General features: G+C 49.0%; 2 protein-coding genes across 2 annotated transcripts; one reads left to right on the top strand and one right to left on the bottom strand.

Moving 5' to 3' along the window:
* The first annotated feature begins 11,619 nt into the window (after positions 1-11,619).
* IGFBP2 (insulin like growth factor binding protein 2) lies at positions 11,620-69,507 on the top strand. Its single transcript, XM_033065064.1, has 4 exons — positions 11,620-12,019; positions 64,167-64,390; positions 65,751-65,891; positions 67,618-69,507. Exons 1-4 carry the CDS (start codon positions 11,620-11,622, stop codon positions 67,783-67,785), a joined length of 933 nt encoding a protein of 310 aa, XP_032920955.1. The 3' UTR covers positions 67,786-69,507.
* Positions 69,508-75,791: 6,284 nt separating this feature from the next.
* On the bottom strand, positions 75,792-96,051 carry IGFBP5 (insulin like growth factor binding protein 5). Its single transcript, XM_033065416.2, has 4 exons — positions 94,730-96,051; positions 76,769-76,995; positions 76,487-76,606; positions 75,792-76,096 (listed from the first exon to the last, which is right to left on the bottom strand). Exons 1-4 carry the CDS (start codon positions 95,058-95,060, stop codon positions 75,965-75,967), a joined length of 810 nt encoding a protein of 269 aa, XP_032921307.1. The 5' UTR covers positions 95,061-96,051; the 3' UTR covers positions 75,792-75,964.
* Between the last annotated feature and the right edge of the window lie 25,845 nt (positions 96,052-121,896).

The following is a 121,896-nucleotide window of genomic DNA, read 5'->3' as shown; positions in this document are numbered from 1 at the left end:
TCCCAGTGTGAAGTACAGCTCTGTGAGTCTTCCTGGGCTCACACTCGGCTGTGGCAGCCACAAGCTCGCTGTGACATCCATGCTGCCAGTTCCAGAGTGGGTTTGAAAGCAGACACCCAAAGCTCTGAGCTGCTCATGTTCAAGGGGCCTGCCAAAGGACTCTGGGTGTCTTGGAGCAGTGTCTCTGATAACCCAGAGCATGTGAGCTTGGCTGCTGAGCTCCAGACCTTATGTGGGACACGTGTGAGCAATGTGGTTGGCAGAAGAGTCCCATTCTGGGGACAAGCTCAGGTAGAAGTCATGTCCCCTGTGATCCCATGAGTTAGGCACAGAACAGGACATGGGCTGCAGCAGTGATGGAACAGGTTTGTGTGCTCCAGCCATGGAGCTGCAGCCAAACTGCCTGGTCCCCAGCCAGAGCACTGCAGCACCCAGGCCCAGCTCCAGAGTAGCTGTCCTTGGGATCACACACACATGGCTTCCTCCGCCCCATCTGCTGGGCAGAGTGGAGGCCACTGCCATGCTGCCAGGTGCAGGGGGAGTCACGGAGCACAACCCCCCTGCCCCCAAGTCAGTCTAGACACAGGGAAGTCCAGCTGCTGCAAACACCCCATCCCATCAGCTTCCAGCCAGTGCTCTCCTGGCTGGCTCGGGTAATTTGGAAGGACTCCAGTGGAGGATTTGGCAGGCTGATCTCTCACAGTTCTTCCCAGTTCAGACCAATGTGGTGAACTGGTTTACCAAACACTTCAGACTGTTCATGTGCTTTTGCCCTTCTTTGAGTAATGACTGTGTTTATTGGCACAATGTCAACATTCATGAAGTGACACCCCTTGTCTTCATGTGAGAGGTTACTGTCATGCTGGAGTGGAAGCATCTACTGGCTTTTGTGGGAGAAAAGTGGGTATAGAGGGCAGTGTGGTGATTTTACAAGCAGCAGTGTTGAGTACAGGAAGCCACATGGTTGAGTCCCATCTCTGCCACACCAGAGTGGATTTTCCAGTGAATTTCCAGCAGTGGGGGCTCTTCAAGGAGTCCTAGAGAAAGACTCTACCTCCCTGGGAGGATGCAGGTAATATCTCAGTGGCATGTGGATCATTCTGAGCTTGCTATCAAACCTCTCCAGGTGCTTATCCCTGGCAATGATTTTTTTTATGTAAATGGTTTGTGTAGAGAGGCTGACATTTTCCCACAGACCATGACTTAAACCTTGTGGGAGCTCATGGGCAGGCTGCTGGTGGTGTGGGTATACAGGAATCCTGGCTGGCTTCCATGCAGCTACCTGCCCTGACCTGTACCATGAAATTAAGATATGCAAAACCTATTTCCTAGGAGATCTTTTGTGTTTATGCTCTGCTGGCCCACAAAAGCCATTGGGGTGAGGTTGTTTCTGTATTGGCTCAGTGTCTGATGGAGTTTGAAAGCTGGACATCTTTTTATAACACCAGCTGTGCCCCCATCTCCTCTCCATGGGGCAGGACACTCCTGCTTGGACAGAAGGGTGGCAGTATCCTCCTGACAACCTCTTGTAGGCATTTTGATACAGCACTATAAAGCAGTGGTAATGTCCTTCGGGGAGACAGATACACAAATCTTGAGAACCTGAGCTGGAAAAATCTTGTTTCATTGAGATATTGGGTAATTCAAAGAAACACAAGTGGCAAGAGTTATATCATTATATCATTCTGTGATGTTTCTTTTCTCTTTTTTATTATTATTATTATTTTTTTGTCTCGCCCTCCATCACTTTCTGTATTCATTGCAGTTTCTAGCTGTGTGTTCAGCTTTTTCCTGCCCACTCCCCTTGCACTCCCAGTGCATGCAGCCCTGCAGAAATGCAGCACTGGGCTGTGAAGAGCTGGCTCTACCCAGGAGCTCCTGGCATCCGGCAGAGGGCAAGCGAGCTAAGACAGCGATCCTGTCCCTGCCTCCCTGCATCCCCCCTGCAATGCTCACTGCTCTGGGAAGATCTTTTGGGATCGCTCTGGGCTCTCAGCAGACAAGATAACATTATCCAGCCTCTTTTTTCCCCTCTTCACCTGCCTGCATCTTTCCATTTCTCCTGGCCAGCAACACCGTATTTTATTTCTTTCTGCATTTGTGTCCTGATTGGTATTGGCATGATCTTCTATTCAAAACTTTTAGCTATGTTTCAGTCTGACTAGATACAGGAAGTATTTTTTAAATGTTTTTTTTGTTTCCTGTGTTTATTTCCTGCAGTTTCAGAAGACATCTTCCTCTTTTGGGGGTCCATTTTGGATCAGAGGCCCTGGGGTCTTGAAAGCTGATTCCCCAGAGAAGCTGTTGTTTCCCCAACCTGCAAGGAGCAGTTCTGTCCATCGTGTGCACAAACATTACTCAAACAGCTCCTGCTGCTCCTTTACAGCTCTAGTACATCCAGACATTCACGTTGTTACCTGTTACTGTTCCAGCTGGCAGCTTCACAGTCCCATGTGCTGCAGGACAGAATCTTTCTAATCAAGTCCCCTCCTTTCTGGGAATGAGCACTGTTTACCCTTACACCTGGCTGAGGATAAGATTTAAGATTTAATCAGCAAATTAAAAAATAAACAAAGCAAGTTTGAAGAGAAGCAGATATTCCTGTCCTTTATTTTGGGATGCTCTCTCTTTGTTCTCAGCACAAGTTAGTGTGTGTGCATCATCAAAGGGAATTAAAATGTGGTTCAACTCTCAAAAGACACTGCGGGAAACCAACACCAGTTGCTGTGCATTTTCTTCCTGTAAAAGGTCAGCACTGGGCTGTACTTGCTGGGAGAGTTAAAAATGCTGAAGGAAATCATATACTCATTTCTCTTTGAATGTTTGTAGTGCCCAGGCTCCTTGTTTTCTCAGGTTCTTCTGGAAAATCCCAGTAACGAAGGTAAATAGGCTTTACCCCAGCTCACAGCTGGGGTAAAAGAGGTAAAAGGGTGAGTAACTGATAAAAGAGTGAGCTCTGGTTTATTGCCTTAGACAAGGGTGTGTTTGCTCCTGACTGCTCCCTGTTCCTCCCTGCAGCCACACCAGCAGTGCCCACTGGGACACAGTGACAGGAGGATGCTGTAGAAGGATGGATCCAGCGTGGATCCAGAAAATGGATCAGGTTCTGGTTGGGTGCATATCCCAAAAGCCAAGATATTGCATGGGGTTTGGGGGGAGGTAGATTTGGGCCCTCCATTTTAGAGCTTGAGGGTGAGGGAGGAGAACCTGTGCTCGCAGAAAGCTCATTAGAAAACAGCTTTCTCTGGTGGGGTGGGTTTCATCTGGAATCTGTGAGAGACAATAAACAGGATGTACCACAATGACATTTTTATAGAGCTACTTTGCAGAATGGGGCTGTGCCTAAAATCCAAATTTAGTTTATTTGAGTGGGAGCGTCCTCAGCTTTAATGTCTGCTTGCTTTCAAAGCAACATGATAGAGCTTGGCTCATGCAGCTCTGGTGTCCGGGTGAACCCGTGATCTGGATCCCTCCTGCTACCTTCTTAAAACCCCCTGCCCTTCCATTGAACTATCCTGGTGCTCATGCATTGAGATTTTAGCTGTAATGATTTTCTGAAGGGTTAATTAGCAAGCTGTGCTCTGCAGCAGAGATGACTTCATTTTAAGGTTTAAGCATCTTTGTACATCAGGCCAGTAAAATATTCTTGGAAATAGACACAGAGCTATAAACCTAAAATCATGCTCTACTGCTGAGTGAGATACAAGAATCTTTAATAAAAGGGCTGGTTAATTACTAGCATGTGATGGCAAGTGATGAAGAGAGGCTGTGGGCTGTGTTTGTTCAACGTGGAGAAGAGAGGGCAGGAGCCAACTGCTGTATTTGACTCTCCAAAGGGAGGGTTCAGAGAGGATGGAGCAGGTCTCTTCCCAGAGAGGCACCACAGACAGACAAGAAACAACAGGGACAAGCTGCTGTGAGGGAAGTTCTGTCTCAATAAATGATTTCAGAGGGAGAGTGGTTTAGCCCAGAGTGGCTGTGGATCTCCACCCCTGAAGATACTCAAAACTGGATCAGAACAGATGCTGAGCAACCTTTTCCAGCTCTGAATGGGGACTCTAAGTCTCTAGCAGTACGCTCTGCTCTGCACAGCATCTGTTTGCTTTAGGTGGGGGATTCCTGGAGGTATTGGTTTGTGGGGTTACCAGGGAACCTTTTATTGGGATAGAAGGAATATACAGCCTTGGGCAGTGGTGGCCCAACCTTCTTACTTTAGTCGTGCCTTTTCTTTGGCAGGGTGTCCACGTCAGCAAGAAAGTGAAGAGTTTGCTAGCCCAGCTCCTCCTCTGTCACAGCAAGGGTCCAGAGAAGCAAGCCAGAAACCAGCAGTGATGCTTGGAGAGAGTGCTGCAGAAGGGGTCTCGCTTGTGGGCTGCATGTCAGTGCTTGTGTTCATAGGCTGTACATATAAACACAGAAGAAATGGAAAGACTCGCTGTTGCAGGAGTGTCTCAGGCTGCCTGGCTGTCTCAGCAGGGCTGCATCAGTGCAGGAGGGCTCACTGTGCTACCCTGGGATGAGATCATCCACATCATCCCCTCCCACACCTGTCCTGACAGGTAGTGTACTTTAAAGCATATGATTAAATACTGTGAGTTGGGGCCCCATGCCTTCCTGCTGGCCCCTGGACACCTTTATACAGGGGCTGTTCCTCAGTCTTGTTCCTATGCTGGTGCTGAAAGAGGGCAAGGGAAGAGTTGGTGCAGCCCCAAGGTCCCCTACAAGTGGTCTCTGCTACTGAGCAGGATCAAAGGTGGGATAGAGCTTGTCTAGGTGCTGGGGAGCTGTAGGATGAGGACTTGCAAGATGCACTGTCTACTCAGCTCTTGGCTCCATCTTCCTCTGCTTTGGCCACATATACAGAAATGAGTCAGACCAGGAGAGGTGCAGACCCAGAGCCAGGGAAACGGGACTGGAGCAATTCATGTTTAAGAAGTTGGTAGGGGGTTAAAGGCACTGCAGTCCTGTGTGCTCCCTAGTCCTGGAGCAGCTCCTGTTCTTCAATAGCCAGGGGACTTTCCGTGCTGGGTTTCCTTTGTGCTAGACATAAATGTCAGTGTACCTTCAAACACTTCTCTTGCCCTAGGAGAGCTCTGTGCTCTGAGTCAAGATCTGAATGGCCTGTCTTGCCCCAGCCAAAACACGACTGTTCCCTGTGTTTCTTCCAGTACTTGTTTTATTTGTCCCATGAGACGAATAAAGTTACTTCCCCGAGGAGGCTTTGACATAGGCAGCTAGAGACCAGCAGCTGGAGTCCTTTCTTAATATGTAGTCACACTACACTTTCCTTTCCTTCATCCTGTTCCATCCAAGCACTTTCTGTGGACTCATGTAAGCAATCCTTGCTCTCCCTGGGGCTGCAGCTCCTTTCCACTCCATTCCTGCATGCAATGTTGTTACTCAAAGCAGTATCCCAGCATGGTGCCTAGAAAAGAGCTGTTTTCTCTCCTGAGTAGGTTTTCCAAAGCTGTTATTACTTTTCCAACAGCAAATACAAAGCAAGTGGAAATGTTGGCTGATGCTGCTAACAAAATTCTTAAGCATCTATGTGTGCTTTGAAATGCTTTCATCCCGCTGCCCTGCTCAAGGGGTACCAGGCACCGAGGGAAGCCTGTCAATGCAAATGTCAAAACGATCTTTGGGATCTCTGTCAGGGGGATACTGCCCATTTGCTATTCCAGAGGCTAGGAGGCTGTCCCAGCCCTCTCCAAGAAGCTGGACCCTTTAGCATCTGGACACACTGAAACAAAGGGATTTTTAATCTAACTTTTATCTTGGGATCTACATCCCCAAGGAAAACAAGAATCATACTGGAATACTGGGTAGGTGTATGGATTGTGGTGGATCTTACACTCAGGCATGTGAGTTTTCAGGAACATTCCTACTACTGAAGGGAAATCATGGTTGAGTGGTCTGGAGAGGGAAGGTCTCTGAGGCCAAAAGAACAGGTCCTCAGGTAAGAAGCAAGGGCTGTTAGTCACCAAATTCCCCATTCCCTCTAAGTTACGGCTGGAATTTTGTGATGTCCGTAAAGCCACTCAGAATTTAGAATCTTTGTAAACAAGCCACCTTCTGCTGATATCCTGAGAACTGCCACTGGGAAACTGCAATAAAGAAGCTGTGTACAGAACCAGATCCTTTAGCCACCCAAGGCCTGCTTCAAACAGAGATTTTTTTAAAGTAGGAATATCTCTGCAAAGATGCACTGCTACCTTGGCTCTTCCTTCCCCTCCCTCAGCTACATCTCCTTGCCAGGTCCTCTTCCAAGAGCAATTAGCCCTGATACCTGCAGAAATCAAGGACATTCTCCACATAAATTTTCTCTGCTTTTGTCTTATCATCCCTATAAGCCAAGTCACTCTGCCTGATCTGCCTAGGTCAATACTGGACCTTTTTTCCTTACCTCTTGCTGGTCAGCTGCTTGGCTTCAAACTGTTTTAATCCTGCAACTAATGAAGGCATCTTTGGGGGAAGCTTAGGGATGAGTGAGGAGTGACTACTGTGGTGTCCACGTGCACAAGCCCCTGCTCTGCACGGCAACTGCAGACCAGACACATTTGTGCCACCCTGCCTCTCTCCCCTGCAGCCCTGCTGCACAGCAGAGGTGCCTGGGAGATGGGTGAGTACTGAGCACCTGGCCCCTTAGCATGAGAATCACTATTGCTTTATGCCTTCCAGCTAATGGGTGGTTTTAGCTCTGCTAATCTCTAATCAGTGCTGCAGAAACCTAAACAAACTAGCCTGGACCATTCCAAAGGATTCATAATTACTGGATCAGGCTCAAAGATAATGCATTTAGGACTGCTCTAAAAACATTTCAGATAGGGTGAATGTAAATAAAGTGGCCTATAATTGACCCTTCTGCTGACATCTGAACTCTGGCTGTGCTGATGCACCTGGGGAAAACAATATGAGATGGAGAGGGGTGCCTGGGGCATCTGGCAGGTCCAGACCTACCTCTGAGTGTGACCTGTGGAGCAGCAGAGCTAAGGGTGTGGATCAGAGCCACAGGAGCTTGTGGGGTACCTGAGCCCCTTGCACTGGAGCCAGCCAGGCTCCAGAGAACAAGCGCTGATGGGAGTGTGAAACGTGCTGATGAGTTTGGGGGGGGTGGAAGATGTGAAACCACAGGTGTAACTCTGGCAGTGCAGGTAAGGTATGCAGTGAGACATGAGGCTGGGAACTCATTTTGGGGCTATTTGCTTATTTCATCAAAGGCTTGCTATTTACAGTGTGATTGCCTTGGGGAGCAGCTGTGGGCAGGATGGAACAAGAGGGTCTTGCCAGTGCCTCCCTCCCCCCTGCAGGGCTCTGCTGAGCTCACTCCCACCACCCCAATTCAACGAGCAAAGCTGCTGAGCTGGGGTGGCTGAAGGCAGGTTAAGTTTCATGCATCAAGGCAACATGGGGCTGGAGCATTGGGCCCTACAGTCCTGGGGATGTGGAGGGAGGGACAGAGAGCCAGTTCCCTGGCTGGATCCAATAAACTGGATTGTAAGGTTTAGTGCTCCTTTTGAAGAAGAGTAAAGATCCCCCTGCAGGGGCAGAGCAGAGCTCCTTCTGCCCCTGCTACCGACTCTGGCCTTGGTCATGGGCCCCTGGCACCCCCGGGAAGGGATGGGGATGAAGGAGGGAAGACCCCTGGTCATCCCACTCTGATGTGCTCCACTGTGAGCCAGAGGCAGCCCCAACCTCCCACTACCTTCTACTCATGGCTGAACTTTGCTGAGCCTCCAGGGAGAAAGAATCTGACTGTCCTGTGTCCTTTGTCAAGGATGAATTAGGAAAAATAAGCTCACAGAAAATGGATCAATCCTCACAGCCTCCCCTTCGTCATCACCTGCCCCTCACCATGCCAGCTCTGGGACTCGGGAGACTTTCTCCAGCACCCACCATAAAGCACTTTGTGTCAGTCTACTGAAAAGGAGGACTTCAAAAATAATTAAAACACTGTTTTAATCTTCTTGACTTTTTTTTTCTTCCCCCCCTCCCCTGTGCCCCATTACCCATGAAGAAAAAACGAGGGAAAGAAAAAGGCAGAAGGGCACTTTGTTTTCTCCCCCCACACACTCGGAGCTGTAAAATACTTCTTAATCATTGAGAGCAAGAGGATCTCCGTGCTGGGCCTCCACTTTTTGTTTGTGAGTTTATTTTTCCTAATTCATCCTTGACAAAGGACAGAGCTATAAAAGAATCAACCAGCACGTCTGTGGGAAAAAACTGCCCTGAAAAGGGTCGGAGGAATACTGTAGCATTTCCAAACAATTCCAAGAGCTAAAGCCTGTGTGAGATGCAGCTTCAGCTATAACTTGCCTTTCTAGGAACAAACCTACATCTGTTTGGCAATGCCATATTTTGTAGGGTAAAATAAACCCTTGAGAACAAACAGGCCAGCTTATCCAGAGGGGTAAATGCTTGGGAACAGAGCTCACTTGTTAATCCTAAAACTGTCAGCAAAGACCCACTGGAGAAATTATAGCTGGCCACGGGCACTCAAGCTGTTTCCCTCTGCCTCCCCGCCTCCCCCCATCCCCACAACAGCTGTAAAATCTTCTTTATTGTTCTGCTGGAGTTGGAGAGCAGCACAGAGAGGTCTCCCAGCCCAGGGCTGCAGCAGCAGGGGCAGGGGGAACATCTGATCCATTGTATCTGCACCGGTGTTATTGCTTCAGTGGCAGACAAAGAAAACCACGGCGATAAAAGAAGGAGAACAGCCCGAGCACCTACTAAAGAGGCATATGAACAGGAAATCCTGGCTCGTTCCCACATCTGAGCTGCGTACGGTTTCTTTCCCTACAGGATCATTATGTTTAATGTCCTTCTGCAATTCAGGCAGCTGAGCCAGCGGAGCCCCTTCCCTCCCCCTCCTCTCTACCTTCCCTTCTCTCATCAGATTTCGAGCCCTCCCTGTGGAAAAATGATTTGTGCACAAGCAGCCTACACAACGGTGCTTAGAAGGAATTTGCCCCTGCCAGGAGTTATTAATGGCACCCCAGTAAATGCCCCCAGCAAAATGGGCCGCTGCAAGCATCAAGTGCGTGTTGAAAAATCGGGTTTAAATCGTCCCTTGGGCAATGACCTATTGGCCACCTAAAAAACGCAGGATTGGTTTGCTGTATAATTAAGTTCAGGCCATCTCTTGTGCTTACACATGCAGAAACCCAGATGTCAGCTTGGTGCGAGTCAAAGTTCTGGGCTCTTTTAAAGCACCAGAAGACAGACTGTGAGGGCATAACATTTGCCACTGGAAGAAAACCTACTTTGAATACTTGGAATATTTAACTGACTGCAACAGATAATTAGCCAAACCCTCTTACGCCTCCAAATATAGATTCATTAGTCATATGAAAATATCTCATTGGAACCAAATGTGAGTCATTAGTGAAGTCAACAGCAGATCATAAAAAAGGTACCGAGAGCCTCTTTCCCGCTATCCCTGAGAAGTTGTAAGTATGCAGGGAAAATAATTTGCTCCATTTTCTATTGAACATCTGCTGGGAAATCTGTTTAAAAGGGAGGCTTTTGAAGGGCTGCTGGTATGCAGGGCTGTGCATCCCATTTTCCCACTTCGAGATTTGTGGGAGTAACAATGGCAAATCCTGTGCTGGGCTTTTTTACTGCATTTCTTTTTCTTTTTGTCCTCTGGAAGAGACTCTCTCAAGTCTCCCAGGCTAAAATTTGGGTTCTGTAATATAAAGACATTTTGTAACATGAAGTAGAATAAAAATCTCTCCATTATTTGCTTGTGATTTTAGGGGAACATGTTTGTTAGCTTGGAATTTCAGAATCTTCTACACTCAGAGCAACGAGTGCTGCTGCCACAGGAACCCCAAAACCAACTGGATACTTTCCAAAGTGAAATGAGGCTGGTTAAAATCAGTGTCCAGCTTAAACAAGGTGCAAACAAGCAACAGTGTGTTTTAAAAATTAAAGCAAGTGAGTAGCTCCTCTATGGCAAGGTATCTGCAGCATGATGGGCAGATAAAGGGACGATGCTGATTAAACTGTAAACTTGTAAAACCTGAGTTATTGTTTGGGAAGACCCAAAGACTGGGATGGGACTGCATACCCAGTCCCAGGACGTATCACAGATTTCACAGAGCGTGCTGAACGCTGCAGTCCATCAACCAACCCTGCAGTCATCAATCTCACAAACAAACATGTTGTTGTATAACTCCAGAGCCGTGAGTAATCCTGTGCCAGAAGTTGTGTCGCGCGAGTTGTCAACAGCAGCATTCTGCATTTTTCTTAATTTGAAAAAACTAAAACTAGAACAACAAAAAATTACACCAGCAAATTTTAAATGCTCCAAAGCTGTCATTTTTCCCGTGGCTGAGGGAACTCAGGCTGCCTCAGTGTCTGACTTTAACCATACACCCCACAAAGTTATTAACTGAGTTTTCCAGCTTCATTAGTTCAGTTGCATTCCCTTAACTTGTTGTTACTATTTTTTATTACAGAAAAAAAAATCACCTCTTTGTAATACTTCTTGTAGTTAAAATCCTCTGTGTAACCTGTGGCAGTTGAGCGGCAGGAAAAGGAGTGTGACAGGGCTGGAAATCGGCATTTCATACCAGAACCCCAAAGTTCTGGGACGTCTGTGTCTGTGCCTCTGGTTGTACCCCACTTTTGGTCACCCTCATGACCAAAAGTGCCACAAGGGAGGTTCAGCTGGAGACAGCTTTGATAAGAGGGCAAACCACCCTGTGGGCAGCCAGGCTGGAGACATGGGGCATCCCTATGGGCATGGAGCCCTGGATCTCCAAGAGGTGTCATCCAGCTGCAGGGTACTGTTCTCATTGGAGGCATGGTGGCACCCAGGACCAACATCTGGTGAGCAACTGGGTGTTGGGACTGTCCCTGAGTCCAGGCATTGGCTCCATGCTCATGGTGGCACCTGGACTGAAATGCGGCTGCTTGTGCCACACTTGTGCTTGGCACTTTTGTGGCAGCGGGGTGAGAACCCAGCCCCAGCTCCCCTAGTTTGTGGGGGTGTGGAGATGACCCAGTTCCCCCCGTCCCAGCCCTGGCTGTTGCTTTGAGGCACGACCCAGCGCTCTGGTGGAGTGTGATCTCCATCCCTCCCTGTTCGAGGTGTCTCTGTGAGGAGGCTCTTGACTCCCTTCGTGTTGGGTTCCGCCGTACGCAGCGGGGCAGACCCCATCCCCATCCCCATCCCCTTGTCTCCCACTGCAGCAGGCTCTCGCCCCGTGCTGCTCACACTGCCCAGCTCCTCTTTGGGTCATCCCCACTCTCGGGAGCGGCTGGCCCCAGCCCACCGTGGCTCTGATCCCCGCTCCCCGCCGCAGGGACAGCCCCGACCCCCGCGGGGGAGCGGGGGCGGGCGCGGGGGCGGCTCTAGGACCCAGCGGCGGCGCGGCGCGCCCGGCCCCACTCAGCCCCGCTCAGCCCGACTCCGCGCCGAGCCGAGCCGTGCCGTGCTGTGCCTCGCCGTGCCGTGCTGTGCCTCGCCGTGCCGTGCCGTGCCCTGCCGTGCCGTGCCACGCCGCCTGGTTCCGCTCCTCTCCGCTGCTCTCCTCTGCTCTCCGCCCCGCGCCGCCCCGCCGGGGGGCCGAGCGGCGCGTCCACCTGCCGGCCCCGCGGCCCGTCAGTCCCGCCATGGCGCTCGGCGGGGTCGGGCGCGGCGCGGCGCGGGCCGCCTGGCCGCGGCTGCTGGTGGCGGCGGCGGCGGCGGCGCTGGCGCTGGCGGGGCCGGCGCTGCCCGAGGTGCTGTTCCGCTGCCCGCCCTGCACGGCGGAGCGCCTGGCCGCCTGCCCCCCGGCCGCCCGCCCGCCCTGCCCCGAGCTGGTGCGGGAGCCGGGCTGCGGCTGCTGCCCGGTGTGCGCCCGCCTGGAGGCCGAGGCGTGCGGTGTCTACACGCCGCGCTGCGCCGCCGGCTTGCGCTGCTACCCCGATCCCGGCGCCGAGCTGCCCCTGCAAGCGCTGGTGCAGGGACAGGGCACCTGCGCTCGCCGCCGCGACACGGCCGAGTACGGCGCCAGCGCCGAGCGCCCCGCAGGTGAGCAGCGCCCGGCCCCGGCCTCCGCGGGTCCGGCACGGCGAGCCGAGAGCCGCGCTCCGGGGACGGGGCACCGAGCGCTCCGAGCGGCGCGCTGGGGACCGGGCACTGCGCGCCGGGGAGCCGGGACTGGGCAGCGCCGGGCGGGCTGCGGGCCCTGGGGACAGAGCACCGGGCATCGCTCACCGGTACCGGCGCTGGGGACAGGTGGGCGCTGCACGCCCGAACGTGTGCCGGAGAGCCGGAACGGCCAGGGGACAAAGGAATCCTGAAGGGTGACCTCAGGGGGGTCCTGCCGGGGCAGAGCGACCCCGCGGGAGGGCAGAGCAGGGGGATCCCTGCGGGAGAGGAGCGGGACCAGGGAAGCACAAAGAGAGAAGGAATGAGAGGGGCGCTGGAGGGAGGACAAAGCATGAGCGCATCCCTGAGGTGGCAAAAATGGGATATTTGGGGGTGCAGTTACTTCAGGGTTTAGAGAGGTTTCTTTGGTATGGGACAGCAACGCCAGGGGTGGAATGTAACGGGGTGGGGGGAATGCAGGGACTGTTCCGGGGGCAGGCTGGAGGTTGGGGTTTTTCAGGGGAAAAATCCACCATGGGAACAGATAAGGGTGAACTTCGGGGAGATGCAGCTGAGGGGTGGGGAGAGTCCTTTGCGGAGCAGAAAGAAGCGACCGTTCGATTTGTGTTTGGTGGAAGAGTAAGAGCAGCCTGCGGGGTGATGGATGCCCCGAAGATACGGAGAGAGGAGGTGTGGGAGGACCATGTGCTGCCTGGTGGGAAGGGGGGAGCCCAGGGACTGCGGGGGCTCTGCTCTGGGGAACCTGTTCCTGTGTCACCCTTCCAGCAGAGTGCACCGGGGAGATGAGCTGACCTGTGGCACTCCCGTGGGGGTCCTGGCCCTGTCCGGGAGCTGGGTGCAGGGACAAGAGGAGCACAGGGATGCAGCAGGCTCCTGACCTGTTGCTGTGATTGCCGTGGGAGGGAGCGCTCTTCGGGTTGCCGATACAGCAGTGCTGGGTTTTATTAATGCCTCCCCTCCCGTGCGATCAACTGCAAGCTCTTTCCTTTTCCGTGGGTTGTTAGAATTGACAAATCAGCTCTGGAAATAGAAAGCAGCTCTTTCTCCTTTTTAATCACCCGTTCTTGACTTCTGCTGCCTTGCTGGTTTTGCTCCCCTGGCTATGACTTGGGCTCTTGACCCTGTTTGCATAACTAGTTCAGCAGCACGACTTTGAATTCCCTCCCTTCCCTCTTGAGGCTTTATTTAAAAGTGCTCTGAACCGGGCTGTACCTCTTGGCTTCCCTCTGTGTGAGGACGGGAATGCAGCCAGGTACCTGAGCACGCTGGTCCAGGTACCTGTGCACGCTGCTCTGCTCGAGGAGGAGAGATGGAGGGAGCAGAGCAAAGGAAAAACAGCAGCACGGAGAACTTTGCACTTTTCAAGCTGCTGCTTTGCACAGCCAGGCTGTGACTGCTGTTCTCCCCGCTCCTGTCCCTGGTCCCTTGCTCAGCTGTGAAGGGCTGTGGAGAGCCAGGACTCTGGAGAACAACGCTGATGCGAAATCTTCCTTGATTTCAGAATATGAACGTCAAGGGAATGAATTTTAGATTCACCAGAAGAAGCCAAGGGCATTTATATTTAAGGAATTTGGTGCTGACTTCCCGGCTTATGCTTTTACAAAAAGCTGTGGTGGGTGGAGTGCATTGCAGTGATGGGCTGAGGTGATTCTCTGAGTTAGAGCATTTTTTTCTTTTACAGACTTTGATTCAGAATTACGTTAACATTACTCAGTATTTTGCTGGATTTGATTATCTTCATTCCTTTACAGGAGGTGTGATTTATTTGGTTGTATCTCAGTGGACAATAGACACAGACATAAATAGCACAGTTTAAGAACCCTATAATGTATGTGGTGCTCTGTAATATCCATAGGGGGTGAATAATAAAAATACTGGCACATCCTTAGCCATCGTGATGTGAAACATGCAGCTGGAATATTCACAGTTGAGCATGTCTTGGCAGAGGAGCTTGGACATCCAGAAAAGGCTTTGCGCTCTTCAGATTACAAAACTTTTAACAGGTTGTTGTAGCCATTAGGGAAAAAAAAATCTAGACCAAACCAAAACAACCAAGCCCACAACAAAAACAAAATCTGAATCTGCCAGCTTCACTTGATGCTCTTCTCTTCAGACTCTCATCTTTGATCCCATCTGCACTGTGCTTGCTAAACATATATGAGGGAGCTGAGTTTGCTTTTCATTTTAAGCAGTGACAGGGAAAGCACTCTGGCACCCAAAAGAGCAGGGACTGGAATTTGCTTTCAAATGCTGATGTTAAGCCAGTTTCAAGAGTGCCCCAAGAGCAAGTTTTTGCCTGCAGAAAGCAGGTGTTGAGGGTTTTTTTGGTGTGGTTGGTTTTGTGGTGCCTTTTGTGCTTAAAGGTATTTACTCTTTTTCCCCTTTCCAGCTTGAAAAGGCTCCTTTGGCTGATTCAGGACTGGAATGCAGAGCTCGTGCTATTCCTAAATTAAGAGGTTGGCAAGTTTTTTTGTCCCTGATGAGAGGCAGAAGGATTGCCGAAATGAAACAAGAAATAAAACTCTGCAAATTCTCCTGCTATGGCTCCAGCATTGTTTAGTCTTCCACTAAGGTCTGTAAAGCCAATCCTGAAATGGTTGTAGGCGGAAAGTAACATAAACCACCATGTAGCTAAGAAGCGAGGGATGTTGCTCATTGCACAAGAGGCTTTGGGTATTTTGGAGATGTTGGGAATGTTGGAACAAAATAGCAGCAGTCTGTGGAAATCAGTCTGAGAACTTCTACCCTCCCTGGGGAGGCGAGTGCATGAACCCCCCTCAGTGGTGGGAGTGAGGTGGAGACTCAGCATCTACAGGGATCAGGGCCTTTTAGGTCGTTTTGGTGCCTTTGGACCCCATTCCGTTGCAGTTTGTTTCAGGTCATGGTGTAAAGATTCCTGTGACTGGAACTGCCTGACCTGAGGACAGGGTTGTTCTGTGTGCACAGAGCTCCTGCTGCTCTGGAGTGTGTTTATTCTCTCAGCACCTCTGCAAGATTGTCATGGTGTTTTGCAGATGGAGTAAATGATGTGCCCAGGGTCCTCCAGGACACGGAGCAGAGTGAGGACTGTCTTTTCATTGTGTTAGTCTGTGTCCTGGCAGAAAATGTCTCAGTCCCTGCAGCCACCTTCTATTTAAAACAGGACTAAGCTGGCCTTATGGGTCTTGTAGACACAGTGTGATTTGAGAAGCATTTTAGGTACCACTGGAGTCTTTCAACCCCTCCAATCTCTGCCAGAGGGTGAGGATCCTGCCTTCTGTTTTAGCCATGATGAGCTGGCATCAGGGGCTTGTGTGGTGTTGTGCAGCTCTCAGCTCCCATGTCCTTTGCCCTTCCTTCTGCTGGGTTCAGCTCTCAATTTATGGAGATTATCCTACTGTGAGCCAGCCCTAGAAAACAAGTGTCAGATCAATGACCTGAATTGGCTCAAGGTGCAGCAGGGTGCCCAGCAGGATGCCAAGTGCTGCTCCCAGGTGGGAACTTATGCTAAGAGGTGGAGCAGGGCAGATCTCAATTTTGCAAATGCCCTAGATTGTCTTGCCCAAGCTATGAGAATAGCTGAAGAAAATATTTTCTCCTAATGGAGACAAAATCCTAGGAATAAAACTTGTTCTATTCTGAAAAAAATGGTTCTTGAGCCACTGTTCAAAGCTGACCAGTTGAGAGAATTTTTTTTCCCTTTGCCAGTTCAGTTCAATTGTGTTTGTAGCATTATTTTGTTGTTTGGATGCATGTACTCATTTAGTGGGATATGTCTCAGAACCCGCTGCTAGCTAATTAGTCCTGCTGTGGAATCTCACTTGTTAAAACTAATGTGTTTTTTCAGTCCATGCCAGTGCAAAGTAACCTTTCGAAAGGGAAAGAGAGCTGTGCAAAGAATGTGGCTCCAAGCAAACTTGAACTTGAAGGGCTGGGGTTGCCTTACTCACCTGACCAGGGTCTCCACTTTGAACTCCCATGACATTAAAACAGCATCAAAATAGTTAACTGTTAAAAATACAGCTTGTTTTAGCATCCAACTAAAATCCTTATTTGGGTCGCTCCAAATGCCACACATCCTTCCTTACAGGTCAGATGTCAAAACCTTCATTTCCCCTTGGCAGGCAGCTGTTAAAAGACAGTTTAATGTATTACTTGAAAACACAGAAGACTCTGAGGTTGGAGGTAGCATAATGTAACTGGAATTTTAACAGCAACTTGAAAACCATTCCAGTAATGCTATGAATGCATTTTTCATCTCTACTGAATTGCCAGGAAGACTTCTGCTTTTCTCCTGCTTTTATAAGGAAATGAAGCATCTGTCATGATCTGTGTGTGCATGTGTGTGTCTGTCCTTCTGCCCCCACAACTCTGACCCTGCCAGTCAAGTTGGTGGATCCAGTGCAGCAGTGGGTGTCCTGAAAGCACTGGGTTGCCAAAACGTGGGTGAGGAGTAGAGGAGAGCCAGGCTGTGAGTGTCCCCCTCATCCTGTGCTGGAAGTACATGAGCAAGAGGGAGGTGAGTTACAAGGACAGCAATCAGGCTTTCAGCCTGGCTTATGCAAGCTTGGGCATTACCACAGCCAGGGAAGCTGACTACCACAACCAGATCCACAGGACTGTGTTGATATATCCATAGCCACTGCAGGGGTTCTGCCCGGGGTAAGTCCAATGTCTGCACAGCTCCTTGCCTTGGAAGAAGTTATTGAAAGAAAGACAAATGCAATTAGTAACAGCTGTAGGGATGATAGGTGAAGGAGAAAGCCACACAGCTCATCTGTCCTCACTGCCTGTGGGCTTTGCCAGTAGGTGGACCAGGTCTTCACACATGTCCGCAGCAGCTGTGTCTGGTCAAGAGCTAACCTGGTGGTCTTTTAAGTGTTAAGACAATAAATAACACCTTTGTGAAGCAGCTTCTTGAAAATAATGCCACCCCCTGCCACAGTCCTGCTGGAGTTTGCCGTGGTGAGAGTGCTGCTGGTGTGAAAATGGTGGTTTGGAGGGAGAGGGAAGCCTGGGAAGATTTCAAGGCTCTGACCCAAAGCAGAAATGTGTTTTCATGCTGTCCCTTGGCAAATGATCTGTTTCCTTCTTGCCCTTTGCAGTTGTTTCCTTTCCTCTGGATTTCAGGCTTATACTCACTGAGTATGGTATTTGTCAAGGGAACAGCAAGAAGCCCCGTCTGTGAGAAAGTCCATGTCGTTTGTTTTATCCACATCCAGGAATTGAGCTGAGATAAACAATTCAGGAGGCAAAACAGTGAAAACTGGAATGTGAGAGGTGTCTTTGTGTATGGCTGTGTACTAGACCTGGCTGCAGTGTCATCTGGGTCTGATTTATCTGCCCGATGGACAGCTGTGCTGTTATCCATGAACACAACTGGATTTGTGAAGGCAGGGTTTCATCCCAGCAGCATTCCTGTACCTGCTTTTCCTGGTCATGTGTTCTGAGCTATGGAGCTGGGAGAAACAGTAGTTTCCTCGGTGGATATTTTTTCATTTTTATTTGGAGTGGACAATTCTAAGCTTTCTGAGCATGGTAACATCTGCCTTTCCTGCCGGGACTCCTTCAGGGAGGATCTTTTGCTCTAAGCAGACAGAACAAGAGGAAGGCCAAGGTAGAATGTAAAGATGCTGTATAAAGCATTTCTGTTACAGAAGGAAGGCTGAGCTTGGTGGTGTACTGAGTTTTCAGGCATAAGAATTCCTGTTTTCTTTCCTTGAATTGGGGTGAGATAGGTAACTGTGCTCAAGTGTCTTCTTAGCAGACCCTTTCTGTATTTGAGAGATGCAAATCCATTGCAATTGCTCACACTTCCACTGTCGCTTCTCCCCATGTTTGTCCCAGCTGTCCCTTGGGGAGACGCTGCTGGAATCAGTGCCCAGTGACAGTGTCCTTTAGCAGTACATACTGAACACATTGTGCTTGGGAGGCTGACCATGGTGCCTGGTTCTGCTGTGGGCTTGTGAGAGAAGGAAGAATCCTTGCTAGTGGTTCTAACATGCTGTGCAGATTATTCCACTGAGCTGATGTCGTGGCAGCCATGTGCCACTTTCTTCCCCGTGCACGTTCTCGTGCTCTGTCACACAGCTCTTGGGCTTTGTTTGGACCCACAGAGCCATGATAAGAAGTTTACCCAACCGAATCTTCACTTTTCTGGAAGGATGAGTTTTCTGCCAATTTATCAGATTTCAAATCTAGTCTTATTATTCTTTCCACAAAGACAAACTACCTTCAGTAGACCAGGTCTGACTGCAACATCTCTGCCTACTTTCAGCAGTCACTGCCAGCAAGCTGGAAGGTGTTTCTCATTCACAAACTGGCCAAGTGTGACCTCATTAAATGTTGAGTTGACACCTAATTACAAGAACACATGATGTGATGGCTATCCTAGGCACAGGCTGAGGAGAAAAGGGTTAGTGCTCAGTTATCAGAGCTTTGCTGCAGCCCAGCATTTGACAGCTCTTTGTAATTGCATTATTGATTGATTTCTGCTCAGTGTTTTGCCAGACATGTCATTTAATGAGATACCAGTGGAAAGATGAAGTCTCTTGTTGCAATATGGTGGAAATAAATTGTTTAAGAAAGGAAAGGATCAGGAATTACGTGTTTTTGTTATGGACTGGAATACTGGGAGACGTCAGGTCACTTTTATAAGCCTTGAGCTGTCCTCTGACATTGCAGCTTTTATTCTGAAGAAAGCTGCACTGTGCCTCTTGGCTGGTAAGGGAACAAGTTCACTGCCTGGTGCTCTCTGTAGTCAAAGATCCCATTAATTCTGCCGGCTGCAAGGAATGATTTCTTGGTATTTCATTCTGGACTGTAATTGAGAGTGACACAAAGCACTGGTGGGAATTGGACTGTGTTAAAATCCCTACTTTTTCTTACTTGTTTCTGCAGATAAACCAGCTCAGGTGGGATGAGGGTTTCTAATGCTCTGCCCTTGAAATTTATATATTTTCAACACCTTACTGGCTGGAGGCAATTTTAGAGAGGTGTCTTTGTGCCTCCTTGCAGCTTGTCCTTGTGATACAGGATATCTATAACATTGACACACAGTGCACTGCACTCCCTTGCATAACAACATGTGTGGGATTACATGTCCTGTAATATAATGAAAATTCATAAAGCTTTGCCCAGTATTTTCACTCCAGACTACAGCAAGATTTCCCGGTATGATATTGCTGGTCAGACTTCAGCCAGAATTCTGGTCTTAGCTCTCCTGGCTAGTTGTAGAAGACTTAGGCCAAGCTGATGAATGTCTCTTGGCTTGGTGAGGAGATGGAAGCCTTCCTTGCCTTGTTTTTTCTTTGCTGTTTTCTAGCTAGAAAAGGGTGAGCATCTGACATCCATTTCTGCAAGAGTGCTTGCTGCTCAGTCTGAGGTGGCTGGTGAGTTGTTAACTGGTAGGGTGCCTCTTCTTTTGGCCATAATGACAGGACTGCTTCCATGGCTTCTGCAGGGGTGGTTTGGGCAGGATTTTGTTTAGGCAGAAATCCAGGTTGTTACAGACTATTACAGAGATCATTTGGAGCAGAAGATCTGGTTTTCTAGTGGTGGAATATTGCCATTCACAGGACAGGATGCTGGGTCAGCAGTACAGGTACTAATTAGAGGATAACCCACCAATCCATCACTGAATTCAAAGAGCAGCCTGGAACTGGGAGAGAAAAGTGAGACTAGGGCAAAATGGTGCCTTCTTACAGGTCAGCTCACTGTGGGAATTCTGAGTCATTTTGTTGTTGATTTTAATAACTAAAATCAGTGCATTCTCTCCTTATTTTTCCTTGCCAGACCCCACAGACCCTGTCACCCCAAGCTTTCAGATTCCATTAATTCTTGTGCATTATTGAGGGATTTTGGTTGATTAGATTCTTGCCTGGAATTTCTCTGTGGAGGAGCCCAGCTTCTCACTGCCTGCAAAGCTCAATTTCCTTGCACACCCAGCTGGGTGTGGGAATACAACTTCGGATGTCTTCAGGACAAACTTGGTACCCTGTTCCTTTCAGGGCACCTGTTGTTGAGACCATGGCCAAGACTGGGCAGGTGGAAGGCAACTGCTCTACAGAGCTTTGAATAAAGCCCAAATGCCTGTTTTGGGCTGACTTCGGAGGTCTAAGAAGGTCTAGACCTCTCTGCACATAACTGAGGCATGGTTGGTCTGTGGGCACAGGGAGGAATTTGGCATGGAGCCCTCTGAAGCAAATATCTTGTCTAGTAAAACTCGGGCTGTGGGAGTCGGTGTGAGGAAATAAAAACATCCACTTTGGTTTCTGCAGGCTTTGTCCCGGGGGCTGGTTGGGTGTTGCAGGAGGCCACAGGAATCCTGCTTGTGACCACAGCCAGATTAATGGCCACTTGGGCAGCTTTTCAGAAGTGAGGAATTTGTCCACTTTCACAATAGTGGCTAGAAATTCCACATGAATTAATTAGTTTTATTACAGGACTTGTCCTTCCTGCTCCTCCAGGGCTGCCTGAAACACTGAACTCATTACAGGAAGAAATGGAAATAGTACTAAAAATAAGAACTGGTATTCCAAGGCTTTGTGAGGAAACACACAGAGTATACTGACATCCTCCACCAGATGTGCTTCCCAAGCTGTGGCTTTTGGCCAGATGAGATCTAAACCCTAGTTTTAGATCAACTGCAGCCACTTAAAACACCCCAGCCTGCTCCACAATGCAAACTTCTCTCAGCCTCTTATTCCCTGCTCAGTTTGGGCTGTTCATCTAGGCTTTGTAATCATTCCCACAATTTCAGTTTGATGCAGTGTTCAGATCTGACCCTTGGATGCTGCACAGTGAAGGCTGCACTCTTTCAGCCTTCTCTCCCCATTAGAAAGGGTTTTCTACCTTGCAAGGACACTGTTGGCTTTTATGGTAGTGAAGTGCTTGGAAATATTCCTGTGAAAGGGTGCTCTGCACTTGAGTTATGGTGGCACGGGACTTTGGAAATGTTTGATTGAGTGCAGTCGGAGTAATGTTAGACTGAGTAAATATTTTGGGAACCCAGAGCTGATAATTTTCCCTTGCTTACATTTGTGGGGGGTCAGCCTGCAGAAATTTACCACCTCTCACGTGGCTTTTAAACAAATGTTGTCTGTGGACTCAGTGTGCTCTTATTTTAATCCCTTTTTAGAAATGCTGATGCTGTCTTGAGATTCACCCTGCTGGTAAGGGCAGGTGTACTGCTTGCTGGTCGTTCCAGTGTTTGCTTTATGCACATTGCTTCAGATACGTGTGGTTGGACAGGGCTTCTCATTTTGAGTCTGACCCCTCCTTTCTGCTCAGCCCCACCTCTGTGACCCAGGCTTGACTTGTTTTTTTGGATGGAGTGAGTTTGACACGAGAAAGCTGACCAGTGATGTGGTAAAGTTCCTGCAGGTGCCACGGCACAGAGTGGTTTGGTTGCTGCTCAGCCCTCTGGAGGATTGTAACCCTCATCCTGGACTATGGCCAAATGAGCTAACAAGGACTGAAACACAGAATTTCCAGCATTAACAAAATGTACAAAGAGTAAAACATGCAAATGCAGACATAGATTCTTCTAATCTCAGATGGTTGGAAAGCTTCTGTTGTTCTAGTAATGTTGTGGATTTCAGTCACTGCTTTCCTCCATTTTTCTGTTTATTTTTTTTATCACGCTGGTTTCAAGGATTTGTTACCTTACTCCTGGCCATTAGGCTGGTCCTGCGCATGCTGAAACTGATCTTTGCAAATTCAGACCACACTGAAAGTACTTGGGCAGTGCAGATGTGACAGGGCAGTAGGTGAACCTGGCCAAATGTCTGTCACATTCATAATCTGGCCTTAGGTGACAGCCAGTGGTGCACAAATTGAGAACTTGGGAAAAGAGTATGGAGTGAGCCTTGAGAGGTGGGAGCAGTGCTATGGAAACCCATCATGCTGCTGATACTGCTCAGCCCACGATTTCAGGGATTTCCAAAGCACAGCCTGGTCTGCTGGCTGCTCACAGAAGCGCCTTCTTTATTTGCTGAGCTGCCCTGACTTCCAGCAGTGAGGCTTCAAGTGCTGGGGGAGGCAGACAAACCCACAGTGGTGTCTGTGTACATCAGTCCTGAGTCTTGAGACTTCAGCAGTGGTGAGAAGGGAGGTGCCATGGCTCAGGCTGTGCCCAGTGGAAGCACAGCCCTGCCCAGATCTGTTTTTATCCTTAGTTACGGGGTGTGCTAGGAGGGTTGAGCCTCTGGCTTGTCCTTGTCAGCAGTATCTTGTCCCCTGGAGCTGATCTGCCCTAGCAGAACTAAAGTGTCTCAGCTGACCTAAAAAACTGCTTGCAATTGAAATGCAGTGGCCCCCATAAATATTTAACTGAGTCTGTGTTTTGCTGTGCATTTTTTTCCTGTTCTTTTTTGCTTTTTCCTCCCTGTGTGTGGACAGTCAAGTGAATGCACATCCCCTCCATGGCATCCTGTGATGAAATGGCATTTTTGGCAGTTAAATTATGCATCTTGCTTGTCTTCTAGCATCATCATGTTTAAGACAGATATCAAGCTCAGTGTTGAGGGTGTGAATGCTCCTGTGGGAGTGTTTACACCTCACTACAGGCTGCCCACTGCCATGGAAATCACATCCTGACAACCTGTGCGCAGCCTGCATTAAGATTTTGCAACTCTGCTGCTGAAGCAGCGGACTCCCATCAGATGAGGGAAGTTACCAAAGTTTTGCCCAAGAAATATCTGTGGGTGGCTGGGACTATAGGTTGTGTGGTGGCAGAAAGAGCTTGCAATGCAAGGCTGCAATTAGTGCAGTCAGACAGTGACAGAGATATCTCTGTGAGCAGCTGGCACACTGGGCTGAGCCTTGGAAATCCCTGAAATCGTGACCTGAGCTGGGCTGACTGCCTGACACCAGTACCTGGGGCTTGTGCAAGGTGTGCAGCCTGCCCTGTGCTGGAGTAACTCCAGCTGGCCTGCTCTCCTTTCTGCAGCTGTGGCAGCATGCACTGTGCCTGGAGGGCACAGCCTGGCAGGCACTGGGACAGCACAGACCAGACTGCTCCTGTGGGGGTTAGGCTGGGGGTGCTGCAAAGCCACCGCACAGGTCACATCAGCACAGCTCAACCTGCAGCGAGTGTGAGTTCCCCGTTGTGACCGAGGCCGACAGCTGCATTTCAGAGCTGGAGAGGTGGTGTTGGTCCCGTCTGGTCTGAGCCCAGCGCTGGGGCCAGTGCAGGGCAGTGCTGTCCTGGCTGATGTCCTGGAGAGTGGAACTCTGCTGTTCTCAGCTGGGGTCAGACCCTAACCAACCTTGGGCCAGAATTGCAGGTTTGCCCTTCTCTCAGACAGACACAGGCATCTGTTTAAGGCAGCCAAGGCACAGGGTGAGCGAGACTGAATCTCCCCAAAACCAGCCCTGTTTCCCAAGGACCTGAAGTGGGGACTGCAGGGCTGGGATTAGACACCAGAGTGTGAGCACGCACATGTTGCAATGCTGCCTGGAGGGTGCTTCTGTCCAGGGGCTTTCCTGTGGAGAGACATAGCCGGGAAGCAGAAATAGCAAGTGACTAAATGTCACGGTTACATTCCTGCCATCTGAAATGAACTCCCTATTTTCTTTTGGCTGCGAAAATTAACTTCCCTTTTCTCCTCCCGAGCGGGCGAGCTGGCTCCCGGTGGCTGTGCCCTCGTGGCGGATGCACAGGACGGTCCAGGTCAGACTGAAAGGAAAACTCTCCTACTGGGGGCTTTTCACTGTTGTGCTCCTTTCTAAAGAAAATGTGCAGGGCTTTTCTTGGCCCTTGTGAAGGCCAAGATGCAGGTCTGTAGCTGGAATAGGATAAGACTGGCCTCATTTGGGAGCTCTTCTGGGTTTTGAGCTGCTTGCTTCCCTTCTGCATCCCGCTGAGCTGTGTGGGGTGGGGGCTGGTGGCTGGCATCCGGCTTTTTGTTATTCATGTAATTAATCTCATTCCTCCCAGACTGTGGTTCTGCAGCCCCCAGGCACAGACTGGCTGTTTGGCCTTTGTGCACAGTAAAAGCTCCACCTGGGAGTCAAGGAAACTGAGGCAGGTACAGCTGAGTGTGGTGTTCTTGGGCATGCTTATCCTTTGGTCCTGGAAGATTCAGTAATGGGACTGTAGGAGAGAAAGTTCCTTGGACTGAACAGCTTGCTAGTTGCTCTAGTGATGAGCACTGCAAAAACGATGACGGTGCCACATGTTGTCTAGTTTGAAGATGCCAGGGTGGGGAAAACACTTAAAAGGCTCCAATGCAAAATGCCCTGGGATTTAAAAAAAAATTTTTTTTAATACACTTTGCAATAGCAGAAGTCTGGATTTTTGTGGGATGAGAGCCTGATGGGTAAGGAATGACTCAGCAGCTGCTCCACCTGGGAGTAGTCAAGAGCTTGGTCCTTTGACTTGCAAAAGACTTCTGTGGGCCCTCTGGGATCTCTAGTGTCAAGAAGAAAATATGCATCATTATGCCCATGCTGACCATGTGCATTCAGGCTAGAATGCTCATCCTGGTCTCTCTTGCCTGCTTCCTTTGCTGTTTTTTTTTTTTTCTCTAGAACCCTTTTTTCCCATTGCAATTTTTTTTTTTTGGTCAACAAGTTTATTATTTTCGTGCTATAAGGTGCTGTACTTTTTTTCTTCCTCTTGTGTTCTTGCTGCGTTTCTGCCAGCCTCATCTTCTCTCCCCGTGCTTGTTATCATATTTACTGTGCGTATTTTCAGCAGGGTGCTAGCAGGATTATTGTGACCTGTCTGGCTCAGTGAAGACCTGCTGAAACCTGCCATTCATGGATCCAGCAAGAAGAGCCATCAAGGAGCACTCCTGCCAGGTTGGGAGGGTCAGGGCAGAGCTCTGCACAAGCATGTCTGGGAGCTGTGGAGGTGACACTCTCTGGGTTTGGAGTATGATGGAATCCACGTGTTGGTTCCTGCTTGGGACTGCTCCCTTTGGTTTGGCTGCCAAACCATTTCGAAAAAAACAAAAGGTAAAACTAAGGTTTTATTCTGGTAACTTTGAAATAACTGACATTTCTCCTTGGGAGCACAAAAGAACCTCAAAACAAGCTTGCAAAGATATTTAGGGGGACCAGCAGCTTAAGAAATGCACCACTTGAACATCTTTAAAGAAAAATAGAGGAGTGAACATCCACACTCTCAAAAGCAATGCCAAAAGAACATGCTACCCATGATCCAGGATGTGTGAAAAGTCACCCCAAACTCTTCCTATGCCTGAGAGGTGAACCCAGGGTGTCTGGGCTCCCACACTGTGACCTGTGGGTTTTGCAAAGTGCTGACATTTCAGATGGCATAAGCAGCTGGCGGTGTTTAGGGGAGAGCCTGGAAGAGCACAGTGATCCCTCTGGGCTCAGTGAGCCTCCTGAGCACCAGCTGCAGGAGCCAGAGGGATCTCTGGTTCAGTGGGTGTGGAAGACTTCAGTCCAAATGGCCAGGCTCTTGGTGGCTTGTGTTGTCAGTGGTCTTCAGTGCTTGCTGAAGTTGGGCCATAAACATACCTCCTTGGTGGAGCTGCTGGCATGTGGACTCCCTCCACCCAACTGGCCCCAGAACTGACCACAACCTTCTATTTCTTTTCCTTCTCAAAGGACCAAAAAGAAGCCTTGGGTTTGACCATAAGCCAGCCTTTTACTTGATTGCTGTTACTGCTGTGATTAAACCCAAACAAAACCAAAACCTGGAATGTTTTCTGTATGTCCAGTTTTAGTTCCTTTTTTTTTTTTCCAGATCATCAGCCAAACCAAACAGCCCCAAACAGACCCCGGGTGTTTGCACTGTCCTGCTTTTCATGACAATGCACAGTTCCTTTATAAAAAACGTGTGTCAGAATTTGGGGTTTTCGCTCTCTTTCTTAAGGGCCTTCTGAGAGAGAACCTCTTCTCTGTTATAGCTGTACTGAGATGTTTTCATCCTGGCACTCTCTCTCCAAGGTGGAGCAAGAAGGAGCCATCAAGAAGCTGTGGAAAGAGCAGTGTGACTGAGAACCAAAGTGGACTTTGGAGCAGAGCCCTCTGATGAAGTTTTCCTGGGGGTGGTGTCAACCCTCTGGATGGGTTAAATGTCTGCATCTATAGCCACCCCCTTTCTCCCCTCCTGCAAACTGAACAGGGCTTTCCTGGAAGCCCATCCCAAACCTGGGGCTGGTGGCTTGTAAAGTGGTGCCAGCCCAGTGCCTGGACTGCACTTGGACCAGTGCCCATCCACTTTCCAAAGGGTGGGGGGGCTGAGTCCACAAGGAAGGTTTTCCCGGTTTTGGTGAGTTGAGTGGCCATTATGGCATGTGGGCTGAGACATGAGTGGGCCTTTATGTCTTGGCTGTTTGGCTCCAGGTACCTGAGGTGCTGTCTGCTGCCTCAGCATGCAGATTCCTCTGTGCTTCACATCACAATTCCAGCCGGTGCAAATCGCTCTCCTCCTCTGCTGATATCCGTTCTCTGACTTAGCATTTCTGCTGCTGCTGAGTTCTGGCCTTCCCCGTTTGGGGGCTGGCACCCACTGAACCCAGCTGAGAATGTGGCCTTTTGTGCCAGAGCTGCTTGCAGGAGCTGGGGAGCTTTGCCTTCCCTGCTGTGAGCCTTTTTGGCTGGAGAACGCGTGCCCTTTCCTGGTGGGGAGGGATTTAGGGGTGAGGGGGAGGTGAGAGTGCTCCTTGTGCTGGAAGAAAAATGATGAATGACTCTCTTGTGCTTCTGAACAAAACCAGGAAATGGGGGGGGGAAGCAAAAAAAAGAGGAAATGAGAAACAGTAAAGAGGCCTCTCCCGCCTTCATATAAGCAATCACTCCACAGCATCTGGAGCCCAGTAAAAGGGCTGTTCCCAGGAGACCTCACACTCGCCAGCCACACAGATCTCCTTTATTGCAGACTCCTGGGGATAGCACCCCCAGCCACCTCCCTTGTGCTGGCCCTGCACCCCAAACCAGCCCAACAAGGGCGAACCAAAGCCCCGTTTCCATGGCCATGAGCATCAGAGATGGTCGTGTGTGGCAGGGCATGGCCTGGATCCATCCCAGGGATGTGGCTGTGGTGCTGTGGAAGCAGCCGGAGCACCTGCATGCTGTTTGTGCTGGCATGCTGCCTGGCAGGCACAGACACTTGTGATACCCTTATCTGGTGTGAGATCTGCTGGAGTGGAGTCACCTCTCCTGCTCTCTCCTCCAAAACTGTTTTGGATTCATTAGATGCAGTAGGGATGAACAGAGTGGGTCACTGGCCACTGTGGTATCTGATTTTAGGCACCCTCCTTTGTTATTTGCTAAAAAATCTGGTAGGAACCTCAATAGGTCAAGCTCGTTCTTACTGTAACCTTGCTGGTGTTACTGGTTTAGCCATTTTGGAAAGGGCTTGTTGGCAGTAGGAAAACCGTTCCTGAGTGCAGCTTTAAAATCATAATGCAGGTTTCAGAAACTGAGACCCTGAGAGGGGAGTGTTCCACCCATTTCCAGATAGAGGTGATGACATCTGGTCACTGAGCATCTTTACCATCCTAGCCAAACACACTGGGTACTAATTCAATTGTAGTTCTTACTCCTCTGTTGTCTTCGTCAAGTCCCAGTTGAATTTGTATATTGGTTGTTAGTTTCTCCTTCCTGAGCTGAGAGGAGCTCTTCTTCTCCTGGGTGTTACTCAACTGTTGTCCTCCAGTCTGGAGATGGGGAGTGTTTCTGATGTGGCATTTGGGTCTTGCTTGGGAATTTTTGGTGTTCAGGGCTCTGTAGCAGAATTGTTACATCGGTAATGCCGACACTGGGGAACCTCTGTGGTGATGGATGTTCTTGTTTCTTACATCCAGAGATAATACTTTCACCCAGGCTTTAGCTCAGTGCTTGTTCGCCTGCTTGTGTGACCATTTTTTGTGTCCATTTTCATTTATACAAGTCTGGAGGACTGAGTGCATTATCTGAAAATATATTCTCTTTTTTGTGGGCATGTGAAGAGAAAGTTTTCTCTTGTGAAAAGCTAAATCACCACCTTGGATATTTGCAGCTGTTCTTGAAATCCCCTCTTATCCCCTTGTCAGCAGAAGGGAATCCTTATCCTATTTCACAAATGTAGTGTCCTCTGTATCTCTGTTTGGCATGCTCCCAAAGGAGCTGCTTCTTGAGGGGCTGAGGAGAGGGATGGCTGGGCTCACACAGGGGCTCACATGGAGGAAAGGCAGAAATTGCAGAGAAGTTACAGACACCCCACTGTTTTGTGGAGAGACAGGAAATCAGGTTTCACCTTTGCAAAGTAGTGTCTTCAGGTTTTCCCAAGCTAGTTTATGGTGAGGCTGGTGATGATGCTGTGGATTTGGGTTCCTCTGGGGCAGCCTCCCTGTAAACTGGCTGGAGTCAAGAGGAAGAGCAGTATTATTATTGAGTTTAAGGCAGCTCCTGGGGTTGCTCAGCATCTAGAGGAGTTTGGTGAGAGGGAGTACTGTAAAAATTCTCAGCTCTTCTGCTTAAAATCCACAGGGCAGTACCTTCCTGAACTTGCTCTACCGTCACCCTTGTGTCCTCATTTTGGGTGCTTGAGGAGGCTTGTGAGAAGCCAGGCAGGCTTAGGCTTCTCTTTGCACTCTGAATCCTGGGGTTAGCTTTGGAGTGACCCTGAATTGCAGAAATTTGGAGCCAGTGGTGAGAAGAGGCACTGTAAGCCCTGCCTGCAAGGTCTGAGCTGTGCTGCTGTGGAGAGCAGTGGTGTGTGTGGCAGGGAGCAAGGATAAATTCTGTGTTTGTGTCACAGAATGGTCAGGGACTAGGCTGGGAGCTGGTTATTTTTTATTTAGCAGTTATGTGAACAGTCCTTAGAGGAGGGCAGCTTATGATTCACCCCATACCTCCTTTTGCCTTTACAGAGCAGTGCTTTTAAGGCAGGGTTCTTGATGGCTGGGGAGGGCAGTGTGCTGAGTCAGCAGCTGCTGCTGCTGCTGGGCCAGACCCTGGTCAGGGCTGTGAAGTTTTGGGGATCCCTCAGGCCATTGCAGCCTTCTCTGCTGGCTGCCCCTGTGTGAGGGGGGACCTTGTGCTCTCAGTAGTGCAAGCCAGCAGGATCTGAGCCTGGTAAATCTACTTTCTCTGGAAGTCACTTGGTTGGAAGCCCTGGGTCAGTTGAGTGGGTGACTGCTGCGATTGGTCCTGAGCCCTTCAGAGTTAGATGGGCCCACTCTAAGGGAGAGAAATATTTGGAATTGTCTTCCTTGGGAAAAGCTCCTGAGGGAAGTCTGACTCCTCTGTGGTTTCCATAACACCATGCTGAGGTGTCTGCATGTCCTAATGTCTTACTAATTTGCCAGTGATGATTTTTTTTGAGTTATTTTTAACAGGCGCATTGTGCAACTAATGGGCTTTTTATTGGCGGTAAACAAGCCGAGCTAGACAGGAATGCTGCCGAGGCTGGACTGGCAGGCTTGCCTCTCAGTGCTGTAGAAATAACTTGTTCGTTTTCTTCCTTAAAGAGGGAGAGAGAACCTGTGGCTCTCCTGCAGCCTGATGCTCCTACCAGCTTCCCTCCCCGTGGCAGCAGTAGCAGAGCAGCTGAGGTACATGCTCTGCACCTCATGCCCTGATTTTTGGCTCTGAAACTGCTTCCTGCATTGGTTTAAGGGACTGTGAGCTTTGGGGGAAGGCAGTGGCTTTGCCCAGGCCACAGGTGGGTGGTGCAGGGCCCGATCCTCTCCTGGCCCAGAGAGCAGCTCCGTGCCAGGCAGTGCCTGGGATGCTCCAGGCTGGATCCGTGGGGCTGTTGCATCTTTGTAGGGGCTGTGGAAAACACCCTGTCTCTTACCACACTCATTGCCTGATGAGGCCAAAACTCCCTCAATGGACTTGGAGCATTTCCTGACTCCTGGAGCGAGGCTGGGTTGGCAGCAGCTGCGTTCAGGGATGCAGGTGCTGCTGCAGAGAGGGTGGGCACCGCTGGTGCTGCGACCCCTCCGAGCTCAGCCGTGCCTCTGGCCCTGCAGAGTGTGCCACCGCCGTCCAGGATAACCTCAAGTGAAAAGTATCAGACTTCAGTGGCCAAGAAAAGAGTGCTGACCTATTTTGGACACTTATTTATATTCAAGTTGCTTCTCTCTGTCTCTGTGAAAAAGCTGTTGTGACTCCAATACTTTTAAAAAAGTTTTTTCCCCTCCCTTAGCTTTTGTTTGTAACAGGATATGATCTAGGACTAACATCTGTATTTTCCAGTAGCCAGAATAACTGTCTTATTATCTTTTTTTTTTATTTTTCTTGCTGAAACAACACTTTTCCGGAGCAAAGCCAGTTCTGTAATACAGCTAAGCATTTATTTGCATTGTGTCTCAATTTTCACAGATTCTCCTTTTATTAAAAGTCTTTACTACAATTCAGAAATTTCAGACCAAAATGGAAAAAAGTTGGAAGTATGTCACTGCTATTTCTGATTGTGAGCAACAGAGAACCATGTAAGGTCACAAAAATTATGGAAATCTGGGTTTTTTTTAAGTACAGTTTCCTTCTGTCACTTACTGGCTGTATCAATTTGCTGGAATCTTGATCCTCTGGAAGATCTTACTGGTGAAAATGTTTTGGGTGTGGTTTTTTATTTGTGCTTTTTTTTCCTTTGTTTTGACAGCTATGTGCTAACTTTGTGTGCTGCAATTCACAGTTAATTTCTTATGTTTTTTAAAATTGAAACTGTAGTTTCTCTGACAAAATTCTTCCATTAGAATTATAATAAAATCTGAACAGCTTGGTCAAGGTAGCTGTTGGCACTAACCCTAGGTGGATACTTGTCATGCTGTAGATTTTAGGACTTGCAATTCTGTCAACAGTAGGAATCTAACTTAGATACTTAATCAACAAGGAAAACAAAGGCAAATGCTATGAATAATTATCATCCATATAAATGATGGTTGTATTAGCCCATTGTATTCCATAATTTTTTCTGCTTTAATGTAGGAGGGTTTTATTGTGCATTTTTTTGTTAGTGTTGTGGTTGGAATTTTATTTGTTGGCTTTTTTTTTCCTTTCCGTGTGAGTCTTTAAGACGTGAAAGAGCAAGGGTGAAAAAACTTGCTTTATGGAAATTGCAAACCATTTGGCTTCACTAGCTGAGCTTGCAGACTCACTGAACAGCACCAGCCTTGCCCTGAACTGGCTGTGCCCTGTGCAAGTGCATCTACATGAAGATCACATGCAGCTCCCAGAGGGCCAGTGGGAGCTTTTCCATAATCCTTGCCTGCAACTGGATTTGACCCAAAGTATATCTGAGAAGGATTGTGGTGGTTTCTTTGCTGGACATAGTTTTGGTGGCTTTTGTGCTATCACATGTGTTCTGTCTTTAGTGGCTGACATGAATTTTTGAATTTTTGACATGAAAAATTACCTGTTTGCATGGCCAGCCAGACACACAGCCACTTGCAGCCTCTGTGTGCACTGAGATGTCTCTGTGCATGCATGTGGCTGGATGGGATGATGGATGGTGGATGGTGGCAGAAGGGCTGTGCTGGCTCCCTGGGCTCCCACGGCTGATGGCTCTGTGGCATCAAGCAAAGCTGCTCCTTGAGCAGGGTCAGGCTGGAGCTGTTGCTGCTGGTGAGGTTGGTCCTGTGCAGGGTTTTGGAGAGAAGAACTGGAGTTTTATTCTCTAAGAGGTTTTTCTCCAGGGTGCTTCACTGTGCAGCCAAATGCAATGATGCAGTTTGTGGGTGCTGAGACTAGGAGTGTTCTTCATCCAAAGTCACCAGGGAGTGGAGAGCTGGAGGCAGAGCACTCATGGTATGTGGAAGAAGGGTGTTTCAGCTTCTGTCAGTGAGAAACATCAGTTGAGGTCCGAGGCCCTTGGTCATGGCCTTATCCTGAGCAGCTCAGCATGGCCCTTAGCAGGAGTGGAATATGGCATGGTCAAGGGAGACCCCCCATGCTGCATGCTGGGGTTTGGAGTGTCAAATGCTCTTCAGCTTTCAGTGGTTCTTTCATGTGTGTCTGAAGTTGCTTCTGATCCTTGTTTGTTAAAAACATTTGTAAAGCTTATCTAAAGGAAGTAGGTTCTGAAGGTGCTGCTGGGATCAAAGCAGTGTAGTAGCAGTGTCCTGAGTGGTGTGTGGGTTGAGTTTGGTTGTTCAGACCTGCCCATGGAGAGACCAGACCAGACTATGACCCCTTTGGTGTAAAATAAGTATTTTTTAGTATTTTATTTGTGTTCAAATGGACAGCATTTCTTTGCTTTCAGAAGAGCTGTTCTGGGTGACAAATCACCTAACAATAAACACAACAGTGAAATGATGGGCTCCAGAATAAATGCTTATTTTGTCTCCTGAATATCCTCCATAAGCTGTTGCAGTGGAGCAATGCTGTTGGCATCTCCTGGTGAAATCTGCTGGTGTGCTTTCACTTCAGCAAGATAACCAGGAGTTCACTGAACTCATCTGGGATTTGCTGGATTAGGCATGGTGAGAGGCTGCTGAGTCTGGAAGCTAAGGGACTCTCAGGAATTAATGATGTGTATATACTCTGGATTAGTTTTATCTGTAGAAGTTTCAATTCTAGACATTTGCTGGGAGTTGAAGTGCTCCTTGTTCAAAATGAGCAGCATTCTCCCTGCAAATGAGAAGGTGAACCTAAAGGAGGGATGCTCTGTATTGAATTGGCATACTATGGTTTAGCTACTCTGCTGTGAAAGTGAATTCAGATTAAGCTTCCCCTGTGTAAACAAGCCAGGTGAGGAATTTTTTATGTCATGAATTGGTACAGTAAAGCTGAAGGTTTAAAAAATCTACTGTGAGCAAAGGCAGTGTCCCTGGAGTTGGCAGCACTGGCAGAGCTGGGGATAGGGAATGCATGGAGCCCTCCACTTCAGTGCTTAGCCCTCTTACATCCTATACATGACATATCAGGTATGAAACTACAATTTTCTTATTCTGAACACACATGGAAATGACTGTTACATTTTCCTTGAGTCTATCAAGGATCAGTCCCTTTGCACTTTGGCTTAATTATCTTCATGTTTTCCCGTGGTCTTGTGCAAGTGTGGCTTCACACCTTACACATGAGAACGTCAGCAGGACAAATTTTTTTTAAAGTTACTAGGGAAAACTTAGGGTTCCGTATTGTCTTGGAGATGCTTGGATCCAAAGCTGAGGCTTGAGCGTTCTTTCCCCGTGTTGCTGCCACCATGTTTGTCTCTAAGCAGCAACACTGATTAAATTACAGTGCACCTCTGATAATGTGCACATATGGCAGCTCTCTCCAGTTTAATATTAATTTTTATTTTTCATGTGGTGAATAATCATGCTCACACATCCAGAGGGTTGAGGAAAGAACAGGACACAGTAATTGCTGGATATGAATTTCAAAATTCCCTGTGGAAGACTGTCTAATTAGATTTAATGAGCTGGCTGGTGAGCATGCGTGTGCATGTGTGCCTTCAGCATCTCTCCTGAGCCAACTGGATCAGAAGTGCTTATGTGTGTCCGAGGTGAACTGGAGGAGTATGTGGGAGAGATATTTCTGCACTTGGAGAGTGCAGGTTTGAAGCACCCTTCTACCTGCTTTTCTCATGTGTGTACATGTAATGAGGGACTTCCACCATGGAGGTGAAAGATTTGATAATGCAGGTGTTAAATGGGAAGTGACTTTGCTGTGGTTTCAGCTGCTTAGGTGAGGAGGGATGGGAGCAGAGTGTCTGTATCTGTGGAGTTGGTATCTCTTGCTCTGTAATGCACGCCTCAGAGGTGCTGGGGCAGGGGGTAGCAGAGCTACAGCAGGTCACAGGACGTGTGCCACCGAGCTGCCAGGAGAATTAGCTGGGGCAGATGGTCAGTGGGGCTGGGATTTCTGTGAGTGAGGTGGATTACAGCCGTCAGGTTTGAACATTGCCGTGTCTCTGATCTGCTCTGCTGGCTGGTTTCCCACCCCTCCATCACTGGAGACAGCTCTGAGTTGGTTGTGTGCAGTTTGGCTTTTTTGCAGGGGTCATTGCCATGGGTCAGTGCTCTGTTTCTAAGAAGGACCAGTGAGAGTTTAGAGCTGTACTGAGAGGGTGGCCATTTTAATGAGGGTCTTCTGTGTGGTTTTTTTGTTTCTTTCTCTCTTTTTTAATATTAATTAACCTTTGTTTTCTGTCAAGAAAGTTGTCCTGAAGCATGATTTAGCAAGGCAAACATGCCTGGACAAAGGAAGCATTAAGCCTGCACAGAGGGAGGGGAGAGGGTTACACCTCTAATTACTTTGTGTGCATGTAATTTTTTTTCCCCTCTGGTGACTGATGGGTCTTGAAAGGACTTGCCGGGGTTGGTGTGTGATTCACCAGGGCAGAGTGTGTTCTGGGCTGAGGCTGCCAGCTGTCTGGCCCTGGATGCCAAGGGCAGGCGATGCCCTTGCGCTGGTGTTGCTCACGCCTGAGTCAGCACTTGTGCAGCACAGCTGCTGCCCAGCTGGGCCAGGCTGGGACTCACTGCCACAGCCCAGCCCAGCTGGACAGGAGGATGACAGCTCTGTGAGCACTGTCTGCAGTGGGCTGCTGTGGGAGCATGTGGAGCAGCATCTCCTGTAGGAATGTGGGTGCTCAGAGCCGTCCTGAGGGGTGTGAAGCACTGAGCTGCCAAAGTGCTTCTGCCAGTGAAGGGGACTGGAGAAGGAGGCAATCCTGAGCCCCTTCCACACATCCCTGTCCCCAAACTGGGAAAAAGGAATCAGTGCTCTCCCACCCTCCCAATAAGCAGCAGGCTACAACCTACCTAGCCTGCCACCCTGTCCTTTTCTCTGGTCTTCCTGCCTGGTCCTGGAGCCCATGGTAGGTGTACAGGCTCTCCAGAAAAAAATGGGACCTGAGATTGTCCAGGTGAGGAGTTAGAGCTCATGATATTCATGTGGGAAGCAAGAAGAGGGAAGAGGGGAACTGAGGTGAAGGAGAAAAATGGGTAATGAGCAGTTGTGGGAGTGGTGTTCAGGGAAAAGGAGGAGAAGCTGGGGCTGTGCAGAAGAAAGGAGGAACTTGTGGAGTGGGCTGCAGTCCTGGCCTCAAAGCTGATGGATTAGGAGGGCTTGGCAGAGAATTGGGGATCTGGTTTTAGGCAAATAGTGTAAAATATGTGGAATTCAAGGAGGGAGCTCCAAAGCCAGTGGGCTTGGCTCCCAAAGATCCCACAGGACAGAATGAATTTTAGTCAGCTTTCTATAAAGGTTTTCTCTTTCCCACTAGTTTTTGGATCAATTGACCAACTCCCTGCTGGTGGGGTGGTGCAGAGGTCTGACCAGTGATTTTCATCTTCAAAGTTTGATAAAAACCACTGACCAGATAAAGGAGGAAAGGCCCTGTTAGTGTCCACTTGGAGAGGAAGGCTGCAGCATGGGTTCAACGGGAGTATTAGAACAGGGCATCTATGTGGGTGCTTAAGGGCCAAGGTGCACTCTGGCAATACTGCTCCTGAGATGCTTGGCTGTCTTTGGGAAACAGTGCACTTTCTGCACCAAAATCATGGAATCATTTTGGTTGGAGAAGGCCCTTGAGATCGTTGGGTTCAACTGTAAACCCAGCACTGCCAAGTTCACCACTACACCATGTCCCTACGTGCCATAACTTTTAAATACCTTCAGTGTCGATGCCATCGCTTCCCTGTGCAGTCCATTCCAATGTTTGGTAACCCTTTCTATGAAGAAATGTTTCCTGATATCTGCTCTAAACCTCCCCTGCTGCAGCTTAAGGGTATTTCCTCTTGTCCTGTTGCTTGTTACAAGAAGGGCCAGAAGAGATTATTGCAGAATTTGATTTGGCATATGAAAAAAGGCTGACCCTGCCATGGCAGCAGGACATGCAGGGGATGGGACCCTTCCTGAGCTGGGTGGTTCCAGATTTGCATCATCTAATTTTAGATATGGGGTTTCCCTGCTTCTGGGCATGATGGTCACTTAAATATATCGTACTGTTGGGACTGTTTTCCAGTCCCTTTCTTCTCTTCACCAGTTCCTCTTTCCTGATGCTTTCATAAGTCTCAGTGTCCTAGAGAAAATATTTTTCATATCTTCCTTCTCCCCTGATGAGCATCCCTTCTATTGTTTTCATGAATGAAAAATTGTCTCTAGCAAAAGGGAATGAGACTTTTTCTTGCCATTTGGAGCAAATTCTTGTCCTGCCAGGGTAGGGAAATCTATCAGTGTCACCTGTTTGGTTGCTTCCACCAGCTCTTCTCTGCTGATAGAAGATCAGCTGCATCTTGCCATTGAGTTTGGTTTTGTGTATGTTTTTGTTGGGTTTTGTTTTGTTTTTTCTTAAATCAAAACAAACCAAAAAACCCCACCAAAAAAACTAAATACCCAAACCACCCATCTGTCTGGGAGTTCTTTCATTAAATGGAGCTGAGGGACTGCAGCAAGCTACCTCTTTTGCAGGAATCTCTTTTGGCTTGAAAGGAATTATTCATGCAGTTACGCAATCCACGATGAATTTTCAATTTGTCACAGTTTTTCCTTGCCTCCTCCCTTTTGTGCACCAGCCCAACTAGGCTCCTCCTGAGTCTCTTCATTGACATGCTTTAGCAAGAGTTCTAATGTGTAGGTCCAGTCCTGATCCAGCTGCCCTCCATGGAGTGAGGGGCTGCACAGTGAGGTTCTAGATCCTTCCCAGTTTAAGGTCACACCATCATTTTTCATCATGAATTCTTTTCTGAGAGCCTGTGGTTGCTTGGTGTCTTGGCTTTCCTCCCTTCATCTGTGTGGGAAAGCCAAGTGGTTCACATTCCTTGCAGGAAGAAATCTTAGAAGCAGAGGACTGTGTGATCCTCTTCAGTCACAACCTCAAGTGTGGCTGAAGTGCACAGGTATTGGGGAAAATCTCTCTTCACTTTGTCAGTATCTGCTCAGATGGGTGGTAGCTGAACTAATGTTTCATTTTTCTCAATTTCAGATGTGGGATAGAGGTGTTCACTGCTCATCCTGATGTAGGGAGCTCTGCCACCAGGAACAGGAGCCTGAGCTGCTGCTGGCACAGGTTAAATTTTGAAGAGGAGCCTGTGTGCTGCACATCTGTGGTGGGTTGGTCCTGGCTGGATGCCAGGCACCCACTGACGCTGCTCCATGGCTCCCCTCCTCAGCTGAATGGGGGAGAGAAAATTTAAATAAAGGCTTGTGGTTTGAGATAAGAGTAGGGAGCAGTCTTGCACCACTGCTGCTCTCAGGTCAGGGAATTCATGCACGTCCACCCAGGTGGGATGGCAAGGAAGGCTCCTCCTGTCCACTCACTCTCCCTGCAGAGCCTGGTGTGTGCAGAGGATCTGCAACAGCAGTGTGGGGATGGGGCTGTCCTGCAGAAATGGTGAGTGTGGCTCCTGAGGTCTTGTGTTGCCCCCTTCCCGCTGCCCAGGGCAGAATGGGTCACTGGGGTGGAAGTGCTGAAGGAGCCATGCAGTGGGTGATGCCTGGGCAGCACCAGCACGTTTAGTGAGGCAAATGCTCGTGGGATGTGGATTTTCATTTTACTCCTCCCATTCAGTACTCTGTTTGGATCAGTGGTAGGAATTACAGCTGATAAAGCTAGCTGTTGCCATTAACAAAAGCATTTTCTTTCCAATCCCTAAGAGCTCCAGCAGAGAAAATAATAAAAGCTCCCTTGCTGTTCATGCCTTGGAGATGCACCAAGATGGAATAAGAAGATCTAAGGGAGGGTACACACTCCTGGGACTCTGGTCAGGAGTATGAAGATCTATTCACAAAAAATATAAAACAAAATAGAGCAAACCCAACCAACACTTCCCTAAAGACCACTTTTGCTGCTCTCCCTTGGTGCAGCCCTGTGTTGAACTTGACACCCCCATCCTTCTCTGTGCTGATTTCTGTTACTAATTTCTCTTGCTGCAACAAGTGTTAAATCCCAGCTGCTAAGCAGCAGGTCTGGGCTGTGTTTCAACCTTCCCCCCCTCTTTCCCAGGAGCTGTTGATGTGCCTGTGCTTGCACCCTTCATGCTGTGTCCTCCATCCTGACACAGCTTTTTCTTTTCCCTCTCTCACTTTTTGAAGGGTTCAGGCTAGGGGTGTGATGTGTGCGGTGGGGATTTTTTAGGGATGTATCTGCCTTGACAATGTTTCTTGAAAGCTGTCCCAGCCTGAACAGAGCAGGAAACTTGTGGAATGTTTGAATTACTGACTAGTTTGATGGTCTCCTGGGTAATGGGGCACAGGGGCAAATGTTGCTAGTGGCAGACACTGGAGCTGGAAAGAGTTCTGTGCTGCAGAAGGTAGCCCTGAATTCCTCAGTTGTGGTGAGGCCAGCCCAGCCAGCCAGAAGGGTCCCCTGGGCCTGCTGTATTTCGTTTGGGTCCCAAAATCCTTTAAGTGAATTCAGACTTCATTTCTCCTGCTTGATCCAGCCCTGTCCCTGGGTGTGCTCATGTGCGATGTGTTGGAGTGGTGGCGGTGCAGGAACACCTCCAAGCCTGGATGGTGTCTGTGGAGAACATCCCATTCTGTGGGGCTGCTGTGGGGCTGTGTCCTGGGGGACAGGGGCTGTGCACAGGGGACAGGGGCTGTGCACAGGGGCTGTGTCCCAGGGGATGGGGGCTGTGTCCCAGGGGACAGGGGCTGTGCACAGGGGGCTGTGTCCCAGGGGACAGGGGGCTGTGCACAGGGGACAGGGGCTGTGCTCAGGGGCTGTGTCCCAGGGGACAGGGGGCTGTGCACAGGGGACAGGGGCTGTGCTCAGGGGCTGTGTCCCAGGGGACAGGGGGCTGTGCACAGGGGGCTGTGTCCCAGGGGACAGGGGCTGTGCACAGGGGACAGGGGCTGTGCACAGGGGCTGTGTCCCAGGGGACAGGGGCTGTGCACAGGGGCTGTGCACAGGGGACAGGGGCTGTGCACAGGGGACAGGGGCTGTGCACAGGGGCTGTGCACAGGGGCTGTGCACAGGGGACAGGGGCTGTGCACAGGGGCTGTGTCCCAGGGGATGGGGCTGTGTCCCAGGGGACAGGGGCTGTGTCCCAGGGGACAGAGGCTGTGCTCAGGGGCTGTGTCCCAGGGGACAGGGGGCGGTGTCCCAGGGGACAGGGGCTGTGCTCAGGGGCTGTGCACAGGGGCTGTGTCCCACGGGACAGGGGCTGTGCACAGGGGACAGGGGCTGTGTCCCAGGGGACAGGGGCTGTGCTCAGGGGCTGTGTCCCAGGGGACAGGGGCTGTGTCCCAGGGGACAGGGGCTGTGCACAGGGGACAGGGGCTGTGTCCCAGGGGACAGAGGCTGTGCACAGGGGACAGGGGCTGTGCTCAGGGGCTGTGTCCCAGGGGACAGGGGGCTGTGTCCCAGGGGACAGGGGCTGTGTCCCAGGGGACAGAGGCTGTGCTCAGGGGCTGTGTCCCCTGGCTCCCCAGCTGGAGGCAGGCGCTGAGCGAGCCTTGCCGCAGGCTTGGCGAGGTGAGAGCAGCCTTTGTGCTTCCCTGCGGCTGCTCCACAGCGAGTCTGTCCCTGCTTGCTTGTGCCACCGCCTGAGCCGCGGGGATGGGGAGGGCACATCCCCTGTGCTGCTCCAGGACCTGGCACCAGAGCTCTCCACGTCCCTGCTCGGTGCAGGCGAGTGTGTGCATGTGTTTTATGAGGCTGAGTTCACTGTGCCCGTTCTGTGTCTCTCCCCTACCCCTTCAAACTTCCAAATCTTACCTTTTTTTTTTTTTTTTAAATTCCCATCGTATGAATGCACACTTCATGCATCCAGAGCATCTGATGGCAGTCAAAGTGCAGATCTTTGCCCTTTAACACCTCTAACAGTGTGCCATGCCATATTAACTCTGTTGAGAGGGCATCTGGGCAATAAAGTGCAAACATGGTCCGTGTTTGGCTCTTGCACTCAGTAAAGACTTCTCTTTCTTGTTTTAAAGCAATGCACTGGCTGTCCCATTTTGAGCCTGGCTTTCTTCCAGACAAGCTGTGTGTGGGCACGTGTGGATTATCTTTGTCTCTATGGCTACCCTGAAAACTTTTGAACCGGAAAATTCAGTGGAGGGATTGAGCTCTGAGATACTGGTTTCCTATGGCTTTTATGGAAAAAGTTGCTGGGTGGTAGGACTGTACCTTGTTCACGTCTCCTGAGGGGTTGAAGCAGAAACTCAGCAGAATTAGACATCAGAGAACCAACAATGTACTCACAAGCACGCTCAGGAAAGATACATAAAACTCCTTAAAAATCAAGCTTTGTTAGTTATATCACTCAAGTGTATTAATATTAATTAGGTCATTTAACTAATTACCTGTTCATCTGTATGTAAGGGGCAATTGATAGCTTGCTTATGGGTCCCAGCTGGAAACTGCAGAGCATGAGAAACAGACCTTGAGAGTCACATTTGGGCAAGAGGGGATTGATTATCACTTCCAAGAGTTCTTGTTTGCTAGGGCTTTAAATCATTTTGGCAATTCCTGAGGTTTCATGTGGAATGGAGAAGTGCTGTTTCTAATGAGGGTTAAAAACACACTTTTTGAGAGAGAATTAGTGCATGTAAGCTATTCACTGGTGCATGCTTGGTAAGAACTGCTGTCAACATTTTGAGATGATAACAAGTAACAGCACTTACAAATATCACCATCATCTTTATGTTGTGTTTCTTTTCAGGCACCTCCTCAGCTGGGGATTTAAAGATGTTTCTAATTAGTCACTGGTTCAAGATCTGGGAGATGAGAGTTGCTGAGGCTCCATTGCAGAGATGTCTGTATTCTGTCCCTCCCTGGATCTTATTCTGGGATAAGCATTGTCCCTGCTCCTGTCATAGTCACACACTCTACACTGAGTGTGAGGAGATAAAGCAGGGAACACTGGAAGGGAAACCTTGTGTTTGAAGTTTTCTGTGGGCTTTATGTCCCTTAGAAGGGAGACAGTCACTGAGGACCTGGTGGGTTGTCCTGCATCGTCATTAGGATGTGCCAAGTGCTTTTTCTTCCTCTGCCTTGTCCAGCTGCAGTGGCACACAGATACTGTCTGGCACCAGCAGGTTTTCCAGCCCAGCTGTGTCTCTGGTATTTCCATACTAGTCTAGTTTTGGTGGTGAGCAAATGTGTAGTCACTTGTCAGTCTCTCTAGACTGGCTGTGGGAATCAGGTCCTATGGGTGATTTTTTAAACATAAGTGGTGACATTTCCCATGTTTCAGTCACATCATGCCTGGTATAATAATCTTCAGAGCCATTCAAACTATTTGTTACTCATTTAATGAAAATTGGCAGAGATGCTTTTAATTTTTCTACTTAAAATACTACAAATGTGATGTTGGAAAGCCGAATGGAAAGAATTCATCCATGCCAGTCCCCTGAACAGACAACCTCCTTGTTCTGCTCCCTGGAGAACCCTCCAGTCCATTGTCATTTTGGGCAGAAGAGATGTTAAAACTGGCCTCATCTTCCCCAGTTCAAGAGTATTTTGGTCGAAATCTTGCAATTTTAATGCAATTGTTCCCTTCTGGCTTGTCAAGCCTTCTCTTTCCTATTGTTTGCAACCTTCTAAAAGCTGTTGCTTATACCCCTGCTGACGGCAGGTTGATGTCTGTCAGACTTTCCTTCCACAGCTCCTTGAGCCCAGTTCCCTTCTCCAAGTGTTTCTTGATAATGCAGCACAACACAACCCTCAAGTTCAGACTAAGCTGCCACAGAAAGTGGAATCCCCAGAGGTTCCATGTGGGAATTTTGATGGTGGAATGGGTTTGAATTACTGCTTTTTTTCCCTCAGAGTGTAAGGAAGTGCAGGGTCGGTCACAAGTTAAATGTTGCTCTCAGAAGATCCAGTGAAGGCTTGGTCTGAGATGGAGAAACAAAAAGGGGGAAGTGTGTCCTTACCTGAAACAAGAGCTGCTGTTGCTCAAAGCGAGGAGTGAAATAACATGAAATATAATTGATGATGTGGCATAAGTGCTGGAGACAAGGCAAGGAGATAGCTGCCTCTGGACATCTGTACATGAACAAACAGCTGTCTCGGGAAGAAATTCATTTGCCCTGGGAAGAAACTACTCTGGATGGGAACTGGTTAGGGCAGGTTTACTTCAGCACAAGGTTGCATCATGCAGGTTTTTTTCCCTCCCCTTAGGCCATGTGGGGATTTCCTGGCTGGTCCTGTTCATGCTCATTTCTCTGGGTGTTTGAGAGATCTCTCACAGGAGCTTGTGAACAGCTGTGGGGGACGAGCATCAGGCTGGCCTGGCTTACTAAGGGAAAATGGGTTCAGAGCAACTAAGGTGATCTGGGGGCATTAATTGGTGGAAGAGGAGGACAGGATTTTTCCTTTTCATCGCAGCAGTCTTCTGAAGGCATGCTGGGATCCGGGGAGATAGGTAAATGGCAGCTGTATTCTGAAATAAGATTCTCACTGCTCTTGGCAAGGGTTCTTTGCCCTGCTGTGTTGCCTCAGCAAGGCACTCTCATCTTCCAGTCATTAGTAATTCGCTTGTTATTTCATTCTGTGGAGGAGATTATAACCAGCTGAGGCGATATGGCAACGTGAGAGACCAGGCTGCTGTCTTAAACCGCGGTATTGTCCCTTTGTCTTCACTTTGTGTGCCTTCCAAACCCATGGCCATCCAGACCATACAATGGAGAGCAGGCAAGAGCATTCCTTAGGGTGAGAGGAGCAGACAGTCTGGATTTTTGCAAGTCAAGTTGCCCAACACTGGAGTTATGTTATTCACTTGTTTGTAGAACAAACAAGGGCTAAGCATAGTGGCGATGCAGTGTTGATTTCAGAGAATTTATAAACTGTGATGAATTTATGGAGAGCAAGGGCTCTGGGCTGGAGGACTTCATTATGTGGCTGCTTATTGCAGCCTTTGAATCAGCCAGGCCTCAGGAGGTTCAGCAGGAGCAGGTGGATTTGAGGGAGCTCAGCTTCAGCTTCTGAACCTGAAGATTCATATTACCTAATCCAGTCATGAAGCAGTGAGATTAGGGATGCTCACCCTTTCCCTTGGAGCCTGAGTGTTGTTCTTTGATTAAAAAGTCTTTGGGACACAAGATTATCTCTTAATTAGTCAATACTGGGGCTCTGTTGTCCTGGAGGGACCTCATGTCAACACACTGATTTTAAGTGATAACAATAGCATTTGATCAAGTGGCTCAGGTGGAGAGTTAGATTTATCACTTCTAGGAGCCTGACTTCTGCTCCCAGGGTCTTAGAGTTCCTTCAGGATCAAATCTTGGCCCTTCTGAAGCTGTTCACTGACTGGGAACAGCATTCTCCCTGTGAATGAATAGCTCATTACTGCCTGATGTTTCTCAAGGGCAAGTTGGAGACTACTATTGCCTCTTACATGCCTAGGCTCACATGTGGTTTGGCACGTACACCTCTTTGATATGAAAAATGACTGGGTTGAGAAAATGCAAATCACTTCTGCAAAATTGCTGATTCTTGTTGTATGAGGGAGGAAGGGAAAAAAAAAAAGATGCACCCAAATCTTTCCTGAAATTTCCAAGTTTGAGGAGTGTCCAGCCTTTGCTAGGCTTGGTAATCGCAGTGCCTGATGCCAAGCAAGAATAGGAATTTTTCAGCAGGTAAGAAGGTAACAGTGAGGTGAATTGTGTTTGGTGCTGTAGGGAAGCATTGGTGTTCCCCCCACCCACCCTGCTGTGTGGCCCAGAGTGGGGGCTGTGTCAGGGTGAGTATTCAGAGGCTGTTGTCTGTATCTCCTGGGTTTCTACACAGGGTCAGTTTTGCTTAATCTGCATAGCCTGAGGAAAAAATCAAGTCAAATGCACAGTTCAGAATTATTGTCTGGGGTTGTCTTAGTTTGGGCAGCTACAGTGCATGAGGTTTTTTGTGAAGAGGCAATTTTTGGAGCAAGACAGGTGAGGTAATTACCACAATCCTTTTTTTGGATTTTGCTGAATGCCTCCATCCTTTGTAGGGCTAAAGAGAGAAAGAAATTGGAGTTTCCCCAATCCCCTGCCCCTTTTTACTTTAACCTGTGCGTTCAGGTTATAATACCATGACAAAATAAAGGGGAATTATTTATGTGGCACTCTTGCACAGTCAGTGTCAGAGTAAGGGACTTGCACCTAAATATCTATTCACTTTAGCTATGTGGCTGTCCTTGCCATAGTTATAAGGATTTTTTTCTATCTGCTGGCTTGATCTATCAGTCATTCTGTCAAGGATGGGATTTTTATGGTCCCTTTTTTATAGATGTGTACTGCTGCATAGAGTGATACAATTATTTCCTCAAGGTCTCTTAAGGATCCAGAAGCAGGTGGGCTGGAATCCAATTCCCTTGTATCCTAGCTCAAGAACTTGGCTCTGACACTGTTTATGGGACCTTCCTGGTGTCAGGATTGACTTCCCTGAAGTCAGCTGTATTGTACCACCATAAATTACCTTAAGCAGATTATGGCCAGGGCTACATTAGTTGCTTTCAAGGACTTCACTGTGAAACAGAGCACACAAAAATTGGAGTGGGATCAGGAACAAAGGAAGTACTGAAAACAAAACTCTTTGGTCCCACAGTAACAGAATGGGCACTGAGACTTTCTTAGTCTACCAGAATCCATTTTTGTCTTAGTCTAATTCATCCTCTTTCATTTGCATTTCCCCTTTTTTTGGCTAACATTGGTTTTGATGAAGAAATGTGCCAGGCCTTGTGACATCCATGACAAGTCCATTCACAGTCCCTCATGTTGAGCCAACACTACTGACTCCATCTCAAACAGACCAAAGATGAGGCCACAATTAGCAGGCTTAAATATTCTGCTGTGACAGGGTTTTGTGGTGGTGTTTTTCTGTGATGGTGTGATTTGTTTTCTTTGATAGTATCCTAGAAGGGAGTCTGTGTGGCTGTGATCAGAAGTCAAGGACCCAGAACTGGTGATACCAGCAGCACTGGCATGTAGCCTATATGGACTGGTAGTGGTGCTGTCCTGGCTATAGCAGTGTAAAGACAAGAAAGGCAACCTCTGTGGGGAAGGTGGAATTAAAAACGAGAAGTAGGAAAATTAAGAAAATGAAAGAAATTCTATGGGATGGCAGTGCTCATGTGGATAAATGCCTCAGTAATGTTTTTGGAAAGATGAAAGTTTCCAAAATAATATCGCTGTGGGACCTTAGGAATGTATCTTAATATCTAGGAATACACATTGGCAAACATGTTTTATTCATAAGGTAAAACATAGATATGCCTGGATGTGGTAGCCCAGATTTTTTCATTAAACAGAGCACCAGCAAATGGAGGTGCTATTTTAGGTTTTGTTTTGGTAACTAGTGTTGATGTTAAGAGGGCCTGATTGTACAGAGGAATCTTGGACCTAGTGCTCATAAAATGGATTCCTTTTAAATTAAATAGAAACCTAAACAGAAGTAGATCTGGAACTAGGATACTTGTCTTTGAAAGGGCAGACTTTGAAAAATGAAAAATCTTGGTGGGTGAAGTCATCTGGGCAGAGAATCGTGAATGCAGAGGATACAGAGCCTCTAATTCAGAGGTGCAGAAACTCTCTGGACCGGGGTCCTAAGCAGAGGAGGAAAACAGGGCAGGAAAGGGCTCCTTCCTGAAAGCTGGTGAATAGCCACCTTAAAAAGGATAGTTAGGATTAAACAGAGAGTCTGTAAGGAATGGAAAAAAAGACTAATTGGCAAAAAAGCAATGTCTTAGAGGTCAGGAAGGGTAGGGATAAAATGAGAATTGCCAAAAGTCATGCTGCGTTAGGTCTGGCAAAAGAAATTAAAACAAATAGCAACAGGTTTCTCAGCTACATAAATAAAATTAGACTTGAAGCTGCTGTGCAGCAAGGACAAACTGGAAGATCAAAGATGATGTAGGTATGGGTCCAGTGTTAACCAAATTTTGCTTCATTGTTAAATACAGTTGGAGGGGATGAGGACATGGAAATCTTGGAAACTGAGGGTAAGAACTAAAAGTCAAGGAATCAAATTGATTGAAATCAGTCAGAGGGCAGGAACACCAGCCCTGGTGGAAACTGTAGGTGTGAAGATGTTGAATACTTGTGGTTGCACTGTTAGGCTCATTCCTCTGAAGACAGAAAGCCCAGAAAAACTCTTCAGGATAAATTATGTGGATGGCAGAGAGTGTCAGGAGTGGGATAAAGCTGAGTAGAACAGAGTGCTGGGATGGGCAGTGAAAGACCAGGCTGAAGACTTTGATGAATTGGACTTTTGGAAGTGAAACCTGCCAGTGGACAGCTGAGACCTGTGTGTATTCATCAATCCCCTCCTGTCCTGCTTTGGAGAAATCACCCAGGCTCACCCTGTGTCCCCAGAAGTGTCCCACGGAGAGGGAAGTGTTAACCCCCTGGAAAGCAGCTGGCAAGCCCTCAGCAGCAGTCATGAGCCTGGAAAATGGATGTAGGCAGGCACAGGTGCAGGGAAGAGCTCCAGGGGAGTGGGAGCCTGTGCCACAGGAGGACTTGGCTGCTCTGACGAGTCACAGGAGGAAAACAAAGACAGGGAGGGGAAAGAGCACTGTGAGCGAGAAAATAGTGTTGGCATGAGGACATCATACCATAACTCAGCCCTAATAATATCCTGCCTAGAAAATATGGCATTTTCTGCTGGCTGGAGCACTGTCTTTCTAGGATGACATCTCCAGGTGATACCTCAAGGGCAGGGCAGATACTTTTCTGCTCCCAAGGAGGTTGCTGTGATGGGGCTGATGGCAAGTCTCATGTCCAGTGGTTCAAGAAGCCCTTGCACTAATTCCAGGGAAGATTTTTTTCCTTAAAAGAAGAATTTTCTAAGATGTTTTAGTTCTTCTCGTGAGGCCAGCAGGTTTTGTCAACACACAGGACATAGTGTTGACCATGCTAATGCTCCTTCAGCTTGGCAGAAGGCAGGTTTTGTCATGGGAAGGTGATTATTAAAGATCAGCATGACCAAATGATGATTAAGACCAAATGCAAAATAAAATTGTCCTCAAAAGAGTTTGGGGGTTTCATTCACAGTACAGTTGGATGGAAGTTAAAGCAGTATTCCTGTTTCACAAAAAGTTTTACTGTACTGACTTTTCAAGGGGAATGGGGAGATGGTTTTGCTGTTGTTGTTAATGCTGTTTTTCAGGTGTGGGTCCCTGGTCAGCCTGTTTTTTAAATTGATTTTATATTAAATTGTAGTGAACCAAGTGGCATGACATTCTCTGACCTAAAGTGAGTTTCCATCTATTTATTTATTTACTGAGATTTTATTGCTCAGCATTTCAGAGTAGCAGAAGTGTGCTATGTGTTTGTTTTCTTTAGGCTCTAGAGTTTACTCTGCAGCCAAGCCAAACTACTCCAGCTTTGGGGGGAGCTGAAATGAGGAAATCTGTACTTTGTGACCTTAAACTTTAAATGAAAGGGGATTTGGGAGATGGAGCAAGTGATCAGAAAGTGAGTATTTGCAATGGGTAAGTGGGGGAAGGCTTTAAAACAAAGCCCTTATACAATGCCAATGACTAGATAATGTGGTAAAGTTGGGAACAGAGAATTGGTTGCACAAAGGAGGTATCAGGTATGTTGTCTGAGGCCAGCAGCCCTGACAGAAACAGGGAAAAGGATAGCTGGCAGCTCTGATACCTTAATTGCAAATGAAACAAAAGCTGGTAGGGGAGAAACTGAGAAGTGTCACATGCCTATAGGGCCTCCAAAAGGCTCTTCCCCAGCTTACAGTGGGCCTTTCTAGACTGATTTATTCCTGTGACTCAGTGAGGGTTAGATTTTAAGGATTTGCTTCTCTCCATTTCCAAACACCCCCAGCATGGCCATGCTGCCTTTGGGGCAAAGGAGCAAGAGGCACTTCAGACTATTTATGACTTGTTCTACAGTTTCATTCTGGGAACATCATGGGGAGGCTGATGGCTGTTTTGATGCCAAATATTCATCAGCCTTCTGCCATTTTCCAAGTTAATTTGTCTGGGTGACTTCTCACATTTTCCACCAGCTAATGCTCTACTAAGAGTTTGTTCCTTTGTCTATCTCTGGGGCTGTTTCATTGTATGGGTGCTTCTCCATATTCTGTCCAATTTAAGGATTCAGGCTGACCTTGTCAGTTGTGGCAGCTGATTGAGGCCACTTTGGTAAGGAATCATCATCTGGAGACCTCCATCCCAGCTCCACTGCAGTAGGTGTGATTGGAGCACTGCCCTTTTCTGTGGTGGAGGCTCTTGGTTCAGGGACCATTCCACACAGTGTCAGGTCATCTCTTAGGGCATCCATCTCTGATGGTCCCAGGTTAATTTTTCACAGCCAGAAGGAAAGTCTCCCATTCTCAAGCCTGCTTCCTTGTCCAGTTCCGACCACAGATTTTTGCTGTGTGAACGGCTGTTTTGACTGGAACACTAGAAGAAACATTTGGTCTTGACTTTAAAATCACTCCTATGATACACTATCACAACCCTTTTGTAAGCTATACCAGTGGCTGGTTATGTGGATTGTCCATGTTCATCTACTCCAGTAGTTTTCATCTCAGTAAAAGCTGCATATTTTTAAAAGCTGTTAATTCCTTTTAGTCTTCCTACACTCAACTGTAGGTGTAGTCAAACTTTCCCTGGTTGCCCTTTTCCTTTCTAGTATCTTATCTGACTAATCTGTCCTACTTTCTTCTGTGGTGCTCCATTATATATTTTAGGAACAAGAAAGACGCTTGTCTTTCTCCACAGGTTATCTCCACAGGTTTTATTCACTTTTGCTTTTCATTATTGATAAGCAGTTTCCATTCTCCTCTTCTCTTACACCTCTTTAATAATAAATATTTATGTTGTCCCATCAGTTTACACAGTATTCTGCAGACCTTCAAAGAGGCAAAGTCCCATCCCACTGATTTCTTGCGTTTCCGTGCATCTCCCGTGCTGCTGTGGGGGCACTGGGAGCGGAGATGATACAGCTTTGCAGGGAAAGACTCACGTACTGCACAGATTGGGTGTATTTTGCTCCTTTGGAACTCACTGGGAATGGAAGACCTTCCTAATTCCCTTTCAAAGAGGGGAGATATTACATATGGAGAGAGTGTGGAAGGGCTCTGAAACATGCCCATTCTGCCTTCTCTGGTCCTGTAACAAATCCTGTCTGAATGCAAAATTTGCATTAATCCTGTGAGGTGTTAAATGCCACCAGTAACTCTTCCCTGCTGACTATAAACCCTTCCCTCCTGTTTGCTGCTCCTCCAGGCTTTCTAGGTGATGTAGGAAGGAGTAGTAGTGAAATGAGGTGTTAGCTCTTGCAGCATTAGGGATGTCTCTGGTCTGAAGGAACTTGATGATGAAGAGGTCTGTGGCTGTGTAGGGATCAGCCAAATGAAGCTGGTAGGAATGAGATCAGCCCAAGGCTTTTCTTGCCCTGGTATTCTTCCTACTGGTATTCAGTAGGAAGACTCAAATGTAAATATGATGATTGCAAGCACATGTGGCTGTGGCTGTCCATCTTGAGACCTGTTCAGTGAAAACTGGATTTATCTGTTTGCCAAGAGCAACATACTTTTCCCTTTAACCCTCAGGAAGCCTTTCAGCTTTAGTCTGGCTGACACCATCATGGTTTATTTAACAAGGCAAAGCATGGTGAGGCTGAGGGAGTGGTGTGAGAGGCCACAGCTGGGCTTTGTGAAAGACAGGAGTGGGGCAAGGGAGAAAACAGTTAGGAAATAGCAAGTGTTCTGGTGCAGAGTTTTAGAGTGGGAACTTGTAATGTTCAACGGTAAATAGCTGGTTAATCAATGCCAGATTGTCTCTTGGAAGTCGTCTTAATTACTTTAGCCTGTGCCAGACACTGATATCCTTGAAACCTGAAAAATCCCATTAGAAGGTGCTTTCATTGGTGCTCAGCCAACATGTTTCACTGTGTGACAAGAGCGAGCGCTGATGGGCTGGGGATGGGCTGGTGCCATTGGGGCAGCTCTGGGGGTGGCACTGGAGGGGTCTCTGTGTCAGGGCACCCCGTGCAGCTCCTCAGGAGCTTGCACTGAGTTCCTTGCTCTAGGGTGGTGTCCCAGCTCTCCACTTAGGCAGCAGTAAGAACTGCTGCTGCTGTTTTCCATGTGCTTTGGCTTTCTTCCTGTGCCCCTAGCTCATGCCAAGGCCTTCTGTAGTTGCAAAGAGGCTGGGCATTTTTCTTTCTTTTTAAAGAAGAGGTGTCCTGGCTCCCAGCCCCTTACCAGGGCTGTGGTTGATTTTGGAGGCATGCATGGCACACAGCAGGTGCACTTAGCATTCTGAAGGTCACCCCTTGGCTAAGGGGTCTTCAAAACCTGTCTCAACAGGGTATAAAGGCCAGCACTGTGGTGTTTAGATCTTTCTGCTGACTTGTTTCTGTGGGCTGAGGGAAAGCTATGAAGCAGGAACAAGAAGATCACTATTTTTCAGTTTCATTTGGCATTCCATGAAAAGATCAAGCAGGGCACAGAACTGAACTTTGAAGGTTGCTCCTGTACGAAGCAAGGAGTTGGAAATGGCCTTGATATATAAATGGCATCTAAAAGGAAGTATAGAAATTCACAGATGTGTGGCTGGCCAAGAAATGGGATGATCCATGTGCAGACTCTGGCTTGGAAAGTCCCCATGTTATTGGTTTCCAGAAGCAGAGGAGATGATCAGCCATTACAGTCCTCCTGCTATCAGCTGCTGGTCACAGAGGAGCAGCTCATTCCCTGACTGCTCCTGTTTTCCTGGGAAGCAATGCTGCAGAAGCCATCTGCTGTCCCCTCTCTCCATCTTGGCTGAAGGGGTGGTCAGTGCGGATTGTACAGCAGTACCTAAATTCTGTGCCTTCCCTAACTTTGGAAGATGGGGTGTCCTTCTGAGGATACCTTGAACTGGTGTTCCCACAGCTAGAGTCCAGCTGGGTACAACTGTAAAGCCTAAAGAGGGCTTTTTTTCGTAGGAAAGATGTGTCTGCTTTGTGGATATGAGCTGTGCTGGAGGAAGAGAGGAGGGCAGGGAGAGATTTAGACTCACTGCCTTCTTCCCAAGGAATCCAGAAGTTTGTATTGTTAAAGACAGGTCTGTTTTCCTCTCTAGTGAAACAAGAGTGCCTGAGTAATTATCAAATGCACTGAACACCCGTTACCAGTTTGGGATAGGAAGTGCAGAGATTAATTAAATTTTTACTCTCTTTCACTTCACTATTCAGATACTTCTTTTCCTGGGTTTGAAGTCTTGTTGGACTGGGACAGGAAGGACCAGGGGAGCTCATTCTGCTGCTGCTATTACGCCTTGCTTTTTGCTCGCTTCAAGGGTGGCTTTTGTGCTTGGACATTGGAGAAAAGATACCAGGCAGCAGGGATAAAGGATGGTTGGACTCAGCACTGCAGCATGAAATCAAACTGGAACACAGCACTGGGAGAGCTGACAGTGCTTTGAATATCTTATTCTCATAGGAGAGGGTCAGGCAGGACACGCCTGCTTCCATTGGAAGAGTTGAAAGCCACCAGGTTCACAAGGTGTGACACTGGCTGAAGAGGATTCTCTTGTACATGGCAGGCAGGAGAACAAGGAGCTGAGGTCAAGGCAGGACACTTGGGGACACTTGGGGTGGGGCTGGGGAGCATACCTGATGGGCATGAAAAGCAAGTGGTGGTGTAACTGAGGAGCTCCCTTTTCGGTGCCTGAAACAGATGGTGGGGATTGCTGCATCACAGCCATGACGTGTGGTGGTGTGATGAAGCATCACTCCAGGCACTTCCCCTGAAGCTGCAATAGTCCTGATTTCAGCAGGTCATCCTGCTTTTAGCAGGTATACAGCTCCTGGGCTGCTTGTGTGGTTGCATTCTGTGTTAGTATTAAGCAGCATAATGTATTTGTGTGCATTTGGTGCTCCATGATTGTCAGGTGGCCAGCTGAGCAGTCTCAACCTCAGTCTGCAGTGAGAGAAATACTGTCTGGGATGGTGCCCATCCCATAGCGTGGCCTGAAAGCTGTGAAAGGATGCTAGGCATCCCTGTGAGGATGGCAGTGAAGGGGCCAAACTCCTTGTCCCTAGAGGCACCAATCCTGTTCTCCCAGTGGCTGCAAAGTACTTGGGGTGGCTTAGTGGGAAGACAGCCAACTTTACAGCCAGTGTTCTTCTATTTTCCTAGCTGCTGTGTGCCTGGCTTCTGGTTTCACAGGGAAACAGGCATACAGGAGCTGGCAAAGGGCATTTTAGGTAAGCTCTCCTCAGTCTGGGGCATGAAGGACCCTTGTACTTTCTGGAAGGGATTCAAGCACTGTATGCATCAAATGCAGGCTTCCTGAGCAGGGCTTTTCTGTTGTTGAGGCCACCTGGAAGGATGTGCCAGAGGAGTCTTGCAGTGTGATTGTTTGTGAGCGGTAGCTGGCACCAGCACAGCCTGCACTGGGTGGTTGGAGGGGGACATGGGGGCTGTGTTTTGATTCTGCTTTTCCTGTTTGCTGTAACTTGGCAGAGGCAAAGTTTCAGAGACAGAAGGGGCAGCAAGATCCTTTCTCTTTTCTTTCTTCCTGACATGTACTCCACCACCTTCTGCCACTAACTCTTGATTTTCTGCTGGGGAAACAAAGTGGGAAGGGAGGATTGGTAGGCTTGAAGTCTGCAGCTTTGAAGCACACAAACCAGAATATTTACATGGAGTTTATTTTCTAGAGATGACACTTTCTTATTAAAAGCAGCCCCAGAGATTGTGAGCAGCTGTCACAGTGGCTTTTATTCCTGCTTCAGGTGGGATTTCAGTGGAAAAAAAATTTAAAAGGAAGAATGAAAAAAGAAGCGAACTTCAGCCACACAAAGCCCTCTCCCCAAGGCCTGTTAAGAAAATGGAGATAAAGGAGCAATAAAGTCAAGTGCTCAATTAAGCCAGATGTATGTGCTTTAAAGCACTAACAGATGTGCCAACAGTGGCTCTAATGGAGTGGAGCTTTACGGGCCAAGTGTGGTGCAGGTTGGTGGGGGTGCCTGTTGCTTCCTGATGGGGAACAGTGCAGCAGTGCTTTTGTTCTGGGAACTGATGAAAGGAGGGTGTAGCTGCTGGGGGCTGTTCCCCACTGTCTCATAGGCTCCTGCCCCCTTGCCTCTGGGATGGCTGTGGTTGCAGTGCTTTCCAGTTGTGGTGGTCTGTCTGAGAGCAGTGTGAGTTACAGCACTCCAGGGCAACCTGCCTACAGACAGCCTCCCACTTTAGGGCTCTGGTTTAGTGCCCCCCTTGATGAGCTCCTTCCCAAATCCTATGCTTGGGGACTTACATGCCCTTAAATGACTGCAGCATTTTGCTTTGAAAATGTGGGGGTTGCAAAATAGCATAGATAAAGGCCAGGTAAAACCTATTGCATGCTGTACAACATGAGCAGAGTGAGTGTGAGCTGTACTTGCTGCAGAGAGGCTCTCTGGGCTGTGGCTGGGGAGGCTGACCCACGCCAGGCACACACCATGCTCAGGGCTGGTTTGGAGGAGGATGTAAACATCCGTGTGCTGCAAGCCAGCTTATGGCATTTGGTATTTTGGGGTGAATTCTGTGGGAACACCAGTCCTTCTTGAAGCCAAAGGATTCCCTGCACTTCCTTGCAGAAGCTCAGTGTTTTCACTACTTGCCTTGTTTACAAAGGCAGGGGTGGTTTTCTCTAACTTGGGGGTCATCCACCCCGTGTATCATCAGATCCCACTTTCCAAGTGCTCTTTGCCACATGCCTGGATCTCTCCCAAGGCTTAAAGTAGTATCCAGATCCTGTGGCCAAGAAAGGGGTGCTGTACAGATCAGGTGTAAAGCAAACATACCAGGGCTTGGTGCTGAGTGTGCTGGCTGGCTGTACACAAAATGCTTTCTGGAGCTGTTTAAATGGAAAGCTGACTGATGTGCATCCCAGCTTCTGTTCCAGTGGTTCAGCTGGGCTATCACCTTTGTCTCCAGCACAGTGTTCTGTGGTGGTCTGTTTCTTAAGCTTTGCAATCCTCCTTGGGAATGCAGCTGCTGATGTTCCCCTGTCTTCTCTTCCTTCCTTCCTCTACTACAGTTTTATGACTCGCTCTTCCTGCCTTTTGCTCAGCAGGAGTCTGCAAACTCCTGAGGTTTTAATTTGGGCAACTTCATGGGTGGCCCAAAATAGAGAGTAATTTTTAAACAAAATGAGATCCAGCCCTTTTTTCTGTAAAGGCAAGAGACCAAAGCAACAACATCAGAGTGAAGCAGCAGGCTGCCTGGCACTGCTTCCCTCACACCTGTGGGGAGGAAACTTCCCCTCCTGAAGGCCAAGTGCCATGGATCTGGCCATGCTGTAGGTTCTGGAGGTTGGAAACCACTGAGGGACCAGAAAGGTACCTGGCATTACTTGCATGTGCATGGCCCTTATATGCCACAAACAGTTATTGCAGTTCAAATTGTTGCCTTCTCCATGGTACAGTGTCCATGAGTTAGAACATTTCATGTGTGCATGTGCCAGTCAGTCAGCAGTGGGATGAATCTGCAAAGTCTTAATTTTGTCAAAGCTCCCAGTTTTTTCAGTAAGTTGCAGTGTTGTATCAGTGAAGATTTTATCCTTAGAGTGGCAGTTGCCTTGTTTCAGTAAATGCACATACTAAGATAAGCAGTAAATGTGCATAACAAATACCATGCAAGACCTCATTCAGTCCCTTCTCATGGAGTACTTGAGTACAAGGGTTCAAATTCAGCTCTGCCTCTAGCTGGGAGAACAGTAGAACAAGGGTTAAAGAAACTGAGCAAAGGGACTGCAAAACTGAGTGAAATACTGCCCCAAGAACAGATGACCAAAGTGTTTTGTCATAACCTGAAACAATTGTGGTGTTGCTTAGCTTGGATGTCAGGTGAGAAAAAAACACAGTCTGGCTCAACTTGTGGCTTAAATGTGGGATATAGCAACTAATAGCCCTGGTGAGGAGGGAAGATAATGACTGCATGCTGGAGGCAGCTGGGAGATGCTCGTGGGCAAAAAAGGCTCAGCTAAATTGCAGCAGATACTCCCTCCTTTACCTACGGTTCAGTGCTCTGGTTTTATTTGGAGGCACCTGTGCTTTGTGCCTGGGGAATGCAGGTTTCTGGGGAAAAAGCAAACAGGGTTGGCTTTAAGGGCTGGTGCATGGCTCAGGCTGTGTGGGGACAGCAGGCCCAGCAGACCTTAAGGTGATACTGATGGTGTTGGCTGTTGGGCTCTGGCAGAGTTTCTGAGAAGGTAGGAAGAAACTACTGTAATAACAGTGTGTTTTGGAAAAGGCAGACTTTGAGGAAATGTGCATTGGGATTTGGGCGGGTGGTAAGGGGAGCCCTGGCCTGAGCTGCCGTCTGGAAAATTGACTTTGGAAAAGTGAAATGTTATTTAAAAACTGGTAATACAAATGACTGAAGTTCATTCCATTTGTATGCATAATAACTGGATAGCCAATGTGGCTGAGAAGGGAGTGGAGCAGTACCAGAGATAGGTGAGAGGTGGCTCTCACAGGCAGGATGAAGCACCTTTTTGTGTTTTAAGTGTTTTTTTGCTTTGTTTGCAGGTTGTTTTTTGTTTGATTGGGTTTTTTTTATTCCCAGTTTTGAGGCTTTTCCACCTTTCCACCCTGAGGGTGCAAGGTCAGATCAGACTTTGGCTGTGCCTGCACACAGCCTTCCCAGACAGTGCAGAACTCTGCTGCAGGTTCCTCTGGTCATGCCGTGTCCAGAGCCACTTCCCCACCAGCCATCGATCCTGATGGGGGTTGTGAACAGGCACCAGATGGTTACTCACAAATCAGTGAATCACAGTTGGCCTTCCAGAGCCAGAGGACTTCTTTTTGGTGAGCGTTTGTCTATCCTTGAGGAGCCAGAACAGGCAGAGGGCATTGTCAGAGACTATCTCCCTTAGCTTCTTTCATGATAGAACCCACAAAATTTCCCTCAGCTGCCTCTCCTTGAAGCAAGATGTCTTGTATTTGGCTGAAGCACCCTATCCAAGAGATATGGACAGATGTGAGTACTTCCTCCAGTAGTCCAGCTCTCGTTTCTGCAGGTTCAAACTGATCCTTGGCAGTCTGTCTCCAGTTAGCATGGTGTTTGCTTGTTGTCACCTGCACCTATAAAGGCAATCATTTAAAAACAGGAGAGTAGTCTGAAAAGATCCTATATACTATAATTTTTTCCAAAATGTGTCAGGGAGGCAGAAACATTTGGTGTGATTTTGAAGAGTTTCTTGTTTGTGACTGTGTGTCCATCAGATCATTAGTCCTTCATCAGTCCTTCCTGGCAGGCTGCAGAGCATCATACCTGGGAATCAGCCTTGCTGAGAGTCACAGCTCCTGTAATTCTGGCAGCATCTGGCTCTCCTGCAGGAAGGAGAGGAGCAGCAACCCAATGCCAAACAGAGATCATCTAGACAGTAATGAACATACAGGCACCTTCATGCAGGCTGCCATAAGAAAAACTCTTCTGTGCTTGCATACTCTGGACTGTGGGATGGAAAAGCCCTGACAGGTTTGGACTCAGGGTTAGAGATGAGCCCATGTTTCCATTGTGGAAATACAGGTGATTCAAACACAGCAGTTAAACCTATAGGAAATGAATAAGGTGGTTTTGTGGTTCACTTTTATTCTGGAAATTCATAGGAACCAAGGATTTAGGCGCTGATCTTGTTGGTTCAGGCTTTCTGGGGTGCCTGAAGACCACACAGATGCATGTGAGTGAGCAGGGAAGGAGAGCAGAGACTTGGCCTGGTAGGATTAATGGCTTCTTTCATTCAGGCAGAAGCTCCTAATGACTAAGTAGTAACTACTCTGGGGATTTTACAGACAGGGTCAATGTCAAATCGGGAAGCTGCAGTGCAATTAATTTAAGCTGGGAAGTGTTTTCAAGTTAATTCATTTGGTTCTGCTGGGAAGCTTGGAGCTTTGCAGAGGGCTAATTGTAGAACTGTTGAAAAGGCTGAGATACGGTTCACTAACAAGGGGGAATGCTTTTATGGTGGCAGGGAGCTCGGAGAGCCTCACTCAGCAAAACCTTCCAAACGCGTTTAAGATCTTTCCCCTGAGCATGCTACCTTCACACATGTTAAGTACATGCACAAAAACACTGTCATCAGCCATGAGATGAGACCCTCTGGCTCCTCAGCCTCAGCTTTTAGGTAAGTCCAGTGTGCGCTGGATTTGCAGCAGCTCCACGCTCGGAAGAAATGGTGAAAGAAAAGCAGTGAGTGGAAGCTGGGTAAATGAAGGGACTTGAAGCATTCTCCTGCATTTTTGAGGGTCCTGAGCAGCATTCTCACTTACCATTCTTGGCACACAGTGAACAGCTGGTGCTGGAGAGAGCAGGATGTCGCAAATAGTACGTGTGGGCTCACTGCTGGCAGGAGGAGGGCTGGAGCAGATCTTCCCCAGCAGTGGTTTGTGCTTTGCTGGTCTGCACAGAGTGGACTGGTAATGTGCTACACGGCCCTTCAGTCAAACCGTTTGGAAAGCAAGCTAACAAAACAAACCCTGCTATTTTGTCTCTCTTCAGCCTGGTTGCACATTTCCATGAAATGGTGGAAACTTACTATTTTTGTGAATTGTGTTCCTGTTTGAGATGCAGTTGGCATTGCTGACGTGTTTGTAGATATATTGGGAGGTGGAGGGGGAGGAGAGCTAATAGGGAGACAGGCAGTCATACAAACATACGCACAGGCAGAAACACATAGAGGTAGGCTGTGTAATTGCACAAGTCCTGTATCCTTGGGAAACCAATCTACAAACACGGTTAAAAAAAGGAAAAAAAGACTGAAGTAAAGCCCTGGGGGAAGGGACATCTTGGTCTCTTCTGTCATCGTCAGACATCAGCTTCATGTCAGTATTGCTTCTCCCTTGCTGCTGGAGAGCTTTGTGTGCAGGTGTGCCACAGGGCACTGTGCAGTGGTAAGAGGTTTTCCTCTGTCTCTGGACCTAGGTGGATGGAGGGGGGAAAGTTAAGCTCTCCAATTACTGGGAATAGGCAGAGAAAAGAGAGCAAAGAAGGCTGCTGAAAGCTGCAGCCTGGAGTCAGTGTCCCTGGCACTTTGGAGGAGCATAAAGCATTTCCTGTAGGATGCTTGAGTCAAAGGAAAGCACTGGGTGTCCCTTGGATCACCCCTCAGTGCCAGCTGCTCAGGGCAGGGAGAGGAGCTTGCTAAGCAACCCCTGGCCAGAACATGCCGTTCTCTCTCTGGTCCTGCCCTCCCTGCTAGTAGAGATGGGCTGAAAAGATCTCATGGCAAAAAAAAAAAAAAAAAAAAAGGTGTTTGCAAAGTCCTGGGGCTTTTGGCCCCAGGAGATTTGAGAGTGCTTTGTGGACAGCTTATCGCAGAGGTAAAGCAAGCTCTTGGAGACCAATGCAGGAATTTTCTGGCTGTGGTGTGCAATTCCTCACTGATACTTTACAAGTTGGTGTGATGAAATAACCCTGGGAGTGCAGGCAGTACAGAGAGCCCCGGGGAGCTCTTCAGACAGAGAGATGCTCTGAAGTGATTGGTGTCCCATGGTAGCCTCTGTTTCTGAGATTAGGATGACTGGTCTTCAGGCCAGTTCTCCCAAAAGCTGGATGGCACAGACACCTCTGGACTTGTAAATCCTTTGCAACCAAATCACCAGTTTAAACATCTAATGTTCCCTGTGCAGAACTGGATGAGGGGAAGCAGAACAGCTGCTGGCTGAGGAGAGGGGACAGGAAGTAATATGAGGGTGTCCCTGTACTTGAATCCAGAAGGGCTGACACACAGCTTTTCCCTCTTTAGGTCTGTCAATGGCTGTTAAACCCAGTCTAGACGAAATAGCATTGGTTTCTGAACTGCTGATGGCCAGGAGAAGAGCAGAGGAAAAATTGCTCTACAATTGTCTTCTCTTCTGTCCTTCCCCTGAGCATCCATGGTTGCCCTCTGTGAGAGATGTTGTTCCAGGCAGCTTCTTCTCTGGTGTGTGTCCTTCTCACACTGCCCCCTCTCCTACACAACCCATTGCTTATGCTCTCTCTGTGCCATTTCCAGATGCACTTTTGTGCAAAGCAAAGAGTGAAACTTGAGTGAGTGCTTTGGTTTCATCTGCCTCTGGACAGCTGCATCCAGATTGGCTTGATGATGCTTGGGGCCAGACCATGTACCAGTGCTCCCACATTTTTCCTCTGCTGCCAGCTGAGTGTGGATGGATGCTGTGCCACGAGCTCGGTGCTCCACAGGTTGGCAGTGCTAATCAGCAAACCCTGGGTCCTTTTTGGGAGTAGGGTGTGGGCCAGAAGTCCTGGATGTAGGGGTGGGCTTTGTTCTTGGCAACTCCTGCTGTGAGAAAATTGCAATGCCAGTGTAATACTTGTTGGCAAAGTTTTTCTGAGGTTTCTGAATTCCAGATCATAACACACACACCAGAGCTGTTGCACCTTTCCCCAGGGCTCTTAGAGAAGTACTCTGCAGACTGATGAGGCGGAGGTCACTGGGGCTGTGGTTAGGGTTTGTTTGCTCCTTCCCTACCTTCCTACAAGTAATTCTTCTGCTGGGGCTGTTGTGCATATGAAAGGTCAGGCTTAAATACTCTGTGTGCTCTCAGGCTGCACAGGACAAGCACTGGCTTCCTGGCAGCCTGCGACAGCCAGCTCCGGTCCTTAAAATAAGAAGTGGGAAGCAATAAGGCATTTAAATTATCCTGAAATGGTAGAACTTGCAGACACAAAAAGCTAAAATACTTGAAGGCAAAAAAAACCCCAAACCTAGATAAGCTCGATGACACTGCTCAGGGTGAAAAATCTCTTCACTGATGCTGCATTCCTGCAGCCCCAAGTGTGCTCACTCCTGTACATGGTGCAGTGCCAGACCAGGACTTGGGCTTCTGGATTTTCGCTGCATGGCTTTGGGCAGCAGTCTTAAAATATTTGTGCTTTTTAAAAATTTTTCTTTAACCATGTGCAATTCAAGATGAACACCTTTCTGTCTTCAGAGTAATTAATGAACTGCAAAGCCCTTAGAAATCTTCAGAAGGGAGGGACTAGCCAATGGAGGCTGTGATTGCTGTGGGAGGGAGATGTAATCCAAGGACACAACCAGGACCCCCAGTCAGTGGGATTTCAGGCAGGGTGTTGAAGGCCACTTGGGTCAAACTTTCTGTGGGTCTGGGACCTTAATCAGCATTTAAACACTGTGCAAACACCCTGGGCAGATAGGGAAATGCACGTGAAACCCTCTGGGCAAGCTGGTGATGAAGGAAAGCAAGTGCAGAGAGAGCAGGAGCAACACTGGCGAGGGCAGCTGCAGTCCTTGGCATGGTGTGTGCTCCCTGTGATAGAGCCTGGCCCTCCTGTGCTAAGTGAGTGCTACTGGCTCCATCCCATTCTGCAGCCCAGATACGCTTCAGGGCTCTTCAAAGGGATAAAAATATATTTTTAACCTGAGGCAGCTGCCTTTTTTTGTGTGGTACATTTTTTCATGTAGCTCTGGAAGTGACAGGTTGTTTTTCAGCCCCTCTATTTCTCAGCTGTCTCGGCAGAGGTGCCTAGAGGTCTCAAACCAGATTCCCGAAAATTTTAGCACTGGAATTTGGTAGTGGCTTTTGAAAGTGTTGGCGAGACGGTGCAGCTCCCTACAGACATTAACTGATGGCCATTTGAACAGGTTTCTTCCTCAGCCAAGTCCTCGCCCCATTGAAGCGAGTGGGAATTTTCCTTGAAAAAGGTCATAAAGAAATCGTTTTCTTGGCAAGTAGAGAGGTGTTTCATGGATTTTACATCAGCATTCAGGAGAACTTCAGCTATCTGCTTAGATTCTTGCCACACTTGTCCCACCCTGCACAAAGCTCTCTACCTTTTGATCTGACATAACACAGGAGATGTTTTCCACATGCCATAAGAAAGAACTATAACACAATTGTTTTGGAGTTTGGCACCACTCCCTTACAGATATATTTAGTGTGAATTGAAATTGGTCAGCAAAAAGGCGTTGGCCAGGATGACAGACAGATTAGGGCTCTGTGTCTTGAGGCTATTACATACCTGCCCATCCCATGCTAGCAGGGGTGGTAGGTGGCTTCATTAGTTCATGGATTGTAACAAACAAGCATGACTTGCAGCTTTTGGGCAGCATTAAAAAGCATTATCTGGCTGTAAGAGGGGTTGTTTGGCTTATGGCATGCTCTGTGCTGTCCTGACCTCGAGTCTTTTATCTATCCACTCTTCTTTTTGCTCCCCAGCCCTTTTGTTCTTTCAAATGTGGTCCATCACACCTGGTGCTCAGCCTTTTCCTGTGCATGCTGCTTGTTCTGCAAGAAACACTGGTGCTCTGCACATGGGGCCAACCTCTTCTGTCTCATCTCCCTTCCCCTGTGATAAAGCCACCCCTGGAAGCTCCAAGTCAGGATAACTTGTCCTGAGAGCAGCACCAGATTTGGGAGAGGGGAAAGCAGCAACGGGGCTCTGCCATCAGCCCCAGGTGGACCAGTCCAGCTTGGCAGCAGGGTCAAAGGCATGGCTCACCATGGCTGACTTGGCCTTAGAGAGGAGAGCTTACAGTCAATAGCAGCTAGACCTTCCTGGCTGCTGATCCAGTCTTGCTTCTGTGATGGTGCCTGGGGAGCCAAGACCAATCTCTCCTGTCCCTGGGTGTGTTCATGCACATTGGCTTGCACACTCCACTCCCATCAGTGGTTTTCTTTGGGCTGATATTTGTTAGCATTGGAAAGTGAGAAAAATGAGCAAAAATATTATCAGAAGCAGGTTTTGTGAATGAATCAGCCGACAAGAGGCTTACCAGCTCGCCTGCATTTACTAGCACGGTGCTTATTTGGGCAGATGTCTATATATTTTAGTTGGAGGCAGGAAGGAGTGAGAATGGATGGGGGAAGACATCACTTCCAGTTTGCTGCTTTTCTGTCAGTTTGTACCATCTCTTTCTGAGTGAAGCAGGGGACTGTGGTGTGTCTGAGAAGCTGCCCTGCTGCTGCCCTTGTTCTGCTGTTATTGACAACTAGGGGAGCACCAAGGAGAGGAGCACTAAAGAGGTCAGGAGGCTAAAACTCTCCTAAGCAGCTTGTTGAGGATCAGGGCCTGGCCAGCCTTGTCCTTCTCTTCATGGTGCCTTTTTATTTGATCCTCTCTAAAGGCAGCCTCATGGCTTCTCTCTTCTCACTATGTGTTTCTAATTAACAGGGAGACTGGCGTATAAACAGAATATTCTTGCTCAAAATATTGCTTGTCTGACTCCTAGGATGATGGCCAGATGGCAATCACCAGACAGCAGCCTAGACTTTGAGCTCACCCATCTGGCTATCAAACCTGGTCTCAGTTCTCATCTGGAACCAGAACTGAGGAAAGTAATGGACTTTGCCAGATTGGTTTTGCCCCATGTTTCCTTTTCAGTTGCTACCTAAGCAGCTAAAAACCTGCAGACCAAACGTATTTAGTATTTCTGGAAATTGTGAAGAAGTTCAAAAAGGTACTGGACAAATCCACTGAGGGATGGGTCTTCTGGTGGCTTTCGAGTCTTGTGGGTCAGATGCAGTCTTCAGCCATGAAAGAGCTTTTACTACTGGTCTGCAGCACAGACTGGGAATGGTCCTTCTCCTCCCAAGCAGCTGCTGATGGCCTGTCATGAATGGCAGGCTGGGATGGGTGGCTCCTTGACCCAGCCCACCTGGGCCATCTTGGCATCAGGCAGCTGCATGTTTGCTGAGTAACTTCAGACAAAACTCTTCTCACAGTTTCTTCTTCGTGAGCTTGGGGTTGTAATGAAGAACTCTGAAAAGAGCTTAGAAAGCTGTGGCAGAAATAAAACACTTTCTATTATGATTTTTCATTCTGTCATGACAGTATGGCTATGCCCTGACAAAACATCATAATGCAGATTCTGAAAAAATGAACTGCTAACATCTGTAAATGCTCTGTATGCTTAGTCCTCTGAGAAGCAGGAGAGATCCATAAATTAAGGACTGTTATGTGAGCTAAAGCATTGCTTGCCCCGCATCATGCACAGTTTGATACGATTTCTTTACCTTTAGATAAGTGGTGAATTCCATAATGCTGGAGGGCTGAAATTGGAGGTGCCAGAGAGAATTCTGATGCTGGGAAGTTGGGTGCTACAGTTCTTCCTTGGCAATACAGAAAGACACTTCCTGTTTGTCACCATCACCAGAACAGCCCCTTGTTTGGTACCTGTGGAGCTGCTGAAGAGGTCTTATATGGGAGAGAAATGTACAGAGATAAACAAAGCCTGGCCTGGGTTGTTGCACTGGGAGGTGATGGGCCTGAGTGGGTTCAGTTCTAATTTGGACTGGAAGGGACATCTGGAGGTCTTGCTTCAAGTTCCAGGTTAATTCAGGGTCAGCTTCAATATTATATTCAGCTGTAGTATTAGATGTGCTTGCTCAGCCAGATCAGAGCAGGCAACAAGGAGCGATCAGCTGTCACCTCCTGGGCGTTTGGAGCAAACGGGAGGAATTGAGATCTGACCTCATTGCTCCTGCAAACTCCAAAGAGATGGTGTCTGCAGCATTGTGACCATCGTGTCCTGCTGTGGCAAGGTTTGCTCTCACAAATTCACAGTGAATTGGGAAAATGCATAAAGCACAGAGCAGAGGAGATGGAAAAAGTCCAGAGATCCCCAGATTTCTGCTAACTGATTTTGAAATGGCTGAACTAGCTGGGATCTTGTGGCTTTCAGCAGTGGCAGAGTTGTGACTGTTCCACTGTCAGCAGAAGTGGTCAAATGCAGAAGTAGGTAGAAGCTAAATGAGTAACACAGTGTATGACAAACAGTGGGAAAGATGGTATGGCAAGGATGATGATCACTGAAATGGCAGGATTGCCAAAGGATGTTAGGGTGGCCATGTGGCCACAGAACAGAGAAGAAGTATTTTTGAAAGCAAGCCTGATAATTTATTTTAGCACATGAATATTGAGTAAATTTTCCTGGAGATACTCTGGGGGATGATAGGTGGACTCAAGGTATTGTTACTAATCACTGTGGTTTTAAGTGTTGGAGCTGAAGTACACTTGGATCTCTAATCCAACTGGACTTCTGATGGGAAAATTGCATTCTTGGGAAGTAATTTAGAAGGTCACAGAAAAGCCAGAAAGAACTTCTCCAGCAGCGATTTCCCTTGCTCTCTAAACTGTCTTTTAGAGTGGTAATAACTCCAGAATGAAAGGATCTATTCTCACCTTCCACATGAAAGAGCTAATGTAATTTTAAATTTTTGCATGCAAAGATTTTATGGCTTGGTAACCAGCCACATCTGAAAATGATCCAGGGCAGGATGAACACGTGAGGCAGCGCCTGACTGAGCTGGACGCTTTCCTTGTCTGCCCCGTCTCCTGCAGATAATGGTGATGACCGGTCTGAGAGCATTCTTGCTGAGAACCACGTGGATGGCACTGTGGGGATCCTGAGTGGAGCTGGAGGGAGGAAGCCCATGAAGACGGGCATGAAGGAGCTGGCAGTGATGAGGGAGAAGGTGAACGAGCAGCAGCGGCAGATGGGCAAAGTCAGCAAGATCCATCACAACCACGAGGACTCCAAAAAGTCACGGCTGTCGACGGGCAGGGTGAGAGGGCAGGGCTGTGGGGAGCTAAGGGGGGCACCTGTGGGCTCACTGGGAAATGCTGGATGCAAAGCCTAGGTGGCATCTGCAAGAAACTGTTAAACTGTCTTTCTGTTAAAAACAGAAAACAATAAAAGAAAAAAAGCGGGGAGAAGCAAACATTTTTGGCCTGATGCTGGGGCTGAACACAGCATCTGATGCACTTTGAGATGCTGGTCAGGAGGCATTCTTTTCATTCAACTTCACCTCCAGAAGAGGGGTTTCTGCTGGCTCAACACCCGCCTCTGCAGGGGTGCAGGCATGCCCTTTGCCCGTGGGCTGGCTTTCTCACACCCTTTTTCCCTGAGCAAGGGAAAGGCCCAAGGGGATTTGATGGCACAGAAGCAAGGCTGTCTGCCTGCTGCAGGGCAGCCCCAGTTCAGGTTAAAGAAGGCCACAAGCCCCTGTGTGACTGTCCTGTAGCAGGGAGAGTGTGCTAAGACCTCCCAGTCTCCTTGTCTGTCCCTGTTAGCCTGTCATCCAGTTCTTGGCCGTGGCTTCCCTCTAGTGGGAAGCTTGATCACAGCAACTCGATGGGATGGAGATGGAAACCCACCCCAAAAGGTCCACAATATACATCCCTGTAAACATACAGAGTATTCATATCTGGAGAGCACAGGGACAGAAAGGAACTTTGAAAGAGTCTTCATGCCTTTGAGGATTAGGCAAAACAGAAGTTCAAAATAAAACCATTCACTTTGAAAACTCACACACTGCTGATGCTCCTTTGCAAAAAAGACCAAAAAAACCCTCACCCACTGCAAAAGCAGATAGGTGTGGACTCAGTTTGGCTCACATCAGACATATTTCAACCACACTGCCTTGGCTAGAAGCCTGTCTGGGAGCTGCTGTGGAACAAGAAGGATGCCTCCAGAGGCTGGCTTTGGGTACTCCCATTCCCAGGTCTTCCTCTCCACTCCTGTAGAGTCTCGCATGCTTTTGGGTTTCATTTCTGGACCAAAACTGCATCACAGGTGTGTGCTCTGGGCTATGCTTATGGAAACCCTCCTGGTCTGTCTGGACTAGCCCTGCTTCATGTCACGTGTCACCACCAGTGGGAGCCATGGTCGCCTCTCTGAGGTTTCTCCTCTGGTATTATGTTGGCTCTTGGCCCCATCAGGTACACGGGAGACGCGCATGTCCATGTCTGATTTTGGGTGCCTGGAGGTGAAGTCTGCAGCAGGACCTAGTGGCAAACCTGCGTCTTTAGGGATGTACACGTGTTCATCCCTACTGGTGTTCCTATTGTTCACAGTGTTTATGCTGAATGGTACATTGTCCTGATACGTATTTTTTTTTTTCCTACTTTCTGGGCTGTTTTCAGACCCCTTGTCAGCAGGAGCTAGATCAGGTCCTGGAACGCATATCCACCATGCGGCTGCCAGATGAGCGAGGGCCCCTGGAGCACCTCTACTCCCTTCACATCCCCAACTGTGACAAGCATGGCTTGTACAATCTCAAACAGGTAAGTGGGGAGAGTGGGAGCTCTGGGGCTGTCTGTGCTTCCAGCAGAGCCCTTGGCTCACTGTCTGTCCCCACCATGTGCAGACACAGAACATGCATAATTCAGGGCTGGGCTGATACCCTGTGCATGATGAGGGGTGGGGTAAATAGCAAATGCTGCACGTGGCACGGACAGGTTTAGTTACGCTCAGGTGTATCTGCAGCCACCGGTTTGCAAGTGGAGATGAAATCCATATCCAGACATGGCTGTGGGCCAGAGATGGAGAATCAGTTTAGTTCTTCTTCCCCTTTGAGCCTTGTCCTCTCTGGGCCCTGCTGCAGGAGAAAAGCAGAGAGGGACTGAATACTGACCAGTCCTCCAGACAAAGCAGAAGGTACTTCTGGGACTCAGGAAGGTTTCTACTGCATTTTGCTGGTTTTCCACCACAAGTCGAGGCTGGTCCCACAGCTCCAGGAGGGATTCCTTCTAGGCACGGTGGGGGTTGGGGTGCAGCATGCTTCTGAAGGTATTTATGGGACCCAGAAGAACTCAGAAAACTTGTGTGGCTGAATTCTGACTTCCTGGCTACATCCACACAAAACCACCAGGTGTCAGTGGCTGAGGAATGGGAAAAAATCTGCCAGGAAAAACAGCAGAACAGCAGCTGATGCAGGGTTGATCGGAGTCACGTGTGAACAGTGACCTGGATATGAGGGACCTCTGGTAGCTGAGTCTTTGGAGGGGACCCATGCTGTTTTCATGGCCAGGCCTTTTACTGAGGGCTGCTTCTGCCCCTTGATCAGAAGCATTAAATAATGAATAAAAACATAATAGTATGCCCTGAGAGAATATCCCTGTCTGTTCTCTGTCCCACTTGGACCCTCAACCACCACCCCTGAAGAGCCCCATGGGCTGGCTGGATCTCCCAGCATGAGCACACTTGGAAGGGCTGGATTGGAGCAGAGCTGGCAAATTGCCTGTAAGATGAGCCATGTCTGGGGAATGGGCCTGGACACTGCAGTGATGCTTTGTGTGCTACAGAAGGAAAAGCAGTCTCTGCTGCTCCTTGTGCCTGGGGAACTAGTCAGCCTGCACTGACCTGTGTAGAACAACCTCTGCATCTCCCAGTGCACCCTGTTCAGAAATGTATCTGCTGGGGCTGGAGGGAGGAACATCAGGTTCAAAAAGTGCCTGAACCAAGAAACTCATGTCTAACAAGACTGGGTGGACAGAATCTAGGTCCAGATGCACCATGGTCCCCCACTCTGTTCTGGGATGAGTGAATCTCTGTTTGGTCTGGCTGTGGAGGCCTTGATCTGATGTTTGTTTAGCCTAATCTGCAGATGAGAAGAATCTTATACAGCTCCTCTGTCAGTTTGTCTTATCACTCTTTCCCAAAGGATCTTTGTCTCTTTGGATGCTTTCATCCACAGCTGGCAAAGGGTGACGTATTTAATGGATACTTGTCCTTCTGGTTCATTAAAATTGGCTTCTTGGACCTTGGTACAGCTCCTGGGAAAAAGGTTCAGCCCTCACCCTGGACTGCTGGAGTAACACTGCTGGTGCAGCATATGCCCTGGGGGGGTTGGGTACAGCATCCCATGGATTTTGCCTGAATCTAAGCCAGTGCCAGATCACCAGAAACCCCAGCTCTGCTAGTGCTGGGGCTTTGGGCTGGGTGACATGGGAAGTGGTTTGTTTTGTCCTTCTCTTGACTCTGATACCTGTCCTGTCCCTCTCCATGCAGTGCAAGATGTCAGTGAATGGGCAGCGTGGCGAGTGCTGGTGCGTGGACCCCATCCATGGGAAGGTGATCCAGGGAGCGCCCACCATCCGCGGGGACCCCGAGTGCCACCTCTTCTATACAGCCCACGAGCAGGAGGACCGGGGAGCACACGCCCTGCGGAGCCAGTAGACAGACGTGATCTTGCTGGCTGGAGGTGGCTCACTGTGGCCCCAGTGCTGGATTTTACATGGGTTTCAGCGTGTCTCTTTAGGCTCTGGAAGAGACTGGGTGCTGCCCTCCTTCCTCAGCTGCCTGGTTCCTGGGGAGGGGAGGGATAATGGGAGGGGAAGGCGGTGGGGGGTTTGCAAGGAGAAGGGACTGCTTTCTTAGTCTTTCACCCAACATAAACCAGAGAACTGGTCTTTTTCGCTCCTCGCCCTCCCTGCTGCTTTGCGGCATCTTTCTGCACCCTCCAGCACAGAGTGCCATGTGCTCCCTGACCTCTCCCAGGGGACAAAATCCCTTGCTATGAGTGGGAGAAGGTAAAAAAAATGAAAGAGCCCAGCCTTTCCCCCTCTTTTTCTCTCTTCCCCAAGACCAAAGACTGTAAATACTGTCACCTGCCTCTTGTGTCCTGCCAGTCAGTCTCTTGTGCCCCAGCCCAGCTGTCAGTTCTGGCATGGGATGCAGTATGGGAGGGAGGGAATGAAGAAAGACCCTGGATTCCCAGCTGGAATACCACCACAGTTGGGATGTGTTCCCCAAGGAAGCAGTGAGGGAAAGGGCTAAAGATGAGACAGCTGCCACCTTGCCCCCTAACAACACTCTTGGTGCTTCCTTTGCTCGTGCTAGGGCACAGCCAACTCCATAGGGACTCGGCTTCGGCCACTGGTCTGGGAGCATGGGGCCTTTGGGTGATAGCAAAGCTAAATGCTTGTTTTTCCAAGGGATTTGAAGGGCTTTTGCACAGTATTTCTTAGGATCAGCTTATGCCGAGGGAGCTAAAATGAACTTGCTGAGGCTGGGTGGAAGGATGCGTGTGTAGATTTAGGATAACAAGCCAGGGAATGTCTCTCTTTCTCTCATTCATTTTTTCTTTATTTCTAGATAGGAAAAAACAAAACAAAACATCTAAAACTTGCGTTCCCAAGCAGCTGCCCTTGTCCCTCCATTTTTGCTTGGGACTGAAGTGAGCACCTGTTATTCAGCACATAACTTTTTCTTTTTGTAAGTAAATTACAGTATATATCTTGCTGTGTAAAGGCCCTTACTCTCACACACACACATACAAACACACTCCTCTGCCCACATACACATTTGTATAGATGAAATCCAAGTGATTCCAGGTGCTCTGAGAGGTTTTGTGCTAGACATGCTGAGGAGAGATGTGTCTCTGCTGTTAATTCACCTGTTGGTTTCTTTCTGTACAGAACACACTGATGCTGAGAATAAATAACTTCCCCATTGCCTAAAAAAGGAGATTTTATTATTTTCTTCCTGTTTTTTGTTTTGTTTTTTTTTAAAATATGGATGTCCTTTATAGAGCAATTGCAAAAACCCTCTCCTTGGAGTAAACATCTCAGGCTTTTCTTAAATATTTTTTTTGTTTCTTGTCCCCCTTCTTGGACCCACATTTCAGATCTGAAGTGTGAAGGGCACGTGTAGGCTCTGTAATTTAGGGCCCTCATGCCTTTGCAGGGGTTTGGACATGGCAGTGGAGGAGACAGGGGAAGGACCCCCTTTGGAAAGTCGGGATGGGCATATGTGGATGTGTATGTATGAGAGTGCATGAAAGAAGAAAACACACCTCCATGCAAAACCAAGAAACTGTAAAAATGATGCTACCTGTTTTCTGTTAACATCTGAGGGTGTTCTGCTTTTTCATATAAAACTTGCACATGCTGGCTCTCATCTGCAGTTTGTACTTTGTTTTGTTTAGGAATAGGGAAGTTTCCTTATGTACTTGCCTTCTTCCCTTTTAAGAAAGCTGAACTACATAAAAGTTGGAATAAATTAAATAGGATGCCAGAAAACTGTTGTCTTTCCCCTCCACCGTGCTCACAGGAGATGTTTCTTTGCCTGATGCATCATGCACAGATTTGTCCCTAATTTGTCCTTTGTCCATGGCTGATGGGCAGTAATGGGAGCTGAACTTTCCGTTGTTACTGGCCCCAGTTATGTGAGCAGGCAGGAACTGGGTTCTCCTTTGCCTGGCTCTATTCCTGCTATACACATGGGTCCTTGTGAACCTGTTGGGAGAGTACAGGGAGGTGTACAGGCTCTGTGTGTGACCAGAGTTTGGGCTGAGCTGCTCCACTCATGGGGCTGTGGAGAGAGGTCCTGCACTTTCTGTCAAGGTGAGAAGGGCTGCCAAAGGGAGTGTCACAGCAGACCTTGGTGTTTGGGCATCACAGAGAGGCAAATAACAATAAAAATAAAGAAACTCCACACTACATTCAATTACAATTGCAGCAATGACTGAGAGGGTCTTTGATGGCCCCAACATCCTGCATCCAGGTGGCTGTGGTTTCCCTTTGGACTCCCCAAAGGGAGGCAAAACCAGTGGGCTTCTTTGCCTTCTGGTCTACCCCCTGGCACGAATTTCAGAGTGACACATGTTGAGGGGCTTGCCAGTGGTGAGGAGCACCACAAAACTCTATGGGGATGGGTGGCAGTGAGTGCATGGGGCTGCAGGGGAGGGAAAAGAGGACAGGCACGATGGGGGGTGGGATGCAAGCTGAAGAACATGGGAAAAGAAGCAAAATCAATATTGTGTGCCTCTGGGATGAGCTGGAGCTGGCTCAGGTGATGCCATGGGGGGAATGCTGAGTAGCAGGGCAGGTGCTCCAAGCCAAGTGCTCCCCAAAGACGGCTGGAAGGTGACAGAGATGTCCAAGCCCAGAACCCAGCAGTGTCTGGGACCACCCTCCCGTTCAAGGGTTTAGAGGGGAGCAAACACGAGCTGTGACTCCTTCCACTATAGACCAGGTTGCTCCAAGCCCCATCCAACCTGGCCTTGAACACGGCTGGGGTATCCACAACTTCTCTGGGCAACCTGTTCCAATGCCTCATCATCCTCACAGTGAAGAACTTCTTTTTTAGTATAGAAGCCTGTGCAATAGTATAATATAAACAAAGCTATTTAATGTAAAGGACATTTTTAGTGCAAGAACGTATGACTGGAGCGGCAGCAGCGCGGCCCTGCCCGCCCGGCCGCGCCGTGAGGGGAACGCGGGCGGGGCGTGGCGCCGCCTGGTGGCGGCTGCTGCCCCTGTGCGGCCCGAGGGGTCGGGCTGGGCCCTGTGGGGCGTCCATGGGGGATCGGGTGTCCATGGGGGATCGGGTGTCCATGGGGTGTCCATCGGGGACACGGTGGCTGTGCCAGCTCCCTGTGCTGCAAGACGGCCGCGGGATGCATTGTTAGCCCTGGCAACCCGCGGTCCTCGGTGCAAAGGGATGGTTTGGCCTCCCGGGCCGCTCTGGGCGCACGGGGTGATGCTGGCAGTGAATGGAGGGGAGTGGCGCGGGAGGAGGGAGATCGGGGGAGTGGGAGAATGAAGGGTTATGGCTGGGGGGCGGTGGGGCAGGGTCAGACCCAGCACCGGGAGGGCAGTGGGATGAGCCACCAAGAGCTACCGGAGTGTCTGAGGACCTGGCTGGGCTGAGCAGGTCCAGGGACGTTCCTGGTACCGGGACATCGAGGCAAATCTTCCAGCGGCACCAAGAGGTCTGAGACTCAAAGGGCGCATCTGCTCCCAAGCTGCGGAGCTCAGTTCGAGATAGCATTTAGGGGCTTAATGTCACTGGTTGCTAGGTACTGTGCCCTGGTACGCCAGCTGAATGTGTGTGCTGTGCCCCACTGCCACATCCATGCAAAGAAAATTCTAAAAAAATATTAAAGAAAAATAAAATAAATTGTAGCTCTGCCTGCAGGAAGCTATAAAGCTAAGCTTGCAGCTATTACCAGTCACCTAGCAGATTGCTCTAGTATCCAAAGGTCCCCTAAAGCATTGCCACATTTTACCCCATGCCCTGTAGCTCCCTGAGCACCCTTGTGGAGCCGGCTGAGCCCCCCAAGAGACCCGACAGGCGGCCGTGGGTGCTCGGCGCTGGAGCAGCTCACTGGCAGGCCCTGGCATACAGATGCTCCACGAGGGTCAGGCACGAGCTAACTGAATGCATAACTTTATTAAATAAATGCTTTGTCATGAGAAAAGACAAAGATCAAAGAGTAACATAAATTATAAGTTGAATAAATAGTATACAGCAATCTTCACTTTTTAATAAAATGTGAGATTTTTTTTTAAGTACAAAATGCTAAACAGAGCATTAAGCTCTTCTTCCATTGTCAGTTTTTCACAAACTGCTTTTTTTTTTTTTTCCCACCAGTAAGATTATGAGTATTTCTTGTTTACTGGAAAAAAAAAAAAACAAAACAACAAAACCAAAACGAAACAACAGAGCTACCGTATGTATGTAAAGCTATAAAAAGCTACCGTAAAATGTGTAGTGAGTATTGCTTAAAGATAAAAACCAGGCAGGAAACTCGGAATCTGGTGTGTTTTAACAACTGTGTTACAACGGTGGGTAACGTGCGTGGTGACGTCTGTCCCGGTGGCAGTGGCGGCAGCTGGTGGGGCTGGGGAGGGGGCCACAGCAGGCAGGGCTCCTAGCCAGGGCCAGGACAGCGGTCTGGAAGCGAGGTGAACTGACAGTTCTTTAAATATACAATGCTCCATTTGGGGGAAAAAAATCAACAACAACAACAAAACAAAACAAAAAAAGAAAACTAAACCAACAGTAAAGAATTTTCATGGGGAAGGTGGAGAAAAGGGGAAGGGGGGAGAGAGCGGAGAAATAGTGCAAAATGCTCTTGTACTAGTGGTTTTCAAAGTCCACTGCAGTACAGACAAGGGGTAGCCCAGCCACTGAGCGCCACTCCCCGGGCAGATGTGGTGGAAGGGCTGTCCTGAGCCATCCTTGTCCTCTCCTTCCCAGCTCGCATCCTAGATACCACCGTGGGCTTGGCGCAAATACCGTAGCCAGAGACCCCTGAGCCTCACGATCCCCCGATGCACAAACTACCAGCATCTCCTGGTGTGCCTCAACCCTCCCCAGCTTCCAAATCTGCCCCTTCTGGTTCTCTTATCCTAAATGCAGATGGGTGCTGCTGGGTGCTGAGAATGGGAGCTCCTCATCACTGCCACCCCAAAGGGTGACGAAGCCCTCCTGAAGTCACTCTCACTCCCAGCCCAACCCAGGCTCCAACCCCAGTCCTAAATATTAGTGCAGCCTGTAAACAGCCTCGTCCTGCCGGGGTCCTTAAGGGAGTGGACAGCTGGGGGGGTCACTTGGTGCCCCATCCTGGGAGCCAAGGTGATCTGAGGGGTGAGGGTGGTGCAACCCAAATGTCCATCATCCTCCCCCCAGGTTCAGAGGGACAGGACAGGCAATGCCTTCCCAGCATGGGGTGTGCAGGGGTGTGGGAGGCTGTGTGGGATGGATTTCAGTACTCTGGGCTCCCAGGGCCCAGACTTGTTTTGTAGGGAGAGGATGGAGCATCGTCCTGTGTCCCCTTCCCAGTGTGTGGTGGCCCCATTGTCACACAACCATGGGGCCCTGTGAACTAACCCTCACCCTGCAAAAGCATCCTCCCTGAAAGGCAAGGTCCATGGGGATCTGCTGCCCTCTGCCTGCTCCCATCCAACCCCGGGGGCACATCTCCTTTCTCTGCAGCCAAAGGCTTTCAAGTTTTGGGAAATTAAACAATGAAACAAACAAACAAACAAAAAAAAAAGCAAGAAAGAGGAAGAGAGAAGGAAGGAAGGGTCCTGGGAAAGGTGGTACTGGCCTATGACAATCAGGAGGTTTTGCACAGGGATCAGCAAGCAGACAGTGTCAACAATGGTGTCCAGTGGCCCTTGGGGTTAGCTCCTCCTCCTCCTGCTGTCTTCACCCCATTCTTCACTCCTCTTGCACCCCAGCATTGACCCACCACTCTGGTTAAACCAACCCTGCTCCATCAGCCCTGCAGAGCCTGGAGGGGTCCTTCTCCCAGCTCCCACCATGCTCCCCTCCAACAACACGTAGTTACCCCACTCCAACAGGCTTTTTTGGGGGCAGATCTGCATTTGGTGGCACACTTCCTTCTTTTCAGCATGGGAAGATGCTTTGTCCCCAGGCTGAAATGTGTTCTGCTGTCTCCGTGGAAGTCCATAGGCAAAACGTGCCCCCACTGTCCCTTGGAGGGAAATAACTGCAGGTGTCCAGTCCTGCCCTTCATCAGGGCAACATCCTGGTGGGGGGCCCACGGGGTGCTTAGGGGAGTAATGTCATCTCATGGGAGGCTATGAGGGCTCCCAACCTGTGATGGTAAGAAGGTTTCACCAGAACCCCTTAGTGCGGAATCCCCCTTGTCGCATCCCCACTGGTGGGGCCCCAGTCGTGCTGTGGACCTCCATTTTTCTCTGCCCAGGTCCAGGAAGCTCGAAGGGATTTAGGGGTTCAGGAACCTTCCACCTGAGATCAGCTGTGTCCTTTGGCCAGCGCTAGCTGCCAGCTCCAGCCATAGCAGTAGGATGTGGTTCCCAGTGGGTGTGTTTCCCCACCACAGCACACAGACCCCACAGCTCCCTTTCCTTTAACTCCTTCCGTTAGCTGCAGGATCTCCTCCCAGCACCAACATTGTGGAGACCCTTGTCATGGATAAGCAAGAGGCAAGAGTCCCAAAAATCAAATGCAAATGTTAAAAACAACAAATGAGTCAGGCAGGCAGCCGAGGGCTGTCCCAGCATGCCTAAGGCAGTGGGTCTCCATGGTGCAGTGGCTGCTGTCACTCGACAAGGAGCTGGGTCCCAGGTTGAAGGCAAGGGCCCATCACAGGATCTTACTGCAGGGAAGATGGAAATCAGCCATGGCAACATGAGCAGTATCCTCAATGCAAAAGGATGGAGACTGGCATTTTCCTACCCATGGAGAAAGGTATAAACCAGCCTTAAGAAATAACCACGATGAAGCAAAGTGGAGGTTTGGGGTTTTTTTTCCCCTGGAGCAAACCACATTTTTGGCTGTGGAAAAAAAATAACCAAAAACAAAAAACCAAAAACCAACATCTCCATAGTTGGTCATCTTTGTGGTGGCAAAGGGTGGTGAAGAGTTTTGGCCCTGATTCCCCTGTTCCCATGTAGGGATACTTCAGTCTGAACAGTGATGCAGTCCTCAGTGTTGATGAGGCCCTGATTCCACAGGCACCTATGCTCCTCCATAACTCTGTTTCTGTGCTTAATCCAGCAGGTTTGTTTTTTGGGGGGGCAGCATATCCCCCAATTGCGTATTACATTGAAACCTCCAGATTTCAAGGTGAAGTGTTGCAAGGAGGAAAAGCCACATCAATGCACACACATGTGCACATAGGTGACAAACTTTCACACCTGGATGGACAAAGGTCAGAGTCCTGCTTGTCCAAGAAAATTTCTGACCTTCCAATCAAGATGAACTGGACAGGAAAGGCTGTACTTCCTTTTGTGATGATTTTTTTTGAAGTCCACAGATACTTTCTGAGGGTATTTGTGCTGTTGCAGGATCTGTGTTTACCTCCCCAGCTTATCTCCAGACATAAAGCAAACAGTCCTGGTCTCCTCCCTTGCTGAAATCTGCCTGGAGTGGGGGCAGTCATCTGAGATGGAAATCAACTCAAGTGAATCCCAGCAACATGGGGAGGACACTCTGGAGGACTGCAAGGGGAACGTTGGTGGCCACGAGGTTTTCTCTCAAGACCCTTTAGAAATCAACTACCTAACACGAAAAAAATATAAAAATAAAAATTAACCTGCCCAAAACCCGTACTGGAAAATCACCAACTTGGAGAGCTTCCTACATCAGGGTGACCTCTGCCTGTGGCAGAGGGGTGCAGGCAGCGTTGGGGAGAGGTGCAGGACGGCAGAGCGGCCATGGCTGGTTTGTCTCTGGCTCTATCCTTTCCTTGCTGAGTCCTTGTTGTCAAAAGGCTGTTGTAGATTCCGAGTCCTCAGTTTCTTCAGGGTTTATTTTTCTCTCTTCTCTGTTTTTCCTTTTATCTTCTTTCTTTTCTCTTCTTTTCTCTTTTCTTCTCTTTTTTCATTTTCTTTTTTCTTTTATCTTTTTTCTTTCATTTCTCTCTTTTTACTTTTCCTTTCCTTACTTCTCTCCTTTCTTTCTTTCCCTTTCTGTTTTTTTCATTTTCCTTCCTTTCTCTTGTTTCTTTTCCTTTCTTTTTTTCGTCTTACATGAGATGAAAGGAATCGGAGTCCCGGGGCGTGGGGAGGTGCGGAGGGGAGGGTGGAAGGGAGTCTGGGTAGATAGTGATGGGGCGGAGGGAGGGGATGCGGCTTCACTCCACATTGCTGCTGTCGAACGCGTGGCACTGCAGGTCTCCGCTCAGGTAGTCAGTCCCGGGCAGTTTCATGCCATACTTGTCCACACACCAACACAGCCCACGCTTCCGGCCCCGGGAGGGTTTGCACTGGGGAGACACCCAAGGGCAGAGATCAGGAGCTGGTCACCAGACCCTCTATGGTCCCCTCCCTGGGGGCTAGACCTCGCCCCTTCCACACCACCAATGCAATCCCCATGGTAGGATCTGGCTCCTGCTCTCTGCTTTCAGCACATCCCTGTCCCTGCTGCTTCCCCAGCCCAGGGTTCTCTGAGGGTTTTCCCCCTCCCTCACCAGCTCCTTCAGGATGCTTGCTTCAGGCCAGATGGCACTTGGAGCCATCAGCAAGGCAACCCACCACCAAAGGTGTCTGGAGATGCTTGCAGCAGCACCCCAACTAACCCAGCAAAGTGAAAACCTCCATCCTTCCCACCCAGGGCAGCAGCAGAGAAAAGCCTTCCTGGCTGGGGAACATCATACCTGCTTCCTCTTGTAGAAGCCCTTGCGGTCGCAGTTGGGGAGGTGGACGGCACGGGGAACCATCCGCTGGCTGCTCTTCAGCTCCTGCAGGGACGCCTCCATGTGCCTGCGGCACGGGCCCTGCACGCAGGGAGAGCAAATGTGAGAAGGGAAGCACCTCACAGAACCTTCCAGCTGCAGAAGCCCCCAGGTCTCCCCGACTGCTACCATTTCCCAGGGGTAAAAGCCCTCCCGCAGTCACCTTCCATGGAAGCCTCATGGAGGGAAGGTGAAGGCACCCACCAGCTCAAACTCCTGCCGGAGCTCGGGGATGACGACACGAGGGTGAGCTGTGTTCTCAGCCATGCCCACAAACTTGGCCAGGGTCAGCTTCTTCCGGCGGTCCTTCTTCAGAGCCTCAGCCTTGAGCTCAGAGAGGCGCCCGTGCTTGGGCCGGTAGGCCTTGGGTGGGTAGGTCTCCTCTGTCATCTCCGATGTGGTGGGTTCCTCATGCTCCCGGGACTCCCGTTCTGCAAGGGAAGTGGTGATGAGTGGGGCTTGCTTTTGCACAGAGAGCCTCCTGCCCAACCCCAGGGGAGATCTTTACACCAGGCAGGATGAAAACAACCAAAGGAATCCTTTTCCCAGCTGCTGCCTACAGCCCTGGCTTTATCCCACTGTGTGTGACTTCACAAGGTTTTTGTGTGACCTCTGAGCTTGGGACAGGAAGATGTCTAGAGGATGTGGAGGAGTCACAGGTCTAGGATGCATTTCCACATACAAGTGCCATCATTGTTTATGTGGAAAAAGACTGGTGTGAGGGTCATCCTACCTCCAGGAAGGGCTAGATGACACATAATGAGGCAGAAAAGCCCCTGTTTATCTGTGTTGAGAGGATTAAGTGAAAATTCATACGTCGCCCTGCCTTGAGAAGGCAAGAGCACAAGCCAGGAAAGCTTGAAGATGAGACAATTCCAAAGCCAAGGTCAATCACACAGCACAGCCACCATGTGGCTGGGCAGACACTTCAGCAGTGATACCAAAGATGTGGCTGACAAGTGCTGGGATCTCCAGGGTCCCCAGCTTGCAGCCCCACTTGTGGGATCAAACCACCTCCCATCTGCTGGCACACACCAAGCAGCCAGCAAAGCCAAGGGTAACACTGCCAAGTAATGCTGCCTGACTGCCACTGATGGGACTGACAGCAAAGGGAGCCATGTTCAGGTTCTGTCCATGGCACCCATCTTCCTGTAGACCCCCCTGCATAACCTCTGCTGGCAGGATGCAGTCAGGAGCCCTGAGCAATCATATAGAGGAGCAAGCTGGTGGCAGTCTAAACTTAGATGACTCGTGACATTTAGTACAACCACCAGAGTGAAAAAGAGTTATTTCTCTAATAAATGTGAATACAGTTTAAAGCTCCTGAGATTCCCAGTCTCCTGACCCCTGGGTCCCCAGCTGTCTGGAATTGACAAAAAATTTGTGCTGCGACCAGCAAGTGATCATGAGGAAACTCACTGCAGCAGAAGGAAAGCATCAGAGTAGCTGAAACCTGTCCCTGAACAGCATCTCTTGCAATTTCTATGCCAGTGAACCCAGTTCATCACCTCCTACAGGAGGGAAAAAAGGCTGAGGATTAAAATAAAAGCAGATACACACCCCCAACAAGGCAAATAGGATTCTTTCTGCAGACCGACTGCGTCCTAGAGCCCAGATGCATCACCAGGAGGAGGAAAGGTGAAGAGGATGCCACTACTGCCCAGGGATGCCTGAGGATGCCCAGCAGGGGGGACAGATGAGACGCTCAGTGGCAGATGGCAGCGCCAGACTGTCACACACACCTCAGCTGGGGGCTTGGAGGTGACCGAGCAGATAGGCTGGTCACTGGGTACCACAGCTACAGGTCTCCTATTCCTCCTTGCCAAGGTGACCTTGCACTCTCCCAGCAAAAAATTGAAAGTTTCTCACGGTCACTTATTTATCAAAGTAGCCCTTTGTGTTTGATCAGCAAACCCAACTCGAAGCTCTCCTAACTGCCAAGAGCAACATAAACCAATCCCTGCCCCATCCCCAGGACTCGTGTGGGTCCCCAGGACAGGATAATTTTGCCATTTTTCAATGATGCTCATATGCTTGGGGTTTTATTCGTTGCTGCAGGACTCAACTTCCTGCACAGATCAGGACTCCTCTACTTTAAGAGGATGACAGACAGGGGATAGAGAAGAAATTGAGTAAACTGGGAATTACTTCCCAGAGAATGAAACAATACAAGGTGCAGCTGAAGTACCTCCTTTGCCTCAAAAAATATTCTGGCAAATGAAGGTCTGAAAGAAGAACAGAGGCACCTGCAGTGACTAAGCCCTTCTTATGGCAGTGGGACACGCTGTGTTCTGTCCCAGGAATCCCCTCTGGCACCCACGTCCAGGGCTGGAGAAGGTGTTGCCAGAGAATGGGATGCCCTGGGCTGCCTTACAGTAATGAGGGGAGGGAAGTTTCACACTGGTGCTGGCAAGCCCCCAGTAACACAGGAGGGACACACCTCATTACCTCCGCAATAACAAATAAGTGAGCTTCTTAGGGCAATCCTAACAAATAAAAATAAATAACAAATAAAGGATACAAGGCAGTGAGGATTCAGTTAGAAAAACAGTACAGGGTGTCCAGTCCCCAGGACTCAGCATGCAATGGGTGTTTGCAGCAGCTCAGACTGCTCACATGGTCAGCAGCTTTACCCTCTTGAACTCACCTTATCCCTCCTCTCCCTGCAAGCTGCCAGCAAGCCTGAGTGAGCTGGGGACTAACATGGAGCCCTTTCAGCAAGAATGACTGGGAGCCACAGAAGCCCTGTGCTCTTGCAGACAACTGATGTGCAGTATAAGCTGCCCAGATCCCACCCTGAGCCTGGTGCTTTCTGCAGGGCTGAAAAAGCACCTGGAACTGACCCCCTTCACTCTCCCTGGCATGCATGTGTTCCCCCTCAGGTGGGAATGTGTGCTTGGGATGTCATACAACAACTGATAGAAGTGATGGGACTCCTTCATCTGTGACTCAGCAGTGGTGTCTAGTTTGGGTTGTTATATCCCAGTGAAAACTCCACGGATGCCTTGAAGGGAACCCTTTCCTCCATCCTCTTATGTTTTTTATAGCCTAATTTCCTTCAACAACAAGGCTGACACAAACCCTTCTTCTAAGAAACCAGTTTTGACAAAGTGAAGGGCAGAGGTCTCTGACAGAAACCCCTGACAAGCTCTGGGCAGTGGTAAGGGGCCTTCCCAGTGCCAAGAGGAGAGGGAAGGGCAGAGCTGGGGCAGGCAGCACCCCTGCAGCCCCTCTCTTCTCTTCCTGGCTGGCCCATCACCTGAGCAGCCCACTGCTGCCAGACCAGACACTCACATCAGCATCTCCAGAGCTCCTGCACCCACCTGCCCATCGTCACCCACCAGCTCATTCATTAACCTCTGCTCTGTCTGCCCCCAGGCTGGCTCATGGCAGGCAGCGTTTGGCACTACTGTGCCTCCATGCCTGAGGAGATGCTCAGGAGCAATGCCCAGTTTCCCCAGATGAGCCCTACTTGTGTCAAAGACTCAGGAAGGAGTTCAGGCTGGAGTTCCTCCTCCCTCACTGTCAGGTTCTAGCCTGCCACACAGCCCCTTCCCGCCTACTCCCATCTGTGCCAGCCTGGTGGCCACCTGCAGAGGCAGAGCTGCCTCTCTGGGGGCACACGGCATGGGCAAAGCCCGCTGCATCCCTGTGGGCTTAGGCCATGGGCAGGAAGGCCCTGGTCATGGTGTCCCCAGATCAGGGACAGTGGGAAGCAGGAGGTGATGGCTTGCACAGCTCCATTCCAGCCCCCCACAACTCAGGAGAGGATCACCTCCCAGTAGAGGTCTCAAGCTTACTGGCACAGAAAAATGACATGGAAGAATGATATTGCTAGGCAAGCTGAGGATGCCTGACTAGCTTGGAAGTGGCACATGGGCTGTAGACACCTCAAAGGGATATTGACCCTACAGCCAAGGCAGGAGACTGAACTCAGAGCCACCCCATGGCTTCATGTCTAGTCTGATCCACTGTTGCCCAGGGAAAGAGGGGCAAACATCTGGAAAAGTTCTTAACACAGGCCAGGCCAAAAGGACTGTGCTGTTGATATCTTAATCCATGAGCCCTGGGAGGCAGAAAATACCGACAGCAGAGCATGGGCTGTCCTGTGCCCTGGGCTGAGGCATAGTGTCCTCTCCTCACTCCAGGCTAGCCAGAGGAAGCTCTCTAACAGGAACCATTTCCAGCTGTTCCCTGCAGAAGGGAAGGGCAGTAGCAAAATACCAGCCCCTGTTTCTGGGAAGCCACAAATTGCTCCTGTCTGGCTGCCTGCTGTCCTTAAGAGATATCACCCAGAGCAGACTACACATCATCCTGCCCCGCATGAAAACCCAGCCTGGTGCTCCTGGGCTTCAGATGCTTTGGACCCATGTGAAGTCCCAGTAAGGTGGTGGGTGCTCTCACATAGGGGAGCAGAGTATGTGGAACACTGCATCCCTGCCTGCTGACATTACAGAGTGGAGCATGAAATTTTTTCCAAATGGCTGGGAGGCTCGAATTTTTTGTAACACATTTTCATTGGTTTCTGGCAGAAAGGATCTATTGACCGCTGCTGCTAATGAACCGTGCTCGTTACACCCACAGCCCACTGCAAGAGGACTTGCTGTCCTGTCCAACACCACCCCCAAAAGCCACATGCACCTAAGAAGTACAGGCACAACCACAGCACAACCCTGCTAAACAGCCCTCTTGATTATTATCATGATCATTATTATTTACAGCAGAGGCACTCACATAATACACCGCTTAAGCAGGAAGGTGTTGGAGAAAGACTTAATGGGGACCTCAGTTAAACCTCTAGCACAGGAAAAACACAAACGTCACTCACAGAGACTTTGAGAATTTGCCCAGTCCTTCCTCTGCCCCAAACTCAGCCATCTCTGTTCAGAGGTGCTCATTGCATATGGGGCTTATACAGGAATTCTCTTATTAGGTACCTGACTGGTAAAAACCCTGAGTATTTTCCTCCCATCTGTTACCACTCCAGAGGAGGGGACATACTTGACCTACACCAAAACTTCCTGGACAGGAAAATAAAAATTCCTCCTTCCTGGTCAGCACACAGAGACAGCCACTGTGTTTGCATTCTCAAGATGCAGGCAGGGAAGGGATGATGCAGGCAGAGAAGGGATGCAAAGAGAGGAGAATCATCTCATCTCGCACCCTTTGGCAGCTGGAGAGTACAACTGAGCAAAAGCATTCCTGAGCTCCCCAGAGGCCACCAGACTCAGCCCCGGCAGAAGCCCAGGAGCTTTCACCCGGCTAATGAAGAACAGCTCTCTTACATTACATCCCAGGCACAGCCCCCAGCGCAGTGGTGACCGGCCCCCAGCCCTGCTGGGGTGGTCAGTGGAGTGGCCCAGGCGCTGTGCCTGGGCTGGGGTCACTGCTGACACCACCGCCCTGGTGAGGTCAGGCAGTGAGCTCAGGCAGCCGCCCAGCCTGAGGCCATCTGGCACCAGGGCTGCGGACGGAGGCTCCAGCCAGTCCCTTCACTAGCCCAGGGTGTTGTCTGCCAAGAGCCAGCTGCAAAGTGCCTTGGACTCTGAACGAACTTTTGTGCTTTGGTGGGGTCTTGGCATCAGGCCGGTGCAGTCTATCTGGTAGGGACTGGCAAGGGAGTGTGCTGGTAATGCTTGCAGGTGATGAGAGGTTCAGAGGAGACACCACACACCGAGAAGGAGAGAGCAGCAGCCCTGCTGGGACTGCCACCCCACCTCCCACAGGTCTCAGCAACGTGCAACAGACACTTAAATCTATGTCATGTAACACCCAAATGCTAACACTGAGGTGTTCTGGACGGCCAAACTCCATGTGTAAGTCATTGCAGACATGCTGCACCCTCCAAATTGTGACCAGCCCCATCATTTGGCTTGGGTAACGATTTTAGGGTGGAGCGAAAGTCCAGTCTCCTCTCCTGTGACTCCAATTATCACACTTAGGCCTCCAAAGGTCTGAAGTTAACGAAGGTAACTCCCACCACCTCTTCAGTCTTGGTCCCCTTGCAGCCTGTGATGTACTTCCCATGGGTCAAGCTGTTTTGCAGACACAGGAGCAGTAGTAAGAAAACACAGAACCTACTTCCTTCCCTGGGAATTAGGAACTTCAACAGCTGCCAAAGGCAGCAAAACACTTTTGTGATTTGCAGAGTGTGGAAGGAAGTCTTTAGCAGTCAAAGCACTGTGAAGTGCTCCCAGAAACACTCCCTCTGTCCCACCACACCCAGTCACCTACCAAAGACAGATGATCAAAAACCTATCAGTCCATGGCTCAAAAGCCACACAAGTTTTTGGAAGAGAGGCTCCAGGGTATTCCAGTATCTTATACTCCTGTGACAACATGGTGGAAGTTGATGAGACCTCATTCCCTTGCTCCACTGAGACACCTTTTAAGGGAGGGATATGGATCAGTAAAGCCAAGCTCAGGAAGAGATGGAAAAGCATCTAGAGATTTGGCTTGGAAGGCTAAGGCTTATCTCCATTTAATTAAGCCAAGAGCCAAGGAGGGTGCTTGGGAACAGCTCAGGAATACCTGAAGAACCTCAGAGAACAGGCACTGATGGCAGAGAGATGTGCTATTCTGTGGCCTTTTTTTTTTTAAAGTTATTGTTTGGGCTTTGCTGAACTAGCCTGGAAGACCAGCTCTTTCTCAGATGATGATGATGACGATCATCAGGTGATTAATGTCTCCTCAGCAGAAACCTGCGGATGCAGATTCTGCTGTATCAGCCAGGGCTCACCTGCAGAGCGTGAATATCAGGTGCTTGGGCTGCCCCCAGGTTCACACAGGATTTCTGGGAAAGGGAGATCATCATCCTGATGACCTCGGTGTCCTCATACAGAGCTGGATGGGGGAGAAATGCAGCTCAGCATGTGGGAAAGGAGCTCTCAAGGGAACCAGCTCAGGTTTTGGTCTGCTCTGGAAGTGCAGGGCCTATCTGTAGGTGTGGATCTCTGGGTCAGCACGACTTCACAGTGCCAGCAAATGCTATGGAGGTGGGAGAGGTACAGCTATGGGAACTGGAAGCTTAAGGAAGTATCTGTGTTGCTATGTGCCAGATGGTAACTTTCCTGAGTTACCCTTCCTTACTGCAGTCACAAAACTGTGACAGCAACCCTGTAGAGCAAGGAGAAAAGCAGGTTTGGATATGGGGAGCTTCATGATGGAAGCTCCTTCCCTACACACTGCTAGCTGTTAGTTCAGCAGTCTCCAAGCACCTGTGCTGTGTTGGAAGAGCCAAGCTTGGGCACCAGTTGATGGGCTAGGCTGGTGCTGCCTTGAGATTAAAAATAAAGACTGTGGCTGAACAGAAGGTGTTGTCTTTGTCTCTTTCCAAGGATTTCCCAAATCTGTTAACACTCAGTTCTCCATGCAGGTGTGGGAGGTTGCAATGCACATACAGGACACACCAAGAGCAGGTGAGGATCAAGAGGCAGCACAGCCAGAGACTCTGGGTCCTTATGAAAATGATATCTGTCCAAGAGAGACCCAAAATGTCTAACCAATAAAAGAATTGGGAAACTCTCCAGAGTTTCACCCTCCAGTAAGATGATGAACAAATGTTCATCCATTTCAATTAAATGATGCTGATGTGCACCATCTTGCAAAATTGCAGGCACTCTGTTGCTAGATAGCGGCTTATATCAGCCTGACATTTCCTGAACAAAGTCATCTTCCAGAGAACTGGACTGGCAAGTGGAGGGGAAGGAAGTAATGCAGGACTAGATTTATATCAAGAAGCTCCTGTTGCTGATGCACTGATGATAGGAAGATAAAACATACTTCCTTCACATCATCTGGAGACTGCAGATGTTCCCCATCCCATATGCTTAAACTGCAGAAGAAGCTGAGAGCTGAATTATGACCCACAGAAATATAAATAAATCATCTTTCAATATCAGAGTGACCAAGACATATTCTTCCTTCCTGGAAAGGATGAAGTAATTCAGCCTTTCTTAGTCTCATATCTTTTCCAATAAATCCACCCTAGTGGCTGATTTCGCTGGTTGCAATAAAGGAGGCAAAACCCATACCAAGCTGCCAAGAAACTAAGGGCAGAAGAGATTAAAAAAGGAAAACTCAGAGAAGACTGCATGACAGTCTCTGCCTAACTGACACGAAGGGTGAGGAAAATCTGGATTAGCTCCTGAAAGGCAGCATTGAATTGTTCACCAGCACTTTCTCCATGGGGCTTATTTGTGACAAAAAGATGAGAACACACATGCTTTAAGGTTTTCTGAATGAAAACAAAAGGTTGTTTGATCATCTGGCCGCCAGAGATGACTCAGAAAAAATCTTGCCGTGCAGAAATGAAGGAGTTGGAACCCGAAAAGTGTCTATCAAGTGACTATCATTATTGCATGAAAAAGAAGCAGGCAGGGGGACTTTTTGGATGCAGGTATTTCAACATCAGCAGTGGAGGAAGTGTAACTAGGGAGAAGGAGTTTACTAAATGGGGCCTGTCTTTAAAACTCAGGTGAAGAGGGTATCAATATACATGAGACATCAAGAAACCTGGATTTAAAAGCAGGTGCTGCCAGGATGCTGATGCTGTTTTGGTTTCTGAAACCCAAGTATTACAAATCATAATAGAGGCAGGTGCCTTAAAAGCTGACCCATAATCAAAAGAGTGCTACTGGTGGCTATCAAGAGCTGGGATGTCAGTGTGGATATTGTAACCTTTTACCTTAGGAACAGTGTGAAATTCAGAGGAAAATCGTGTATTAAAGGACAGGATCCTGAGAAAAGGATGTCCTACCAAAAATGCAGACACTAGAGGTTATGCAGACACTAAGCTCTTCGGGCTGTTTATGGATGAAGGTGGCTTTTGCCTTTTGGACAGGGTTTTGAATCTGATTTTTTTTCATGCTGAGCATAAGTTTTAACAACTGCCCTACTGGAACTGAATCCAGGAAACATTCCTGCCAAGAGTTGGCAGTCTCCATCCCAAATCTGTCTCCTCAGATGGATATTGAGAGTCTCTGTTGGCCTCAACAGCAGTCAGGAACTGCAAGAGCCAAGAAAGCCAAAGCCCTTGCTCACCACAAAGAGAGAGGAAAAAGCCCATCAAGGTGGAGTGTGAGATGACCTGTGCCAGGTGTTGGACAAGAACTGTTACAACACCAGAAGTATCTCAGGTGTGCAGCTGTGATTGCAAACTCCAGCCTAGCCTGGATTCACTTCTAGGCCTTCAGCCTCACTTTCACAGTTTTGCCTTAAACCAGATGTAAAAGCTGTGTGAGATCATCCATTGCTCATCTCTGTGTCAGCACCAGATGACACATCCTCACATGTACTGTCCATGCTATTACCACCTCTGAGGGATGAAATTTCCAACCTCTGCCCTCAGGACTCCTTTCTTAATGGCTCCTTCTCTTAGAAAGCCTTTGCCTGCAGTAGGCCTGGATGTTATTTAATCTCTCAGTCCACCTAAGTAGGATCACAAAAAAGTGATCACATTCATACTCGGACAAAATCAATAACAAAAAATTTGCCCAAGGTTGATCCTAATGGATGACTCTTGCCTCTCTCAGCCATTTTCCAACCTGTACCACTGCATACATTAGCAACTTCTTTAGGTCCAACACAATGCAAATCCCCATGGATCTCTTGATGGACAAAAGGGCATGGAGCTCCAGTGTGGGGTCTGAAGTTCCATCACCCATTGCCACAGATCTGGAGCCTTTCTACAAGGATAAAATCCTTGTTGCACTTTGCTGTTTCTCCTGCAACCTGAGGCCACTGCTGCTTTTGCAAAACGAAATAACTGGCCACTGAAATGGTTATGAAATTATGCAGTAAAATTTCACCCACGTCTACTATTTCATCAGGAAAGAAGGATGCACAAGTAAGAGCAATGAGTGTATGTCACTTGGTATTCAGATAAAATATCTGAAGACATATATGTAGCTGTGGCAGCATAACTGACAGCCGGACAGGTATAAGACATGCAATTCTTCCCTAGAAAACTTTTCTTCTTTTCCAACATGTCCTTTAAATTAGGAAGTGAAAGCCAGGTTCCATAGTTTTTACTGGCTTATTTAATTACAGATTTTCATCATTAGTCTAACACATAACATCTGATTTCTTAGGCATGAATAATAAGTAGCTCTGTTGATTTAATTGTCCTCTGATGAATCCCATCTGTATTTGGAAAAATAAAATATTTCTACTGTTTTTCTACAAAAAGGAATTATGCATCTTGGCCAACTGTGCCCCCAAAGTTACCTTTAAGAAACATTCCTTCTTCTGTTTAGCTAGGCAATCATTTCCCTAAGTATCTGTCAGGATTACTTTCTTGCCCTTAAATAGCAACCAGACAAGTCATCTCCATCAACATAACAATTATCTCCATCATCAAGCCAGCTGTGTCCATCCAACAAGCAAACAAACCAAACTGCAACAACAGCCCTCCAGGCTCAAAGCTGCAAAGAGCTCTCCAACTCTGCCAGAGCCAGCTGCCAGTGCTGTGGCCCCTCACTCCTTCGAGGACTGAGGCAGCTGGTTCCCATTGAGGGGAGAGGTGCCCAAAAGCTTTGATTCTCTGGCCCTAGAGGAAAGGTGCTCAGCATCCTGCAGGATCAAAGCCTGCCAGGCTAACAGGGAACAGTGTGCCAGTTTGCTGTGGGAGATACTGATCCCCCACTCCCACATTCTGCATGGAAGAGACAGTACCACCGGGGTGGAGTTACAATAAAAAATGATGGCAATATCAGAAGGGTCTGGAGAAAAAGGGCAATAGCAAGAGCAAGGTGTTGTGCACATGCACACCAGAAGTGCCCAGTGACTTCACAAGAATACATTTAAAATGCCTCCTCAAAGTTTAATCTGTCAACCAGCGTCTCTCTCACACACTTGTCCTGGAATCCTCATAGACAGATGACTTACCAAAACATGCTGAGAAATGGATTCCTTGAGAGCAAATTTGCTCACATCAAATCACCGAGAGTCCCAAATTTCTGCAAACACATTATGCTGTCTCCTGCTGGGATTAACTTCAAGCAGTGGATTGACAAGAACACCAAGGGGTCCCCTCAGATCACTAGCATCAAAGAGCCACCTCAAAAACAACATCTTGCTGAGAGTTGCCTTGGATACACAGCTGAAGGAGCTCAGCGTCTTGTGGGGGGTTGAGTGGTGAGGGGATGGGGGATGTCACCATCCAGACCCTTCCAGGATGACCTGAGGCACGAATCATGAACTGTGCCCAGTGATCTGAAATGGGCAGCCCTGGGATCCAGGAGTGCTGGCACAACTGCTGCCCCTCTCCATGTCCTTGCCCTGTGTATCACCCTGGGAGACCCAGTGTGGGGGCTCATGCTCACTGCACCCAGTGGGCCAGCTCTTAGGGGATTCCAGCATGGGGGGGTCAGGCATCCCTCTCCTCCTCACCAGCACAGCCTCCTCATACTTTTGGCTATTCCTGTCCTGATGATAAACAGATAATATCTACTTTTTCCCTGTAAAAAAACTTATAAATGACTAGGTGGTTATCAGGCTGGCTGCCAGTGAGTTCACACAGGCCAAAGATGATCTCTGGATCATCTCTGACCTCTGTATGAATCATCTCATTGGGTCCTGTAGCTTCCTCTGCTCAGTGCTGGATGCTGTTTCTCCTGCCTTCAGTTGCTACATTCCAGCAAATATGCCATCTTTCCCCAGTTCAGATCTTCTTCCACACCTTCCTGAAGGCCAGTTGTTGCTGCCTGGGCATGGAGAAGTTTGCAGGATGGCAGAGACCTCAGTGCCCCTGGCTCCATCTCCTTTCACCTACGACACCAGGCACCAGCACTCTGGCAGGTGGACCAGCTGTCCTTTGCAAGTCACAACTTCACACCTTCTCTGTGGAGAATTTGCTTGCTTGACATGGGAAAATCTGCCCTTAAGAAATCTCTCAGTGTATTATCTTAGTCTAGCCAGAAAACACAAGCCACCTCCAAGCACAGGGGGTGAGTTTTCATCCACACAGCTGGCTGAGAGGAGGATAGATCTTGCATCTATCTCCTTCCTCACCTCCCATTGTTTGATATGCTCACCTGGTGCATCTCATTTCTGAGCCCTCAGTGGGAGGACAGGGTAGGCTGATCTGCACACCAGTATCTGATCTTCATAGCAAAATACGATGTGCCAGTCATAACCAGAACCCCTGCATCTAAGAGAGGTTTGTGTGTGCTGCCTGGAAACCATTCTGCCTCCAGAGACAAGAATGCTCCGTGTGTGTGCTTGCACACATTAGATGTTTATGCAGGCGTGTGTGGGCGTGTGAACACGGGTACGTGTGTGCATATGCTCACACGCGTATCTTCCCTGTGCATATTAATCCTGCTGCTCTGCAGCCCACATCGAGGGGCAGGTGTGTTCCAGCCAAACTCTCCACTTATGTCTGGCCTTGAATTTGCACTACTAAGTGCTTGGGTCAAAAACAACTAAAAAAAAACCCAACCACCAAACAAACCAAACAACCACAAAAAAAAAAAAACAAAAAAAACCAAACCAGGGTGGGGGGCAGATTTGCTGTGCCATGGGTGCTTTTATCTACCCTCTGAGTTAGCACAGGGAAATGAGCTACAACAGTTCTTAGCAGCTCACCCAGCTGGAAGGAGGATGGCAAGCCCCGGAGGGACTGAGGTTGGGCACCCTGGCGAGGCTGCCGGCAGGACTGTTCGGCAGGACTGTTGGCAGGGAGGGTTCGGGGCTGCGCTGCAGCGGAGCCGTGCGGGCAGCGCCCGTTAGGAGGAGGCAGAGCACCGCGCTCCGGGCACAGAGCACCGCGCTCCGGGCACACAGCACCGCGCTCCGGGCAGAGCACCGCGCTCCGGGCACAGAGCACCGCGCTCCGGGCACACAGCACCGCGCTCCGGGCAGAGCACCGCGCTCCGGGCACAGAGCACCGCGCTCCGGGCACACAGCACCGCGCTCCGGGCAGAGCACCGCGCTCCGGGCACAGAGCACCGCGCTCCGGGCACAGAGCACCGCGCTCCGGGCACACAGCACTGCGCTCCGGGCACAGAGCACCGCGCTCCGGGCAGAGCACCGCGCTCCGGGCACAGCACCGCGCTCCGGGCACACAGCACCGCGCTCCGGGCACACAGCACCGCGCTCCGGGCGCACAGCACCGCGCTCCGGGCGCACAGCACCGCGCTCCGGGCGCACAGCACTGCGCTCCGGGCACACAGCACCGCGCTCCGGGCACAGAGCACCGCGCTCCGGGCGCACAGCACTGCGCTCCGGGCACAGAGCACCGCGCTCCGGGCACACAGCACCGCGCTCCGGGCACAGAGCACCGCGCTCCGGGCACAGAGCACCGCGCTCCGGGCAGAGCACCGCGCTCCGGGCACAGAGCACCGCGCTCCGGGCCCAGCGCCTCCCCGGCCTCCCTCTGCCCTGCCTCACACGTGTGACAAACCCAGCCGCACAACACACGGCCGGATGTCTTGAAGCTGGCACAGGAGGTAGCCAGTGTTTCCCACCCCCTTTTGTCAAGCCCGAGGGGACATCCCGCAGTCAGGCAAGCGCTTCCAGTCGCACATGAGTGCCCGTGTCACTGACGTGCCCAAGGCGCGACGATCATTGGGCTCGGGATGCTGCTGCTGCTCAAGTATGACACAAGGAGGCACAATGGCCTCCCCCAGCATCCCTCAGGTCTGCAGAGGCTCCCGTGTGAGCCCAGCCCCTGTGTCCGCTGCAGGGTGCAGGCTCGGAGGGGCTCTGCCCTGCCCTGGAGTGAGTCCAGGGCCGGGGGAGCTCGGGGCCAGCTCCATCACTCATGCACGCACGCACGCACAGAGCCACGTCTTTTCTCCGGTGAACTCTGCTGGCACTCGGCAGGAATTTCATTTGGATCAACTACTTAATATTCTCTCTCCTTCCTTAGAAACCAGGCTGCCGAAAAATCCTTCCAGCCAAGGCCCCTCCTTTCCTGTTTGAACCACCCCATCCCTTCCTCCCCCGTACACACACACACCGCAGAAACCCAGCTCTCTTGCTGGCACCTGATGGATTTCACTCTCTTTTTTTTAAAATATATTGTTATTGAAACTGCAGATCAAAAGAAAAATGGAGATTTTCCTGTTTTGTGTCTGAGGTTTTGCAGGCCTGTTGATACTAGCTTTCACCTTGACAGCTCGGAGCTGCTTTGCCCCGTGGACCCACGCTGCACCAGCCGGGTCCCTCCCGCGGTGCCATGTGCACATCCCGAGCCCTGCTCCCCCGAGCCCTGCTCCCCCGAGCCCTGCTCCCCCGAGCCCTGCTCCCCCGAGCCCTGCCCTGACCCTCACCTGCCCCCGGACCTCGGCACCTAGCTGCACACCTGCCTTGCACATCCCCTCCGCTCACCCCTGAAGCCCCGCAACCCCAAATGTAGAGCGGGCGAGTACGGCAAGGGGGAATGGAGTGGGGGGAAATATGTTGGGGAGCAACAAAGGACGGCACCAAACACAAGCTGCAGGAAATTTGGGCTCGGCAGCACTCCTCCTCCTCCACCTTTCAGCTGACGCAGCAAAGATGATTTTCTTAGGGCTAATTCTGCAAACCCTCCCCCCTTTCCCCTCCTGGTTATCGTTGGCTCACGGTTTCATGAGGAAACTTGCCAAGTCTTGCTCGCTTTCTAGAAAGAGAGCAGGAATGAGAGAGAAGGAAATATTTGACAACCTTTGTTTTTCCATGAGCCTTTTTAGGGCAGCAGGCTCCAATCTGTGCCCTCCGCTCCCTGGTGCTCAGCCTGACCTTGCTGTCTCAGCAGGAGGAAGTCTGGCAGGAGCACAGGGGAGAAAAATGGAAAGACGTGGTATATTTCAAAGGAAACCTAAACAAAACAGAGAAAACCCAGAATCCTGCAGCCTGTGCCATAAATGAAGCTCATTCATGTTTTTTTACCAGGAACAGTCAATTGCAGACGTGATGTTTGGCTTTCAGTAAAGGACACTGTCTGACTGTTGTGGGAGGAAGGACTACAGGGACCATCCTTGTACCTACATATCCATCTACTTAAAACAAGTCCTACTAAGGCTCTTTAATCCCACACTTGCATTCATTTCAGACCTCTGAACAAACCAGGAGGACATCCTGCTCCTTAACTCTAATATTCCTCAGTGCCCCTGTGCCCAGCATACATATGAGGAAACTGAGGCATGGTACCTGTGAGCATCTTGTCCCTGGGCAAGACACCTGCTCCACAGGAGAGCTAAGCCTGGCCTCCCAGGCTCTGGCTCTTGCAGTGCTGCTCAGTGCATTCCTACCTTGTCCATAAGGAGGAAAGCATCTGCAATTTTAAACTTGGCCAGCACGAGGGCAGAAATAGATAGAAATTCTGTTTGATCTAGTCCTCACCACTGTCACATAGTTTATTTTGCAGAGTGCTGATTTTTTTCTCAGCGGTTCGCAGCTCAGGGCCAATTTTGGTCATTGATAGATGGGAGGGCCAGGCCAGCTTCCCCAGTGCACGGTCCCTGTGCTGCTGGCCAAACTGGCAGAGGCCAGAAAGTTCAAGTCAAACTTCATTTCTTTTCTTGCCCTGTTGCTTAGAAACATGCCTATGAAAATATACTTTGCTCTCACACGCTACCAGTCGAATGCCAAGTGACTTTTTTTCCCCCTCTCCCATCCTCAGGAATTCCTGATTTATTTTTTATTTCTTTTCTGCAATTGCATAAATCTCAAGAGGAGCCTGCTGGTCTCCTGTGGCTTCTTGCAGCAGCCTTTCCCATCCAGGCTTATCTGCTGTCTGCGAACAAAACCTGTCAAAAAGAGGCCCCTGCGGCACCTGGGGAGTCCAAACTGGAAGTGCAGGTAGTGCCAGGGGGTTGGTTTGCACGACAAACCTGCCACTGCTTTCCTGTCCCTCTCCTTGTTCATTCAACGGGTGTTCCCCAGCCCAAGAAAATCAGAAGCAGCAGAATTACAAGCGACCTGGCTAAAGTTTTCACACAAAGCACCTGCTAAAGGACCAGTTTCCTTGGGAAGTGCGAGGCAGGTGAAATGGAAGGGTACTTGTGCTGGGAGGAAGAGCCAAAGCTTTTTCAGGTGTCTGTATGGGGCACCCTCAGCACAGGCACAGGGATGAGCCCTGCTCTGCCTTCCTGACCACACTGCCTGCCCCTGGCCACGCACACACACGTGCAGAGTAAATAAACACCAGGATGACGTGCTCTGGGATCCTTTGCCTATCTCTGCTGACAGTGGTTACTGCCCGGCTCCTGGGCTCCACGGCAGGAACGGCTCCTGGCCTCACCCTCTGCTCCCTGTGCAGGTCAGCTCCCAACCCTCATCCCTTACAGCTGCCCTTCAAAAAACCAAGCTCAGCTTTGCTGTTTCTGGCTGATTAAAGGGAGTTTGGACATCTGATGTCATTCGAGGGAGGGGGGAAGTTATTACACACAGAAATTTGGTTTTGCTCTGAAGGATGGTGCGTAGCAACGCAACCACTGCCTGCAAGCAGCAAAGGGGAAAAATAATAAAAGCATCACAATTTATTAGGTGCTAGAAAGGAGAAACGGATTCCCGTTGCACGGGTATAAGCAGACACTTGCTAACAAGTAGAAATGACTGTTTCATGGACCAAAAAAAGTGAGGGTTTCTGGTTTTGGTTTTTTTTTTTTGCCAAGTGGTCCCCCAGACATAGAGACACCCTCCCTACCTCCCCTTCACAGCGTGGCAGAAATACAGATGTGTTTGGAGGAACACAGGGAATCTGTCCTCACATGAGCTACAGGATTCATGGGAGTGAAAGGAGTGTCAAAATGAAGGAGTGATTTTTTTCATGCTTTTGTCACGTGCAAGGTGCAAACACTTCAGAAGCTTGGCCTTGCACTGGTGCTGCCCTGCTCGCCTTCGTGCTTGCTTTTAACCTGTTCTTGCCCGTTAGTAGCCACACCAGTTATTTTTTGCAAATGCATGTCCTGTCCCTAATGCACCTGCTCTGTTCATCTCCCTGAGCTAAAGCCCATCACTCAACAAAGATGTCCAGCAGCTGGCAGACAGAAAGAGCGGGCTGTAGTGATTCCAAGGAGGAAGTGTGAGGCAGAGCAACAAACCTGGGGGTGGCTGAGGACTTTGGGAACGGGACTGCTGGTTGAAAGGAGATGCCCTGCTCTCCTCCGTATTTCAATCTGCAGAGATCCCCTCGGGACCCAGAGCAAGGTGGAGGATATGGTGATAGAAAGTTGTCAGGGAGAGGGTTGAAGACAGGGATGCAGGAAAGATGTAAAGGATGCAGCTGGGGAAAGACGGGTGGAGTTGTGACTGAAAGGGTGCATCTGGGAAGTGGGGAAAGAAAACCCTTTCCACTGGCGATGGGACAATCAGTAGGCGACAATGGAAGGCAGGGTGGGGGGAGGCTGTGAGATGATGCAACAGGAGATTTGACCAGAGCACAGATGGAAGGAAGGATGGGAAAAGTGGCAGGGGGCATGGAAGAACAGTTAGGGGGATGGAAAAGTACCCAGAAAGATGGAAAAGCAACTGTGGGTGTGGGTGGAAGAACAGCTAGAAAGTAGCTGGAAAGGTGGAAAAGCAATAGGGGGGTGAAAGAGCAGCCGGAGAAGTGGTGGAGGTGGAGAAGCAGACAGAAAAGACGGAAAAGCAGCTGGGGGCTTAGAAAAGTTGCTTGTGGAGGGGGTGGGGAGGAGACAGAACGGGGAAATTGACTGAAAGATGGAACAGCAGCCAGGGTGTGTAATTGTGTGAGAGAAGGAGAAAAGTCAGTCAGAAAGGCAGAAAAGTAGCCACAAAGATGGAAAAGCAGCTGGTGGTGGTGCAGGGGAATGGAGGAGCCGGGAAGGCGAAAAAGCACACACGGCGGGGGAGGGGGGGAGGGGGGATGGAGAACCGGGCGGAAAGATGGAAAAGTAGCCGGGAAGGCGGCAAAGCAAGTGGGGGCATGGAACAGCACCTGGGAAGATGGAAAAGCAGCCGGCGGGATGGGAAACCAGCGGCGGGGGCAGGGAAGAGCAGCCAGTGGGAGGGAGCAGAAAAGCAAGCGGAAAGATGGAAAGGGAGCCGGAAAGACGGAAAAGCAAGCGGAGGGTCATGGAAGAGCACCCGGAACGAGGGAAAACGAACGAGGGAGCTGGCGGTGGGGCGGAAAATGCGGGCGGAAAGATGGAAGAGGAGCCGGCAAGGCGCATAAGCACCCGGGAGAGCTGCGGCTGGAGGATCGGGGTCACTCACCGGCCTTGGCTTGCTCGCGGTAGCTCTTCTCGCTGAGGCAGACGGCGGTGCCGTGCAGCAGGGCGTGCAGCGGCTTCTCCTCGCCCTGGCGCGGCAGGCAGCGCAGCCCGCGGGCGCAGCGCTCGGTGTAGACGCCGCAGGGCTGCCCGGCGGGCAGGGCGCAGGTGAGGCAGCAGCCGCAGCCCGGCTCCTTCACCAGCTCGCAGCCCAGCGGCGACGGCGGGCAGAGCGACAGCGCCTTGGCATCGCAGGGCTCGCACTGCACGAAGGAGCCCAGGCACCGCGACAGCCCCGGGCAGGCGCCCAGCAGCACCAGGAGCCGCAGCAGCATCGCGGCGGGGATGCTGCGGGACGGGGCGCGGGGGGTGCCGGCAGCGGGCGGCGCTGGCTTTCCGCTCGCCCCTTCGGGGGCCAAGGGGAAAAAAAAAATTAAAAAAAAATTAAAGTATTTTGAAAAAGAAAATTCAAAAAGGAAAGCGCAGCCCCTGCTTGCAGGCGCCCCACTCTGGGGTTATTCTCGGGGTGCGAAACCCTCCTGCTTTTCTTTTGGCTTTGGGAGAGGGGGAACGTCTAGATTTCCTCCTTTTGTTTTTTTTCCCCCCCTGTTTCTCCTTTTAGGTTTTTCTCGCCTCGAAAGGGGGAATTCGCACCGCGGTCCGCGGGAGCGCAAAAAAGAGGGAGGAAGGAGGGGGGAAAGGGAGCGAAGCCTGCAGGGGTTGCACAGCCTACAGGTTGCAGGGGGAGGCGTGGGGGAGCAGGGGTGTTTGGGGAGGTGGGACGGCGATTTCACACACTCACTCACTCACGCACACACACACACTCTTCCCAAAGGGCTGGGAGGAGGCAGGTTGGGAAGGGAGCAAAGTTCCTTGAAAACCAGTGTCCTGCTAATAATGCATCAAAGCAGTCAAGAGGAGTAGGGAAAAAAAAAAAAAAAAGAAAGAAAACGCAGGACTAGGAAGAGGGGATGCAAAGCTCCCCTCCCTCTTCTTCTGCAGGAGGAAAAGTCTCTCCCGACGCAGCGAGCTGCTGGGAAGCTTGGTATGAAGCAAAGTTGTGTTTCGATCGGCTCTGTTCAACTCTCCCGCTTTCCTCTTCCAAGATTTGCAAAGGGAAAAAAAAAAAAGACGAAAAGAGCAAAAAAAAGAAAAAAAAAGTTTTCTGCAAAGTTGGAGTTTTTTGTTGCAAAGTCGGCAGAGGAGCGGTAAAAAATCAGGGGGAAAGGAAAAAAAAAAAAAGAGGAAAAAAAATCCACTTTGTAGATCTCCCAACACTTTTCCCCTGGAGAAGTTTCTAAAGAGACTGAATACTGCAGAACAGGCTGTCTTTTAAATAGACTGCCTCTGGCTGCCTGCCAGCCCCTCGCTGCAATTTGAGATCCCAATGACACCTCAGCTTGACTAGGTGCCAGCAGCGAGGGCCCTATCAGTGCGCGCCCGGGCCGTGGGGGTGGGGTGCGCGCTCCTGACTCCGGGCTTCAAACCCCGGGCACTGATCAAGGATAATATTATGAGGAGAGACAAGGGAGGAGGAGGGGGAAGGGGAAGCCGAGGATCGCGGGGGGGTGGGTGTGGGGGGAAAGTTCAGATCTTCACGGTTTAAGGAAAAAAAAAAAAAAAAAGCGAAGGGTTGCCGTTGGGTTGCAGGGCAGCGGGAGAGTGGATGGGAGAGGTCAGGGCTGTGAGTTTGGGACTGAGTTAGCAGTGCCTGATGTGAGGTGCTGTGCCCTGTGCCGGTGGGTGTGCAGCTCTCTGTCCTGTGCCCGGGTAGCGGGCGGGCTGGGAGCTCCAAAGGTGAGCGGCTGGAGATGGCTGGGTGCCTGCCAGGCAGCTCCTGCCGGGCCCAGGAGGGAGCCTTTGTGTGTGCAGGGTGCCCAGCCCTACTCTGCTGTCCCTCTGCCCCCGGGCGAGGTTTAAAGCCGAGGTGGGGCTGTGCCGGGTGCGCCCCGACACCCCTAAACTGCAAGGGTTAACACGGCCGGACAGTGAGCCGAGGGAGGGCTGGGCTGCTTGTAAGCACTGTGTTAGATTCCTCTTTGGAAAAGTTCGCTGTTGCTTAGGGCATGCCAGAAAAGAAGGGGAATTTTGCCATGTGAAGTCCAATTTGCACGTTTTAGCTCATTCTTATGCTTCTTGCCCTGCACAAAATGGGGAGTGAGAAGAAAGGAAAAAAAAAAAAAAAGCGCTTTGCAGTGCTCATCCCCTGTCCTGGGCAGCTTGGGGTTTGTTGTCTTTTGTTCCACCGCTGCATTCCTCAGGGTTACAGTTCTCCCGGCCCTGGTCCTTCTCACTTGCCTCCCTTAGTTCCCATTCATCTCTAGGAGCAGGGAAGCTGGAAGCGCAGGGGAGGGAATCTCCCAAACTGGGGCGTGCAGCCCCCGCAGCTGGGCTCAGGGGTTACACCTGGAGCAGGGGGGAGCAGAACCAAGGGTGCGAGTCTGCCCAGAACCTCAAGCACGGGGGCATCTACCGGGCACTGGGGAATTCAAAGGGATCAGCTCATTCTGAGTGAGGTTTATGTGCGATTCAAGTCAACCCCCCTTCCACACAGGCACACACTCCTCCAAAGCTTCATATTCCCCAGGTTTCTTTTTAGATCAGTGATCTGTGCAGCTGCATTGCATGGATTTTGCCACTAGAATGCACCCTTATCTATGGTAAGAGGACGGATGGTTGCTTAAAAGCATTAACTCCTTCTTCTCCAAAGTTTCCAGCTTAAGGCATTCTTTGCACCTCTCAGGTATTCCATGTTTTACTGACTTTCTACCCCATGTGGACTCAGTAGAAAGGATCAAATTCCTCCTGTTCTTACCCCTTGCCCTTCAAAAAAGAAAACAACATTTCTAAGCTTGCTTGGGTGTTTTTTTGCTTTTCTTTCTACCAAGAGTTTTCCCAGAGATTTTATTTATTACTACCTGAATCTCTACACTTAGATTGTAGTTAACTGGGGGAAAAAAAAGAAAAAAAAAAGAGGAAAAAAAAAAAGAGAGAAAAGAGGCACCTTTAAGGTAAGAAAAGCACTCCCCAGGGTTTTTATCTTGAAGTGCTTTAAAATGGTTTCTCCAGTTGACACTTAGGGCTTTTACAGCATATTAATTGCATCCTGCCTCTGTTTTTTATGAGAATCTGCCACTGGTCTGAATGGGTGCTTTGCAGAAAATAGCACCAGGCAGAGAGTGAGCACTGTTCACCTGGAGATCTGGAAGCACTTTGTGAGAGGGCTTAGGGCAGGAGAAAAATGGCTTTCCTCATTCTCTCATGCACCCTGTAAGAAATAGAGTGCCCTGTATTAATACCTGGTGCAGAGACAGTGAGAGTATCTGAGGGGTGGAGGAGAGGTTTCACTCCCACTCCTACCTGCGAGACACAAAATGGTGAGGCATGTAGAGAACTGCCTCCATCAAGCCCAGCTGCAAGCCCTGGCATGGGAGGCTTGGGCACGGCTGGATTGCCACGGGGCAGAGATCCTGCGAGGGATCCCAGGGGAAGCTGCTCTAACTCACGGCTGTCCGGGAAATTTCTCTTGGGCCAAAACCCAGGTCATGTGAAGTTGCCTTGCAGCCACCCTCATTTCACTCCTGTGCTGTGCTGTGAGGACACTCATCCACAAAAGCTTGCCTGGAAACTGAGTCATATCCTCAGCCAGAAAATGGCAATATTTTAGCCATGAGAGGTGCCCTCTTGGCAGGTTCCCCCATTTTATGAAAGTACTCTCAGCCATGGGGATCTTAGGGTGCCACCTGTACTGAACCGCTGGGGCCAGCAGCTGGGATGGAGCTGCAGATCACCCCCTGGTCTGTGCTCTGTGCTCTCTCCATGGTCTTCACAAGGTCTGTGTTTATGGCATCTTCTGCTGACACCGAAAAAGCCCCACTACCCTGGCAACATAAGCCAGCCACAGGACAGCGTGCAGCGTATGGCTGGCCGTGAGCTGCAGGAGAGCCTGCAGCTAACAAAGATCACATTTCTCCTGGCTTGTGCTCTTCCAGGGGAGATCACAATCGTGTTTTATGTTTATAAGGCATGCTCTCTTATTTCGAGGGAGTGAACAGAGAATGTTCAGAGGAAACCAACGTTTCTATTAGTGTCTTCTAGTGTATTTCATTGCTATAGGCTTTATGTGTTACATAGAGCTCTGCTGCAAAAAGAGAAATAATTATTTGGAAAGCAGTTACTGTTCTTAACATATCAGATATATTACACTTCATTATGATGTCTCATAATAATGAAGTCTCAGTAATATGCAAAAGCACTGATTTTCCTGGGTATGATAAAGAGGATGGAACATATACTTTAATCAGTTTGGGTTAATCTGTGTGTTTTGGAAGCACTTAGAAGATAAAAAAAAGTTCAGGCAATCTAGAAAGATTAAGAGCTGAATGACAGATACAAAAGTAAAGTACTTTTTTCTTCTCCCTCCAAAACCACTGTCCGATCTGAAACTCATTAGCAAAATAATGCTTATACAGGAGAATGTATAATTTTTTTTTTTCATGAGCAAGCATTAAAAAACACTGAATAGTTGTGAAATCAGGTGCCTGAAGCATCGTTCTGAGAAAAAGCTAATATTTCTACAATCCTTGGAGGGAAAAACGACAAGCAACAGAATTAGAACTGATGGGAGAAGCCTGAGGCAGAAGTGCAGAAAAGAGAGATGAACACCAGCAGGAGGTGCAGATATCAACACAGTATTTCACTTTGCATGGAGACTACGCTGAGTGTCAAAAGTAAAATGTGATTTCTTCCCAAGATATTAGCTCTTCCCTTGGACAGTGCCTTCTTGCTTGCGATGATAACCCCAACAAGCGTTCACAGCTTGGTGCTGGAGCCCCTTGCAGCCGGATCCCGCAGCCCATCCCGCAGCAGTGGATGTAGTAGAGCTAGCGAGGGCTAGGTGGCATACTGGATACGTTGGAGAGTCACCTCCAAGGACTTCCTTCCACATCCAGCAAGGGTTAGGCTGAATGAAATTATCTCTTTGCAAGCAGCTTTCTGTGTCATTAAAAAAACAAAGCAACCGATGCTTCCAGTGAAGACAGCATCAATGTTTTGCTTTCTAACATGCCTCATGGGGGTATCAATTTTAAACCGCATGTAGAAATGGAGTCTCCCCCCACCAGATCAGTGCCTGGGTGTTCTGTGGGGCTGTGTTGGCTCTGTTTCACATTATCAGGGCTCAGCTGCCAAGATTTCCAGTGGTGACGGGTGACTGGGGTGCCTCCACCTCCCAGTGGCCCACGTGGGTCAGCTTGGGGTGCAGGGTGGGGGATTCAGTCAGCGAGGGACATCAGATCCCGAGCATCAGGAGGCCCTTCCTCAGAGACTTCCACAAGGACTGAAGCATAAAGGCTATACTGGATGTTTAAATGATAAAGGCAGAAATAGCTCAGGGGACAAATTCCTTTTGCCTGACCACAGACAAAATTAATTTATTCTGCTAACGGGGAAAAGACAGCTGTTTCATCATGAGCAGGCAACAGAGGTTCTCCTTTGCACCTTCCTGGCCGGAGTGGAGGGCAGAGGTCATTGTGTTGCTGGTGGCTCTCAAGAACCTGAGTGTGGGACGAGCAGTTCAGTGCCCTTCCCAGCACCGTGCATGGCACAGCAACATGCAGGGCTGTGAGTGTCCTGCCCCACTGGCCTTGCATGCCACAGCCATGGGGCCACCTCTGTTCCTGCTTCCCTGGGGCATTGGAAAAGGGCAGTCTGGCTCTGGGAAGAGATGCTCTGGGGATGAGTTGCAAAAGAAGCTTCAATTCCCCTTATCTGTGCAACAGGACTGCTGAGGCTTTTGTGTCTCAGAGAGGACAGAGTGGACTTATAGGGCTGTCTTTATAAGTGGCTGGAGATCTTGTCAAGGTGCTCTGCAAGCTGGAAATATCCATGTGATTCACTCTCTTTCCACCTCCACCTTCCCCCGCTTCATGCTGCCCACATTGTTTTTTTGTTATTAATTGTTTTAGATTCAGACAATGCCTCTGCTTTGGCCTCAGGCAGACACACTGGCTGAATCACTAAAACACTTTAGCACACATCTGCTGAGGCAGCAAAACTCAGTATCTCCTTCTCTCTCTTTCTGCCTCTCCAGTATCACAGTCAAAAGGTGACTGAGACACAAAGTAGATCTGAAATTGGCTGAAAAGGGAAAGTGCTCCCAGCTGAAGTGCAGAAAACACCTGCATCTAATAAAAACAAATGAGAAACATCATCAATAACCAGGAGAAAAAGTAGTGTAAATAAAGAAAGAGTATAAATTCAGATGGTCTCTGGGAAATTTGAACAGATGCCCTAGCCTGCTGTCTTCTGGAGATATTGGCTAATTATTTACCTTGTAATGCAATAAAATACAGGGGGTTGCTGTGTCTCTCTAGCATAGACTCGGGTGCTCTAGAAACCTTGCTGTGCATCTGGGTGCCATGGTGATGGGTGACACAGAAATACGATAGATTGCTGCTGTGGCAGGAGAGGGACATCAAGAGGAAGGAGTTGTCCCAAGAAGGACACTCCTTTCTGCCTGTGTAAGGTTTTACATGTTCTGAGTACTCGGATGATGATTCAGGGTAGAAAATACGTTTGGAGTTGATTGAGAATCTTGCAGTCCCTTACAGGGTGTGTTGGGTGGAGGTGGCATGTCCTTTGTCTCTGTGGTCATGTACCTGCTGCTGGCCCATGAGCAGCAGTGAGGAGTGCTTTACCTGGAGGAGATGACTCCTGACTGTGACCTCCCTCCAAGCCTGCTCTGTGCACGTTCATTCCTGAACCTTTGCATAGCGCCTGAGGAGCTGGCATGAAAATACCCTCTTGGAGCCCTGCTGATTTCATTTTTTCTTTTTTCATCTTTCAACCACTCTGGATTCCCTTCTGCTCTGTGCATGAGCCAAGATGGATATAGGCTTTTCATCTTGTTTTGTGATTCCATGTGCCTGAAAATGTTCTTGTCTGAATCAATGTTGCCACCAGGAATACACCAAAACCTCTGTCCAAAGAGCAGGGAGGTGTATTTGTCATGGAGAGTCTCATGGGTGGGTGTCTGGCTTCACCACTGACAGGAGTGGATATGGATGGTTTGGAGGCTTTCTAGGGATGAGGAAACATAATCCCTACAGCCTGATTCTGAAGAGCTCTCAGAAACCAGCCTGTCTCTTCTGCTGAGGTGCTGCAGAGGTTCCCAGGGACATCCAAACTACTCTGGGATCTGTGGATAGCAAGTGCTGGCTGTTACCATTTCATAGTCCTCCTGCCTGTGACTATCACACCTTGATTTCTCACAGAGATTTGTGCTGGTGGGATGCCTGGGTGCAGCTGCCTTCATTGAATACCCACAGTGAGCAGTTGTATTGTTCAAAGGACAATTAAGGTCCTCACTGAATTAATCCAGGCTGCAGCTTAGTGCCTCAGCTTCCCCGGTGTGAAAGGAAAATATCCTGTCTCTGTCCCATCCCAGACACATGCATGGAGCCTCATCCCTGAAGGTCTGCAGAGTGCTGTAAGATCAGAAATGCATGAAGCATTTGGGGGTCCTGCTGAGACTCTGGGGACAGCAGGTTCTGTGATGGTGGTGTTGGCTCATGCAGGACTGGATGGAGATGGACCCAAAGCAGAGGGGCCCTCCAACCCTGCTTGGATACATCCTATTCTCAGCCACTAGTAACTGGCCTGGATGTGGGCTTATGATTATATCCCTGAAGTAATTCCCTGGACTTCTCCTTACCCCCACTCTATAATTATTCATAGTTATTTTCTAATGGCTGTCCTACCACTTGTTTTCTTTCTGGCTTTCTTTTTCTTCCGAGCAATGAAAACACATCAATGGCCTTTCTCCAAGAACAGTTATTAAAGCCATCACCCCTGCCTATCCCCCCTCCCCTTGTTTAAAGCCTATCAAGCTCCATTGGATTTGTGGCCAGAGTTTGCATCGAATTACTATTTTAGGGTTGCCAAAATAAGCATAACCAGAAAGTTTGGAAGGGGGTGGGGGGAAGGAGAAAGAAGAATAGGGAGAGAAAGTTATAATCTTCCCAGATCACTATTAATTACATTTATAATAATTATACTTTTCCAGACGGTTACACTGCTGACAAGTAGGAGGATCAGCTCTTTCAGGGCAACCTGTGTGTGTATTTTGGCCTTTGCTTTTCCTCTACAACAAATCCTTTGTGACTTGCAGCTGCTGCTGGGACACCTCTGTCCCCAGTGCAATGGAGAGGACAATGTGCATGTGCAGGGAGGGTGGATGGCTTTGCTCCCTCAAAGACAGAGCTTGCTCCCACAAACAGGTCCCAGTTTGGCTTGCCAATTTGCCACCTCCTCTGAGGCTGAATTTCAGTGCCTTGTTTTGTTAACCCAGTCCCCTGATGGTCGGGAGCACAGCAGAGTGGGGTGCAGGACACAGGACTGGGGGTAATTGTCTAAAGCTGTTGCTCAAGGCAAAGAAGTACTGAGGGGAGCTCTCTTGTGGCTCTGGACAGAGCTGTGCCTCCCTCTGATCTCCTGGGAGCATGCTCTTGCACGGGTGGATCTAGTGGATGAACAGAGCAATTTGGAGTAGCTCTCAAAGTCAGACTGTTCCTCGTGTGTCAGAGGATATTTATTTATTTAAACGGGCATAGCAATTAGGGAAGAGAACAGAGATGTCAAAAGGCACTTGGCTTTTCTCCAGCCAGCTCCTTCTTCTGGTGCCTCTTTCTGAGGCCACTGTCCTCCCCAGTCTCCTGCAGCACTGACAAGTGTCTCCCGTGCACTGCAGCCAAGGTTATTCTCTCCTCTCATTGCCTTTGCTTGACACTTCCTGCTTGACTCCCCTCTCCTAAGTCAGAGGAAGCAAAACCTCAAAGGCATTAAAATAACACATTTTGTCATTGACCTAGTTATCTCCGTTTTCAGAGCTGTCTTACTTCAGACACATCAAAACTTTGGATCTCACATATTCTCACCTGTAATGTGATATATTTTATGTCTTCTACCAAATGCCCTCCCTAAAACTGCATATTACACAGGCCCCTCAGTGAAGAACAGAAACACCCTCTTACTAGTTGGGAAACATTTTTTACAACATCCACTTTGTCTCCAGCCTGTGAATCCTGATCCTCAAGGGTAAAGTAAAATAATACTGACTCTTGAACTAAAATTCATAACTCTCCTGCCTGTGTCAAATCACAGCCTCAACTAGAGATATTAATTTTATGGCATATTACAGCTTCCTCTGCAATTTACCTGTCCCCTGGGATTCTAAAGGCAGTAATTATTCGTCAGTCTGTCCATCCAGGACCAACAGCTTTTTTACCTCCCCTTTTCCATCTTCCTCCTCTGCTTTCCAGTTGCTGGCTCCCATAATGTAGACAGGCATGGCCACCACAGCAAAGAGACACAGGTGGTGTTTGTGAGCCAGGGACAGATCTCCCTGGCACTCCTGACAGATGGCTTGCAGTGCTGGTCCACTTGTTCTCTCACTTGTGCAGTAATTGCAAAAGTACACAGAGCAAGAGCTGAGGGGCCTCACTGCCAGTCTGCCACCCTAACTCCCTTACCTCCTTGCTGAGGGGAGGCATTCTCACCCTTTGAACAACACAGCCTTTCCCCTTATTTTCCCTAGGAAATATCCTGACTCCCTTTTCTGCCCTGCTTGCTGCCTGGCAGGGCAGAGCATTGCTTGGGGATGCCCCAGCAAGAGTCCTTGCCACCATCTGAGGAACAGCCGTGGGACACACTGCTCCATGGGGTTGAGACTGGCCCCAAGGATTGTTTCATTCGGTGTTAGAGGAAATAAAAAGTGGTGTTAAACTAGATGCATAAAGAGCAGTATTACAGCACGTGCCTAAAAAAGGCAGTTGAAATAAGAGCAGATGCAACAATCCAGGAAGAAGTTGAGGGAAAACAGAGTCTGTGCCCAGTACAGAAATAGAGAGGCCCTCAACGTACAAGTGTCTCTTGTCTCTGGGCTCCCAGACTCAGAGCACACATCAAAGGCCTGAACTTGGTCCAAACCATCATTTCTATTCTTTTCCCCCTGCCCTCCTCCCTTTTTCTTTTCTTGAGGAGGGAATCTCCCCAGCCTCTTGTTAACCAAGTTTCACAACCTGGGGCATGTGGCTTCTCTGCAGTCTTCCTCTTTTCCTTTCACAGCTGTGCTGTGCTAGGCTAAGAGAGAGGGACAGTCAGAGCCACTTATGCCTTTCATTGGTCCTAACTCCTCAGAAGAGCCACTGGGAGGTTGAGTGGAGCACGTGGGTCTCCCAGCAGGAGCCAGCACCCTCATGGATCTTTGCTGGGAAACAGAATATCAGCATATGACTCTTGTGCTTTTGCAACCTGGGGACATGTAGTGACTCAACACACTCGTGCCAGTGGGTGACATCTTTGTGTTGGGATGCATGTGTCGCCATCAGGAATTAATTCAGTATTCCCCTTGCATATCAGGCTGACAGGAACTCTCTCAGAGCGAAGGCATGCTCTGGCACACGTGACATCGCATCTTTGAGAGCACTTCTCGCAGTGGTCCCAGGAAAATGCCAGCCAGCTGTGTGCTGTTTGGCAAGAGGACACTAATGGCAGCAGGGCAAGGTAGCACAACCCTCCTACAAAAGAAAATTCCAGGAGAGCTGCTCCGTAGCTGTGGGCTGCACATTCCACTGGGATCCATGGGCCTTTGGTCACCATCCCTCTGTCTGAAACAAGTCTGGTATAAATGATGCCTTAAAATATTTGGCTTCCTCTAGGGCAGTTAATTTCCACATTTCAGATGGGAGCCTGAGATTGAACCAGTGAGTGCAAAATGGGCAACAGATGGTTGAGGGTTCAAGTGAAATGTAGACCAGCTTGACAGGGTAGACTCAGCAGACAGTGCCATGAAGGGCAGACAATTTACAATAGTTAGGAAGAGGAACAGGGATCTCCCTCTCCTGTGGCACCAGGAAGCTGCAGAACCCTTTCTCGGTCACATTTGGAAGTACCACAATTAACAAGCATTCTGGCAATGATGCCATCTCTGTCAGCATTCATACACCAGAGTGATGGATTCTTCCTCAGGAGAAGAACTTTATCTGTGAACAAAAGTCTCTGCATAAGTTTCGGCCAAAGGAAAAAAATCATTCCTCCCACGTGCCTTCATTTTTATGGCCCATTTGCACTCTTTTTCCGGAGTTTTCAGCAGCCTCTTCAATCTTCCAGCAGAAATCCCTGAGGACAGTCTGATCCAACATAAACTTTACTGTAGCAGCTTTCCCAGGTGACTGGCTCCTGTAGCTGTTCTCTGTACTCTAGCTCTGCCTGAAGTCACTACTTGTTGCCAGATCCTTGATGCTTTTCTGAGGTCTCCACGTCTGTGAATAGCACATTGCCTGATTTCCCATCTCTTCCTTGATGTCCTTCTTGTCTGCCTCCTAAAATCTCATCCTTCCAAATCATGGCCAGACTTTTCAGATCTTTTCAGATGAGTATGTCACACTCTCTGCTGAAACCTTCCAAAATCTGAATATATTTCAAGTATAATGGTGCAAGATTTTTGAGGAGATCACAATTAGAGTAATATAAAATCTTCACCTCATCCTCAGCTTTACTGACACTCAGAATCATAGCACAGTAAAATTGTTGGGGTTGAAAAAGGCATTAAAGGTTATCTCATTCCAACCCCCTGCCATGGGCAGGAATATCTTCCACTAGACCAGGTTGCTCAGAGCCCCATCCTGGCCTTGAACATTTCCAGGGATGAGGTAGCCACCACTTTTCTGAGCAACCTGTTCCAGTGCCTTACCACCCTCGTCGTGAAGAAATGAAAACAGCTCCTCCAAATAAATAGCCTCTCCCATCTATCCTATATCCTCCTTGTCTACCCATCCCATCTCTCCTTATATGTGTAAAACTTGGTTGTCTGGTTGAAAGTAGTTGTGGAGCTATTTTGTGGGAAAAGTGAGGTGTGGATGATCTGAGATGTTCCCAAATCCGAGCGAGTTTCAGTGGATGTTGAGAAATCCTGTCCTTTCCAGGGTCAGTCGACTGAGTGGTGACTCCTTCAGTGTTTGCAGTGTTCCTCCAAAACAGCCTGGCTTTTGTGCCTTGGAGTCCATGGCTTTTCCAGCAGGCTTGTGAGCCCTCTGGCTGGTGGCTGCTCCGCTCCCAGGGCGCAGGCAGGAGCAGGTGCTGCAGTCACCCTGGTACAGCTGCAGCCTGCACGCGATGCCTTAGGCTCAGTCATGCCTGCATCTGTTCCAGCTGGTGCGTGAGCCAGAGGGCCACTTCTGGCTGAAGAGGTTGCTGGAGAGTGGCCTTAGATAAAGTTTGGACTTGGGAATTCTGTTCCTGGAGCTGCCTGGCTACCATTTTAACCAAAAATGATGTGTGGCTGCTGAGTTACAATCACTAGTCTTTTTCTTCTTTGCCGTAACCAGTTTCCATAAGCACTGAAAGGCAAGATCTGCAAAAAAACTCAACAAAACAAACCACCCAAAAAGCTCTCTCTGTTGAGGAAAAAGATTAGTTAAGTGACTACATTTCCTGTACATCAAATGGCTGAGGACATACAGGTTTCCCAGTTTCCAGGGCACCATAAAATCAAACACAATAGGAAGGGGGAATGAGATTAATCGGAAAAGCGTCATGGTCTGCTCTCAGCCAGAGCAGTCTCAGCAAAAGTGATGGGACTGTGCCAGTGAAGGCATGAGGATTTGGCCTTGTATCTGTTAAATGAGGACATTACCAGAGTACCAGGTTACACAGCCTAGTTCTCTGAAACCAGTTCTGCTAAAGTAGGAAAGATTTGTTAGAAGGCTGCAAGGTCAGGAAAGCAAGATTAGTGGTTTAGCAGCCTTCTGCTGTGCTGGGGACCCCAGGCAATGGCAAGCACAGCTCTGCCCAGTGTTTCACATCTTTTGCTTTGTCATTTAAAGACTTGTAAAAAGGACAATGAGACATTCTCCTTTCTTTCTCTTCAATATTTGCACAGTTGGAGTAATTCTTACTCTGTGCTTTTTTTTTTCCCCTCAGAAAACAAGTGCTTCAATGCCCTTATTTTCTAAATAAACCGAACATGCCCACACAAGTGCACCCACGAATATGAGCAGCCCAGAGCGCATGACCACAACAACGAACCATTTTGTAGCACAGCCTTCATGAATATCCTGTTCAGACCAGCCGAGCCCCCTGTTCATAAACAGCTCTATAGTTCCTATTAACCAGCAGCCCTCCAGTAATGATCCGTTCTGTTCAGCCCTGTACCCTTTGGTGACCTCCCAATAAAAGACCCTACTATTGCTGCGCAGCTTGGCCACAATTAATCAGCGTAGCTCTGGGCTTGCAAATTACTTTCACCCTTGCCAGCCATTACTTTCGAGTGACCCTACAATAACAAATCGAGATCCACTGCTGGCAAAATAGTCAAGGTTGGCTTTTTTTTTTAAATACCTAAAAACAGATCTCTAAATCATTTTTTCCCTATCCATTTCAGAAATTAAAAGGTTTAACCTGAGCACAAAGAAACAGTACAGTAATTTCACGAATACAAGCCGCAGCAATTTGACAAAAATTTTGGTGGAAACCCGGAAGTGCGGCTAATAGTCGGGTGCGGCTAATATATTAATAATTTTCTGACATTTACAACCCCAGACGTGCCAGCCAGAGTGCCGAGCCAAGCACCGGCCAGTAAAAGCCGGCATTTCGCAATTGTTACAGTGTTACCATGTTGCCCTGGCTCCCTGCAGGCAGCACGGGGGGCGGGGAGAGAGGCGGGAGAGCTCTCTTTCCTCCTCTGCCGCAGCCCAGGGGAGGAGGGTGGGGGGGGCGCCGCCATTGCCGCGGCTCCGGGAGCCGACGGGAGCCCCGCGCAGCCATTGCTGCGGCCCGGGGAGGGGGGGGGGAAGTGCGCGCCGCCATTGCCGCGTCTCGGGGAGCCAGTGGGAGCCCCGCGCCGCCATTGCCGCGGCTCGGGGAGGAGGCGGGGTGCTTTGTCCGCGCCCGCCGCCGGCGCCACGGGCGTGGGAAAGCTCCGTCCCCGCCCGCCGCCGCTGCTGTAGGAGCGGGGGAAGCTCCGTCCCTGCCTGCCACCGCGGGGCAGCGCCGACCTGGGGTGACCGAGCCCAGGGGCAGCGGCGGCCGGCCCCAAGCGGCAGCACCGGGCTGGGCCACCTGGCCCCGTCAGCGGCCCCTAGCGGGCCGAGCCTGCACAGCCTTAGCTCAGCCAGTAAACCCCGCCCTCCCGCGGTTCTGTTACTAATTGCACGCGGGTCCTCGCTGCGAACGACAGAGCGGCTTATATTCGTGTGCGGCTTATCTATGGACAAAAACCGAAATATTTGCCAACACCCAGAGATGCGGCTTATATTCAGTGCGGCTTGTATTCGTGAATTTACTGTAATTTGGAGGAAAAGGCAGAGATCACTTTTAATAGGTTAATTGTCCAGGCAGGAAAAAGAAGGAATGCTCAATGTCAGTTTGGAGGATCCAATCACAGATCACATCTATGGAACCGCATGGAGTGTGTGTCCCCACCCCAGAAGAGGAGGATGTCACCCATCTTGTGCCTGTCTCTTGCCCGAGATCCCTATCCAAAGGTTCAGGAGATGCTGGGATAGCTGTGCTGAGGAGTGTGCTCGCAGTTCCATAGCACAGTCTCATGCTTGAGCCCCAGCCCTCTTTAGCTTCCTTGTTCAAGTGCGGTCACAAACCCCTGGTTTGTGCCCCCACCGTCCCTGCTCTTTCTGGGGTGGTTTGCTGGTGGCCAATGCTGTGAATGAGTCACTTTTTCCTATAGCAGGTAGTTAATTTCCAGCTCTCTTCTTTATCTGGTTGCCAGTTTTCAGGAAAAGTGTAGAAATGTTGCATCTTGGAGCACCCTGCAGTGCTGTCAGATTGGGTTGAAATGGGCCAGTGGGTTGAAAAGCTGGTGTAAAGTCATGGGGACATGGAAATGCCCATACCCTTAAGCGTAAATATGACTGAGCACCATTCAGTCTGTGGTGTCTGGTGTCACAGCGTTGTGGTGGCATTTTCACTGTGTCCTTCATAAGCTTCTGCCAAAGTCAGAGTCTGGAATTTGTCCTGTTTCACCTTGTTTTAGCACCTGGGGTTGAAATGAATTTTAAAAGCAGAGGGAAGCACAAAGAGCTGGCACACAGTGGGGTCCTGGCTCTGATCTCTCCAGAGCCACTGACTCACTCTGTGATCTTCAGCAAAGCTGTTGACCTGCTCGTGCTTTGTGCTACACAGCTGGAAAATTGAGTAAAAAAAAAAAAAGCGCCAATGGGAACTTCACTCAAAAGAGCAGATGCACAGATTTTCTAGATAAACAAATCACCCAAGCCCTGCCACTCCAGTGTCCCCAATCCTCCTCTCTTCTTTGCACCTTACAGTTAAAGCAACAAGAAGTTTAAAGAGGAAAATCTGGGGCTGTGTTTTCTTACACGTTCTGGATCCTCCTTTAACTGTGAAAATGTTCAAAGTGAAAACTTGACCTGGCAACAGTTTCTGAATGACCTCCCTCTGGCTGTGAAATCCACTTCAGCATTGCAGGAGCAAATTTTTACAGTCTTCTCTGGTGGAGGAACAAAAAGGTTTTTATTATTATTATTATTTTTCTTCAAGAGGAAACTTTATACAGACTGTGTGTTATGTTTTCTCCCAGCACTCAAGGTCAAATCAGCAGTTCTGGTCCCATTGTTCCCCACTCACTTTATATCACCCAAAAAAAATAAACCCCTTCCCTGCTCTCCCTGCAGATAGCCCACGGCAGCAGAGGGGAAGGACAGAAGCGCAAGCAAACAACGTGACATTTCTGCCATTGCAGCCACACACAGTACAGACACGTCTGGGCAATGTGATCGTGTAACTGGAAGTTGCTAATTATAATTGCTACCTCCTAATTCAGAGGATTAGTGACTCACAGGAACCCTGAGCTATCTGGGCCTCCCAGATCCAAGTTCCTCAGACTACAAGCCATAGCACTGAAGATAAAGCCTCCAGTGGATTAACTTCAAGCTGCAAAAGTGGTCAAAGTTACCACTGAAGATGTGATATCAACTTCTGTGCAGCTTGGTAGTGAATTCAGGATCAGAAACTGTGGCTGAACGTCTGGGGCTCAGCTGAAGCCAACTTGATCCTCCTCGAGCACCCAGTGCCAGAAGCCCTCAAACACTGCAGTGATTTTCTGCTGGTCATTTCTGCCAGGGCACTGTATGCAGCGCCAGCCATGCACTGGTTGAGAAAGAACATTTATGTTTGTTGGAAAGGCTTCCCTGTGCGTGAGGGTGGCTGTTTGCATGTGCAGCCAACACGCCTCACACCTCGTCAAGAGTCACAAGTGCACACAGCACAGGACATTATTATGTATGTGCCTGCACACTCTCACAAAGCTGAGCCTTAGGTGACAACTAATTCTGAATGATGTGCTAAAAAAAGCAACAGGTCTGCAATAAGGACTAATCCTAACTTGAAAAAAACCTTCTTTTTATCTCCTGGCATGGTCCCTGGACAGGAAAGCCTAGTTTCTGACACTGACTTTCCCCACAGTCATAGGCAAGTCTTCTTAGTCTTAGACACTAGGTATAATAAACATATCCTTTTAGCTGGCCAACTCATACCTGTGTTTCTGAAGCCTGGCCTGGGGAATAGCATGTCTCATTCCCAGTAAGGATTGTGGAGGTGACTACCACAGGATGGAGGAGGGAAGGGAATGTAGTTATAAGCCATGCTGAGCTGACTTGTGCCAGGCAGACTCCAGAGTATGGTTCTTGATCTTTTAGTTACAAGGATATATATGGCCTGCATTTCCAGGATTGTAAATGAGACATCACATCATCAGGGTTGAGAGAGTAACACATTGAGGAAAGGGAGTCAGGCCAAGGACACATTACAGTATTATCTTATTATTCCTTCACACTCTCTTTCAATCAAACTGTGTTCCCTGTCCAGCATTTTACACATGATTATAGGCTCTCTGGGGCAGAGGCCATCTCCTAGCTGCATTTGTGCAGCCGCTGAAACAGTGAGGTCATGTTCTTGAGGAGGAAGAATTTCTGCACACCAGGGATGCTGATGATGCCAGGATGCTCACGGGAAGGGCGAAGGAACTCTCCCCTGCTGAGATGCTACTCCACAGCAGAGCTGAAGGTCTGTTTGCTTGTCTCACTTATTCCAAGTCAGCAGGGGTTTGGTCATGGCCATCTAAGGAATATGTGTGTGAGATATTGCAACCAGACAGCTCATTCCTCTGCCCACAGAGGTGTTTCCACATTGGAAAAGCCTCACCTGCATAGGAATTGCCCCTGCCACCAGAAATAACTAAACATTTCACTAAAATGTGAGGTCTAGGGAATATTGTCAGAAGTCTCTTTAAGGTAATTTTTATTAGGTGTTGGATGTCCTAGCTGAGGGTTATTTTCCCTCTTAAAGGCAAACGTAGGAAAGAATCACACCATCATCTCAGCCCTCCCATGAACTGCCAGCAGACCGTGTTCCCAAGGGGAATGGAGGCATGGGATGAGCCACACTAGGTTACAGAGTGTGACCAGACGTGCTGAGGAGTTTGTGAAGCCTGTTCTTTGCTACAGGGTTAACGTGCTTGAGGAGACTGCTCATCCTGTAGCTGATCCTCCTGTGGAGCTGGAGCCTGACACTGCTCTGAAATCATCTCCTCCTCCATCTCCGCTGCTGTGGGAGGCACTGTGACACTGGCACTCCATCACTGTGACACTGATGGCTTTTGGGGCACTCTCTTTGCTCTCCCCACCCTTCCAAAAAAGATTTTCTAGTGCAATATCTCCAGTGTCCACTCTTGTCTTTCTGTCCATCCAGATGGTGTCCTGTAGGTTTTCCTGCTGCCTGCTGTTTGTCCCATCTCTGTGGCCCAGGCTACCTCAGCCACAGAGGCTGAGTGGGGGAGGGAGGGAAGCAGAGCAGTGAGACAGAAGCTGTAGTGGCTTGGGAAGGCTGTTCAAAGGCACCCTTGATCCCAAGAGGGGATCTTGCCTGTGTGCACCATTCTGGCCCATGCTCTACAGCCACAGGCAGGCAGTGATGGAGAAAGTGTCTATATGGAGGCATAAGCTGCTCTGAGCTAAACTGTTCCTGTGCATCATCCCCAGCAGAGCAGAGTGGTGCCTGGATGTTATATACCTCTGAGAAGTGGGTGATGAAAATGGCTCATTATGCACTGGCTTGTGTCACATGCTGAGTTGTTTCCCCCCGTACTCAGGGACTTGACAGAGGCAGTGAGCTGGTAGGAGAAACACAGCATCCCTGCTATAAATCCACTTTCATCCTTGTCCTGGAGATTGGAGACTTGGGTCACATTTCTGTAAATTCTGCTTAGCCCTGCTGCTGGTGTAAGTAGGACAAGATCCTTGAAGAGTGATGGGTGTGTTTGCACAGCCACAGATCACCCTGCAGGCCATGCACATTGAGGCATTCCAGAAAACTTCATCCACTGTCAGTTCTGCCTGGTAACTTCTTACAAAGCCGTCTGAAATCAAAGAGGAAGGAGTCAGGCAGCCCCTGCCCAGGACAAACCCCAGTGACCAGATGAAAAGGAACAATCCCTAATTAGCAGCTGGTGCAGAGCCATCTGTGCTTATACATAATCTGCTAGATATGGGCCACGTGAGGAGAGGAGAGCCTGGTGTCAGCTTCTTGTGAAACCTGCTGTGATGGCAGGACAGCAGGATAAACTTTTGGGATGCTTTTGGAAGGATGAGAGTGGACAGTGTCATGTGGGTGACATCATGTCCAGCAAAACAGCTGGGAAAGGACACAATGGGGAAATTCAGAAGATGTATTGGTGGAGATATGGTTGTGTCTGGAGTATTTGCTCAGCTGAGACCTGGAGAAGCTGTCACAGTTGTTACATCACAGGTGACAAGGATGGGACACAGGAGAATGGGAAGTCCATTGAAACTATAAGACAGTAACTTGCCAGGTTTTATCCAGGAGGGAGCAGGTGGAGGTAATCTCCATTGAGAACAGTCTCACAGTTCATTGCTTCTCTTTTCCTTCCCCTGGAGAAAGGAAAACATGCTTGAAGGGCTCTTCTGTTTTATAGAGAGTTGGGCATTTCACCTGCTTTATATAAACCAGTCCAAATTTTGCAGGGTCCCAACCTGTAGCAACATTTCCACATCACTAATCACAGTTTTGTTTTGGTTTTTGTTGTTGTTGCACAGATCTGAACTTCCCAGAGGGAGCAATAAATGACAAAGAGGTGAGGTTTACACTGCATCCAGATGTGCCTGGTAGACAGTTGTGCAGTGTGTTATGTTTCTGCCTTGCATTATCTCTCAGGTTTTGACCCCAGTGGAGCAGAGCTCCTCAGCAAGCACCACACTTAGAGGGACACAGAGAGAGCAGCAGCCTTGGAAAATGGTGCATTGCCCACCAGGTGCTGGCTGATTGCATGAGGCAACCCAAGATTTTGTTTCCAGTGTCTCTCTGGAGTTCTGGCCCATTGCAGCCATTTGCACTCACTGATTTTGGTGCTGGCTTAGGGCTTCTTCCAGCAGTCAGATTGCCTCATGTCTGAGGTCATGCTCAAGCCCAAGTGATAATACCACATTCATATGTTTTTCAAAGGCTGGATCAAGCTGTAGAGGTGACTGAACCTAGGAACAAATGTCCTGTTGTGCACAGAAACAGCGTTGAGCTGGTTTTTGATACACCCACTTAGTGCAACCGGGGTGCTGGCAAGGCTGCCTGTGTTTGGTTGGTGCTTTGTGGGACTGCAGCAGGGAGCACAAAGCTGTGGGAGGTTGGGTTCTCTTGCTGAGAGCACTGTTTGTGATTAAAGCCCGTAAAGTGACCACAGGTTGTCACCTCTCTTTGGCATGAGATACACAGCTAGCCAGGAAAAGGTAGTAACTGCTGACTTTGCCATTTTGCTGGTCTGTTTGCAGTCTTCCAGCTGGCTGTGAGCTCTCACAGTTGTGTTGTTCTCCAAGCTGAGCTGTATTAATTGTCTCGAGAGACCCAGCATCAGCTGCTTTATTGTAGCTCAAACTTGTGACGAGTAATTCGTTTTCTCTTGCTGTAATTGCTGGTAGTAAAACATTATTTCCACTCATCAGAAGGTCACAGGGCAAGAGGCGGGCAGTCTTTGTAGAAGTTGTGGCAGCCCATCAGAGAAGAACATAGAGATTTGTTGGTGCTAAAACCAGCGTATGACAACAAAGAAAGATGAGAGCTGACATGACTCTAGCAAAGACTTTGAAGGAAATGGGCCATGGCTCCTATCTGAGGCAGTTTTGAATAGATTTGTAGCTGTACAGGGGTCAGCTCCCCCCAGAATGTCAGTCCTCTTTTTGTATCCCACCTGACGTCCTTTTCCTGTTGGGTTCCTCGGCTCTTCTTAGGTTTGGTGGCTTCCCTCAGTTGTAGAGTTGAGTGATTTAGCAGCATGCTCATGTGGTTTGTAGTTTTTAAGCTGCAAGATTTGTAAGCTCTTATAAACAGAAAGGCCCAGCCAAATCTTGACTGAGCTATCAGCATCTCTAGATGTGTAGGAGAGGCCATCCTTCCCTCATGTTTATTTGTAACACAAGGGAAAAGAGGGAAGCAGAGTAAAGCCTAGTACCACAGAATTAACTGAAGAGTGACAGCTAATTTGCATTTTAGCTAAGATATCCAGCAGCAAAATGCAATTGCTTTCACACACACTCCAGGATTCCTACTACAGGATCTTGGGCCACATGGATTTGACGGACAATGAGTTTTGCTGAAGCCCATTATAAAAAAGGAAGTAATATGACAAGGCTACAAGGAAGTTTTGAGTGTTTGTGTGAGAGGGTTTGCATTACTAAAGACTCCTGTAAAAGGTATCCTCATGTGAGCTCAGTATTCCTCCACTGAAAGGTTTCTCTGTGCCTCTCCTGTGAGGCTGAACAGTTGAACAGTTCTGTGGGTGCATGCTGAGGGATGGACAGGAGGGAGCTTTCTGAGAAAAAGACTCCTGAAGGAAGGACTTGACTGTGGGATGAAGAATCAGGCAGCTGGGACTGTGCTCATTTTACTCAGATGTCCTCACTTAAAAATTCTCCACTTACTGGTTGTTTTAAATCTCACAAGTCAAATGTGAAGGTTTTAAAATTTGTCTTTCTGTACTGTCTAGAGAAGCTAGTGTAGTACTGTCTGCTTTTTATTTTTTCTGAGAACAAAAAAAAGTATCCTGAAAGGGAGACCTATTTTTGGTGTGTTATCAGACAAACATGACAGTGGAAATCTCCACGTTGCATTATCTACTTTAGTCTCTGCTGCAAGGAGCAGAGTCTGATCTGAATGTGCTCCTGCCAGACCAGGGGTCTCAGTGCCTCTGGTTGCCGGTAGCCAGCATGACACCCAACCATTACTCATGACAGATCCTTGGGCTGAGGTTCAGGCTCAAAATCCTTCTGCTGGAAAAGTGCCCTGCATCTCACTATAAAGAGCAACATTTAATTTTCCTCACCACCAGCTAACTAAAAAAATAATAATAAAAAAATCCTCGTATTTTGTTCCTCTGGGCTCTTTTGAGTGCTGGGTGTGCAGCTCTGTGCCACCTCTCTGAAATTGCTCCAGCAGGGGCACAGCCTACCTTTCTTTCCCAAGTTTGAAAGCCAAGCCCTGCTCCTTCTCTTTCACTGGTTAATATGGAGCAAAGTCAGGGCTCACAGCTCGTGCAGGGCCAGAGTGTCTCCTTTCAGCTGCCATTCCAGGGCTGTGTGTGTCCAGGGTGTCTGTCCTGGCTGGAGGTGGAGGCACACCCTGCTGAAGGCACGACAGGACCAACTGACTGCACCTGGGACCATAGCTCATCACAGCTGGATGGGCTCCTGCTTTCAGACCAGCCTGCTCCAGCCAGCTACACACATCCTCCAGGCAATTTTAATGTTCCTGGAAAGTCCTCCCAAAAACAATCACATCATCCAGATCAGCTGAACATGTGGCCCACTGAACAGCTGCCAAAATCAAATCCATTCGCCTTTGAGAGGTGCTAGGGGAATTGCAGAGACCAAAAGGCATCACGTTAAACTCCGAGAGCGAGACACGCTGTCTTTGGACAAGTTTCTCGATGAGTCTGCCCTTGGCAGAGCCACCAAGCCCGTTTGGAGAGGAGCACTGCTCTGTGCAGGCAAGTGCCTTGGGCAGCTCCTCTGCCTGCTGGTTTTTACTTCTGTCTTCACTTTTAGTACTGAGCCACTCACAGGAGTGCTGGCCACTCAAGTCCAGTGTCCCCAGAAGAGCACAAGCTCTGCTGAGACCACCCAGTGGAGGGGCTGGGTGTGTTGGAGCCCCTCTCCTGCTGGGTTTGGTTACCAGAGCCCGTCTCCTCCTCGTTCTGTAACACAGTGCCGAGAACAATGGGACCTCAGTCCCTGCTTTGGGTCTTAAGTAATGAATAACAGCATCTTCAGCTGAGGCAGTCAAGCCATATTTGGGGAGGATGCACTCTTTTCTTCCAGGAAATGAGTCTGTGGAGCAGGTCAGCCCCTGTCAGCACTCTGGTTGTGAAACCTGTGTGACAGTAATTTGTTGAAGACCTTCATCCTCCCCCTACGCTGCACCCCCTGCATTGCCCGTGACACTCATGAGAGGTTTTTTAATAACCAAGAAAATCAGTGAGCCTCAAGGATATTTTGGGGGATGTGACATTCCTACCTTCTTATGAACAAAAGCCCTGAACCCAGGGTTTTCCTTAGTCGTTTTTCCAGTCAGGCTTTTCCTTGCTGGTTCCTGGGAAATGTGCTTGTATGTTGCCATTGAAGCCTTAAAAGAAATGAAAACCTGTGTCCTTGCAAAGAACTTACCTGATAACAATCTTCTCCCATCACTGGTTTGTCAGACCTACAAGCCAAAGGAATGTTAGCAAAGGGGAGAAGGGACACGATCAAATCTCCCCCTGCCAACCTTCCTTTCCACCTAACATCTGCCAACACAGGGCTGTATGTGGAAGAAATAAAGGCTACGCCTGCCAGATGGCTGATGGATAATGGTACCATTGTAAAAATTGGCCAGAGCAGCTCAGACAGCAGCCCTGCCACCCTTCACAGCATGGGACAAGGGCTCAGATGGCTGTCATTCACCTCCAGCCATAAAGGGGGATCTCCCCTCCAAGACCCCAAAGACCTCATCCTGCCAGGTGCAAAGCTCTCTGCAGTCTCCTGATGTAAGTAGGAGGGCTCCTTGGCACCTCTCTGGAACAAGCATTAATCTTTTGCATTTGTTCTTGTAGGGGTTTCAGGAAAGGGTGGCTCTGATTCTGCTGGGACAAACTGTTGCAGAGAAGGTGCTGAGATATCTTCTGTAGGACTTTCTTTGGGGCTGTCAGCTCTGATAAATTCTTAGCTTTCTTATTTCTTTCCGTCTCTTCTGCTCATTTGTGCTTTCTTGGATTGCTGTCACGGAGGAAGGTTTTTATATTCATAGAATTTATACCTCAGTGACTCAGCACTGGGCTCAACCAGAAACTCAGCTGCCCTGAGGAGATATGGATGGAAGAAACGATTGTGTGTGTAAGTATTTGTTGGCAGGGGACAAGTTCTTCCCCAGCCTCAGCTATTCACACACTTTTGATTTAGGAAAACCTGAAGAAAGGTTTCTTACTTCCCCCTGACTGGTGCAGAGCAGAGGCAGGAGCAGACGTCATGCTCCGACACGCTGAGCCGTCTCCTTCCTTCATGCTCAGCGGCTTTTCCCCTGGTGCACTGGAGGAGAGCTCAGGGAACAGCACTCCCAGCCAGTTTGCGACTTCAAAATGCGTCAGCTGATTGCTATCTTGTCGCAAATACCTGTCTGGTGCAGGCCATGTGTGCAGTATTAACTCTGCAAAAGAGGGGCTGGAGCACTGGAGCAGGATGGACAAGCAGCTGAACTTTAACTCTTCACTGCACAGGTCCCTGCTCACTGGTCACGGCTGCCATATGTGAGCAGTACTGGTGCAGGGGGATGCAGAGCCATCCTTGAGGATGCAGGAGGACAGAGGAAGATGCTTGTGAGGGGCACACCAAATGAGGCTGGGAGGGCCATGTCAGAATCAGACAAAGCAGGGAGTTCCTCCTGTGGCATGCAGTGGATCTGCCAGATGCATGGCCAGAGGATGTCATGGATGGAGATGAGCTTCCAGAGAACTCTGGATGAGTTAATGAAGAAGAAGTTCCCTAGGGATTAATACATTTGCAGAGGGTAACATGTTTAGATAACACAGAAGAAACAGCATATTTACTTATCCTGTTGTCACTTTCCCCAGGTTGCAGGGCCAGATGTCATGTGTTCAGACTCAGCTCAGCTGCCAAATGCTCTCATACAACCTTCTAGCTTGTTGGCAGCTGCCTTGAGCTGAACAATGCCTGGGGTAGGCCACAGACCTTAAGTATGCCCTTCTTGGAACTGCCATGAGTGTTCATGGAGAATACCAAATATTTCCCTCTTGACTGCCATTAACAGAATGAGGGGGAGAAATGTTGCTCAGTGATAAGCCAAGATGTTGTCCACAAAACATTGTTTCTTAAACACACAGGGGAAGTTTCCACACTAACCATGAGAGCTAAATGCTCTCATCCCCTGGTTCCTCACGTGCAAAGTGTGTGCAGTAAAGGCTGTTTCCTGCTGTAGGCTGCATGGCACTGTGTGACTGTACAGCCTCAGTACCTGTCTGGTACTTTGCTCCCACCAGACTAGATGTGTCCATTGTCCAGACAGCTGTGTCTAATCCAGAGCCTCCTACTTCACAGTAGGTGTGGAGCAAGACGCAAATTAATAATCTTACCCTGGCTCACTCATTGGACCTGTTGCTGCCCTGCAGAGGCACTGCTGGGATTGCCAAAGGTGCAGGGAGAGCAGCCAGGGGACACAGCAGGGATTTTAGGTGTTGGGTGGTGGGAAACGTGACCTGCACCAAGCAAGGGTCAGAGCCCCTCATCTGTGATGTTATTGGAGTGGCAGCTGGAAGAGACTGCTAGCAGTATCTCCAGGCATACCCTGGCTCTTGGCTTGGAACTTAGCATTAAAATGATCTCCTTTCAGTACTTTCAGACATTTCTGAGCAGCTTTCTCCTGTTACAGGATCCTGCTCATGTTTAAACTCTGTTTTCACTTGGAAATAAAGAGGCCAAAGCCCATGTCTAGTGCACCCTGAGAGAGAAAATTGATGTTTCTACTGCCACAGAAGATCTTTGTATTCTTGTTCCGGAGGAAACCCACAAAGTTGAACCTTATGCAACATATTTGGCAAACAAGGCTGTGGCAGGGTTGTGGCTTTGTGACCAGATGAAGTGACACAGGATGGGAAAGTCCCCAGAACTCAACCAGAGTGTAAAAAAGGGACAGATGTAGAAAGGGGAGAAAACTGCTGTTGTGGTGACATGAAACAACAAGATTTATTAACGCAGTGATAGGCTGGCAGCATCCCTCTGCTGTCCCATAAGTGTCTGGCACAGCTTTACCAGAGAGAGTACGACCCAAAAGCTTGGATAAAATGAAGGAGGTCATCCAGTGAGTGGTTAATATTATACTGGAGGGCAGTCTCAAGATGTGGTTTATCTCCTCTAGATTTAAACTTTGTAGTGTTTAGGTATTTGCTATAGCACGCTGTGTAGATCCCAGTTTAGGCAGTGGGGAAAGATGTGTATCTTTAAGAAATATTTATCCTAGCCTCCCAGAGAGGGAGGCTATTACTGTTTGAAAATGTCTACCTTTCTTCATGAACAGAATAATCTAGACAGCTATTTAATTTAAGCATCTGATTTACAAATGGCTAAAGCTGGTGGATGAACATCAGTGTAGATAAGAATAACCCCTTCCAGCCTTCTCCATCTGATTCATTACATAAATATTCTGTACTCCATTAGAGAAGATACAAAAGTTGTTTTCTACCATGTGAGTAACAGTAAGTACTTGACAAGACTTCAGAGGACACCAAGGCCTTTGTGCTGTATTGTTGACAAAAGAATTACCAATGTGGACTTTTTCTTCTTTCATTTGCAGCTAGCAGAAGACGAAACAGTTTTCCAAGAATTCTGGTTTTAATGTAAATGTGTCAGTATTTTTTCTGGAGATGACAAAGCCTTTTATGAAACTAAGATTTTTAAAGGCAGCTTCAATATACAAATATCTCACCACAAATGGCTTTTGTATAAGCTATACAGCAAATATCAGCTTCTTCTGAATAAAACCCCTCATTTTCTCTGGAAATGTTAATGTCAGTGATGGGGACCACTGTGGGGTCTGGAGCAACTGAGGACTGTTAGTTTGATTAATGTAGCACAGCCAGAGAGAGCTTTATTCTTTGTCTAAAATGCTCTTGAGGGAAGGACAGAGAGGCATCTCCAGCATACATGGGCTGGATCCAACATCACAGGGACTGAATTCATCTGAAGGAAGAGCAGTCTCTGGTTTGAGCTAGCTATGGCTCTAAGAATGAAGGTGGGATGAGTGAGTTGATGAAATTGGTATCACAACAGCTGCTTTGCTCTCCACAGAGCCCCACTGCCATGTCCTGTCCTCTTCCAGTTCTTCACACTGGGGAATTGACTCAGGAACATCCTGAGGCAGGGTGCCAAAATTTAAACCTTGTGAGTAATCTGAGGTGTTCACATGAAGATGTGAGAAGAGCAGCTTGCATATTTCAAGCCAGACATGTGCTTCGGAAAGAGGTGAAAATCCCTCTTTCTAGGAGTGTGATGAGATCATTAGATACATTTTGGTGATAGTTTTGTATTCCTCTCTTGTATTTTATTTGTCAGTGATCTAAATCTGAGTGTTTCTTTCTAAGCCTCTTCTATGAGGAAATCCTTCCATGTTTCTGCTCTAGATCTTACTTGTTTGTGTTGCACATTTTTTGAGATCTGGTGATTCAAACTATGTTTGAGGTCAGGGAGAGAGGCTGTGTACACAATGGTATTTTAGCACTTTCAGTTATGTTTTCTAGCCTCTTCCTAAGAGTGATGTAGTCTCTGTTGGACACCAAGGCCTTGAGGTTACAAAGGAATTTGGCAAAAGACTCAGGGAACAACTCTCTGAATTTCCCTTTAGAGGTGTTCTTTTCTCAGCACACCTCATTTCTGTCTCACTGAGAAGCCAGTTTGCTTTCACCGAGGTCTGCTGAACTTTTTACAGTTTCCTTAGGGATTTACATATATAATATACAAAAAAATATGTCTCTAGCTAGGACAGAAGGTGGTACAGAACAACACTACTAAAGTATTTCTGGTGTGGAAAGAAGGA

Source organism: Catharus ustulatus, chromosome 7 (genome assembly GCF_009819885.2).
Source record: "Catharus ustulatus isolate bCatUst1 chromosome 7, bCatUst1.pri.v2, whole genome shotgun sequence".
In the NCBI taxonomy this organism is placed as follows: Eukaryota; Metazoa; Chordata; class Aves; order Passeriformes; family Turdidae; genus Catharus; species Catharus ustulatus.
Note: the sequence above shows the minus strand (reverse complement) of the source record. Positions and strands in the feature narration are given on the sequence as shown.

Coding starts and splice junctions, on each gene's coding strand:
- IGFBP2 (XM_033065064.1), top strand. CDS start 11,620: ATGGCGCTCGGCGGGGTCGGGCGCGGCGCGGCGCGGGCCGCCTGGCCG. Junction 12,020..64,166: donor CAGCGCCGAGCGCCCCGCAG/GTGAGCAGCGCC, acceptor CGTCTCCTGCAG/ATAATGGTGATGACCGGTCT. Junction 65,892..67,617: donor GCTTGTACAATCTCAAACAG/GTAAGTGGGGAG, acceptor CTCTCCATGCAG/TGCAAGATGTCAGTGAATGG.
- IGFBP5 (XM_033065416.2), bottom strand. CDS start 95,060: ATGCTGCTGCGGCTCCTGGTGCTGCTGGGCGCCTGCCCGGGGCTGTCG. Junction 76,607..76,768: donor TCCGGCAGGAGTTTGAGCTG/GTGGGTGCCTTC, acceptor CCCTGCGTGCAG/GGCCCGTGCCGCAGGCACAT. Junction 76,097..76,486: donor GCTTCTACAAGAGGAAGCAG/GTATGATGTTCC, acceptor GTGTCTCCCCAG/TGCAAACCCTCCCGGGGCCG.